We start from the raw sequence: 104,412 nt of genomic DNA, 5'->3' as shown, positions 1-104,412 counted from the left end.
TTCATTGACAACAATATCATCTTGTTTTGTATCTGTGGACGTAGTCTGCTGGAGTGGCTTACTCTGCTATAGAAATACTCAGGGCCAAAACCGATGGTTTAGTTTCAATCTAAGAATCTAAGATATTGAAGGAGTATTTCTCAAGTCTGCAAATGGCCCAAAGCTGGGAATAGAGTCTTACGTTTTACAGAAGGAAGGAAAATTTCAAATGAGCGTGCATGGGCATAAATGTATAGGAAGGAAATCTGAATAGGAAAAGTGTAAGATATGCATATAGGATGCAAGAAACCCTGGCAAAGTATATATGAAAATGAACACAAGGTAAACAAGAGACAGCAATGTCATACAGATGGTAAAAAGGTAAACGTTATACATGGTTGTAATAAAAGGAGTATTGTGTCTAAATTATGGGAAATAACCGTTACATTCTTCTCTGCCCTGGACAAATCTGTGCCTATTTCCCAAATACATGGACTGTCACAGGGAATAGGAAATGAATTTATTCTCTACTGCTGGAGCAGAACCAATGAGTTAAAACTTACAAGGTATCAGGAGAAACTTCCTGATATATGAGCTGTCAGCCAGTGAATAGGCTGACACACAAAGTGATGAGAAATGCAGATGTGTGTGTTGGAATATCCACAGTTGTATGTTCCCTTTCAGATGTTAAAAAAAGAATTGTAGACTATCTGTTACTGCATTTAAATAGATTGAAAACTTTTCTTGAATACTTTGAAAGCAAAATGGAAAGAGGACAGAATTATTTTCAGCTTCCCTTTTCCACATCGCCTCAGCCGCAAACAAGGTACTTTGGATTCATCATGGAAATGATAGGTGGAAGAAGTGGAGAGTCCTGTCATTAATGAACCAGCTTACCTGGAGTTTTATTGCTTAGCATCTGCTCTCAGCCATGCTACGATGACTCAGCTTAAATGTCTGCTTTGCCTAAGTGATGCATATGCTCTGTGTGGTGAGGCAACGCCAGCTTTCCTTCAATTATGTCTTTATAATAATAAATCAGCAGCTACTGGGTGTAGGGGGAGGCGGTGGAAAGATTCATTCAACGTAACAAAAGCCTGTGCAAAGAATATCGTGCCACAAAAAAATATTAACAAGCGCAGGGAGATTTTATGCTCGCTGCTGGTCAAGCTCACTGTATACAAAGCAGCCTTTGTGTCTCTCTTTCTGTATGAAGTTCATCGAGTTAGAGGACAACCCTGCATTATAAATGTAAGCCTGTTCCAAACTTGCCCCACTACAGCTGTGCTGTGAGCTGTTACCCTTAACCGAAGTCTCAGATAACTGTAACATTGCTGAGACATAGGTCTGTGTTATGTATTAACAGTTGTGCCTTTAAATATTTGGGCGGGAAATCAGCACGTTGCTGATTGGACGAAGCCTCCAGCAGAACTGTATAAAAGGAGAGGTTTTTCCCCCAGCCTGTCGCTGGGTTCACCCTATATTAAAGAGCTGTTGTCACTACCCTGGTCTCCAGCCTCGTTACTCCCCGAACCTAACTTTGGCGACGAAGGTGGGATTTCGAGGCTAAGGAGAACCAGAACCGAGCTGAAGCACGCTAGTCCCGAACCCAGCAAACTCAGGGCAGAAACGCGGAAATGGCAAACACGCCACCCGCACCGTACAACCCGGGCAAGGAGAAATGGGAACATATATGACCCGTTTGAAAGCTTTCTAGAAGCCAACGAACTACAGGGGATCCCTGATAACATGCGGGCTTACTTCCTAAGCCATTGCGGGCCGGAGGTAATCGAGATTGCGGAAGCCCTGGCAGAGCCAACGCCGATACAATCGGTATCATGGCCGACTCTGCAGACTTTGCTGAAGAACCATTTCGCACCGGCGCCGTCCAAATCGTGCAGCGGTTTGAATTGGAGAGCGTAGACAGATGGGCGAGTCCGCCGGTGACTACATGGCCGCTTTAAGAAGGCGTCCAGGACTGCGGATACCGAGACTTAGGCGAAGTGCTACTCGAGCAACTCATCCGAGGTCAAGGACATCCGCCTACGGCGACGACTGCTAGCCAGGAGCAACCTAACACTAGCCACCGCTCTGGGCGAGGCCAGAGCACACGAAATGTCTACTAAAGCAGCAGAGACTCTGCAAAGCCTCTTCAATCCAAGGCGGCGCAAAGCCAGCGCCAGTACACCAGGAGGAGATTCAGTCCGAATCCGAAGGTGAGGGCGAGGATGAGAAGGGTCTGCGGACGAAGCGCGACACTGAGGACCGTGGCGTGCGGAAGCTGCGGAGGCAGCATCAGCGCCAACGCTGCAGGTTTAAAGACGCAACATGCCGGTGTGGGAAGAAAGGACACTTAGCTCAGGTTTGCAGGCGGCCCAACCTTCCCCGAAAATTCAAATCGGCCAATCAAAGCGGAACGGAAAGGCGGCCCGCGATTGGTTCAAACAAGAAAGGCGCGAAGTCTAACCAAGCGACTGTCATTATAGGCGGCGCCTCAGCCAAAGTGGAAAGAAGATTTTCACAAAGCCCAAGATCGAGGAGTACGGTGCAGGCTTGAAGTGGACACGGGATCAGCGATCACCATCATGTCCTGGGACACCCTGGCGAAGTCGCTGCCGTCCGTCGCGAAGCGCCATCTGCAAGCACAGCGGCTACGAGTGCACGACTACCAGGGAATCGCATCCCTGTTCGAGGGACCACCTCCGTCCGAGTCGAGTACGGCCCTCACAAAAAGACCCTGCCCATCACGATCGTCGAAGGAACTCTGCCCAGTCTGTTGGGACTAGACTGGTTTCGTGCCCTGGGCATGGGAGTGACTGGCATCTACAGAAGTGACTGCAATTTGAAAGACATTCTCTTTAACGAGTTCGAAGATGTCTTCAAGGACTGCCTGGGCAAGTACAAGGGGACCCCTATTTCCTTCAACTTAGACCCCCAGGTAGCTCCCATTAGGCTTAAGGCGAGGAGAGTCCCTTTTGCCCTAAAACCAAAAATTGATAAGGAGCTGGACAAGCTCATAAATCAGGGGGTTTTGGTGCCAGTCGATCACGCAAAGTGGGAGACGCCAATCGTCACCCCCATCAAATCGGACGGGTCAATTAGAATTTGCGCTGACTACAAGGCGACGCTTAACAAAGCCTTACAGAAAAGCGCGTACCCGGTTCCGTGGTGCAACATTTATTGCACTCTTGGGGCAAGGGCAAGTCTTTGCAAAGTTAGACTTGGCCCAAGCCTACCAACAACTGCCAGTAGACGCCCGCACAGCGAAGCCCAAACGATTGTGACGCACAGGGGGCATTCAAGTGCACCGATTGCAATTTGGGGTTAGTGTGGCACCAGGGCTGTTCCAAAACCTGATGGAACGACTACTGCAAGGGCTCCCAGGGGTAGTTCCCTACTTCGATGATGTCCTAATTTCAGGGGAAAACATGGAGGAATTGGGGGAGCGGTTAAGAAAGGTCTTGAGCATTTTCCGGACAGCGGATTAAAAGTCAAGACAAACAAATGCCAGATAGGGGTCGAATCGGTCGATTTCTTGGGCTACCGGATAGACAAGAAAGGAATTCACCCTACTGAGAGCAAGGTTAAGGCAATTAGGAAGGCTCCAGCGCCCAAAAACAAAGCAGAGCTGCAGGCATTCCTGGGATTGGTTAATTTCTACGCGGTCTTTTTAAAGAACAAAGCAACCGTTGCGGAACCGCTGCATAGGCTCTTAGGGAAAAATACTGTTTGGTCTTGGGGAAAGTCAGAAAATAGGGCTTTTGAAGCAGTCAAGAACCTGCTCTCAAGTGATAGCCTGCTCATCCAATATCACGACTCACTACCCCTAGTGCTGGTTTGCGCCCCTTATGGGGTGGGGCTGTACTCAGCCATAGACTTCAAACGGCACAGAAGCCCCTATAGCGTTCTACTCTAGAACGATGTCCTCCCCAGAGAGGAACTACAGCCAATTAGACAAAGAAGCATTAGCCATTGTATCAGGGTCAAAAATTCCATGAGTATGTCTTTGGGCGGAATTTTGAAATCGTGACTGACCACAGACCGTTACTGGGATTACTGGCTGGCGATCGCCAACGCCTGTGGCACTTTCGCCACGCTTGACCCGATGGACTATATTTTTAGCCGCTTACTCATACAAGCTGCAGCATCGACCGGGAAAGAAGTGGGGCATGCAGACGCATTGAGCCGATGCCCACTGCCAGGGCGACCGAAGACCCCACTCCGGGACACCCATCCTCCTTATTGACTCGTTGGACTCTGGCCCAGTCACATCAAAGGAAGTGGCTCGGGCATCATACCGGGACATTGTGTTAAGGACTGTACTCGGTTGGGTACAGAGAGGGTGGCCAGCTGCGCGGGTGACGGTTCAAAGAATTTGTTAAAAACGTGATGAGCTCTCGGCTCAAGGGGTGCCTGTTATGGGGTGATCGTGTAATAATTCCTGTTAAGTTAAGGGCAAGGTATTGGACCTCCTCCACGAGGGTCACCCAGGCATCGTAAGGATGAAGGGGTTAGCTAGAAGCTATGTATGGTGGCCACTCATGGACGCAGAGATTGCTGAGAGGGTAGGGAAATGCCAAGCTTGCCAAGAGTCCAGACCGCTACCCCCAACAGCCCCAGTCAGAGAATGGGAAAAGCCCCAAGGGCCTTGGTCAAGAATCCACATTGACTTTGCTGGCCCTTTTCACGGCCAAACGTTCCTAGTGGTGGTGGACGCATTTTCCAAATGGTTAGAGATCATACTTATGAAGTCCACCACAGCCGAAGCAGTAATCGCAACCCTGCGCCACCTATTCGCAACTCACGGGTTGCCGGACACTCTGGTGCCCGACAATGGCCCCCAATTCACGGCAGCCCAGTTTGAAGAGTACCTGGCAGAGGAAGGCATCCGACATGCCCTCTCTGCACCTTTCCACCCTGCGTCGAATGGCCTTGCAGAGCGTTCCGTCCGGAGCGCTAAGGAGGCATTGTCCAGGCTCAAGCCAGGTGACTGGCAAACAAAAATAGACTTTTTCCTAGCCGTCCAGCACAGAACCCCAAGCACAGCCACTGGGAAAAGCCCAGCCGAATTGCTAATGGGACGGAAACTCCGTGCCCACTTGACCGTTTGAACCCCATTACACACCCGAGGGTTACAAGGGGAACTAGAAAAACAAGGAAATGAGCATAGGCGACCGGGTGTGGGCCCGAAACTATGGGGACGGCCCTAGTTGGCTCGCAGGACAAGTAACAAAGTAACAGGGCCAAAATCGTATGTGGTAGAGCTACCAGACAACCGAATGTGGCGGCGCCACATAGATCAGTTAAGGAAACGAATAACTGACCAAACCAACCAACAGAGACAGGTAATGACCAATACCACTTTGAATCCACAGCTGACAATGACCGGGAGGCGCAAGACTTAGCTGAGGTCCCAGAGTTCCAGCGACGCCATCAGGTCCCGAGGGAAACAGCAAGGAAAATTCCAAAATTAATCCAAGGCCGGATGGCCAAGAAAAAGAGTCGGCCAATAATCCAGAGCCCGATGGCCCAGAGAAAGAGCTGGGAGGAGAAAACAGCCCCTCCGACCAGCTCAAAACACCACCCAGAACTGAACCGCGCAGGTCAGAAAGAACTAGGAGACGCCCAGGTTATTTGCGTGACTACGTCGAAAAATAACATGTAAATAAATATGTAAATAAGACCAAGTGTTTTCTGGGAGGGGAGGAGTGTTATGTATTAACAGTTGTGCCTTTAAATATTTGGGCGGGAAATCAGCACGTTGCTGATTGGACGAAGCCTCCAGCAGAACTGTATAAAAGGAGAGGTTTTTCCCCCAGCCTGTCGCTGGGTTCACCCTATATTAAAGAGCTGTTGTCACTACCCTGGTCTCCAGCCTCGTTACTCCCCGAACCTAACAGTCTGCCTCTCCTAATTTTGGGGGAGGATATGTTGAGGTTATAATCCACAGTATTTCTGACCAGGGATTCACCGAAGAGGTGGGTAGTTTCGACCTTTTTGATTCAGCAGCAAAAGAACCAGAAAGTTAACACTTGCTAGATGGCAAGGAAGGCCTGAGAAAAGATAATCAATGGCTATGATGTGTCTATACCTGGAAATATCAAAACACTGCAGTGTCTTTGGGACACTTTATAGAAGTGAAAGTTTGACTTTGAAGAAGCGGGATGAAAATAATATTGATGCTTTTGAATTTCAATGGGTAGAAGACTCTTAGGAGTGCTTTAGATCAGGAGTCTGCAACCTTGGCAACTTTAAGACTTGTGGACTTAACCTCCCAGCAAAGCTGGCTGAGGAACTCTGGAAGTTGAAGTCCACAAGTCTTAAAGTTGCCAGCGTTGCAGACCCCTGCTTTAGATAGCCAAGAAAGCAAACTAGTTGATCATAGAACAGATCAGTCCAAAATTATTACACAAGGGACAAATAACCATACACAATTATAATATTTGCCTATTATCTGGAACGTGGTTTCCCCCCAAATTTGAATAACTCCCATCCTACTGGCATTTTAAAGGGCTGTGAAGTCATGGTTCTTCGCTCAGGCCTTGGTGGGTGTGATTGAAGTATCCTTTTTTCCTTTCTCTCTTTCTCCATTTGGGTTTGTTATCTCTGCCACCTTTATTTTACGTGATTTTCTTTTTTTAAAAAAAATTTTCCCATCAATTTATAAAGTGCCCAGAGTTGCTGGGAGTTGGGCAGCATATAAATTCAGCTTAATAATAAAATAATGATTTTGGACACTTTATGTGAAGATTCAGATCTCTTGAGAAGTCCATATTGCTGAGAAAAGTGGAAGAAAGGAGAGGATGAGATGATTTGAGTGGGATGAACAGATAGATGCACCCTTGAAAAATCTGAAGAGACAGGTTAGAGATAGCTCATCCTGGAGAAAGTCTAGGAGTTGACATTGACTCAACCACAGATAATTCCACTAGATCCACAAAAAATGGGCAAACCTGACATAGATATGTAAATCCAGTAATACCAGCTAAGAACAATGAGACATTTAAAATCCTGAGTGGTTGCTTGAGCAAAAGAACCAAAACTTTCAGAGTGGGCAGTAATTATACTGATTGTATCCCCACCTGCATCCAATCATGGAATAACTGCCTATTTCTGTTTACTGATCATGTGACTACCCTTGGCCTTGACTGAGATAACAAAGTTGATGAAAACATGCCACTATATTGATGTAGTCTCACATGTAAGAAATAATACCCCAATGTCTATAAAGACCTGCAAAATAAAAACAAAAATACATGATTTGCTTATATTGAAAAGGCCTCCATTTATTCATATGGCTATTCTGGTCCTTTTGGAGGGTAATCAGTATTTTCTTGAAATGGAGGCAGTGTTGTTGTGACTTCACATAATTATGTCTAAAGTAGCACTCTGTAATTTAGTTGCCCTAAGCCGGAAGAATTCTGCTACAACCATCTTCTCACTTTGGCTGATTTTTATTGTGAATGTAAATGGTTTAAAAAATCATTTGCTTGTTTCCATGCATATTTTTTTTTATAATTCTGATGAGCATCTATGAAAATAATTGCCTTAGCCTGTACTGCAATTCAGCAGCCATTCCAAACTAGATGCCCTCGGAAAATGATGAGGGTTCCCATAACTTCCAGTCAGCATGCTAAATTTCAGAGAATAAAATTCAGAGCAAACTCATCTTATAAGACTGGAAAAGTAGTGTTTAATCATTTTTCTGTTATACTTTTCATGGTGGTAATAGTAGTAACTGAATGGGCCATTTGCTCTCAGGGAAACAGGAGAATAAATTGCCTACTCAAGGAACAAAAAGTGTCCATTGAATAATTGGCAGGTTCAAGAGAGATAAAATATTGGATATTAGGTATTTGAAGCCTTTAATTAGTCATTCTGACCCAGCACTTCAAAAGAGCTCCCTGATGAATTAAAGATTCTTCATTTTGTGTCAATCAATATAGAACAATAAGTACATTGTTATAGTTGTGCTCTTTTCGTAGATGGATTCCCTGTTGTAATGGGAGCCTTGTCTCATAATAAGATGCTTGGAATCATATACATAACCACTATGTATATACAGCATTTTAAACCAGAGAGGGCAAATTACCATGCTAATATGTTTATAAATGTTGATGGATGAGCACCTTAGAGTAAATCTTGACTTTACTTCTTCAGATTACAATGGGATGGGCAAAGATACAATAACTTTTTAATCAAAATTCTATCTGTATGTAGAAGTTGGTGAGATCTAACTTAGAACACTTTTTCCTGTAACTTAAATTTCTAGTGCAAGAATAACTTTCTACAATGGAGCTTGAAACCACAATCTTAAAAATTCAGGTTAGGAACATGCTTACCGTTTTAGCACAAAGGTAACACTTAAATGTAACCAAAACTCCAAGAAGCCCCAGCTACATGGCTAACATTGAAGAATGCTAAGCATGTTCAGTTATATATTCAGGCCTATGATTGGCCTAAAATGGTTCCCCACACCATTATTACCAAGAAGGATACATCCATCTACAGGCTCACTGTTTGGATAAATAGCACTTGTAGCACTTAACAGTGATTGCGGATATAGATGTTAAACTAATATTTGGAGCATGACTGCGAAAGTGAAGCTTTCTTGCACTCCATTATTTTTTTATTACATGATCAGAGAGTAGTAAACTGAATGGTTACATAACTCTGGGTGACTTCCTGGGCATATCCATATAGTTATATTAGGAACAATATAGTACACCCTTTTTTGAGCTCTCAGAGAAGAAAAATACAGATGCTATATTATGCATGGCCCTCATGTACGGCTTTTTACATGAAATCCGCCTACTTTTTTAAAAAATAGTTTTACACAGTTTATATGTACCTATTTCAGTTAACCTATAGACTATATATACCGTTCTGATAGGTTATAGATATCTCTTCCAAAAGGCACTGGACCATAGGGTCTGGATAGCTCCTAAATCTAATACATTGTGTATATATAGTAATCCAGGGGTGGGCTTCAAAAATTTTAACAAGGGGTTCTCTGCCCGGTGGCTGGGTGGACGTGGCCACGGCCGCGGGGGGGCGTTTTTGCCCTTCCCTGGCTCTGGAGGTTTTCCTTGAGCATCCGGGTAGGCGAAAAGGGCCACCCCAGGCTCCCCAGGCCCTTCCCAAACTTCCAGTAGGCCCGTTTTTCAACCTCCCTGAGCCACCGCGCGCACCCTGCACTTATCTGTATCCAAAACAGGCCTCATGGGGACTCCTGGGAGGGGCAGGGAGGGGTGGGGGGGCAGCCAGGAGTGGAATTTGTGGGTTCTCTGAACTGCACAGAATCTTAGCTAGAGGTTCTCCTGAACCCTTGTGAACCCCCAGAAGCCCACCCCTGTAGTCATCTACAATGGGAAGATTCAGACGTTAAATTTTCAGTAGAGGATTTTAATCCCATGGGATAACAACTGGCTACTGTCTGAGAAGTTCCTATAAAGATAAAATTGGTCATGTGATGATCAATGAAACTGAAAATAGCACATTGTAAAAATAAGAGAAATTTACCTTTGGTCATACGGATGGTGTGTGTGTGTGTGTGTGTGTGTGTGTGAATACCATACAAAATCGTATATATGGGGCAATTTATAAAAAAAGTAGCATAAAATATAATATTAATGACCTACTATATGATCTATATTTATTTGCTTTGAGAGCTTAAAGGACTGTGTATACAATTCTGGTACAAATTTCCATATCATGAAAATTTCTATCAGAATGGTACATATAGTCAGCTAAGCAATTCCATATCATTTGTTCAGACTTATCCTTATCATATCAGAAAGAGGATGGCACTACATTTTCATCATTAAAAGAAATGGCAGAAAGCAAATGGCAAACCTTTTTGCCCCCACATTCTATTTTTTTCAGTTGGTTTTCTAAAGTTTCTGACCTCCAACATGAGGGCTAGATGCAGGTGAAGAGTTTAGCAGTTCTCATACTTGTCTGCCTTTAAAAGTCAACCTCCTCTCCATTTTCTTTTATTTGCAACTTTTAAATTTATGAATGTGCTATTATTGCATCCAATATGCTCATTCTACAGTAATGACTGATTTCAATTCTTTTCTGTTCATCTATAACACCCAGAAACCAAGCAGAGAGGATCTAGCGGCAACAGAAGTGCGAGACAAGAGAAATAGGAGAGTAGAAATAGGAACCGTTGTGGAGAAACTGCAGAACTTGAGAAAGTTGATATCATGGGTGAAATGCTACTGGTTCCGCTGAACCGGTAGCGAGGGCAGCGGGTAGTTTGGAGAACCAGTAGCAATGTCAGTGCGAGGCTCTGCCCATCAGCCCGGTTGTCATTACTTTCCTGGTTTTAACCAGGAAGTAACCCTTTTTTACCCTCTGCGTTTGTGCAGAAGGATTTGCGCATGCGCAGAGGGTCCGCGTGCATGGTGTATGCACTTCCAAAATGGTAGGGAAGCATGCATAGGGTGTTGAGCAGTGGTGCTATTCATCTGGTTCTATCCGGTTCAGGCGAACTGGTAGCAGCAGCTGTGAGAGGCTCCGCCCACCAATGCAGACGTTATCATGTCCCATTTTTGATGCTCTGCGCATGCGCGGAGGTGGCATGTGTGCTCCCATTTGCGAACCGGTAGTGAAGATAAGTGAATACCACCCCTGGTGTTGAGCTTAGATAATAGAGACCCCAGTTCAGTTTTACCGTTCATTCCCAGATCTTCATGCTTTGGCCACTGGGAATGTACTGTGGATAGTGCCCTTCCCTCTCTGCTTATTTTCTCTTCTCCTGGGTAGTAAATTGCTTGGACATTCAAATCAGACCTGCTAGTGGTCATGAAGCATGAAGCAGATGGTGAGAATAGGCAAACTATGAGTTATGGGTGGAATTTGAAAAAACAATATGGAATACAAGTGATGAAGATGACACATTGATTACCAGGAGATCATTTGTGGAAGATATTGCTCAAGATATAAGGACACATTAGAGAATGGCATCATCAATTAAAAGACCATCCTCCAGAACAGCTGAGCTGAGCATGACACAGTCTGATAACTGAGAAGTAGCTTAAATGCCAGAAAGAGAGCAACTGGTTAACAAAGATATGACAAGGAGGAGGAGAAAAAGAAAATTATCAGCTATCCCAAAATGTGGAAAAGGCATATAGTTCAAGATATTTGTTGGGGCACCTGAGAAGTTTAAAGGTTGCTACAAATATGAGCATAGACACAAGAAAAAGAGTTCCTATTGGAAGACTACGCAGAAATTTATACACCATATTCTAGTCTCTCCTACTGTTAATACAACTGACTTAAACATTATTAATGCAATTGTATACAAGAAATGAAAATACATGCAAAATGAGTTTTACCTGACAAATGTATATATTCGTGCTTCTTTTTCTTTGATCCTCTTTATTTTTGGTTTATGTTTATGATTAGGCAATTAAAGTGAGGTAATAGCAGGTGAGGAGCTTTTAGGGCAAAAGTGAGACATTGAGCTCTGGAAAACAGTATACAAAAGACAACAGACTAAAATCTGAACTAGCTTGGCCATATGTGTGTTAACCTGGAGGCAAATCCTACTGTGTTAAAATGGGTTTGAACTGACTAATAATCATGCAAAGGGTTGTAGTCTTAACAGCAGGGCAGTCTGACCTGGATCTAGTAACTTGTGGGGAACAGGAAATATTTCAGGGTTCGGGAGGAGAGATACATAAAGTTGCTAGAAGATGAAATTCAGTTGAAAAAGGGGCTTGAAAACAGTATTGGACTAAGATTACAGAGATCTCTCTCAACTGTAGATCATATTGGATTATTATTATTTATTTATTATTATTATTATTATTTATTTGATTTTTATACCGCCCTTCTCCCGAAGGACTCAGGGCGGTATACAGGCAAGATAAAACCAACAATACAATATACAGGTTAGAATACCATTTAAAAAACTTATTTAAATTAGCCTGAAATTAAAATTACCGTAAACTAAAAACCCCGTTTAAAAAATTAATAAAATTTCACATTAAAAAATCCAATTTAAGCCAGCCCTGCGCGGATAAAGAGATGTGTCTTCAGTTCGCGACGGAATGTCCGAAGGTCAGGTATTTGACGTAAACCCGGGGGAAGCTCGTTCCAGAGTGTGGGAGCCCCCACAGAGAAGGCCCTTCCCCTGGGGGCCGCCAGCCGGCATTGTTTGGCGGACGGCACCCTGAGAAGTCCCTCTCTATGGGAGCATACGGGTCGGTGGGAGGCGTGTGGTAACAGCAGGCGGTCCCGTAAGTACCCAGGTCCTAAGCCATGGAGCGCTTTAAAGGTCATAACCAACACCTTAAAGTGCACTCGGAAGGCCACAGGCAGCCAGTGCAGTCTGCGCAGGAGCGGTGTTACATGGAGCTACGCGTAGCTCCCTCTATCACCCGCGCAGCTGCATTCTGGACTAACTGAAGCCTCCGAGTGCACTTCAAGGGGAGCCCCATGTAGAGAGCATTACAGTAATCCAAGCGAGAGGTAACGAGCGCATGAGTGACTGTGCATAAGGCATCCCGATCAAGGAAGGGGCGCAACTGCCGAACCAGGCGAACCTGGTGGAAGGCCCTCCTGGAGACGGCCGTCAAATGATCTTCAAACGACAGCCGATCATCCAGGAGGACACCTAAGTTGCGCACCCTATCCTTTGGGGCCAATAACTCGCCTCCGACAGCCAGCTGCGGCTGCAGCTGACTGAATCGGGATGCCGGCATCCACAGCCACTCTGTCTTGGAGGGATTAAGCTTGAGCCTGTTTCTCCCCATCCAGACCCGTACGGCTTCCAAACACCGGGATAGCACTTCAACAACTTCATTGGGGTGGCCCGGGGTGGAAAAGTACAGCTGGGTGTCATCAGCATACTGCTGGTATCTCACCCCGAAACCACTGATGATCTCACCCAACGGCTTCATGTAGATGTTGAACAGCAGGGGCGAGAGAATCGACCCCTGTGGGACCCCACAAGTGAGGCACCTCGCGGTCGACCTCTGCCCCCCTGTCAACACCGTCTGCGACCGGTCGGAGAGATAGGAGGAGAACCACCGATATACGGTGCCTCCCACTCCCACTCCCCCAACCGGCGCAGCAAGATACCATGATCCTGGAGCCTGGTTATTCTTTGTAGCTTTAGGATGTTTTCAATTTTGTTGCAAAGATAAATGCTGAGAATCATGATATGTGCTTCTTTGAGATAACTGAAGGAAAGGATTGAACGAAAGGTACATGTAAGTTTGGGAGAATGGATATGGTGAGAGATTCCTAAGAGGTCTGTAAGGGGCATGCATAAGAGCACCAGTGTGCCAACCATCCCCGTCCTAAGGTTTCCTCTACTTGTATCTATTTTATGTATTCAATCCATGCTTATAATTGTATAAATTACCTAATATGTTCTTGATAAATAAATAAAAATAAATAAAAATAAAATTACGCTAGTTTGGGAATGGATGCACAACTGCCACTAAGCAAATACACAATGCAACTACAGTTCTAGAGTGAAGCCAAGGGCTGGGGGAAAGTGTTACTGAAATGCCCTTAATGTGAAAGAGGCAAAAGAAGCCTGGCTTGTCATGCCATATGCTGCTTTACTTTCCGAACAGTTGCATATTAAGGACACAGGAAAATATACTGCTTTTTCCAAATGTCTGAAAACACTAATGGCCAACATGGTTTGTACTTGCTTGCTGCTAATTATGAAAAAGACAAGCGAAAGCATGGCAGGGTTGCTATTTTCAGGGCACAATGCAAAGATCACTGTGAATACCATGCACCCTTATGACTCCCTATGGCAACATCAACCTTCTATTGACAGAGCTATAGAATAGTTCAATGGCCCCAGAGAGAAACTCTTTCATTTTGCAATTTGAACAGTAAACAAGTACTAATACACACATTCCTCTCCTTGTTTGACTCTAGCTTGGGGCCTGTGTCACCTGAAGTTTAGCTCAGGAGGTCAACCACTGTCAACCACCTATAGGAGACACCCTTTATTTAATTGGTTTGGGACACAGAGGAATTTGCTAGAACAAGAGTATATTGTTCACCAACTAGTTAATTGAATTGCAAAGTCTTGTTCATGAAAAACCTTAAAACCTGCCCAGGGTCTGCCACCATTACAGGGAAGGCTGTACATGCTAGGATTAAAATGGAACACTTTATAGAACAACCATTACCTTCAGTATTTTGGAGAATACGGCACTGTTGCCTTTGTATCTCTTTGTGGTATATGTGTTGTATTATCAGCTGATACCTCTGCACCGATGAATCTGCTGTGTTGTAAGGGGGAAAAAAGGAAAGAGAGAAATTTGCTGAATAAGAGGAGTAAACAAAAGGAAGTCAAAGCTCCCCATTGTCCACTGGTGACAGCAGTAAAACCCTGATTAATAATTGAAATGCTTTTCCAGGAAAAGAGATACTGAAGCCCAAGTAAAGGCATGATCATAGCACTGATAGGATGGTGTTCCAGGAAAGCCTGGATCTTTATGCAGCTATTACTCTGTGCTGCAGGCCCATGTACTTAAGGTTGTGATTTGGATTCTGCTGACTCTTGGTATAAAGCAGGGGTCTCCAATCTTGGCAACTTTAAGACTTGTGGACTTCAACTCCCAGAGTTCGTCAGCCAGCGTTGCTGGCTGAGGGACTCTGGGAGTTGAAATCCACAAGTCTTAAAGTTGCCAAGGTTGGAGACCCCTGGTATAAAGCATTTTCCCCACCGATAGTTGAACTTAAAAGCCAACAGTGTGGAGATCCTGCATTGAACACTGGCAGAATCTTGCCCAGCCATGCAGCCAGTATGAAATTGATCTATGGAATTTTTTGTCATGGATCTGCATTTCATTTCTATAAAAATAGCTGCTCTTAGACCTACCTCCTCCTCACCACCACCACCCCGATTTAAAATGTGGTCTAATAAGGAAGGCCAGAAAACATTTAAAAAGGGGATGGCTTTTTTCATGATTGAAAAAGTTGGGAGCACCGTTGTTCAAGTCTTGTTAGGGATACCTGAAAATTGTAGTAAGATTCTGCACATGTGGGTCAATATATTTTTCAAACTGGACCCAAATCTTTTCTGGTCCTCAAAGTAATGTCTGAGCAATGATGTGCCTCTATCATGTTCCTTGGTGCCCACTAAGCTTTTCAACCTAATATTCGATTCTTTTAATTAAAACAACAACAACAAAACAATCTGATATGCTGCAAAGCATATCACTAACTTCAAGCATATCTGTATTTCCAGCAATATTTTTAGATCACATTTGGGACCCTGAAGAAAACCAAATAGTACATAGCAAACAACCCAGTGTTTTGTTTGTTTTCCAGTAACTGAGTATTTTGTGAGTGACCACACCTACCACAGCAACCATTTTGTGAGAATGCCCGTATATATTCTTAAAATTGTGCTTACTGTTTACAGATACCTCTGCTTAAGCCATTGTTCGTTTTACAAGTTATACTGAACTAGATAACAGAGTAATGAGAGTTAAGACCAAGACCGAGCAAATCACATGGCTTAGTTTGATATGTGTATCCAGCTATACTGTTTTTAACGTTGCTTAAATCCTTTCAGATTTTACGCTCACCTCTGAGAGAAAGATCTATGATTTTACACAAACATAAAATTCCTGGTCAGTAGTTTGTTTGTATCCTTTTGCCTTTCTTATGGTATTATTCAGCAAATTTTTGCCAGCTTGTAAATTGCAAGGATCATCAAAATCTAACCACACAGACTTATTTAATATTTAATTAGTCACCACAACATTTCACTACTGCAGAGGATGTCTGCTGATAGAATTTATTAAATGTGTTGGATTTGGGACAAACATTAGTTCTTAAATTAAATTCTTTCACATTATGATATTATTCCTCCAGATGATCAAGGCAGTTTTGGGTAAATGAAGCTCAAATCACCTATCTTGAGTGCTGGGGTGGGAATAAGGATCCTCCACATCTTTCTGAACTACAAACACCATATTCTGTGTCAGTATATACATTGGATGGGATTAGCATGAGTTGTAATTCTGAAAAAACTGAAGGTGCAAATGTTTCCAATCCTCCTGCTTACTTTGTGGTACCTTGCTCAATAGTAGTAACTGTGAGAGGGATCTTGGAGTCCTAGTGAACATCCATTTAGATATGAGCCAGCAGTGTGTAGCAGCTGCCAAAAAGCCAACACAATTCTGGGCTGCATAAACAGAGGGATAGAATCAAGATCACGTGAAGTGTTAATACCACTTTATAATGCCTTGGTAAGGCCACACTTGGAATATTGCATTCAGTTTTGGTTGCCACAATGTAAAAAGGATGTGGAGACTCTAGAAAGAGTGCAGAGAAGAGCAGCAAAGATGATTAGGGGACTGGAGGCTAAAACATATGAAGAACGGTTGCAGGAACTCAGTATGCCTAGTTTAATGAAAAGAAGGACTAGGGGAGACATGGTAGCAGTGTTCCAATATCTCAGGGGTTGCCACAAAGAAGAGGGAGTCAAAGCACCTGAGGGTAGAACAAGAAGCAATGGGTGGAAACTGATCAAGGAGAGAAGCAACTTAGAACTAAGGAGAAATTTCCTGACAGTTAGAACAATCAATAAGTGGAACAACTTGCCTGCAGAAGTTGTGAATGCTCCAACACTGGAAATTTTTAAGAAAATGTTGGATAGCCATTTGTCTGAAATGGTGTAGGGTTTCCTGCCTGGGCAGGGGGTTGGACTAGAAGACCTCCAAGGTCCCTTCCAACTCTGATATTATTATTATTATTATTATTATTATTATTATTATTATTATTATTATTATTATTATTATTATTATTATCATCATTATTATCATTATTATCATTATTATTATTACTTTTTAGTCTATCTCATTGAAATTGTCTTCTGAGTAGACACAGTGTTAACTTTATATCTGAAAGTGTTCTGGAATTAAATCTCAGTGCTGAACCAAGAACAGACTGGTAGCCCTTTTCCCTTTAGCTCTGAACTCTGTAAATGTATTACTTAGCAGAAATCTCATTGTGGGAGCTTTATTTATTTGTTTGTTTGTTTGGGACAATAAATAATACTGCAGCACATGCAGCAAATGGATTAAAATAATCCTACTGATAATTACCTGTAGACCAACAAAGGACATAAAATATCAGTTTGCACTGAAAACCTTACTTGATATGCACAAAAGGACAGCTTAATGAATGCAACAGAAAATGGCAAATTTAGAGGACTGTTAAAAGAGCCACTTCTGGCATTTAGGGAGGTGGTGTTGCAGATAATTGCATATGGTATTCATTACAGATGTGCATTACTGTTTGCATATGCTGGTAACTGGTAGGATATAAAACAGGGAGAAAGGCAAATTTGATAGGGTTTTTTGTTTTGCATGGTTGGGGACAAGGCTGGGTTGTGTGTGTACTGTAAATGCAAGCCTTTGAATAATGTTTTTTTTTTTAAAAATAAAACATTCTTTTTAAAAACCCTAACATGCTTGGTTTTATCTTTGTTTTACCAAAAAACAAAGGCAAACAAACTAGCCTCAAGAACTCAGCAAAAATAAGGTTAAATATGTAGTAAGAACCTGTCAAAAAAGAGTCACCATGATATATGAAAGTACTGATGCACTAGCATCTAGTTCATGCCATGTTATCAGAATTTATTTAATGTGCATTCACTGAAATACGGCAATTCATGACATTGTTTACCATTGAGAACTTTCATCTGAACATTTAATGTTAAGTTCCTTGCCCAGTTAAGAAATAAATTAGGACAAATTTCTAATCCTTAGTCTGGTTCTGCTCATATGTGTTGGACTCTCTTAAACAATTGAATGATTGCTATGCTATATTTTTAATAATGAAAGAAAAAAATCTTCCATGGGGATAGCATTTTAGTAGAACTGTGTCATATAAGATACAAATATATATAGTCCTTGACTTACAACAGTTCACTCAGTGACCATTCACAAGTTATATCACTGAAAAAAGTGAGTTATGACCATTTTTCACACTTATGACCATTGCAGCATCCCCATGGTCATATAATTTACATTTGCACGCATACTGGCTAAAACCTCTATTGTCCTTCCCAAACCATATCGTTTCCATGATTTTGAAGGCAACAGCAGCTGTATTTAAGTATTTATATTAAAAAATGACAAAAATGGGAAGTATTCCTATAGCTCCAACAATAAAAGCATACTTTTTGACACACTGCTAACTTCTATATAATTCCTCTCCTTTCTTCTATCCCCCCACCCCGCAGATTGACTTCTTAGGCCACAATGTTGAGTTATATGTGTTATATGGCAATCAGGAATAAGATCACAATCCATATAGTGTCTTCACAAACTGGGAAGCACACACAGAATCTATCTTCAGTCTGCTGCCTCTGGATGAGTTGAAAGCAGAATTTCCAAATTCTTTGGCCATAAAGACAGAATGGGAATTTACAGACAGTTTAGTGTCAAGATATTTGAAGTGTATGAGGCTTGGAAAGGATTACAACTTCAAAAGATAGGTGTGTGTATGCATGCGCTTGCATGCACACATACACATCTGCGCACTAAAATCTCACAGTTTGAGATGCTTTCCTATTTGCTATTCTTGTCATCCCCCACCCAGAACTAAACAGCAACCTGACAAATAACCGGTTCTATAATAGAGCAACCTAAACTCTGACCTTTAAGTCATCTAGAGGGGAAACACTGGAAGAAACTTTTTATATCTGATTTTATAACCTTCTCTGTTGACATCACAATGTTTGCCCAGCAACGTTCCTAGCATTTTTTCTTTATTGTGCTTCATAACAAACGGAGAGTACATAATATCTTCATAGTCATTTGAGCAAACGCAGAGCCTTATTGGGCCTGGCAACCTGACAAATGGTCAATTATAGCCCAACAAATGAAATCTGCTCCATCAGAGATTTTGAAGACACGCAGTTTGCAAAACATAAGCAAAGTCAGAACATTATGGCAAGTTGAAGAGCTAGACAATGTGTTCAAAGAAAAGTTAACACTTAGCTGTTTTATTTTCACATTGTAGATGGACTGTTCGTATCCATGGACACACACACATTTTCTTAATAATTGCACAGGCAAGTAAAGCTTAATTCTGATATAGCAGATAGGCAAACTGTATTGAGTCAAATGCTCAAAATATTTCTATTTATATGTGCTGAATTTTATACAGATGAGGTAGAAAATGTTTGTGTGCTGTTCTTTCGTGAGCTGAGTTGCAATACAAACTTTTTGGATGGATATGACACAGTGTTTATTTGGCCTTCTGATAAATGAAATGCAGCAAATGAACATCAGAGCAAGTTCTATATATGCCACATAGGCACATGCCACACATATTTTATTCCTTACAAGGCAAGAAGTGCATTATAATATTGTGCATGGTTGATTGGAAAGCTGGAACAAGAGATGTAGGAGGAGCATAATGGGAATTATAAAACAACTACACTTGACTTCAGTAATAAAACAGGATCTAAACTAGTTTCTAGCTTCTGGCAACAAAGCTGTGGTAACAAATAATGTTGCTTTTCAAGTACATCTGGTCTGGTGATTTCTTCCCACATTTGACCTGTGTACTACAGACGCTTTAAACAAAGTTATTTTGTATGGTTATTGAATGTTTGACAATAACATAATGATTTCCAAACACAGTATCCATTGAGTCTTTCAAACTCAGTACTTTTAAATTTGCTTAAGACCTTTGATACCTTACTTACTGAATTTGGACAGGATGATCAAGACATGGAAGCAGAATTTTATTTTAATATATCTCTATTTAAAGACACATTGTATCAAAATAATATATATTGTCATTCTGTCTCATACATGCACACACACAGAGGGAGGGAGGGAGAGACAGACAGGCAGACAGAGGGGGGGAGGGAGGGAGAGAAAGAGAGAGAAAGTGGGGGCCGGGGAGATGAGATAGAAAGCCAAAGTACTCTACTTTAGGAGAAAAGGTCACAAAATGTTTCAAGCTTAATCCCCAATATCTCTAGGTAGGATTGATTTTTTTAAACCTCCTATTTGAGAATTACAGAACTGCTGCCAATCACCACAAAAAAATTTGAACTAACAGATCAATGCACTGACCTCTAATTTTTAAATGAACAATATGAAAGAAAAATGAGATAAAAGAACAACAAATCATCAAGGTCTAAGGCTTTTAAATATACTTTGCAACTCACCATTAATGCAAGTGCAAGTACAATGTAGTGATAGTGAACAACTACATTTCAGCAAAATTTTAACTTCTGAGAAATCAGCCTTTCATTATGATTTTCATATTCTTTTTCATTGTTGTTCACCTTTCAAAGACCAGAAGCAAAAGGATTGAAATTAAACACATTTAGTACTTTAATAACTAAAAATTTTTTTTCTCCATGTGAGGTGTAAAATATTTTTGGGAAATGTCTGCAACTAATCGTAACTACAATGTATAAATATTATTATATAACTGTTGCAAACTTTCTCTAGCAAAAATATCTGCCTGGCCAATCTGATCCAGTTCCTTCAATAAAGCAATATCATCAATGGATTTTTAGAAGCGTGCCTTCTCTGTAGCAGTGCCGGCTCTCCAGAACAAGTCTCTTGAGATTCAGATAGCTCCCATCCTACCATTGTTTTGAAGGGTCCTGAAGACCTCTCTTTACCCAGGCTTTTTAGTGAGGGTGACTGAAGCTTTGATAACATGATGATGATGATGATGATGATGATGTTGATGATGATGATGATGATGGCATGACGTCATGGGTGTACTGGGTGTTTTTTATTCTAAACCAAACGATTAAAGTAGGGTCACACTGTCATATTTCAGTAACTCCAAACTATCTCCTAAGCTAATTCTATTCACAAGGTTCTAGTTCTGCAACAACAGGAGCTATGTACTAATGTTGATGCCAGAAGGCATGTCTGATTGCATACATTCAACAGTTTAAAATGGGATAGTCAATAATTCCTGTATTCTTTGCTGGCTGAAGTTTATGGGGGAAAAGGTCCAAAACATTTCAAGGACTGCAGAATTATCTACCACAACTTTTTTTAAAAAAACTGATTAGAAATAAATATTGGGAGACTGTGACTAAGGAAACCGCGTGATGACCCAGAAAGTTATGAGTGGAAACCAGGTACAACTCATCTGTACTTGCATATTATGATTTTTCTTTCCTTATCACAAAAACTCCTCTGGTCTTCCAGTTTTCTTTATCTTGTGTACTCACACCTGGCAATATATAAAAGAACTGAAATGACCAATAATCATTACATAAAGCCATGTTTTATGGCAACAGGACACAGCTTTGCTCTTGTGACAGACTGGATTTTTCCTTGGAAATAAAAAACATTATGTGCAATGGGACTTATTGTGTGTTTAAAACTGCAGTTACTTAAAGATGAAAATAATTGTCAGTTCTACTACACTTAGTGAGAATTAGGGTAGAGTAAACATACACAGGGGGAGGCTTTAGGAAAGCATAATTTTAATGGTACGTTGCAAACACAAACTGGACTTTAAGCATATATTTAAGTTTTAATGACTACTGAGAGTTACATAAATGTTTTAAACCTGGTTTCTTTCTCAATGGAGGCTTTGAAAATATTTCAGAGTGACAAATGAAGGCGTAGCCACTTCTATTAGATACAGACAAATCATCAGGTTTTCAGCCACTAGCTAGAATCAGAAGACAATCAAATACTATAAATATAGCCATATGAGTAGCCTTATATTTTTTCAGTGGGTTAGTGAATGAATGTCAATGTAACATTTTTTTAAAAAAGGTTCCTATTTCCTTATGTGCTGGATAACTATATTGACTTTACTTCATATATAACTATTAATATTCTACAAAGTAATTAAGATTTTTTTATTATGAGTGTATATTCTGGTTAATTCTCAGAGCATCTAGCATCTCAGAATGCCTCACAGTGACTAGAAAAGCACTTAAGCAAGCACCAAGAGCAAGGTATCTTGTAGCTATCCAAACTGAGGTTTTATAGGTTAGAAAACACCATTCAAGAATTAATTTTACTAGGAAAGCCCCTAGAATTCTGAATCTTCACCAGTGCTGGGGATGGCAATCTGAAAAAAAATGGCTTACACAACAAATTTTGCAATAGTTAATACAAAAATAGGAACGCCTTAGTTTAAATGTGTAGAAACTAGCATAGCAAGTCCGGATAAGGCTGTAAATCTGGCTGTTTATCTGCTCATTAAGGAAGACGCAATTACTGTATAGAAAAACATTGTCTGCCACCTAAAGAATCCCATGGATACTATTCCCTTCAGTTTAGTATAAAGATGTTTTATGAGATTCTGTTTGCCATATTACCATAATTTGAACCTTTGCACACTGCAATGAATTTCCTTTGCATATTATTAGACTATTAAATGATAGAGAACTTAAATACAATGTAGATATGCTTCTAAGTTCTAAAAATAGCAACTAAAGTTAAGCTTAAATAGTAAAAAAAAAAATGCTGGATAAGTGAGAATCCTGTGGCATTTCAACTTATTCCTCAGGATCATTTTGATGATTGTGTGTTCCATTGAAAAGTAAATAACCTATTATCAAAACAATATTTGTTTGCACTAAGCAAGAGTTAATGTTGGAAGCATAAAACTGAACTAACCCCTTTTAATTAAATAATCAACGTTTCATTCCTGAACTGGAAGTTATCAATATAGCACATGAAAGAAGAAATTATACTTTTCAATTTAGATAATATGCAAAAAAAAAAAAAAGCACACCATTTGTAATGACCTGCTTTCACTGAATATAACCAAGCTGCAAAGATCTATTATTGGCTGAAAATAGCAGCAGCAACAGCAGCGGCTTACTTTAATGAGATTGCTGGCTCTGGGCCCCAGCTGCTCCATGCAGGGCTGTCCCCTTACTCCATGACCTACCAATATGTGCTGTCATCAGTAATGAGATAAACCTGGTTTCTTAACATGGAAGAAAACTACCAGCCATGTGCTCTTTCTATTACTGTAGCAGATGCCTAAACTGTACAACTTTTTTCCCCTATTGTAATGAAAGGGGGGAAAATGGAGCATTAAATATGCAACAACTCTTTTCAGTCTAGGCTTTATTGTCTGAAGTAAGCCCTGTAATGTTGTGAATCCCAAAATTTAAATTTTGTTCTTGCAAAATGCACTCAAGAATGGTTGTTCACATTATATTATGCGCATATCATATGCAACAATAACAGTTGTATGTCTTTTTCCAAGGCACACCTGAAATATTTTAATGCCATTTGGCAGGACATGGCATTAAAAAGACTAACAAGTATACATTAAATTTGAATTCAGATACTGAGTCTTATTTCTGACAAGATTGTGCCGTATCCAGAACTAATATGCACAGTGAAGACTACATGGATCACACTTACTGGTAAAATGGGAAGCTTCCATAGAATTAACTAGCAGATTTTTTAAATAAGTATCTGCATGAATATTATCATCCTTAAAACATTGCCTATTTCTGATTCTCAATTATTTATGCATCTTTTTTTATATTACATGAGCTGTTAAACCTGGGGCAGTTTTGCAAAGTCAGGTCATTCTCAAGAAGCACTTTGTGTACAATGAATTTCTTCCATCCATTAAAGGACTTGCAAATAGAACTGCATGTGATACCATTCATTAATATTACATAATTACAGTACTACATCTGAAATACTTATTTAGGTACTGGCAGCTTTTTTTTAAAAAGGAGAAAAAGAAGAAGGGGAAGACGGCATGCTCCAAGGCAATGAATTTTATTAACAGCTTATTTAACAGGAGAGTGTGTAACTATATAATATCTTAATGCAATTTCAAAAAAATAGTAAAGACATTTTTATTAAATGACCTTAACACAAATAAATGTGTCTGTGAACAGTGTAAATGGTTTATAGAACAAATAATTGGCACTACAGTAACTGAACAGAGGAAGAAAATTCAGGAAAACAAATTGCGATTGCATTTTGATTCAGACAAGGTGTCTGTGTGTAAAGGAGCTGACATCATGTTTCTAGGATCTAATCTGCTATAACCTTTTACATACTTGCCTGGGTGTATACCCCATTAAGCAGTGGGATTTGTTCATGAATAAATGTGCATAGGATTGCTCTGTAAAACACCTCTAGTGCAGTATTTGAAGCAAAGACATTCTCTAAATTTGGTCTGTTCTGTATCAGCTTCTTCTTGGTTGCCTGGATATAACTGGCACAGAAACTGCTGAGAAGGACAGATAGTATATATTGAACATTTCTTCCTGTCAGTTTTGTTTTCTCCATTCTGTATGGAAATCCTTGCCCATATGTTGGAGATATCAGGAACGAGCATGGCTGGCCCTATGACCCTAGTTAATGCTGCATTGGATGACTTGTATCCCATAGCTGTCTCTCCCCCATTCTTGCCCATGTCATTAATTTTTAGGAACTCTTAAGTATGTGCTACAGAGCAAAAAAAGATTACGGAAGAAAGCTTGTGACACAGGGATATCTCAGTTTTAGGTATTTATTTGTTAAATTGTAACTCTAAATTTTTTCCACATCAGCTTTCTGCAACCTAGTCCTAATAATAGAAGTGTTAGATTTTAACTCCCAGCATTCTTAGCCAGCCTGTCCCATTGAAATGAACAGCACTCAAAAAGCAGCTGCCTCCCGATTAGTATTCAATCAGATCAAAACACAAAGCAAAATGTAACTATCCAAACCACTTTTTAAATAATAATTAAAAAACTAGATAAATCAGACAGGTAAAAAGAAACAAACAATGTTTACAAGACAGTATCTCAAACATAGTATTTCTTTCTCTTCCCTCCCACTCCATTATCAGCAATCATGGGTTGTTGTTCTTTTAAATGCTGCTGTATTGACTGACAAAGCTGAGGCTTCATGGTTTCCTGGGGCCAAATAATAATCTGACTGTTGTAAATCATTTTCCCACTATAATTTAACCCTATGTTTTAGAGTCATCCCACCACTGGTGCCAAAATAATAGTTATGAGGTTTCTATAACACTTCAACCCAGGCTGGATGATGCTGTGAACACATTATATGCCACTAGTTGTGACAGACACAAAGAAAGTCACCTTCTGGGAAAGTATCTTCATTCACCTTGGAAAATGGTCAGTGACTACAGGATAATGATAAATAACTTCATTCAAGTGGAGCTGTTGGAAAAGCTTAGGAAGCCAACATATATAGTCTGATATAAAATCTGTAGTCATGAAAACCTTTGAAAGGCTAGTGCTTTCCTACTTGAAAACCATCACGGATCCGCTGTTAGACCCCTTGCAATTTGCATACCGAGCAAACAGATCAACAGATGATGCTGTTAATATGGCTCTGCACTACATCCTACAGCATCTTGAGTCTCCAAAGACCTATGCAAGGGTCCTTTTTGTAGACTTTAGTTCAGCATTCAATACCATCATTCCAGACATTCTTCTAACTAAGCTAAACCAGCTACAGGTACTGGAACAGACTTGTAAGTGGATCACAAGCTTCCTAACAAACAGGAAGCAGCAGGTGAAGCTAAGCAAGATCACATCAAATACCTGTACAATTAGCACAGGGCCCCCCCAAGGCTGTGTGCTCTCCCACTTCTCTTCTCTCTGTATACCAATGACTGCATCTCCAATGATCCATCTGTTAAGCTACTGAAGTTCGCAGATGACATAACAGTGATTGGTCTCATTCAAGACAATGACGAATCCGCATATAGACGAGAGGTCGAACGACTAGCCTTGTGGTGCAACCAAAACAATCTGGAACTGAACACACTCAAAACCGCAGAAATGGTGGTAGACTTTAGGAGAAACCCTTCCATACTTCCACCTCTCACAATACTAGACAACACAGTATCAACAGTAGAAACCTTCAAATTTCTAGGTTCTATCATATCGCAAGATCTAAAATGGACAGCTAACATCAAAAACATCATTAAAAAAGGACAACAAAGAATGTTCTTTCTGCGCCAACTCAGTAAGCTCAAACTGCCCAAGGAGCTGCTGATTCAGTTCTACAGAGGAATTATTGAGTCTGTCATTTGCACCTCTATAACTGTCTGGTTCGGTTCTGTAACTCAACAAGAAAAACACAGACTTCAGAGGATAATTAGAACTGCAGAAAAAATAATTGCTATCAACCTGCCTTCCATTGAGGACCTGTATACTGCACGAATCAAGAAGAGGGCTGTGAAAATATTTACAGACTCCTCGCATCCTGGACATAAACTGTTTCAACTCCTACCCTCAAAACGACGCTATAGAGCACTGCACACCAGAACAACTAGACACAAGAACAGTTTTTTCCCGAAGGCCATCACTCTGCTAAACAAATAATTCCCTCAGCACCGTCAAACTATTTACTGAATCTGTACTACTATTAATCTTCTCATAGTTCCCATCACCAATCTCTTTCCATTTATGACTGTATGACTATAACTTGTTGCTGGCAATCCTTATGATTTATATTGATATATTGACCATCAATTGTGTTGTAAATGTTATACCTTGATGAACGTATCTTTTCTTTTATGTACACTGAGAGCATATGCACCAAGACAAATTCCTTGTGTGTCCAATCACACTTGGCCAATAAAAAAAATTCTATTCTATTCTATTCTATTCTATTCTATTCTATTCTATTCTATTCTATTCTATTCTATTCTATTCTATATATCCCAGATGGATTTTGGTAATTGTGCCAATTATTCTGATGGACACTTTGCACAATACCATGCTAGAATTCACTGAGTTGTCTTTACACACTCTTTGCACACAGAATTTTACTTACAGTAACTTCTTGATAGGATGATATGTGCTTTGCAGTGATACCCATTAATTTTCAATAATTCCTACATTAAACTTCAATGGAATATAACTACAAAACTTGTCTGATAGTGTTATACATTAAGAACTTTTAATGCTAAAAAAAGTGAATGAAGAGCCTTTCAAAACTGAGGAAGATCTACACAGGAACACATACAGAGATGAACTCAGAAGAAAGTTATGGGTAGATTTAAGGCTTATCACATCTAGGTTGTACTTTTTAGTTAAATAATCATGTAGTCATTTCTTTATATCACCAACTTATAAAGAAAAATGTATCTCAGAATTATTACCGAATAATAAAATGTGATGAATGTAGCATTTAAACAACTTTTACATTATAAATGACCCATTTCCCCTTAAATTAATCATGTGGATTTAGCTACCTGTCTTCTAATATTATGAGCAATGCCACAAAATCCAGCAACTTTAACATTAATACTGGAGTCTAAAAGGAGCAGAAAAGCATACTTTTTTCTTACATGCTGGAATTTTTTTTTAAAAAAATGTTTTATTAAAACCCTAAAATTAATCAAAGGTTTTGACATCCAAAAATGTCAAATATTTTGGAATTCAATACTTTTTGAAAATAGATTTATTTAAATATTAGCTAAATTGTTTAAAAGGTATATATTAATAATAACTGATAACTAATATATAGACCATATAAATGTTATACAATAAACTATTTAGCAAGAAAAATATCTATATTAATTAACTATATACTTAGAAAGAAAATCTAAACTAGCTAAAAAAATTCTAAGAAAATTAAGAGCAAATTATGAAAAAAAATGAGAAAAATGACTTCAACTGTTCCAGCAAGTATAACCAAGAGTCAGGATTTATTTTTTTATTTTATTTTTTTATCTACATTTATATCCCGCCCTTCTCCGAAGACTCAGGGCGGCTTACAATGAAAGGAGAAACATCTGCATGCCACCTATCCTTGTTTCCGACTTTGAAGATTCCAAGCCTAGGAACATGTTTTGAATTTAAAAGCTAAACAGAACTCACAGCCTTTTTAGTCCTGATTATACCAGGTTTTTTTTTTTTCATATTTGTAATATAAGTTGTAGCTGCTATTTGCTAACCAATCAATATGCTCACAGCTACAATACTGGTGATACTTCTGATTAGCCAGATCGCTTTCTTTTCATCTGTTTTACAGCTTGTTTTCTTATTCTTAAACAACAATACATACTTGAAACAGATTAATGATGCCTGAGATTCAGAATATGGCTTCTATTTTTTAAAATCAGAATCTCTCTCCCCACTTACCCCTCTTTTTTCCTTAAAAATCTACAAAAACAACATTATATAAAACTGGTCTGGCTAATCAAGTTGTCAAATGAATTATTTAACTTGAGAAGGAATGTTAGCAGATGTGTGATGCTGATGGAATTTGGTGAAATTTAGGTTCAAATGCAGCTAAACTTGTTGAATAGCTTTGGGCAGTTTATACTTTAGTGACACATCCTGTCTCATGAAGTAGTGTGTGCATATGTGTCTCTATGTGTCTTTTAACAAAACACTATACTAGGTTTCTTAGAGAAAGATAGAGTATGAATGAAACATATGTATAATGGAGCAAGCAAACAATTTTCTCATTCTTTGAGACTTTAACTTTCAGTAGTTGTAATATGAAGCCATAATTGAGAGACAGACAAACTTTTGGTGCAGAAGGACAGGGGAAGGCAGAGCCAAACTGTGGATCACAAAAAGCTAAAACTCTTAAAAGCAGAAGACTCCTGAACCAAATCACTATCCATAAATCACAACACCAGGTTCCCAATAGTGTTAAAAATTTATGAATCAAAAAATCTGTTTTGCATACAAGAACTGAATTCATGGTCCTTCTATACAAACATTCACCATGGTTTTCACAAGTTGTCTTCATATTTATATCACTGAAGATACTATTCAGATCGAGAATAAAATCAGGAAGAAATGCAAGGTGTTGAAATAATGAATGCCATTAATCTCCCAGAAAGTGGAGAAATGTGTGTTCAGGACACAAGGGAGATACCTCACATGATGATGTGCCAGGAAAGCTAGTTGACTATAGGAACAGTAGCTATTAGTCATTATGGGTATTTATCTCCAGGAATAGGGACCATAATTCCTTATTAGTTCTTTGGGGAATATGATGAAACTCTCATCAATTTTGCATTTATTTTAAATGGTTGCTTTAAAAATTGCTGTATTATAAACTTGTATTTGCTTTTATCACTGTGGACTTTGGCAAAAAAAAAAATCTAACTCTTCAACAAGCACACCCACATTTCTACAGATGTACCTAATGTTCCTAATATATTCCAGTTTAAATATATGGAGTTTTGCATAATGTTGTGCATGCCCATATATTCTAACTGTGAGCAGTTTTAAAAGCAATACTACAAGGTTTATTTTCCTTTGCAAAATACAGTTTGGATGATAAAATGGCACATTAATATTATTTACTTTATATATGTACAAACATAAATGTAAATAAAAGTCTATTCCTCCAACACAAGGAACATATTGTAGCCTTTGCATCAGGTTTCCAGAGAAAAGCTGTTATACCAGTCACCAAGCTTGTACTTCAATTTAGCTAATTCTGCCCCATCTACTTCTTCAATTTAGATACTTTAGATAACACCACAGTGTCCAGAAAAAAAGCAATTCCATATTATCATTGGCAAAACCTACATACAGGTTAGGAAGCCACAGTCCAGAAAGACCATAGTGTAACAGCCTGGCTCCAGGTTGGCATAGGAGTAAGACTAGGCTGTACACTCCCTCCTTATTTATTCAATTTATATGCTGAATATATATACTAAGAGAAGCTAGAAGAAGTTGAGCATGACTTTAAGACTGGAGGAACAACCAATACTTCTGTCATAATGATGAAACTGTTTTGATATCTGAAATTGCAAATAATCTGCAAGATCTGTTAAGAAAAGTCATAGAACGAAGTGAAAAAGATGGGATTAAGATTAAATATAAAGACTACTATAGACAATCAGCCACAGAACTGACAGTGAAGATATTGAAATGGTGGCTAGTGTTTATCTTTTAGGCTCAACGATGAACACCAAAGGAACCAGTAGTTAAGAAATATGCCAACTATATGCCGACTATATGCAGAATATGCAGACTAGCACTTGCTAGAGAAGCAATGAAGGCCTTAGAAAAAATTTACATGCTGGGATGTGCACACATCTACAAATATCAGAATTGAATAGACAGTGTTTTTTTCCCTTTGATACTTTATGGAAGCAAAAGATGGACTTGAAAAAGTAGGTTAGAAAAAATATCGACACTTTTAAACTTTGGTCCTGGAGAAGATTCCTGAGAATACTACAGATAACCATGAAAACAGACTAACTGACCATCACACAAATCAGTTCAGAGTTGTCACTGGTGCACAAATATTGAGGTTCAAATTATCATATTTTGGACACATTATATGAAGATTTGGCTCTCTGGAATGGTGTCTAATGCTGGGGAAAATGGAAGGAAAGAGAAGACAATAACCATCAGCAAGGTGGATAGACTCAAATCACAATGTTGGAAGGTTGGGGACAGATAATCCTGGACAGAAAGTCAGCATTGACATGATGGCACATAATCAATGAAACAATCATCCAACACTGATAGAAATCAAAATTCTCTCGCCCCTTCTGTTCAACATCTATATGAAGCCGCTGGGTGAGATCATCAGTGGCTTCGGTGTGAGGTACCAGCTGTACGCTGATGACACCCAGCTGTACTTTTCCACACCGGGCCACCCCAATGAAGCTATCGAAGTGCTGTCCCGGTGTTTGGAAGCCGTACGGGTCTGGATGGGGAGAAACAGGCTCAAGCTCAATATCTCCAAGACAGAGTGGCTGTGGATGCCGGCATCCCGGTACAGTCAGCTGAGTCCACGGCTGACTGTTGGGGGCGAGTCATTGGCCCCGATGGAGAGGGTGCGCAACCTGGGCGTCCTCCTGGATGCACGGCTGTCTTTTGAAGATCATTTGGCGGCCGTCTCCAGGAGAGCTTTCCACCAGGTTCGCCTGGTGCGCCAGTTGCGCCCCTTTCTAGACCGGGATGCCTTATGCACGGTCACTCATGCCCTCGTGACGTCTCGTCTGGATTACTGCAATGCTCTCTACATGGGGCTCCCCTTGAGGGGCATCCGGAGCTTCAGTTAGTCCAGAATGCGGCTGCGCGGGTGATAGAGGAAGCCCCTCGTGGCTCCCGCGTGATACCTATCCTGCGCATACTGCACTGGCTACCTGTGGCCTTCCGGGTGCGCTTCAAGGTTTTGGTGACAATCTTCAAAGCGCTCCATGGCATAGGGCCGGGCTATTTACGGGACCGCCTACTGCTACCGAATACCTCTCACCGACCCGTGCGCTCTCACAGAGAGGGACTCCTCAGGGTGCTGTCAGCTAGGCAGTGCCGTCTGGCGACACCCAGGGGAAGGGCCTTCTCTGTGGGGGCTCCCACTCTCTGGAACGAACTCCCTCCAGGACTTCGTCAACTTCCGGACCTCCGAACCTTCCGTCGCGAGCTTAAAACACTCTTATTTATCTGCGCGGGACTGGATTAGATTTTAAATTTATGGTTTTAAATGGGTTTTATTATTTATATGGTTTTAACAATTCGGCTATGGAATAAGTTTTTTACTTGTTATTTTAGTTTGTATTTATATGTATTTTTAAGTGCCTGTGAACCGCCCTGAGTCCCTAGGGAGATAGGGCGGTATATAAATGTGAACAATAAATAAATAATAAAATAATGACTGTTTATTTTTCTTAAAATACATATCTCTAATGGGGAATTCATCACCCTGAATTCAATAAATGGATATAGAAATATTCTGATATGATTGGCAGAGAAAGACATCTGAAAACTGCTAGGAATAAATCGTAATAGTAAAGAGTTTGGTTTACCTTAAAGACTGACAAATGTATTACTGCTTTGCTTTCCTAGAACCCAGTCCTCTGATCAGATATACTGGTATCTCATGCCACAAAACACTTGTTTTGATTTTGCTGTGAAAGACTAACATAATGGTCACTTTGAAAATAGTTGGCTTAATGAGGCCAGAATACATGAAGATTGGAAATTCTAACCATAATCTCGTTTTCCAGCTGTTATATCTAGGATAATACTTAAAAAACAGTCCTAAATATGATTTGCTTAGAAGGTTTTTGGAGTGAGCATACTGTACTTACTATACAAGTTAAGGCCTCCAAATAAATGAAAAAGTAGTAAGTTATGCATAAATTATAACAGGAAGAAAAAGGGGTAACTTTTTTTAGGCTCATCAGGGTAAGATTGCTTAGTGGAAGGTGGATTTCAAATGTATAAAAGAAACGGTCACTGTGAACTTTTCATATATCTTTCATGTACTATTATGTGAAGTACAGGGGGTTACTTAGGCAAGACAACTACAGATAACTATACTTGATGGCAATTATAGCCCACATAATTATATATTTTCTTGGAAGTAAATAACAGTAACTCCCAAGTAAGCATGCACTGGATTGTAAGGCAAAACTGTGTCTTGGAAAAAAAGTAAGTTTGTTGCCCCAGTCTTACTGAATTAGAGGACTGTTCAATTTTTTTATTATGTCTTTTTAAAAACTCTACATAACAAATTGTTTAAAACTTAGTTATCTACTACAACAGGCTAAAGCAGGGGTGTCCAAACTTGGTCCCTTTAAGACTTTTGGACTTCAACTCCCAGAGTTCCTCAGCCAGCTTTGCTGGCTGAGGGACTCTGGGAGTTGAAGTCCAAAAGTCTTAAAGGGACCAAGTTTGGACACCCCTGGGCTAAAGGATTGTTTCTGGCTAATTTTTGTGCGTTGCTCTGACTACTTTATGTATAAAGCTACTATTTTAATGCATCAGAATATATTACCATTTTCTTAATACCTCACTATTGGTTTTTTTTAAAAAGTGCCAATGCCATAAACTGCTGAGGCTGAGCAAATGTTTATTTTGTTTATCAGTACAGCTTTGTCTTCCAGTATAGCCTTAAGGTTAATTATGACATTTGGTGTCAGGACAATGCTGAATTTGAATTTTCAAAAAAGGAGGACTTTTTCAGAACTGTCTTTAAACCAAATGTTCAGTATGATCTTTTATACACATGTGGTATTTAAATCTTCACAATTCACTGAAAACATATGGCAGAGCTGAGGGAACCTCCTTCCTGTGTAGGCTTGATGTAGGATATAGAATAGAATAGAATAGAATTTTATTGGCCAAGTGTGATTGGACACACAAGGAATTTGTCTTGGTGCATATGCTCTCAGTGTACATAAAAGAAAAGATACGTTCATCAAGGTACAACATTTACAACACAATTGATGATAATATATCAATATAAATCATAAGGATTGCCAGCAACAAGTTATAGTCATACAGTCATAAGTGGAAAGAGATTGGTGATGGGAACTATGAAACGATTAATAGTAGTGCAGATTCAGTAAATAGTCTGACAGTGTTGAGGGAATTATTTGTTTAGCAGAGTGATGGCCTTCGGGAAAAAACTGTTCTTGTGTCTAGTTGTTCTGGTGTGCAGTGCTCTATAGCGTCGTTTTGAGGGTAGGAGTTGAAACAGTTTATGTCCAGGATGCGAGGATCTGCAAATATTTCCCCGGCCCTCTTCTTGATGCGTGCAGTATGCAGGTCCTCAATGGAAGGCAAGTTGGTAGCAATTATATTTTCTGCAGTTCTAATTATCCTCTGAAGTCTGTGTTTTTCTTGTTGGGTTGCAGAACCGAACCAGACAGTTATAGAGGTGCAAATGACAGACTCAATAATTCCTCTGTAGAATTGGATCAGCAGCTCCTTGGGCAGTTTGAGCTTACTGAGTTGGCGCAGAAAGAACATTCTTTGTTGTCCTTTTTAATGATGTTTTGATGTTAGCTGTCCATTTGAGATCTTGCGATATGATAGAACCCAGAAATTTGAAGGTTTCTACTGTTGATACTGTGTTGTCAAGTATTGTGAGAGGTGGAAGTATGGAAGGGATATTCCTAAAATCTACCACCATTTCTACGGTTTTGAGTGTGTTCAGTTCCAGATTGTTTTGGTTGCACCACAAGGCTAGTCGTTCGACCTCTCGTCTATATGCGGATTCGTCATTGTCTCGAATGAGACCAATCACTGTTGTATCATCTGCGAACTTCAGTAGCTTAACAGATGGATCATTGGAGATGCAGTCATTGGTATACAGAGAGAAGAGAAGTGGGGAGAGCACACAGCCTTGGGGGGCCCCTGTGCTAATTGTACAGGTATTTGATGTGATCTTGCTTAGCTTCACCTGCTGCTTCCTGTTTGTTAGGAAGCTTGTGATCCACTTACAAGTCTGTTCCGGTACCTGTAGCTGGTTTAGCTTAGTTAGAAGAATGTCTGGAATGATGGTATTGAATGCTGAACTAAAGTCTACAAAGAGGACCCTTGCATAGGTCTTTGGAGACTCAAGATGTTGTAGGATGTAGTGCAGAGCCATATTAACAGCATCATCTGTTGATCTATTTTTTTTTTTTTTTTTTTTTTTTTTACATTTATACCCCGCCCTTCTCCGAAGACTCAGGGCGGCTTACAATGTATAGGGCAATAGTCTCATTCTATTTGTATATATTTACAAAGTCAACTTATTGCCCCCCCAACAATCTGGGTCCTCATTTTACCTACCTTATAAAGGATGGAAGGCTGAGTCAACCTTGGGCCGGGCTCGAACCTGCAGTAATTGCAGGCTTTGTGTTCTTAATAACAGGCCTTACCAGGCAGAGCTAAACCGGCCCTTTGCCGGCCAATTTGCTCGGTATGCAAATTGCAAGGGGTCTAAAAGCGGATTCGTGATGGTTTTCAGGTAGGAAAGCACTAGCCTTTCAAAGGTTTTCATGACTACAGATGTTAGAGCAACTGGTCTGTAGTCATTCAGTTCCTTGATGGTGGGCTTCTTTGGCACTGGGATGATGGTAGAGCGTTTGAAGCAAGAAGGAACATAGCACATCTCTAGTGATTTATTGAAAATATGGGTGAAGATGGGGGCCAATTGGTCAGCACAGACTTTTAAGCAAGAAGGAGTTATCTTGTCTGGGCCTGGCGCTTTTCCTGGCTTTTGTCTGTGAAATAGGTCCTGCACTTCCTTTTCTGTGATCACTAGGGGTTGTGAACCCAATGAAATGGGGTCAGTTGTAGGAGGCTTGGCTGTTGTTGGTGTGTCTGAGATGGGGGTTGTGGAGATAGGTGGCTGTAGTTTCCTTTCAAACCTGCAGTAAAACTCATTCAGGTCATCTGCCAGTTGTTGATTACCTTCAGCCTGGGAAGGAGGTTTGCCATAGCCGGTGATATTTTTAAGGTTCTTGATTTAACTTCTTGTGGCCTAGCTAAAAGGCCTCTCTTCAAACTCCAGTATCTCAAAGTCAGACTGATCTGCAAAAGGAGAAGGGGATACTTCTGAGATTTTCATGGATAGGAAAGTTCACAGTGATTTGATTTTGAGGAGCAGCATTTGGAAAATGACTTTTGGGTGGAGTCTAAGTCAATAACATCATTCAACTCTGGGAGTAATCCAGGAGTCTAATAAAAGCTCCCCACCCTAAAGTATGTAACTTTTTTTCATTTGGTCCTATGCAAGGTCTTTCCCCCTTTCACTGAACCACAACACAAAGATGCCCTGGCAATCTTTTTTCCCCCCAGCATAAGATGACCATTTTCTCATCCCCAACCACAAGGGAGATAGGATTAAGCCATTTACTCTCGGCTATACTAATTTTTTTTCTACTGGCCAAGATTGGGAAAATGGCACTTCAACTGAACTATGTGGAAAAGGCTAAAGAATGTGTCCTTTGATGTTGAATCCCAAATAACTGTGTAGGAAGCTGCCTCATATAGTTCTTGCTTGCGCTGCCTCAAAGGCTATTTTGAGTAAAAGACCATACAGAAACTCTTTCCCGTTATTTCTTATTCATCAATATAATAGAGATTACAGTTAAGATCTTCTCCATACAGAGCGTGCATTATCATATGTGCGACATGTATGTATGTATGTGTACACACATGTGCCTAGAAGAAAATAATCTGCCAGGTATTTTTCTAAGTGAGAATTTTTTTGTATAATCACAATACAAAATTGTGTGGGTGATCCTGTCATAGGTTTTTTTTTTTTTAATTTACATTTATATCCCGCCCTTCTCCGAAGACTCAGGGCAGCTTACAGTGTATAATACAATAGTCTTCTTCTATTTGTAATCTTCCTATGTTTTCCCATAAAATCCACAAAAGGGTGGTAAGAAAAAGATGAAAAAAACTGTATGGTTTCTTGATTAGAAGCACTAAGGTATTTATCTGAAAGCTCTTCTGATCCCAAAAGCTTTCTTATTTTTGTTCATATCAAATATTTCATATCAAATAAGGCAATTTGCTTGTTGATAGTTAAATTCCTACAAACAAAGAAACGTCTAATTGTGTCTTGGGATATAGTCATCTGTGCAGCTAAATGTATCAGTATATCTTGGATATTTATATACAGTTTGTCTTTAAAAAAAAAAGGCCTAATACTTCCTGTACAAACAGGAGCAAACAAGAGCTGCCAGACCACAATTATATGTAATGATAATAAAGTCAGGAACTTCTGTAACCTGATAACTAAACATGCTGCAAAACCTGTGCTGAAATATAAGTGATGAACATCTGCAGATGTAATATCGAAGCCATATATTCAGCAACACTACATTACAAAAGCCAAATTAATGACTTCACAGATGTAGTTGTTAATTTTGAATGTATGATGACTGCAGGTATTAATAACAAGAGAAAATGGCTTGAAAAGAGGAGAGTAATACTTATAGAATTGTTATATTAGCCGTGTTGATTCTTCATTTTGGCATCTTAACAGACACATTTTGGTGAGGAAATAAATATATGTGATGTCACACAAACAGGCTAGTCCATAGTATGGAAATGCCATGGTTGCCAGCCCTATCCTGGTGTGACAAACCCAGTGCCTTCAAAATGGACAAAGCAATATCCTTTTTGTTTTGTTTTGTTTAAGGTTGGTTCAATAAACGAAAGACTTTCCTCCCTACCAGGAAGCCTTCCCAACCTGCTGGGACTTCAGTTCCCATTTCATTGAGAAGCGATGGGTATCAAGGTATCTGGAGAACATCAGATTGGGGAAATTTGAGGAAAGTGAACCAACTCGAAATAATGGGTGTATGACTTCTCAGAAAGACTTTAAGAAAGTAAGAAGCCACTGCTGTGTATACAGTCGCCAAGAGTCGGACAAGACTGAATGGTTAAAACAACAAGCTGTGACTATTACGTTCCTAAGGGGAGCTGTGACTCTCTTTAGGGGGTCTCCAAAATCACAAAGAAAAATGTTATATTCCAGTTAACCCAAAGGTGCTTTTTCAAGAGGCAACTGGACTTTCTGAAAAGTCCAGTTGTCTCTTGAAAAAGCACCTTTGGGAAAACTGTGACCTGGATGACTGAGAATCTCCATAGTCATATTCCAGTTAAACATTTTTTGTCAAGGATTCATCTAAGTCGTTGTCTGAGATCTATGATTGGGATTTAAAACGCCTGCCAGTTTTATCAAGAACAATTTCAAGCCAGATCACAAAATTTTATATATCCAGAGGTTCTTAGGATGCTTAAAATAAACTGACCCCATCAAATAAACTGCCTTTCAGAAACCATTAGCCAATGAAAAGCTCACGCCTGCCATACTCAAAAATGGTTGCTTAAATTAGACCAAACTATACATTTTAACAGACTCTGTAGCTTCATTACCTAACCCAACATGGCCGCTCAACTTGTCTTGAGGGAAAGAAAACTGCCCGAAGCAAGAATGGCGGACGCAGCGCCGCCCCATTTGCCCTTATGTAAAAGGGAGGCCGACTCTCGCAGTCCCTCTTCTGGCTAGAAAAGGGCGTCCTAGCGACTGAAGGGAGAAGAGGCGTGGCTCATGCAGAGAAGGTGGGGGGAAGAGAGGAGGGGCGGAGCTTCTCTGTACCGGAAGTGTCGCGCTGCCTCTCTCCAGCTGGTTGTCATTTCGATCGGAGGCTCGGTCCTGTGGAGACGGCGGCGGTGGCTGAGGCGGCCGGGCCGGGCTGACGCACCGGCGTATTTGACAGAAATAGCCCAGCGTCTCCGCGATTTAATAGGAGCCTCCCTCCACCCTCCCGATCGACGATTGTTTTACATGAGGGGCAAAGAACGACGCCGGGAGGAGCCGAGGCGGAGAAGCAGTCGCAGCCCCCGAGGATCGGCAGTGGGAGGAAAGGCAGGACCCCTGGGAACCGCTATCGCCGCCACCAACGCTTCCCTCTTTTCCTCACCCTTCTCCTCCTCCTCCTCCTCCTCCTCCTCCTCCTTCTCCTCCACCTCCACCTCCACCATAAGAGCCAGCCTTGATTCGGCCCTTCCCTGCGCTTTCGCCACTAAGTGATCCTCGTGACCCTCCTCCCTTGAGAAACCGGCTCCCATGGGGGAGAGAGGAGTCCGGCTTCCCGCCAGCGTCGTCCCCTCCCCGGCGGAGACTGCTCCCCTCCAGAGGTAAAGTCCTCCCCTCTCTGCGCGGGTAGTGAATGGTGAAATCCCCATTTTGGTGCCAGCTCCTACCTCTGAGAGAGAGCGAGCGAGCGAGCGAGAGAGAGCGCAAGGGCGGTATCAGACCTGTATTTCCTTCCTTCCCCCTCGAAGAAATCTCATCAGAAGGAAGCCTTCCCCTCCCTTGCCTTAGATATTCTCGGTACAGTATATGGATTTGAGCCCAAGCCCCTTCTCTCGTTTTTTTTTTTTGCCCAATAAATTATTCTGCTGATGGCTTTTTTTTTATTTTAAAAAATGTCTTAACATGCTGTCCGGGTATTTTTCCTCCATCCCCCCTCCAGACACTTGACTGCTGATTTTCTGAGGTGAAAATTTTCCTCTGCAGGCAGCCAGGATTCATCTGAAGGACACGTAAATATCGGATCATAATAGAAGGCGAGCTTCAAAAAGCAGGAACCCACCCAGCCAGCCAGCCAGCCAGCCAGCAGCAGCAGCAGCAAGAATCCACCCTTCGCCTGCTCAACTCAGTCTGTACACATACACCCAGCACTCACTGAATGCCAATATTTAGAGATCAGAAAAAGGAACAAATCCTCACACCCTCCCTCTCGAGATAGAAAGGCCTTGTCAGAAGGGCATCCGCATAAGTCATATTATTCATAGTCCTACAGGCAAAGGCAGTAGCAGCACAGGTTGTGGGGGAGGGAAGTTTCTCTTCTAGAATTTGCTTCCCTAAAGAGATCCTGAGCTAAAATCTTTACATTTTCCACAGCAAAGACTGTTAGAGTAGAACACAGATATATATTAGATTATATAGAATTTATTAAATGATTCCAGATTTAAATATATTTTTGGAGCTGTGAAGGAGTGAGGAGTACCAGATGTCATGGTATCTTTTTTTCATTAATGTGTACGTGAGCAGGTTGAGGCAGTTGGTAAGACGAGAAAGTTAATATATATTATATCTATATATATCTATATATATCTTTTTTTAAAAAAAATTCCCTGGAACTTTCTTTCATCCCCACTTCATTCTTGTGTATTTCCTTTTTAAAAAAGGAAAGCTCTTATTTTGTTAACCAAAGATTTACTTTCCATTCCTTCTGGCTATTAGAGGGAAGTGAACACAAATTGACCCATGTCAATATTTTAAGTGATCTCACTTACAAGAATCCAGGAAAAATATCCAAATCAGATATCTCAAGTGGGTAGGAAGAAAGTTTGTCATAAAAAGATATTTTCTATTCTGTTGCTTTAGTAGAAGAAAACCATTTAAAGATTTTTTTTTCTCTTTCCAGGAGGAATTCAGATTCTAAAATAAAATAAATGGGGGATTACGGGTTTGGCGTGTTAGTGCAGAACAACACCGGGAATAAGTCAGCTTTTCCAGTCAGATTTCATCCACATCTGCAGCCTCCACATCACCATCAAAATGCAGCCCCCAATCCTGCTGCTTTTATAAATAACACAGCTGCCAATGGCAGTAGTGCTGGGTCAGCTTGGCTCTTTCCTGCTCCAGCTGCCCATAATATTCAGGATGAGATTCTGGGGTCAGAAAAATCGAAAAGTCAACAACAGGAAAAACAAGACTCCCTAGAAAAACAGCAGCTTTCCCCTAGTCAAAGTCAGGAAGCAGGCATGCTGCCTGATTCTGAGAAAGCTAAATCTGAAGAAAGCCAGGGGGATAATTCTTCTGAAAATGGCAATGGGAAGGAAAAAATAAGAATAGAATCGCCAGTGTTAACAGGATTTGATTATCAAGAGGCTACAGGGCTAGGTACTTCAAGCCAGCCCCTGACATCTACTGCATCTTCTCTGACTGGTTTCAGTAACTGGTCAGCAGCAGCTATAGCTCCTTCGTCTTCAACAATAATAAATGAAGATGCGAGTTTCTTCCACCAGGGAGGGGTGCCTCCTGCTTCAGCAAATAATGGTGCTCTGCTGTTTCAGAATTTTCCACATCATGTCAGTCCTGGTTTTGGGGGTAGTTTTTCCCCTCAGATTGGACCCCTCTCTCAGCACCACCCTCATCACCCCCATTTTCAACATCATCACAATCAGCATCAACAACAGAGGAGGTCTCCTGCAAGCCCTCATCCACCTCCATTTACACATAGAAATGCTGCTTTTAATCAACTGCCTCATCTTGCTAATAATCTTAACAAACCACCCTCTCCATGGAGCAGCTACCAAAGCCCATCACCTACACCATCTTCCTCATGGAGTCCTGGTGGTGGATGTGGTGGGTGGGGTGGGTCCCAAGGGCGAGATCACCGCAGGGGACTGAATGGAGGAATAACACCCCTGAATTCCATCTCACCCCTGAAGAAGAATTTTCCAAATAATCATATCCAGTTGCAGAAGTATGCACGACCCAGTTCCGTTTTTGCTCCAAAATCTTGGATGGAAGACAGTTTGAACAGAGCTGACAATATCTTTCCCTTTCAGGTGAGATCATTTTATTAATATTAGACAGAATGCTGCATAAAGAGATCTAGGAAAGACTGCGTGAATTGTAATGTTTTATCTTTTTTTTGCATTGCTTCAAATATTAAAAATTCACAATTATAAAATTGATTTTAAAAATGCACCTAAATGTGTAGTTCATCCTGTGACATTTCATGCATGGTTGTTCATGTCTGAATCATGGATGCTTTGTATAGTGTTTGTCAGAAATACCTAAAACAAAATAGGAAATCTATTATCTAGTTAGCTTGCTGTCAAATCAGTATTATCTGATCAATAAAACAACTACAAGAGCAATAATTGGAGTCATCCTTACAACTGAATAAAATCCTAAAGCACAAGAATGTTGAAATTGGACTCCTTTTTAAATATAATAGAATTCTGTGCAATTAATTATTATCGGTTCCTAAAACTAGAAAATACATCTGCAGCTTTGTACAACAAACATAATTTTCATTTTAATTTAATTTGGAATATGTGGGTTTTTAAATGCAGCTCAAATAACAATCTTAAAATGTTGAGCTGGTCTATGCTAGGAAGGGCAATATATTTTAGTAGTAGATTATAAGTCATTACTAAAAATAGATGTGGACTATTTCAGACAGCTTTTTCTATTGGAGGGTAGCCATTTGCTATAAGGAAATAGGCTGAGAATTTCAGTAGTACCTATTTCTCCACTTATAAACAATTACCACTAGAAATCGCCATTTAAACAATGCAGTGAAAACCTTGACAATATATTGCATTTCATTATTAGCTGTGGTTAAGTTTGAATATTCTGTAATATTTTACTGAGATAGCAAAACGTTAAAAAATATTGATGAAAAAATAAAATTGTAAAATATTTGTTATTTCTTAACGTGATATATAATCAGACATGTGCTGTGACCTAGTTTTGTCGTAATTGGAAAACTGGTAGATAGACAAAAGCCATACTTCTGTTAAATATAGAAAACTATTTTATAATTGGGTTAGATTACCCAGAGGACACGTCTTGTATTTTCTTTTTAGTTCATGCACCTGAAATAGAAATCATGATATAATAAATCAGGAAGCAATATGAGGATTCATAATACTATGAATCAGCTGGAGTACTGGGGTAATGGTCGAGCCTTACTGCAGCAAGATTTGGTTCATTGTTTTAGTAGTTCATTTTGCAAATTGTGATTATATAAACTACATTATGGTAGGATAAAGCATTGTCTTTCTCTTCATAAATTAAGGCCTCGGACCTAGGCATGATGCAAGTGAAATGTTTTGTCTTGGAATACTGGAATATTATTACGTGGTTTTTATCCTTTGGATTATTATTCCAATATATATCTGTGGCAATATATTGTGATCAGTTTTTTTCCCTGAAAAACAAATATCAGGACCAAAACCTGCCTCTTTAGCAAAGGGAACATATTTTAATGAAGTACATTTTAATTGGAAATGCCTGTGCTCAGTGCTGAGAAGGCAAGTGCAGGACTTCAAAGAACAGCTGAGTATTGCAGATCTAGAAAATTCTCCAGTAATCTTTGGCATTTACTTTTTGCAGCATGAAGCAGCTAGTGCTTTTTTTTTCTTCCTCCTTTTTCACATGAAATGGTTCTCTTTTCCCCCCCAAATGATTGTGCAAGATAACTATTTCAAATGAAATTGCGTGCAAAAATATGTTTACAAAGCTTTACATGGATTAAGCTCTTGGAATACCTACAATTCAATTCTGTCTCTGATACATTTAATTACAAGACCTGCTTTCAGCTATGTTTAGTATTACTGCTATGTGGTATCTTGCTAGAAGTACCAAATATAATATCATTAATTTGGACCAACATTATTGTTCCAGACAGACACAAATAGCTTCCATATATATTGCCTTTTCTTCAGTAAATGAAAATTCAGTAAATTCTGCAATGTTTATGCAAATGTAATAATCACAGACGCCCCTAGTAGAGGAGCTGGCCTTATCTTGGTGCCACGGGAAATACAGACATGAATATCCTTTAGAGATTAACTCTGATGCAAAAAGGCCTTTGCTGACCTGGCTTTCTTTTTAAAGAGCATCGCCTGGTTTTCATGCAAATACTTAGTATGTTGTACAATGCACGAACTGGGATGATTGTTTTAAAAAAGCATTGTCATTTGATGCTAAGATGCATCTTTACTAAAATTCAGACCAGTAGCTTGTAAGTGCCTAGGCCTGATTTAATCGAAGGTGAAATAAAAAATTATATTCATCCCGCGCCTTAGTTTGTTATGATGATATAGAAGACCAGACAATTGAAAATGGATATTGGTGTGAGGCTAAAACCCAGTTGTGCCTTTAATAGTGGTTGTTGCCCTTGTTTTTCTCAGTTGGGATGTTGTTGCTGTGCTGCATGAGGGATCTTTTACTGGGTTGTTAGGAAGAAAATAGATAGGGCTGTATATTTATTGTATTTATTTGCACTCTTGGCTCCTTGAAGTTTTAAAATCAGCAAAATATTTTCCGCTAACAAAGATGTTCAATGATATCCATAGATTTAATGCTACATTAATAATGAGGGAAGCGATGGTAGCTGCAGCAGCGCTAGTCAGTAGCAGTTGCCCCCTAGTGCACAGATAAAGGGTAAACAGCAATTACACAATGCTTGTTGGTTTTTCTTGCTTGTTTGCCAAAGTGGCAGCTCTTTAAAGACAGGTATGGCAATTTGAATTGTCCAATTTTCTTGACAGGAAATAGAATACAGTATAACGTGAGCTTTGTTTGCGTCCCTATGTCACCTTTTCCCTTTAATACTTCAGCATGAGAAAACTAACTGCATGCAGAGCGAGTAAAAACTGCAGTGCAGCTCCCAACCAGGAACACAACCACAGAAGTATGGAATTGTGCACGTGGTTCATATTCTCTTCGATTTAAAGAGCCAGTCCTCTTTTAAGATGCAAGCGTATGCATGTACTATGTCTAATGTGACAGGTTCAAACATTTTGATCTGGGAGTGCCAGAGGAAAGGTTGCTTATTGTTGAAACATCAATGTTTTGTTTCTGTTCTTTTTGTATTTTAGAATACAACCTGCTTAAAATTCTCAAAGTATAATACAGTACATGGTATTGATGCATTAATGCTTTTTTGCAAAGTGCTCTGAACATTTGAAAGTAGCGATTAAATCTGAGCTGAGGGGAAGGAGATACAAATAAGAATACAATTTACTTAAAATATTTTCTTTGCAGGGAAAAAAATCTTTGCTATCTTTACCTTTCCTTTTAAACAGGGACACCAACTTCTGCTGAGAATGCAGTGAAGAAGAAACCCACATATTTTTCACAATGAAAATGTATACTTCATCATGATGGTGCAATTTGGAAGCAAATATATCAGTATTACTGTAAAACCTATACTGGTCTTGTTTTAAAAAGAACATTCATAGATTTATTTTTCACTGCACTCGTAACAGAATGTAGAGGCCTATCGCTAGCAGTTAGATTTCAAATAGGTTTTTACGTATGCAAACATGTCTTTCTTGCTAGTGTGCTTCCTTATAGAACAGGGATACTGTTCTGCACTAAAAACAGTTAAGGTTGAAACAGGAAAACATATCCTTGCTGCTAGGCAGAAGTCCAGTTTCTAAAATAAATAGCTGTATGCTTATTTCACTTGCCCTGAAGGAATTTATTAAGTTGAAACATGCAACTGCTGCATGCTGAGTATTCTCCCACATTTAGCTGTTAAATGTTTCCAGCAAAAAAAAAAACACACACAAAAAAATCACCTAATGCTTTTTTTAAAAAATCTATAGCTTCATTGAAACAAACAAGGTTTTGTGAACCTAACTTGCTTCTTGATAGCAAGCAAGATGTTAATTAGGTTAGTGGTATATTCTTGGCTCCAATAAACTGCTTGAAAAAATTGTAATGATTCTGATACACCAAGTAATTATATTTTAATTGGATGCTACATTTATCTTTTGCTAAATCTGTTTTTATTTGTCCTAAATATGTATTCAGAGAAAGGCAAAATGGAGTTACTACTTCGTATGCAAAATTATGAGTCTGGTAGAGAAACTAGAAAAATAATTTATAAGAAATGGTTGATTGCTATGAAAGCAAGCATGCTAAGAACAGCAGATTGTTCTATTTTCTTTAAATGTTCATCTACATTAGCTATATGATAATAATAATGCGATGTTCTGGATTAAAAGTAGTGAGACTGTTTTTAAATGTTTATCTGATCTTCGGCCTGCCTTTGACGGTATTTGTTTTACTTATTGCTCAAGAAGGTTGAAATTGGATTCGGTGTTTTAAAGAAAGCATGTCTGTACATCTGACAGATGTTGCTAAAGTTGAATCATGATTGTATGAACCTGTAGCTCCAGCCCGGCATTTTGTATTGTTAGGTTCACAGTGGCTGTTCTTCATATAAGGCAATACATGCTTGTCCCATTTTTCTCCACCCCTTTTTTTTTTACATAACCACAATCTGGAATGTACATCAGAACCTTTTATTTATAGTCATATTGTTCTGGGAATTGCATAAGAAAGAAAGAAATATGGACTAGGGTGATCATAAATGTGTGACTGAGAAAGCATCTGAGGCATTTTTGATGCAATCCAAACAAGCATTTTTAGGCTGTCTTTTCCCACTGTAGCATTTCACATGGGGAAATGTGAAATTGACATCCTGTAGACTTAGAACCGCTTTCAGTATGTTTTCATTTTCCCCCTTATAAAGGTAAAAAAATGAAAATGCATATAAAGATACACCATTTCTTTTAACCACGGTGTTCAGTTTACTGTTTGGTCTCCAATTACATATGTTTGTGCAAGTTCTAATGCTAGGGTTGCCCTCCTAAAAAAAGAAACTGTAGTCGTATATCAGTCTTCTCCGTTGACCAGTTGAGGTAGAACAAAAGCAAATGGTTAAACCTAAAAGACTGAGAGCCACTTGGTGGTAATTGAAGGTTCTCTCAAATCAACCAAGTCCAGGTGTTTTTATGGATTTGTCCATTTTGTTTTCTTGGCAATAAAACAAAAGAAATTTGCCAAATATTTCCTCTGGAATTTTTTTTTGTCTAGCTTTTACCCTTAGTATTCCTCCCAAGTACTAACCAGGCCAAACCTTGTTTAGTTTTAAACCCAGCCAAGATTAGCTAAGTGCTGTTACTTCTGATATTGCTGAAGATTAAGACATTTAGATAGAAATTTAGTGTTTACATTACAGTATTGAAGGCAAAAAGGTGTTTTGGGGGATATATGGAGGTAATCATTTAGCATCTGTCAACAGCTCCTTAAAACAGCTGCATTTTTTCCCAGGATTATGTGACTACCCTCCTAGGTACATTATTCCCTTTGAATCTGAAGCATGTTTAGCCTACTGATTATGTTATGTTTTAATCCAGAGGTCTTCAAACTTGGTAGCTTTAAGACTTGTGGACTTCAGCTCCCAGAATTCTCCAGCCAGCTTAGCTGTGTTCTAATCAAATACAATAGTTGAAAAAGGGAATGGATTAATATCTTATTTTTCCAAGAATACGTAATACATATTTTTCCACCTGTATTTGGAGATACTAGCAATTTCCCCCAATTTGTTGCCTTCAGGAATGTTAGCTGGTTAGGAATTATGAAAGTTGAAATCTAGAAGGACTGGGAATGGGGAGTGGAGGAAGGGGTGGCGTGTCTGGATCTATCTATGTTCTATAATCAAATGCAGGTTTGGATCTGGTTAGTATTTGAATGGGAGATCACTAAAAACTCCTAGGGTTACAGGTTGGATTGGGAAATTAAAAAAAAGAAATCCTAGAAGAAGTTGGTGATCAACCATGAAAACTACATGCATCTGCCCATGGATTCATCAGCAGTTGCGCTTGACTCAAAGTGGACTTTATACTGAATATCATGTGATAGAGTGAATAATATATGGTGGGTGGATATATGCCTGATGAATAAAGAGAGGCCCGGATAAATCGTATCATCACTAGTTATGTTACTGAGTCCTTCATCTTCAAAGATTTCTCACTTTAAAAGCACCTATTTAAAAACCCAGGCCTTTGTTACAAAAAAATTTGGCACACCCAGACATGTTTTTTTTTAAATTTTATAACATTTGTTGTTGTGTTCCAGATGAGATTGCCTCACCTTGGCAAACTTTGGAACTTTCATCAGTTACTGTTCAGATGATAGCAACACAAACTGACTCATATCTTGATAGTTTAAACTGTATGCAGGCTTTACTTAGGTAGGAACTAGGTATAAAACCACAAAGATGGGACCTCATTGTGGTATTATGGTGCAAGAGGTTACATTAATGTTGATGTCCTAATTTTGTGTTCTTGTTCCTCTTGCATCGTATTGAAGTTTTTCAAACTGCAAAATCCGATACTAATATTCTTGATTAACAGCAGAAGATGGGACTAATGCATGAATTGCAGGACTCCATACTATCTGCCTTATGTACCAATATCTTTGCTATTCTTTTAAAAGTTTACAGGACATGATTGGGAGGTAATCAAAGAGTTCCCCTCCTGCCTCCCATCTTCCTCCTCCATATCTTGAACTTGGGGGAAGGATATTATTAAATAAAGAGATTTGGCTACTTCTGAAAAAAGAATTCAGTGTTTCGGTCAGTATTTACATTGGCTTTCAAAAACATATATTGCTATGTTCATTTGTAATAAGTTCAAAAGGATTGTAGTAAATGCAGTGTATGCCGAGATTATTTTTCTCGGAGGGATTGTAGACATAATTGGAACTATGATTTCAAACTGATGGCTTCCCATTTTGAATGTCACAATGAAGGTAAAATCTTTATTTAAATTGATACATTATGGTTAAAGCAAGAATGTAAAACAAATTGCAGCCAGATTATTTCCTCTCCATATGTCTGAATTATTTTAAAATAATTTTAAGCAAAAAAGCCAACAATTTTTTAACAGAGTAAATTATGGTAATAAAGAATATTAATTGAAGTTTTTTGCTTTATATAAAGCAAATGTTTATTAGTATCATTTGGCTCCCTTTTTACCAAGTCTTCCCACACAATTATAAGGTTTAATTAAAGTCTTATATGCTTTTTGTTCTCTGATCAAATGAAGAAAATAGTATAGAAAATAGTATAAGATCCTGATATCTCTTTAAGAAATAAGCTGTTATCGTATTTTATTTGCTAACACTCTTCTATCTTCAAGGGAATAAAGAACTAAATTAGTACTGTAACCTTGATTTGTCAGTCTGTTATTAGCACAATTTTTTTGGTGTTCTTTGTAGAGTTCACAGTTCAGGATCTTGTGTACAAGTTCTTTAAAAAAAACCTTTAACTTCAAAACTGTGTTATACCATGCTGTGGTAAATCTGAAGTACTTAGTTGTGGAGCTGGTCCCAGTTCTTATATAAGCATAGTCATCAAACTGGATTGATTTACTCATGTAGGTAATATGTGGCCATGGAAGTGTCTGTTCAGCTTGTTGTGCCTCATGGGAGTTCGGGAGGGGTGGTGGTGAGTTAGTTGGCAAAAGATATAATTTACTGCATGTCAAAAGGGATTTGTACATACGTATTTTTAGAGAAAGCCCGCTGCTACAAATTTAACAGAGAAGCTCATGAACAAATATGCAAACATTCTTCACACAGTGACAGGCAGTGAAGTTGTTTTCCTCTTTTGGGATAGCCACCTCAGACAACTAGCATCTTGTAATGTAGCAGATTAAAACAGCTTCTTTCAGCTTTTGGAGAAGTTAAAGCTTTGTGTGAGACCATCCTGTGCTTTCCGATAAAAAGATGTGAGAGCCAAACCATATATTCTGAAATAATGTAAGATAGCCCTTTTGTACCATATCATGCCAGAATGAACTTAACATTTGCAACTAAATCATGTTAGGTTAAATCTCCGAGCCATCAAGGCAGTTTCGTGTCTCTTCCAAGATCTCTTCCAGAGCTACATAATATTTTTTGAAATTTAGACATGAACTAAAATGAACAGAATTAGGAGTCCTCTAAGTGAAATAATGTTCTTGGTCTTCTCTTATTGGAAGAAAAAACAATTTCCCTTTTTAAATGTTAACACAGGGAATAAAAGTAGAAAAAATAAAATTTTATACCAATTTTTACTGCATGCTGTAATGTACTAAGCTATTCGAGGATACCCACGTTATCTAAAAAAGTAAACCTACTTTTGTTTAGACATTGATCTAATTCCTTTATTCTTTATCTGCATTTCCAGTGTGTACCAATGGTATTTAGTTGGTCATTTTTATAGCTAAATGTATTTTGCTTAGATGACAAGGCAATAAAATTAGAAGGACTGACCTCCTAAATTTGATTCTTATATTTCAGGAGTATTTTCCTATTTGTTCATTTGTTTCTATCACTGTCTTTTCTGTGATACTTGATGCATGATACTGTGTATGGAATTCTTGAGTGGCAGTTGAGTTAGGATCATTGGTACATCTTTATTACCTGAACATCTAAATTTACAGTGTGATGAACTGCTACAGCTAGTCTTCAACTTACAACAGTTCATTTAGTGACCATTCAAAGTTACAACTTCACTGATAAAAGTGACTTATGACCATTTTTCATTTACAACTGTTGTAGCATCCCCATAGCCACATGATTGACAACTGACTCACATTTATGACAGTTGCAGTGTCCAGGAGTCATGTGATTGCCTTTTGTGACCTTCTGACAAGCAAAGTCAATGGGGAAACAACCATTTTATTAGCAACTGCAGTGATTCACTTAACAAATGTGGCAAGAAAAGTCGTAAAATGGGGCAAAACTGACTTTTCTCACATAAGAACATAAATTTCAGGCTAAATTTTGGTTGTAAATTGAGGATTACCTGTATATGGATTTATGCTTGTAAGCTTTTAGAAAATAAGGGTAGTGGATCCCTTATTATCTATACCTTACTATATTTTTTCTTTGAAGCAAGATATTTTATTTCACAATTATGGCTATTTAGTATAATGAAATTTTCCAAGTTTTAATTTCAGGATATTGGGTAAATGTGAAAAAAATCTGCCAAAAATATTCAGTTTATAGAAAAGATATAGAAATTATTGCAGAATTGTGTCACTAGTTGGGATTATTTCAGTTTTCCTGTATTAACAACAGAAAATAGACTCTATGTTTCCTTCAGTGAAGATGGTAGAATAAAAGCTTTTGACATACAGAGTTCAAAAGATAAGGAATGGGAATATATCCATCAATGTGTACTGTTTTTAAATAAAAAATGGAGTAAGGGTGAAAATTAGTAAAAATTATTTATGGGCTCAACTACTTGTCAATCTGGTAGTGTGAACTAATGCAACTCTACCTTCTCAGCTCCTAAGAATGCCAGTTAAGGGAGTCTCTGTTTAAAATTACTGGTACCTATATTTTTTTTCACAATTATTGGTTGTTCTTAGTGCCTAAGAAAATGTATATTTTAAGAATATGTTTAAAAAAAAGGTCTTGTGTGGTACCTGTTTTTTTTATGTCTTTAGATGTGTTGAATTACTGTGGAGTCATTCTTGGTACATTTATTAATGGCTTTCACAGACATTGTTACAAGATATATCGAGGTGAAAAATCTGATACTGCACTGACTTGATGCCAGCCACTCAGTCATTATGCTGACTGAATGACTAACTCAAAAACATTTCAAGCTTTTCCCTAATGTTCTGCTACATCCAAAATTAAACTGATTTTTTAAAACGTATATGTGGGATTTTTATTATGTTTTTCTACAAAAGGACAAAGCAGAAAGTGCTGTAAGACTGAAGAGAATTGGCATCCTTGCACTGCTGCATGGAGTTCTGATGTCATATTAGTTAAAATGAGTTCTTCATCCAGTGCATGATATCTTAGCAGGAATAAGCTGAATTCTTAATAAAAATAACTACACATTAAAAAACACGTTACATTAGGTTACCACATTGTATTTCTAACACAACAATTGTTTAATTTTTGGAGGAGGGTTTCAACCTTGACATAACACTTTTAAACTGGAGCATACTCATCACAATTCAGCCCTATCAATTTTGCTAAGAGAAATAAATGAACTGTTCCTGACTTATTTTCCAGTTATGGATTTCATTTTCAATACTGGGATTTCATCCCTATATGAAATTAACTTATTAATATACTCTCTTTAGAGTATTATTAACATATTAATAAAGTTCAATGATAGAAAAGCTTTGCTTCAAATTTTGCTTTATATTTTACTTTTTGTTTTCGCTCTCATTGTAGATGTTAAGTATACATAGTTTTTCAAATAACCGAGATACTGAAATAAGGATAATTATTTAGTAAATATAGAAAATTCATTTCAACATTTCAGTTTTCAAAGAACATACAGAATTGTTGTATATTTAAATTTTACCTGCCACTCATCATTCTTTTGGAAATGAGAATGGAAGATGAGCTGGCTTTGAACTTGAAATACAAAGTGGTATCTGCAACTTAATTTTGATGTCTTAGGTTTAGAAGAGTTACCAGACTGAGCTAGATGAGTAAAACAAAAATCACATTTTGTTCATGTCCATGTTGGTACCGTTTCATAGAACTATAATATGCATAGATGTTACGTGATTTGAACTCTTCAAAAGAAGTTCTATAATTCTGAAGCTGACACAGTATTCAAATGTGACACAGCAAAGTTGATTTTGATTTTTGAAAGTCTATAGATTGATGCTTTAGAGATGCTCTAAGCCAGGGCTGTAAAACTCACGTTGTCATGACAGTGTCATGTGACATATCGGGACTTTTTCCCCCTTCGTTAAACTGGGTGTGGGTGTGGCCAGCACGTGATGCATCCAGCCTGTGGGCTAGGAGTTTGACAGCCCTGCTTTGAACAATGTATACTTTTTTAGGGACTTTTTATTCCTTCCATTTAATTATGTCCAATTCTTGGAAACTACTTGGACAAGTCACGGCAGTTTACTTGGTAAGATTTTTCAGAAATGGTTTGCCATTACCTCCTTCCTAAGGCGGAGAGAAAGTGACTGGTCCACGATCACCCAGCTGGCCTTGGGCCTAAGACAGTATTAGAACTCATGGCTTCCTAATTTCTAGCCTGATGTCTTAATCACTACTTTGAGCTAGTTTTTATTAGTAGTGCTATGCATTAATAAATATAGCGAAACAAGTAAAGCTAGAAATCAAAAAGTGGGTCAATGCAAGAGCTTAATATTAATTAAGAACATAATATTAATTAATCCATTTATGTTCCATTTTTTCCTTCAGAAGTTTTCTTCCTACTCTCAAGTGGGAAATAAATTATAATTAGATATTTGACTGGATCAAAACTATCCATTGAACTTTATGGTTCTTCATTAATTTGAGCTTTACACAGTTGTAGACTTGACTGAAAAGTGTAAGTTTATGTTAAAATAGGACTTTGGATATTATAAGAGAATTATTGGATATATATGTTCCAGATTTACAGAGAATATATGATGGTGATAAGTAAGGTGATAAGATAACATTTAGGTGAAATGTTTATGTAAATTATAATATAATTCTAATTAACCTAAATACAGAGTTAATCTTGTTACCTGAAATACCAGGCAATTTGGAATACCAATATTTCTAAGAAATAGCATTCTTGTAATTATTATTGATAGTTACCGTTTATAGGACATTGTATAGTATGTTACGTAATTATAAAGTATGTAGTAAATGTTCTGTAGTGCTATTTTACGGGATTAGTATTTATTTTAGAAATAATACATTTTTGGAACTTGATATTAAAGGATAATTTTTACTTACTATCCACAAATTATTTGTTGTAGTATTTAAAAATGTTTCTTATCTTTTAATGATTTTTATCTTGACATATTTTATTATTCTATTGATGTTTATTAGGATTTGGGAATGAATTTTATTTACATAGTCCTATATTAATAATTGTATAAACAATAATTCCTTATAAAATTTTCACTTAAGTTTGAAGTCCATGGCTTTTAGTTATATTGTAGAGAATCAAACTGATTACATTTCATATACAGCACTTTCAATCTGCATTTCCAGTTGTATTTGCATTACAGCAGTATAATGAAATATAGAGCAGAAAATCCTCAGAATAGCTATTTATTAATTCTATATGTTGACAACAGAACCATCCTTACTGAAACATAAGAATTATACCTTCTAATATAAATTGTCACTTGGCATCTAAAACTGTATGATTCAGCCAAGGAAGTGTTGCTAGAAAGAATAATAGAAAACAATTGTAATGTGCTTTTGTATCTACGGTATTTCTCAGTGGAATGGGATCCTTTTGAGGGTAAGGGTAATAATAAGGGTAAGCGAGGTTCATGTCAACAGAAGTAATGTTTAATATTCCAATATAGGGTCACTTTTTATTTCACAAATAAATTTGATTTTATTGCTGGCAGATTAAATTGTAGGTTGATGAGTTTCTTATAATATATGAATAATAATTACTTGAAACATGTAAGCTATTATGTTTTGAAATTATATTTTATTTTGTTGAAATTGTTTATGGTACTTTGAATAATTTTTGACATGGGGATGGGTCAGAGTTCTGAAGGATTGTTTAGGTATATGTACAGTTTTAGCAATTTTAGCAAATATGTGGCATTTTTAGACATTTACTAAGCCATCAATAATTTTCTAGTTAATTTCTGCTTCATGTTCTTATATTTAGAAGTGATTAGTACATTGAAAAAAATAATTGAAAATGCTCTTTTGCTTAGCTTAGCTCCCGCTCTAAACTGTTCTTTGTGTTTATTTGCAGGATCGTACAAGAACTTTTGACATGCATTCACTGGAGAATTCATTAATCGACATAATGAGAGCTGAAAGTGATTCTCTGAAAGGTAACCTTGGATTACTATTTTTGGGGATTAAATAATTAGAGTAATATAGTTGTGCACGGTAGAAAGTTCTTCAATTTATACTACAGTTAAAGCATTTACCACCCATGTGTCCTTCACCAATTCTCTCAGGCTTTCATCATAAGCAATTAAATCAAAGCTACCATTGAAATAATTCCTTTTTCATGTATGTGCATGAATAGATTTAGGCTTAAAGCATTTGTTTCAGACCCTTTTCTAACCATATACTTATCATACAGTCACTATGCTTATTCTCTGTTGGGTCCCCAAATGGCCCAGTCACTTTTCCTGTATTCTCTCATCTCATTCTCACCTATCTGTTCATGCTCTCTAAAGGATTATGAGAGGTTCTGAATGTTGGTCAGGTCATTAATTGGTATTAATATTGGAAAAAAAATGAAAGAAGTAAAAGAAATGAAGATTAAAACTGGCATGAGTGCAGGGTGAGAAACCATGAGTTCTGCATGCAAAAGGTTTAGAAGACAGATTAATCTCTCAAATGAATAAACAGGAAGTAGACATAAGAAAAGGGAATATAGAAGCTACTATTAAATTTCAGTGCAATAAAAGTGCATGGAACTATACTAAGGGAAAGTATGAAGAAGCATGCTTGCTGAAATGATAAAGTGAAAAAGTCTAAAACAGAGCCATGAATGTGCTTAAAATAAGGGAGATACAGCATTGTACAGAGATTATAGAGCTATCTCAAAAAGTAGGATTGAATTGAATACTATAAATGTTAGTGCCCCCAAAATAGGCAAATATATTTCCTAATATAAATATTAGGATAATTATTAAAGCAGCAGGTAATATTCAAATGTGAATGTGGTTTACTTACTGAATAGCTTAAAAGTTTCATCTGTATGAAATGTTTGAGAGAATACAGTTATTGTTCCCATCTATAAAAGAATAGGTAACAAAAGAGAATTTAAAAACAAAAACTTTACAGGGGATTACTTTGTTAAGAGTACCTAAAAAGTTGCTTGGTAGAACTTTGATTGGAAGGATACAAGAGGTGACTAACAAACCACAATTTGAGAAGTATTACATCTTATGCTGGTTGGAATTATACAAACCAGATATTTGCTTTTCAGCAGTTATTTAGAAAGGCATGATGGTGAGAAAAACATACATTTTTGTATAGAGAAAGCAAGTATGGTGAATATGTTTGAATAATGGGATATCTTATGAGAATGTAGGATTGAAAGTTGAACACTGATAAGAATGGTATATAGTGTAAGGAAAATGCATATGAATAAATTGGATACTTAATAAATGGTACAATATTAAGGATGTCAAATAAGGATGTGTGATATCCCCTTGATTGTTTAATTTATGAATAAATGTGTAAAAATACTGACAGTGTTAAAGGAATGTTAGTTGGGGACCTAACTTTGTGGGTAGTCTTGTGCTGTTATGCTGCCTAAGAAACCAAATAAATTGCAACAAATAATAAATAATAGGTATATCATATGAGGCTGGAAGGAGTATGCATCTGGAAATTAAGGTATCAAAAGACAAAAGGAGTTATATTTGAGAGGGAAAATAGAATTATATCAAATTTTATCTAAGTGGCCAAAGATTAGAGCATGTAGATGAATTTGTATAACTTGGTAGAATAGTTTGCAAAGATGGGAAAATGATTGGAGAAATGTTAAGACATTAAAAGGCTAGTAGAAGGATGGTAAATAATATGAGGGTTATTTTTTGGCGAGGAATAAACATTTGTCAAAAGAAGTAAAGAAAATGAACATTGGGTATTTCAGGAGAAATTTAAAAGAAAGTTGAGTGCAGAGGAACTGCAAAAAGAATGTAAAAGTAAGTTAAATGCAGTGGAAATGCAGTACTTTAGCAGTATATATGGTAAACCCAAAGTGACAGGGCCAGGGATGAATTTATGATGAATGATTGAGGATTAAATTCTGAAGGAAATTGCCAGAACAAAAGTAGTCTGTTGAGGTGGTTTGATTAAAATGACTAAGGATCAAGTTGCAAGAGATAGCTAAAGAATGGTTGAATAGTTGACAGAGAGAGAAGACTGAGAAAGCCATGTTTTGATGCAGTTAGAACAGTGGTAGTCAACCTGGTCCCTACTGCCCATTAGTGGGTGTTCCAGCTTTCATGGTGGGCAGTAGGGGTTTTCTCTGATACTGAAGCACTTTCCTTTTTTTAAATTTAATTGACTTTTTAAAAAATTTTCATAGCATTATTTAAAAACATTTTTATTAGGTTTTCATAAAATTCCCCGTGACAATTTAAATTTCTGAAAATATACTGTTTGTATCGCCCGTGCATAAGTTTAGTTCATGTTACATAAGTGAAGCTAAATGGCGCTATAGTGCAACCGCAAACAAAAGAGCCTCGTCCCAGAATAGCTCGCGCATTTCCCCCACACCACCCAGCTATAACAGACAAGCAGAGCTGGTAGCCGGTGGCCTCCCCCTAACCCTATCCACGATGCATGAGAGGCAGGCACAGACGACGATACACGGTGCATTACTGTGGAACCTGTGGGTGGTTAAATTTTTTTACTACTAACAGAGATACCTCGAAGGTTTTCTAGTCCAATCCCTCTGCTCAAGACAGGAGTCCTTATATTATCCCAGACAAATAGTTGTCCAATCTTTTCTTGAACTCTGTCTGTCTTGAAAAAAGACAGGAGGGATTGTTTAAAAGAAGGGGGAATTATATACAGTTGATATGTAGGAGTTAAATGATCCCAAGTTACATGATATGTGATCAACATGTGGGAGTTGATATGATCCTAAGAAAGGAGAGGCAGGAACTTTGAAGAGCATAAAGCAATGTTTGAAGAGGTGTGGGAGCAAGGATGTTTTGCAAGAACAGAAAGATATGGAGTCATTATATGCAGTGAATGATGTTTCTGTTAACCAGATTTAGCTATGTTTTCTCTTTCTTATGTCATATATTTTAAGTTCTTTTCTGCACTTCGCATAATACTGCTAATCTCAAAGGGACTAATGGGATAAGGGTATGTAATTTTAAAACAATTGCTTCTTCCTTTTATTTGATAGTTTGTCCTTACTGCAATTTTTTTTACCTCAAGAGGAAGCTAAGCATTTGTTTATCCCTAATGCCTTCCTTGAAATAAATGCAATTATGAAATTTGGGATTTCCAATGAAGAGATTTAAAACTGAAGTTGATATGGAAAATTCTATCAGTTGGCATATTTTTCTCCAATAATAATTACACAGTATTGGGCAATTGCTCTCATTTGGTACAGAATTATTATGAGAAAGCAAGAAAATGTGTTTGATTATATGGGGAGTAATTAAGGATTGGCAGGTGAACTATGAAAAAAGAGAGTTAGTCACAGTCTAAAATTAAGCAGGAAGGCTTGGATGAATGTTTTGGCTGATGTAAAATTACTGTATACTATGACTCCTCTCTATTCTGGGATTCATTTGAAGTACAACATGATGCAGAATCTGTCACTAAATGGAATAGGAATACATAAAACCCACACGATCCTTTCTTTAAATAATTTGTTTTCCATGCCTGCTGGCATTTTGAGAAGTGTACTTCCCATGTACTATAATATATGGCTGTACTAAGATCCCCCTATGAAATTTTACATCTCTGGTTATGTTAAGAGCTCCTATCCTTCCAGGCAGCACCCAAATCTCTGAGTGGCCTGAGATTTGAATAACTAATATTATGCTATTATAAGGATATCTGAGAAAATAACTAGAAATCCCTCACATCCTGGACATTAACTATTTCAACTCCTCCTCTTGGGACGCCGCAATAGGGCATTGCATGCCAAAACTATTAGACACAAGGATAGTTTTTTCCCCCCGTGCCATCACTCTGTTGAATTAGGTAATCCTCACAGTACTATCTTATCTCTATGTATATTCACCCATGTTGTATGCCTTTAATATTATTACTATCCTTCTCATCTGCTCCACTACTCTGACTTATTAGTATCATTATTATGATTATTATTACTCTGTTGCTTTGCATGTACACTCTCCTCTCCTCTCCTCTCCTCTCCTCTCCTCTCCCCTCCCCTCCCCTCCCCTCCCTTCCCTTCCCTTCCCTTCCCTTCCCTTCCCTTCCCTTCCCTTCCCTTCCCTTCCCTGCCCATCCTTCTCACTGAGGTGTATCTAAGTGAAAAATATGTCTAAAAATTTATAGATTCAGGAAGAAAAGAGGCTACTTAAATAACTCCATATTTCTGTTTTGACAATGGCTTGAAATAAAAACCGAACTCTGAGTTGTTAATGTAAAGTTCCTTCAGAACAGAATGGTATGAAAGTCACTTGCTTAGTATGGAGTCAATGCTTAACAGTAATCTTAACTTACATGTTTCTGGGTTTTATGTGTCCGATGCTGCATTTGTTTAGTTTATCAGGGCTTTTGTTCTAGTTAGTAGATTATTTTTGAGGAGTGCTAGTGCAGATTTATGATCTTCCTTAAAAGTATATGTTTTCTGTTTTCACAGTTGTTGTTGTTAATGGAATTAACTTTTTAAAGTTACTCTTGACTCTAAAGAGTCCTAAATGCTTCACTGAGTGGCAGGTTGGTACTACTTACTTCTGGAGGTGAAAAGTAATGACTGGTATTATCACCAAGCCAATATAATGTTTTAAGATATGAAATCAAGTACTCAAGTAAAACAGATAGTAAGAGAATCTGGCAAGACCTTATTAGTTGGTCTTTTCTTTCCACAGGGAAAAAAAAACCTGTTCCAGGATTGGTTGGCCTTCTTTCCATGACCTTTGATACTCGTTCCTGTATTCCTATTTCTAGAATGAATTGAAATCCCTTTGTCTTGTCTAAAAGCTGGTTCAATTCTGCATACATCTAATTTACTAAGTAGTGTCTTGTAACTAGGAAACTTCTATTGCTTGAACATAGACATTTGCGGTTTAATTTCAGCTGGGTATTATCTGATGCTGAATCCAACATCTTTAGGAAAATTATTTTATTTGCCCTTGTAATATTTAATTGAAAACTGTATTTTCTGTACTATCTTTCAGGAGAATGGTATTTCTGAGGCTATACATTATCTACTGAGGATCTACAGCTTGTATGTGGAATAAAAGGGAATAAATTCCAGGCCAATATTGGGGGGAGGGGCTTGGTAGATGGAATCTTAGGGTGTGCAGGCATAGCTGTTAAGCCATCTCTTCTTGTAGGAATTGACACACACACACACACACACACACACACATTAAAGGACACTAGAATAACATCTAACATAAAACATCCATTGATACGTCAACAGTGAAGGGTTTGTCTATCACTTGATTGAAAATTCATGTTATATTTAATGTTAACAGTAAAATGAATCAGTACTTTAACTGTTCAGAAGAAAAGTATTACAATTCTAGGTCCAATGCTGTATAAACAGGGACAAAGTAGGGTTATGGGGAAGCATTTGAAAACAGACTCCCAAAGCATCGTAGAGCAAGTAAAGATTCCATCCTTGAAGTAATCTAGCACTTGTGTCCCCTGGAAGGTATAGACAACTGCTGTGAAGTCTCTTCCTGGTGATCTTTATGTATGTGGTTTATGTGTAATCCTTTAGGAAGAGTGCTTCATTCGTACTAAGAGACTTTTGCAAATCACTTCTTTTGAATGCTTTCCACAGTCCTAAATGAGAGTCATATGCTGATCCACAGTGACAAAGATAGAAAATGTAAGGTGCGATAGCTAATTTGCTGTCAAGAACTGTAGAGGGCATAGCACAAGTCATGTAATTCCTCCAACTTGATTTACTGAGCACAATAACGCAGAAGAAGAAAAAAGAACAATACACGTTTTAATTATGTCCATTTTATCTTTATCTCAAAAAAGGTCTCTTGAAAGCCCTCCTGGAATGTATCATATTTACCGTATTTTTCGGAGCATAAGACGGACGTCCCCCCCAAAAGTGGATGGAAATGCCTTTGTGTCTTATACAGCGAATGTTGCTGAAGCCCTGCCCAGCCGCCACCCCCCACCCTTTGGCCATTTTTGGCCTTTGTGTGTTGTGTTTTCAGCTTCCACACATTGCATTTTTGGCCACTGCATGCTCCATTTTAGACCCATTCCAGGCTGCGGGGATTGCCACAGCACATCATCTCTGATCGCCGCCTCTATGTGTTGTGTTTTTGGCCTCCGCACTCCCGTTTTTGGCCTCTGCATGTCACGTTTTTGGCCTCCGCCCTCGCCGTTTTTGGCTTCTGCATGTCACGTTTTTGGCCAGTTCAAGGCAGTGGGGATCAGCGGCGGTGGCAGTGGCAATCCCTGCCACCTGGAATGGGCCAAAAATGTGATATGCAGAGGCCAAAAATGGCACACGCGGAGGCCAAAAATGCAATGTGCAGAGGCGGTTATCAGCGGCAATGTACTGTGGTGATTCCGGCAGCCTGGAACGGGTCTAAAATGGAGTGTGGGGAGGCTGAAAATGCAATGCGGGGAGGTCAAAAACACGGAGGCAGCGATGGGCTGCGGCGATCCCCACAGCCTGGAACAGCTGATTGGTGGTATTCTGGGAGGCAGATCCAACCACTAATCAGTTGCTCGTGCTGAATCAGGGTGTGATAATGTGCTGAAGTTGACCAAGCTGTTTGCTGTTTGCTGCAAGGATGCTAGCCAGATGAATACCGAAGGATGCTGGTAGGCAGAGGCAGAATTTTTTTTCTTGTTTTCCTCCCCCCAAAACTAATGTGCATCTTATACTCCGAAGTGTCTTATACTCCAAAAAGTAGGTTAGATGTGATACCTTTGCCATTCATGGTCTGTATTCTGTTGATTCAGGGAGAAAGATCTTTCATTTACATTAATCCGACTGATTACTTGGTGAACTTTGAATATGGAGGAGTCTAAACTCATTTGTACTGAATGTAGGTTTTTTTTTTTTTACTTTTCCTACTTAACTGCAGGTACTGCTCTCATCATCCTTAAGTTGCAAAAAAGAATTGTTCACAGGTATAATTAATTTGGCAAACCAGTTTTAATTACAACAAAATGAGAGTTTAATCCATATATTTACACTGATATAAAACTAAAGTAGAGATTCTATCTAGTGATAGCAGTGGTACAAGAAAAAGAAAGATGGGGAGAACTATGGCTAGTTGAGGCTGGAATTTTAGGAAGGTATCAATGGAAAGAGAAAGGAATACAAAATACTTTATTATTTTTTTCACAAACTGGCTATACTAACTAATGGTAAGCAAAGTAAAAAAAAAATCCACAGTAATAATAAAGCAACTATATTTAAATATTATAACCTCATTCAGATAGTATGCTCATGTATTGGCTTCACACAAGCAGCAATGCGCATATATTCCTGAATGGGCAGAAATCCTGAAAAGGAAGAGATCCTGAGATCAAGGAAGAGGGTTCAGATGAAACTGAAAATATGAGCTTTTACCTACTGCTTTCTAGAATGAAAATGAAGGCAAGCCAAGCTGTTGTTACTATGGACGAAAAGAAGCAAAGAAGGCTGGGAGATGGTTTATTGCTGATCTTTTACATTCTAGTACTGAGAAAAGGGGACTTCCCTAAACCATATTTATATGGGATGGGGAAGGTAACTAATAGAGGTTGTTTTCATTAGTCAGAAGGGATCTAGCTTGTAGATCTAATTGGCTATGCTTTTGGGGTCAAGTGTTTCAAGTAAGAGCTGGAGAAAATCAGCATTTTTCTTCCCATAAACAAGGAATCTCAGTTAATAGCTCAAATACTGTAGAAGTAATTGCTGTAAAGGCTCTTAACCATACAGGCATGTTAGGTATTTAGTTTGAAATGTTTATTACAGTTAACTATGCTTTTTCTATTTGGCCATTGCAAACGTTGAGAAGTTCTTACAATTTATAGATACATGGTTTTGAAAAAAATATCCCAAATAGTAGCCTAGTATTTATTAATGAATTAATTAGATTTTGGCAAACGGAAATATGCATACTGTTTTTCCCCATATTATAATGTATTTATGGTTATGCCCTCTTTAAAGTAATACCAGTGAATTAAATGAGAGTTTTATTGTTTGTGAATTTTAAAAAGATCATAATCTAAACTTCAGAAACATTCTAAAACTCATAAGATAGAATTAGCATAGCAAAAATGGATACCAGAGTTAGCATCTGTGAGCACCTTGTTGTATTATATTCACAATATTGTTCATGTTTGACGTGTTGGCCATCAAAAATCGTACAATAAATATTGATGGATTATGATGACAAGAGGGAAGCATGACCATCTTAATTTATTTTAGCTTTCTTATAATAGTCATTGTCTTTTAGGATATAAAGAGGGTGGAACAGCATTAAGAGCTAAACAACAACTAAATAAATAGGCATAAACAATGGATGAATGGAATTGATGTCCAGAGCGCTCCCACCTCTCCACTCGTCCCTTCATTCTGCCTCATTTCAAGGAGGCAGAGAGACATGGATTGTGATTCCTTTTCTCGCACAAAGACAGATAAAAGTTAAAAAAAAAAAAGTTAAAAGCATGCTTAAATTAAGGTTGGCTCCTGATGACTTCATGAGTACAACTGTGCAGCTTTCTTGGCAACAATGCATCCTTTTTTTTTCCCTTTTGAGATATCTTTAGCGCTGATACTCCTGATAGTCTTCCATCTGAGCCTTTCTAATCCTTCTTAGCACATGAAACTATCCAGGCAGATTGATATATGCTTATCTATGCCTGAAGAAATAGAACCTATCTTTGTGTATTCAGCGAAGCCTAAAATGATTTATGTCAGCTATTGAATCTTTGGAACATGATGAAGACCGTGAGAGGGAACCTGGTCTCTGACATTTTGTTCACAGAAAAGTTGTTTCATGAGGCAATCTGGCCTCTAGAGGAATTTCAGAAATACATTCAACGCTTAAGCAAGAATATATTATTATATTAATATTAAGCAATTAGCTTAAGACTGAAACCATTATCATATAACTAATACTTTTATGTGAATTGCAGTGTTTTTCTTTCATATTACAGTGCAGTTGAATCCCACCACTGGCATGTTGGTAATTTCAGTCATAATATATAAACATTACTGCCTTGAAATCTATATTAAAATTCAGATAGTTCTTGACTTATGACCACAATTGAGCCCAAAATTTCCATTGCTAAGTGAGACATTTGTTCAATGAGTTTTATCTCATTTTACGACCTTTCTTGCCACAGTTGTTAAATGAAACCTTGCAATTGTTAAGTTAGTAATAACAATAGCATTTAGACTTATGTACAGATTCACGGTGCTTTACAGCCCTCTCTAAGCGGTTTACAGAGTCAGCATATTGCCCCCAACAATCTGGGTCCTCATTTTACCGACCTCAGAAGGATGGAAGGTTGAGTCAACCTGAGCCACTCAGAATCGAACTCCTGGAGTGAGCAGTGAATTAGCCCTGCAGTGCTGTATTCTAACCACTGAGTCACCATGGCTCCTTTAATCCAGTTGTTAAGTGAATCTTGCTTATTAGAAGTCTGTAAAAGAGATTACATGACCCCAGAACACTGCAACCGGCTTAAATATGAGCCTGTTGCCAAGCATACAAATTTTGATCATGTGACCATAGGGATGCTGCAACAGTTATAATTGTGAAAAATAGTAATAAATCACATTTTTCAGTGCTGTTGTAATTTCGAACGGTCACTAAACAAATGGTTGTAAATTGAGAACTATCTCTAATACCATGTAACAAGAAGTATAACATTACAATACAAGTGAAAAAAGAAATAAAATCAGCACATGGCTTGTTCTAATATGATTATTAACAGTTCCACTTGTTTGAAAGAAACATTGATGGTATTACTATCAGTTTTCTCCTGTGGCCATATTTGGTTCCCAAAATTAAGGAAACCATATTTTCTCTCTCTCTCTCTCTTCAATGGCAAATGGCAAATAATCTTTACTGTTTCAGTGTTTATTAGATTCCTGCAGACTGGAAGTGAATGATGGTGATGGTAGTGGTAGTGATATAATAATGACCTAGAAAATGCCTCTAAAATATCTGCTACTTTCTGTTGACTTTATTGATGAATTTTGTGATCAGGAGGGTTGCTACCTGTCAGCTGTGTATGAAGAATTGATGGGAACAGATGAGCATATTCTAATTCTCACCCTAAGGACTATATGATTTATGGAGTAGTGTTGAATTTTTGCATATTGTTCTAGCCCTGGCTTTAAAGATAGTAAATTTTGGGAATTGTTTCAAACCTTCCTAGTCTGTAATCATGGCAACCCTCCTAGTCTGTAATCATGGTAACAGAATGGTAATAACCCAGACTTGAAGGATGGAAAAAATAAAATTGAGGGCTTGACAGGAAATACAGGGTCCTGTTCTGATCTCATTTTTAATCAGAAGTGTTAGACCGGCACTATGAGTTCTTATGGTTGATTTTCTTATACTGTATTTTAACAAGTCTGCATGTTCTACTTTTTCTCTTTGAGCTAGTTTTTCAAATATATAAATATATCCAGTGGATTACCGTATATACTCGAATATAAGCCGATCCGAGTATAAGCCGAGGTCCCCAATTTTACCCCAAAAACTGGGGTAAACTGGGGACTCGAGTATAAGCCGAGGGTGGGAAATGAGGCACCTACGGTTGGAAACCCTCCTCCCTCAGCTGAGAAGGCTGGCGGCTCCCCGCCCGCCCTCTCACTGCACCGGCAGGGCTTCCCAGCCGTCCGGTAAAATGTGAAAAAGAAAAAAAACTCGAGTATAAGCCGTATATACTCGAGTATAAGCCGAGGGGCTTAAAAAAAAACAAAACTCGAGTATAAGCCGTATAGACCCGAGTATAAGCCGAGGGGACGTTTTTCAGCACAAAAAACGTGCTGAAAAACTCGGCTTATACTCGAGTATATACGGTAATCAAAGGTTGGAGAAAATAGGAAAAAAATACTCATATGGAATGACTAAGGATGCAGCTGAAACTCTTGGGAATAAATGCTCCCATAAGTAAATAAAAAATCATTAGTGAAGTATGCAGAAGAAAGATCTCAACCTAGGCTGTATTTTATGGTAGCTTTAAAAAAATAACAAGGGTTTCAGTTTAACACTCATATGATATAAGACCTAGTATTTTTAGTATCATAAACTCAGAATGCCAGAAACCTGTTGATCTTGCTAGGCAAATTTCATTTCAGGATAATCTGTATAGATTGTATGAATAAGCTTAAATATTCTGAGTATTATAAATGAGCCAGTTTCTTGGGGGTTTTTCCCTTTTATATTATATAGTCTGCTTCATTATAGTGCTGTTTTCAAATAGTTGTCCACAAACCCTTGCCAATTGTTATAATTTTATTTTTGTTTATCATCTTTTTGATTACTGTCTCATGTTTGTCTTTAGCAGCTGTCATTTTCAGTACTGGTATTTATATCTACAAGAGTGCAGAATCTTCCTCTAGAAACTTGATTGCATTTCCTTTATGAGATATTTGACTTTCAGAGATTGAACCTGACAGGAAGAGATCTGCTTTATCTCCTCCAAATTCAGCTTATTTGACATGACAATTTGAACATTATCAACCCTGGCTTTCTTGTTTCTGTGGACAAAGTTCTTTGTATAACGGCTTTGAAATTAGTTGCATGAATGGAACGTAAGGAAAAAACGTGAATTAATTTGAGAAAGATATGATAGAGTAAAACATTTAAGAAGAAATATCAAGGGAAACCTAAGATAATAGGAAAATTAGAACCTTAATTTCTACCAATAATTTATCTTGCCTATACCATTCTAAGTTTCCCTTGATGGCTATTTATATTCCTCCAGAAAACCTTCAGATAAGATAATATACATGTTATGTTTCCTCTTTCTGACTGATGTTAGGTGCTACACAGCCTTGGAACATGACTCCCCCCACAAAATCATTCTTGCTAACAAATACAATAAGATTCTATATTGCGTTTATTTAAAGTTACCTAAGCTAATAGTCAGACCCATATCATGTGGTAGTGAATTGATATTTCCACTGATTTGCACAATCCAACTCAAGTATCCTTTACTGTAGCTATACATTTGGGTTAAAGCTTTCAGCTTTAGAAATCTTTGATATTGACAAGCAGGGGGTAATAATATATGGGAATGACCCTGGGAGACAGGAGGAAGACCACAGCCTAGGCATCAGTGCCGAGCCATCGGTCGGATAAGAGGTAGTTCAGTTCTCAGTTGGGGGGAAAGCATGAGAAGCATTTCATAAGGGACCCACCCTCGTTTTTGAGAAGTTAAAAAGAGATCAAGAGAGAAATGCTTACAGTCTTGCAAGATTCTGTTAATGTAACCTTACAGTAAAGGTAACACTGATGTGTGGGGTTGGGCTTCTTTTCTGGACCACCTTGAAGGGCTAAACACAACCAAAATTAAAGTTACAACGTAAATTGTCTCTAAAATGACAAAATATCCAGATTAATGCTGTCAAATAACAGCATACTAACATTTCCTTTTAGATTAAATGAAAAGTATACTTGGTGGTTGCTTTGTCTTTTTTGTGGAGGAAAACATTTATAGGGTCGCAAAGATAATTATTTTAAAGGTGGATGATTAGACAACTGGTGTAGGTTTGGTAAAATTATTATCCATGCCATATCACATATTTAATGTATTAAGGTAAATAATGTATATATGAGAACCAGTTTGGTATAGCAGAGAGAAAATCAGAAGACAGTGAGTTCCAGGCCTGCCTTATGGATGAAAGCTAGCTTAGTGATTTTAGGCCAGTCACTCCCTCAGTTTCTTTTACCTTACAGGTGGGAAGAAAATACTGTAGTAGGAGAAAGGAGCACTATAGGTATATTTGCTGCCTTTTGATGGTACATTAAATGACATGGAATCTCCCTTGAAGCATCTGGCAACATATTGAGATGCCAGTGCTTGGTTTTCTCAGAAGTTCTCTTTGCTATATGGAGAAGATCTGCTTTGATGGTGGCAGGATAATGAAGTTTGTGAGAATTTCCGGATATCTTGGGCTTACCAACTTTTGTGTTTGAAACTGTAAAATGCTGACTAGAAGGTTAGCTGGATGATATCAAATGCTATGTATAGCAAGCTGTAGCACCTTATGCCACTTTACCTATTTATTTATTTATTTATTTATTTATTTACCTATTGCCGTAGAGTCTTTTTTATTTGTACTTTATTAAATTTCTAAAAAATGAAATATTAGAAAAGAAAAATAGGAAAGAAAAATAGTGAAGGGCAAAGGGGAAAATGAGGGAAATAAAATAAAAAAGAGTGATGCCTGGCTTTCTTTCAACAGTTACAAATATTAAATTCATTGACCTTTTGATTAGAAGCCTAATAGTATTATGTGATTTCTATATTGGAGACAGTATAATTTGTCAAAACTGTTTAATTAGAATATTGATGATAGATATCCAATTGTTTGAAATAAAAAAAAATACCTTGAATATCTGCACTGCCCTTGAATTTACTATTTTAAAGATATTTTGCACCTTAGAAAATGAGATACATCAAGAACATTGAGCAATAAATTGAGTGTTTGAAATAGCTTGAAGTCCAATTCTGGCTCAAGTAAAAGTGATAATTACCAGTTTTGAACATTTCTAAAACTTGAAGATCTCAGTTGCAGTTGTTCTTATGTCAAAATCTGTGTTTTAGAAATGTTACCCCATTCTGAATTAACCTGTAGAAGAGCATTGTAGTGGTGAACAAAAAAAGAGAAAGACATGCTCTAAATAAGTTGTGAAATGTAAATATGGATAGCATAGGGTCTTAAAACTAGGTTGGCAAAGGGATCTTGGATGATTATATATTTTCAAGAGCTTTATAGACTAAAGAAATAGCCTGATAGGAAAATGGATATCTTAATTTTATTTGTTAGAAATTGAGATGTACTTTTTTCTCAAACTCAATTTTAGTTCATTATTATAACAGCATAACAAATAGATTAGACTAAACTAGAATATTTTTATTGTCCAAGTTTATTGAACACACAAGAAATTTGTAGTTCCAAATTTTTGCACTTGTGCAATTATGCACAAATTTGTACATTGTGCAGAATTGAGCAAATGAAACCATCTTGGTTGATTTTTGGAATCTTAAAGCATTAATACTTTAATACTGTAAAATTAAAATATAAACTGTATTGAACATGGAGTTGTAATTTGTTTTCAAACAACTAAGCATATCTTGGGCTTTGTCATTGAAGAAAATATAATAAAGCTAAAGTTTATAGAAGAAGACTAATATAGAAGACTATATAGAAGACTAATGCAGTCTGTTATTAACACAGCTGCCTGCAATTACTGCAGGTTCTAGTCCCACCAGGCCCAAGGTTGGCTCAGCCTTCCATCCTTTATAAGGTAGGTAAAATGAGGACCCAGATTGTTGTGGGCAATAAGTTGACTTTGTATATAAATATACAAATAGGATGAAGACTATTGCTAACATAATGTAAGCCGCCCTGAATCTTCGGAGAAGGGCGGGATATAAATGCGAATAAAAAAGAAAGAAAGAAAGAAAACTGCCATTATAGTAGACAAAAAGTGATATTCATGATTTTGATTTAGCAACAAGACCTGAATTTTAAAAAAAGCATTAGTTTTGCACAACAAAGAAGCTTTTCAGTTGTTTGTTTTAGAGACAAATTTTTCATCTGATGTTGATATGTTCTGAACCAGTAATAAAAGTAATACAATATGGCCAATGATGGGCTGCTGCCGGTTTGGACTGGTTCGGGCGAACTAGTAGTTGTAACCTGTCCCATTCAGACCGCTGCTATGCCGTTCTATTCAGCTGCCTTTTTTAAGCTGTGCACATGCATGCAAGCGCACATGCAAAGTGCATGTGCAGAATGCTGCGTGCATGTGCGAAAGGCACGCACTCACATTTTCGGTGCTGGGCGAACCGGTTGTTAATTCATGTGCTGCCCACCTTGGAATATGGCACTACATAATGCCAATTTTTTAAAAAAAGGTTGAATGATTTAATATTTTTTGTATTAAAGTCCAGGGAAATAAAATTGTAGAGTTGGAAGTTGCCAATTAGGACAATGAATCCAACTCCTGGAACAGATAGCTAAAATTATTTTTGCTGCCACTTACTGGTTTTCTGGACTTTTGCACTTTAGATGTGGTAAATTTCTGCAGTGGTAATGATTTATAATTAAGCAATTATTACATTTATTATTCTCCCTTTCCAGATATACACTATATGAGGACAAATTACTGCTGTTTAATACTGAAGTAGGGTATTAAACATGTACTAATTTGTTTAGCTCATGTGAAAGGAACTTAATCCTCAAAGTAGTGATCATTCTAGTGCAACTTTTGGAAGAGCAGGTTTCACCTGAAAAACCAGCCAAAATGTGCAGCTAAATGAGTTCAGATAAGTAGCAGATTATTTGAATGCAGTAAAATTCCTCTCTAGAAATTTTCCATATAAATTGTCCATTATATCTCTGCTGTTAATGAATTATAGTAAAGCTCTGCAAGATGGTTTTGAGAATATATTTTATGGGATTAGTATTTTTGCTAAAATTGTTAAAACCTGTTTTCAGGAAACACTGTTTTGAAAATATTGGACATAATTGCTAATATGCAAGTATAGCTGCTAAGATAAGCAACTTTTTCCTGAAATGTCTGAAATCTTTTTACTGTACCTCCTGTAAGCAGTTGAAAAGGTAATCATTCATTCAACCATCCGCTAGAGGGGCTTTTTCCCCCCTTAGGTGTGGTGGGATGTAATCTGGTTTAATTATAAAAATACTAATATTCACTTTTGTTTATGTAAAATGAGCAGGTGACTCTTTTCTGTTGTAGCTTTTAACTTGTCAAGTATTCTTGGAAATGCCAGTTCTCCTTGTTAGGATGGATCAGTTTTTCCAGTTAATGTGAATGTGGATGTGTTTAGTCATAGATCTGTTCCATTCCATTTTTTAAAATGGTAATTTCTCATTTTACTTTTAAATTGTACCTAGTGATTTTGCAGGGAAATGCTTCCTGAAAACAGTGATATCTGAAGGATATCCATGTTCTATATTGGTCGGGAGGTTTGAATTAGACCTATTTAGGCATCCCGTATCAATAGTATATTTGGATAACTTATTTCTGTTTATGCTTACCATGATGACAACAAATCCAATTGTTGGCCATTCTGAAATATATGTCTACCTTGTTTCTATTTATATCCTCTGAATGTCTTATCTTCAAGAATTGTAGTAAAGCTGAACAATCAATTTAGGAAAGCAACAAAGGTCCTTTTGCTTGACATTAGTCTAAATGGGCTGAGGAACTCTTTCACAAGAAATAGTTTTTCAATAGTTATTTTTGATAATTTGAATGCCTTTGTTTTCTTATCTGTAATCTGAGTTTTCTTTAAATGAATGTATGAATTGGAAGACAGTTTGGGAGAAAGTTCATTGTTTTTTTTGTTTTTTTTTAAATTTACATTTATATCTCGCCCTTCTCCGAAGACTCAGGGCGGCTTACAGTGTGTAAGGCAATAGTCTCATTCTATTTGTATATTTACAAAGTCAACATTGCCCCCCCAACAATCTGGGTCCTCATTTTACCTAATTTATAAAGGATGGAAGGCTGAGTCAACCTTGGGCCTGGTGGGATTCGAGCCTGCAGTAATTGCAGGCTGCTGTGTTTTAATAACAGGCTATCTTACAGCCTGAGCCACCACGGCCCTTTTTTAATTAAACCGATAAGCAATTGACAAATGTGCTATATTTTTTAATAATATTCTTTGATATTTGGATGTTCAGAATTGGAAAACCAAAACTGGAATGTTAATGCAATCTCAGCTATTCCTTCTAAGCTGAATGTCAGATTTAGAAATGCTGGGTTTATTGGCATTCCAAAGTTATAAATACCCTAAATCCCTGATTAAAAAAATGTTTAATTTGTTTTGAAAAAGGAAAGAAGTAAACTAAAACATATTTAAAAGGCATTCATTTATGAAATCATAGTATAAACTGATTATTGTTAGAAATATATATTGAACATTTCATCTAAATTTGGATTTGCAGACAGTGTTATTCAGGCATGCATTAGTATCTATATATACGATCTTTAGTTACTATATTTAGTTAATATATATATAGTTGTATGTATGTATACACACATACACACTATTTCACAAGAGATCCATATGAATTTTTGTATTTATGTATCATTACGTACAAATATATTCCTAAAAGTAAGAAAGCCAATATGGTCTATTATTAAGGCATCAAGCTAGAAACTAGGAGATTGTGAGATCTAGTTCCATTTTAGGTATGAAAACTTGCCTTGATGATGATCAGTGTCTCTCAGCCCATGACATCAGACTCAGCCAACAAGCTCATAAGTCAATTTCTGTTACAATCAATTGATCAACACTTAATTAATAAAGGGGGGGAGGAAAGGAAAATGCTAGGAAGAAAATAAAATCCTAACCATTAGAGACGGAGTTGGATTCAGTGATTAAAATATCAAATCTTCTAAAAGAATTTTTGAAATTTCCATTTTCATAAAAAATTATTTAAAAAAATATTTAAAAAGTTAAAATAACAAATATAGTTACCACACTCACTACAGGTAACTAGTAATATTGAGAGCTCTTGGTTGGTTCAACATTTTGCTATATGCTAAATTTTTGGTGAAGGCAGTCTGTATTAGTAGTCATTTGAGTTCAGTGGAATGATAATTCCACAGATTAGGTATCAAACAGGATCTAATTCAATATTAAATAAGATTCCCTAAATTCCAGCACAAATCCAAGTCAAAATTAATTTTTAAGCATCGTTTAGAATTATCACTTTCTCACCATGAATGAAACCATTAACATTTTCTAACATTTGATCAAGATAGCATTGAATAGTAGTGATCAAAAGTTACTTTGGAATGTGGGGATAAAAGGTAAAACTTTACTAGTGTATTATCAGATTTTGATACTCTTAAATCCAAGGACTGATTTAATAGTATAGCAGATCTCTAAAACTCAGTGTTATTATCTTGGCATTGTAATTCCAAGGACTATCTGTTTCACATTTAAATTCTACAGGAATGTAGAATTCCAATCCATGGTCAACTATTTAAGTCAGTGTATTAGCTGATGGGATCACTGTGTATGGATTATTATCTAAACTCTTCACCCAATTAACAGTTTACTGTATATCAGTAGATAAATTAATTTGTCCCACCTCCCCAACTCTTGGCTGATATCGGTGGGTATAATTGCTCTCTCTAAAAGTCCTATCTGTGGAACTCCGCCCTGTTCTTAGCATTGCCACTGGGGGAGAAAGTATTATCCATCATATCCAGTATAAACAGAAAGGAATTATGCTTTTCCATGCACAGAAAGAAAGGAACAATTTCTTCCTTCATCATTCTTCCTGCACAAGGAAAAGGACGGGGTATCATTAGTCTTTTGAGGAGGGGCTTCTGTCTAGGCCTCGTTAAGTCAAATATGGAAGTCTGCAGTCCAAACCTTTCTTAGATATATTCAAATGATCATAAGAAATATGTTGATGCTGATATTTCTGTATCTCTAATTGTGATATATTTTCATCTTATTTCTTAATTCCTTATTCCATACTGTATAAACAGTAGTAGTTAATTACTATTCATTTCTCTCAGATAACTCCAGAGTAATAACAGGATAATTGTTTAATAATTAGAATGACATAATTGTCTATAAGGGAAGTAAAAATGGGCCAGACAGCAGACATGGTGTTTCACTGCAAGCTGCATCCCTTTTGTGCTTGTGATAATGTTGTGTGCGCATACAAAAGTGTTGAGACTTGTACTGTGGTGCCATGTCTGCGATCCTGACTGTTTTGACATACATACTGTAAGTAAGCACCAATGATTAATTATAATTTGGGTCTATGATGTCTTATCAATAAAGAAGTTTGAGGAAAAGTTCTACTTGAAATAAAAATAAATGTAGCAATATCTTTCATTTAAAAATATCCCTGATATTGCACAGTGACCGTTTCTCTTGTGCCAGAATGCCTTCTGGGCTTGCTTCACATATGCCAACATACTGGTAGGAGTGAAAAATGTAAATTATTATTATGTATATGAAATTAATTGTTAAATTTGCTCATATATTTAACTAGTGTTAGTTTTAAAATTTACTGATTGTCCTCATCTCTGTATTTTCCTTAGCAACCTAAATGTAGGACCAAATTATTTTAAATGAAGAAAATTACAGTAATAAGTAAAAGTAGTACTCAGTTAAATTCATAACATTCAGTAAGAATATATAAAAGCTGAATTGCAGAATCTGATTGCCTGAGAACCGTATTCAAACCCATGTATTGATCAAAGAAACTGAGGTTTTTAGACATCTGTTCATGATGTTGATATGCATGCAACAATCTAATGAGATGAGGATTAAAAATGCACAATTATAGCAACATGTAATATAAGCAGTAAATTTGACTCCAATATGTGCTGTGTGTTCTAGAATAAGACTCCTTAAGAAAGAAAGAGAGAATGAGAGAAATAATAAGTTTGATCAGGCCAAAAGAAGGGGGGGGGATTAACTTTGAATATGGCTGTGAAATGTAGAAATATAGTTATTAATCTTGCAAATATTTCCTTTTTAAAAATATGGTTAGTTCTTATGATTATGTTAAATATCATTGATAATTTCAGAAGAGATTAGACAGAAAATATATTAGCCATTTTTAAAAGGGATTTTTGTAAAAACATAATCGGTTTGGTGTAATGGTTAAGGTACCAGGCTAGAAAACGGGTGACTGTGAATTTTAGGCCTGCCTTATGCATGAGGCTAACTGGATAACCTTGTACCAGTCATTCTCTCTCAGCCTTAGGAAGCAGGCAGCAACACAGCAGGTCTTCCCCCCACCCACCCAAAAAAGCATAGGAAAAGTTCTTGCAGATCTTCAGACCAAGAACTTTTTCATTATTTCAGATTTCTTTCTAAAAAACTTCCACCCATTAGTTTTTATTTTACTCTTGGATGCTGAGATGCTATGGAGAATAAATCTACATCTTTTTCCTGTGACAGCTCTTCACATATTGGAAGACTGCTATTACAGTGTGTCTCTCATTAGGTTTCTTTTCTTTAGGATATGTATAGCCAACTCTTTTAACCTTTTTGTATAGGAGTTAGTCTCCAAGAGCCTCATTGTCGTTATTGTTGTTGTTTGCCTTCTTTCTGGTTCATCTGCATCTTTTTTGTACTATGGTTGGAGTTTGAGAATTGGACATAATATTCTAGGTGTGATCTGTCCAGTGCAGCATGGAATGGGTGCTGTCATTTCTTGTGGTCTCCATACTGTTCATCTACTGTTCAAGATTGCTTTGGCTCTTTTGGAAGGTGCACATATTACTGGTTCTTGCTTAATTGTCTACCAGTGTACCAGCCCCTTTCTCACAATATTACTGCTGAGCCAGTTGCTCTCTATTTTATATATGTGTGTCAAAGGCCTTGCTGAACTCTTAAGGATGCTACGTCTGCAATATTCCTTTGTTCCACTGGTCTAATCACTTTGACCCTCTCTTCTCCCAAAAAATAATTTCTGGCATCATCTATTTTTAACAAACTGATGTTGGCTTCTAGTAATTGTATTATTTTGTTATTTGTTCCTTGATGACCTAGGATTTTCCCAAATATTTTCTAGGATTTTCCCAAATATTCCCATTAAGCTGATTTTTCTATGTTTCCCATGTGAACTTTTATTCCTTTTAAAAAGATTGGAGCAAGGTTAGGTATTCTGGCACTTCTCCCTGCCCATTTTAGAAGTCCTCAAAGAGAGAAGTCAGTGGTTTTGATATCCCATCTATCAATTCCTTTGGCCACCTTGCATGCAAAGTTCAGAAAAATGCAAATGTAACTCTGCTCATGCAACTTGGTTTTGCCACACTGGCATCTTCATGCTGCAATATCTTCTGCTTCAACCAGGCTGGGATGGAGCATGGGGGTATCTATAGTGGAAAAGGGATACAACACAGTTTGGAAGAGTTTTGCTTGTATTTACATATCATAGCTTTGATTCCATGTCATTGCATTTTTAGAGTATAATCATATGCATGCTTATCTAGAAAAGTGATGAATATTCTTTTTAAGTAGACATGTATATGAATTTTCTGTGATTGTATTTTTAAAGAGCAGTGGATGAAAATACGTATTATAGGACACCATTTGCAACCTTTTTTAAATTTTGCAATTTATAATTAGTGTTCCAACTTAAAAAAAAGGCCAAATGTCTTTCCTAGAGCTATCTCTAGAGAATTGAGAAAAAACAGAAATAAATTTTAGGATACTTTTTTAAAAATGTTCAGAATTGTAATATTCTGTAATATTTGCAAAATCAGCATAGAACTCTTGGTTCCTCTAATTAAATGAAGAGGTATATTATTTACGAAATGAGTCACATGCTAGAGAAAATCTATTTATTTTACTCCTGAAACTTGCCAGCTGTGTTATAAAGGATAATTTTGCACAGATGGAGCAAATGGATATATATATCCATTTGATATATTGAGTGGGAATTAAAATCTATTTCCATAATTGGCTTACAACATATAGCTTTTAATTTGTGATATTTCCTGGAGATCTAAAAGATAAAACAAATGATTTGATAAGAAATAAAAATAATATAAAGGTTAATGATAAGCTGGGTAGACTTTTTTTTTAAACCATAGCTCTTAAATGCAAACACAATTAAAAAGTACACAATTCTTTTAGGGAGCATTTCACACTGTTCTTCCAAAAGTATGAAAATTGTTTGTCTGATCGCATCCATGGCTCAATAAAGCCAAAGTGATAAAGAAACCAGTTGAAAATCGGTATGGGGAATGAGAAAAGATTGCAAAATGGAGATGGTGGGAAAAATAAAAGGCAGGTACGAGATTTATGTCACATAGTAAATCAGTTCACAGAGTACATGGCCCATTGAAATGAAGTAGTAGAAGTTTGTCTATTGGAAAGTACTGGGAAGGAATAGATCTTCTCACTATCATGGATTGGGGCAGCTGTAGTACGACATTCTTCTTGGACTGTTGCAGCACTGACAGGGCCTTTCCAGGTCTTTGATTCATTTGCCTATCCTCCCCTCCCTGTGTTGACAGAGCCTGGTTGAAGATTGGATTGCAAAAGTGATAGGATATTACTGTGATATTACTGGGAAGCAAACCAACTTTACGGAAGAAACAGTTTTACTAAAAAGAGTGACACTGAATCATAATAACAAGCTGCACCAATGAGGGGGCTGAAAACCCCCTGTTCCCCATCTGAGCTATGACATTCCCCGCAAGTGAAAGAAAACAACTCTCTGACAGTCCTGTTAAAAGTTCTGCAAGTGATCTTGTGGCCTCCACCTCACAAGTCTTTCCTAAAGATTATTGGTTGCTGTAATATGACAGCTAATTAAGGACTTGTGCAAGTCAACTAATAAAAGCAGCAAAATACATAAAATTAAGGTGCCCAATTAATTTAATCACTTTTTATTACCTTTCTCTTTAGGTTTATCTGATAAAGAAAATTTCTTGCTTGCCGTAGTCAAAATATTACTGACTACCGTAATTGGCAGCTGGTTTTGTTGCAGACTAAGCAGCTTCCAAAGAAAAGTTTAAATCTGAGAAACCTTTATTAATTCGAACATTACTAATAGTAATATCAAAATGGTGCCCTGAAAAAGCTGTGATACTAATAAGGAGGTTGCATTTGTGCGAAACTTTTCAAGAATTGGTGTGTTTAGTAAAATGCATCAACTATGTTATGTTAGAAGCCTCCCTATTGATTTGCATTCCTTGCGGCTCCATGTGCTTAATGAGGGCCTTATCAATATCTGCTCACAAGTTCCCTTTTCATGTATAGAAAGACAGAACATGATTAAGAGAGAAACAATTTATACGAAACAAATCCTTTTGGCAACTTCTTTTTTACACTGAAAAAAGAATTCCTTATTTATAATTATTGTATGTATGTAATTTTCTTCTTGTATTCTATTTCTGGTAATAAAAACAACTGGATTGGAGTGTGTGTGTGTGTGTGTGTGTATAAGATATGGATTTTATAGCTGTTATTTAAAGTTGGAGCAAATACTTCATTGTTTGGGGCCTCAGTGTGGTGTCAAAGTACTTGCAAGATTTTCTATCCCACCCAAATTTTTACATTTTAAAAAACATTCTTTGATTTTCAAAAAAACAAACAAAAACAAAAACAAAAACAAAACCATGCTTCAAAGCAAAAATATCAGCCTCCAGACTCATAGTTAATTTTCAAGAATACTTTTGAGCTGCAGATAAGAGCTCCATCTATTTACCTATATTGGAAAATAAAAATAATGGAGGGTAGCAGTTTAGGGCTAGTTTAGACAATGGAAGAAAAGTATAAGGAGAGTCGATAGTAGTGCAGGTGAAAGTGGCAGAACATTCAGGTCAATGCTGGCATTATAACTGACAATCTTCTCTGTGGTAGCCATTTTGCAAAGCTATCGAAAGCAGTCATTCTGCAAGAGCATTCACAACATGTTTTCAAATTTACAAATGTGTGCTCTAGCCGAGGCAAAATTGGAATCCTTCCTATTTCTTAAGACAGTGCTTTGTTTCTCTTACAATTAACAGATTGATGAGAAAAGAATAATGGTGCTAACAACATGTAACTCATTGCTGGAGTTAATATTCATTAACTTTAATAACAGATATTTTGCAAATAGACTACAAAAATAATCCAGATACTTGTTTAGTTTACAGTAATCAGATTTTTTCCCCAGTATTTGCAGTAGATTCTAATAATAAGATGGTTATGTTGAATGGCCTGATAATAAGAACTTTCTTCAATAGATGGTTATTGAAAATGTCAGTTCAATATACCATGCTGTGAGAAAAAGACAAAATCAGCAAGAGGGAATAGAGAATGCCAGTTTTAAAACATACGGGGATTTTCAGTAGCTTTGAGAACTAATTAAAAGTGCTGGCGTTAATAATTAAAAACCCAAACTGTCAGGATCTGGGATATTTTTACAGCTTCCTCCTTCAATACTGAAGAAGAAGATGCTCCAACCTGCCTTCCATTGAAGACCTGTATACTGCACGAATCAAGAAGAGAGCTGTGAAAATATTTACAGATCCCTCACATCCTGGACATAAACCGTTTCAACTTCTACCCTCAAAACGACGCTATAGAGCACTGCACACCAGAACAACTAGACACAAGAACAGTTTCTTCCCGAAGGCCATCACTCTGCTAAACAAATAATTCCCTCAACAATATCAAACTATTTACTAAATCTACACTACTATTAATCTTCTCATCGTTTTCATCACCAATCTCTTTCCACTTATGACTGTATGACTGTAACTTTTTGTTGCTATCACTAAGGGTTAAATTGCAACCTATGACCATCATTTGCGTTGTAAATGTTGTACCTTTGATGAAGTTATTTTTTTTCTTTCTTTTTCTTTTTCTTTTATGTACACTGTTATGTGCACCAAAACAAATTCCTTGTGTGTCCAGTCACACTTGGCCAATAAATTCTATTCTATTCTATTCTATTCTATTCTATTCTATTCTATTCTAAGATCTTTCCATAAGATCCACTCCTGATCACAGAAGTGTTGAGAGTATATCTGGAAAAAGCAGGGTAAAAACGGCATTACACTCTTCCATCTGTTTGCTAGATTGTGCATGCCAGAGAAATACTTTTCTTTTTTCTTGTAGCCATTTTTGTGCCCTCTGTGTTTGATGGAAATTTTTTTAAACAGATACTTTAAGTTGTATTGTTGTTTACTACTCCTTAAAGCGTTAAACAGTTATTGTGCGCTACTGCCTATTGTGTTTTTGAATCACCTGGCAAAATATACGTTTTAGTAAAAAGATAATCTGATAAAATAGATGGGTATTAACCTCTGACTGAAGATAAGTCCTGGACTAAATCTAAGAGCCAAACTGGACAATAAATGCTTGCACTTAATGCTGCTGCAGCCCCTCCTTCTTTTCCCCCTCCTCTGGATCCTCCAGATTTTCCAGGTAATGAATAGTTTCTTGACTCTATGTGGAAGAAAAATCAGATACATTTATGCTTACATTATATTTTGTAAGCATATTAGTGCATTTAATACCACTTTTGGGTGAACAAACAGTGTACTCTTGCTTGCTGACTGATCTGTCTGGCTCCTCTTCCAATGGGCTTTGAACTTGGTTATGGCTTGTTAGAAGAGAAAGGGGTCAGAGTTACTGGTTTACACATAATACATTGCAGATCCCACACTTCTATTTTATTTTGTTTAGCAATCCTGTTAGCAGTAGAAGCAAATCAAACTTTAAATTAATATGATATCCAAATGTGTTCATTGTTCATTTGGCTATAAGAGTCAGGTTTATTTTAGCTTATCTATTGAATGTTGGTAAGAGTGACATAAAAATTGGAGGCATTTTGATTCATAATTCAAACTTTCAAGCACCACACTTTACAAACTTCAGTGTTAGAATACCTGTATCCAATGTAATTAATTGCCATTTATTTGGTGAGTGCACACTTGCTTAAAGGGTAGCCTTCATCATCTCCTCTTTGTGAATTTTTCTTACTCTTGGTTTGATGGCTTTCTGTTTAGATACAATTATCCAATTAACACGCGTTGCGACAGGTTTGCTTCCACAAGTTTCATTAGCAAGGAATTACAATCTTTAGATGTCCAAGGATTTTTGTTTTAGAACTAAGGTGTTTGCAAATAGTTTGATAATCTGAAAATTAACGATGTCATTAATATAAAATATAATAATATAATATAAAAAACCTGTAGAAAATCCAGAAGACATGTACATACAGTATAAAAAGAATATATATATACGTTTTCAGAGGTTTTCGCGGGTGTTTGTATGTAAGTCTTTGGTTATTTGGGTTTTCTCCTGCATAAAATTGGAAGTGTCTTGGCCACTATATATATTCGTAGGTTTTCATGGGTATAGGTATGTAGGTCTTGGCATATTCGGGTCTTTTCCCGTGTAAGGTTGAGAGTATCTTGGCGACGTTTCGATGAGGTCTCATCATCTTCAGGCTGGTGCTTTCGGCTTCGTGCTTTGTGTTTTCATGCATCTCTGCTATATGAGACTCTTTAGTTGGACATGCTAGGGTCTAAACCTGGAGACTTCATCATGCAAAATATGCAGCAGTGGGAATAGTGATCTGATTTCAATCTTTTTGGCAGAAGTTTGAGAAGTTTCTCTTTTTGGCAGAAAATATTTCATGATCCATTTCTGTCATTCACAGTTTATGAGTTGCTATCAAAAAAGATAACAGTGCGGTATTCCTGGGAAACAAGGTGGTGTGTTAAATATTTCAATTTACCCAAAGGTTTAACTAGGTGCAGTATTACATAATGTATTGAGAGGAAGGAGTCTCATTTGTTTGGTACAATGTTCTGTTCTATTCCAGAACTCTTCTGCTCCTCCATATAGATGTCTGTTGTAAAAACTCTATAGAAACCATTACAATTTCTCTTTTATTGACTGCCTCATGGCATTTTTTCATATATCTTTAATCATCAATTAAATTCTTCTGCATCTATTTTAATTGCTACTCAAACTGTAAGTCCTGCTAACTTTTCTTTCTACAATATATAATTGTTGATCCTAAATAGATAGGTAAATTACAAGACAAATTGGATATTATCATCATAATATGTCCTGTAAAAATTATATTAATCTTTAAACTTTATTTCAGCCAATATCTTAACTTACTTATGTATCATAGATAGTTCAGAGCCATTTGAATGGCCTCCCTGGTTAATTCTAAATTAGATTTCAAATTTATATCCAATCATTCTAACTTCTTGTGTGTGGGGGTGTGTGTGTGTGTGTGGGTGTGGGTGTGTGTGCGCGCATAAGACATTTTTATTTGGGAGTAATAACTACTTTGGTTTGCATTTATGGACGTGCTTATGTAGTATTTTGAACAATGGATTGGAAGAGTTAGTTGAAAAAATGGATTGTATAAAAACATTTTTCAGTGTTAAGATGGCATAACAGCATGTATACACATACATATCATATATATGCATGATTTTATGTCATAAAGTTTCTCCTGACATTCAGTTGGAGTTCATCGTTATGTCTTGCATTCTGGAGTCAATGGAGAACAGGAATTTGAAGAGTGATCTCATAACCTCCATCAGTAATTTTTTCCTCAATGCTAACCATTCCCAGTTCTTATAATTTCTCTACGTAGGACTTCATTTCTAGTCTTCTGATTATTATGCTTGTTACTTTTTTCTGAACATTTTAAAGTGAAATCCCCAGAATACATATATTGCTAGGATCATTTTTTGTTCCAGTATTATATTATATACCCAGATTCTAAAATTAGATTTTAGAATCTGGATATATCTACTTTTTGTTTGGTGAAAGTATTTTTAATGTAATCTGTATGGTGGCACTTTTCTTGATTAATTAAAAACTCAGAGAGGGAAATGCTTCAGAAAATAAGACAGGTATTCTGCTTCGTCAAAAATATTATGTGAACTTTCACGAACTTCCTCAGAATCAGAGTGTTTGAACCCACCAAATAACTGAAACTTAAATCTATACTTTAGTTGGAGAAGCTTGAAATTTATGGAATATTTCTAATAGGAATAGCATGTTCACCCTAATCCCAGACATGTTTTGAAACATTTCTTCTAACATCAAAAAAAAAAAGTGTGAATAATAAATCATATAGATGATAGAGATATGGTTGGTATAAATTTATCAGTAAATTAAAAAAAGTAGATGTGAATGATTAATATTTTGAAGTTGTACTTTGATTCAGGAAGTTTTGGAATCTGTAGTAGCAAAACTTCCTGCAACCCTCTCTCAGATTTTTGGGTGTGGTTACTGTCACAATGTTTTTATGGCACACAAGTGACAGAACAGTCTGGCATTTTAACAACACTGTTGTGGGCCTCAGTAGGAATTGCAGCTATGTTGACCAGCCTGTTAGTGCAGCAAGCAAGGAGAGCTGTATTGTACATTAAGTTTTGTTGCTCAGCTATAGACCACAGACATGATTTTATGGCTTTTTAGGTAGAGAACACTATGAAGACACTTGAGCTTCTCTAAACACACACAAGGTGGCCTATTGTAGCTATGTTTTTATTTTAAGAGTTACAGAACCATCCTAGGCCTTTCTGCATCTGTAAACAATGGAATGCTTGATGTGAAACAGAAATAATTGTCAAGACCCGTTGTCCAAAACGTCTGTACTGAGATTTAAACTTCTATCAGCTAAACAGTTAACGGTTTTCCTTAGTTCCACTTCTCTGAACAACCTGTTAATTTTCTTTCATTGGGTTTTGACTTTTTCTGAAGGGTATTCTAGTTTATCTAAAGACTTTAAGAGATGAAAGAAAGAGAACTGACACCAAGTTTAGTAATGCGAGGGACAATAAATATGATTGAGCTGGGCATGTTAAAAAGAAAGTCAGCAGATGTTTGGGAAGAATGATTTTTTTTCTCCTCCTCTTCCTCCTCCTCCTCCTCTCAGAGTTAATGCAAGCGATTCTTAAATAGCGGATTGGTATTATAATTTTTACAGTTCGATACTCTATTAAGGACATTATGATGCATAGACTATCTTGGTCCTTGAGAATTCTGGAAATTACTTTAAAAAAACCTCTGAGGATTTCATACATTGAAGAGAACTCATTGTTGCTTTTAGCATGATATATCGATTGATGCTTGGATGGATATAACCAGATTGGTTTTTTCTTTTCTTTTCTGATCGATATCATTAGGATGTGGCTATTAGTGAGCATTGCAAGCTAGAATAGGGATGAGAAACATAAGATTTAAGGATGTACATTGCCCTTCATTCTTTTGACCTCACCCTCCCCAGGCATTTCAGACTTTAGTTATCAAAAATCACCCGGGTTGTTTCCTGCCATGCTGTGAAACTCAAGAGCAGTGGGAGCATTAAAAGTAAGCTTAACATAGTTAGCAGTTAAAACCTGAACACTTTCCACAAGCCCCTTTCCCACATTTTAGCTCCATTTGGCTTTGGCCACATGCATAATTAAAATTTCTGTGACTACTTTGTATCATGGCCCCAGCTACTTTCTCCCAAATGTTCAATGCAGTTTCTAAATTAAAACAAAAAACAAAAAACTTTCCCACCTCTGACCTCAAGCATTGATACTATTTTTACACAGGCAAAGCTAAAGAACAATCAAGTACTGTAGAAGGAGTCCCAGTGTTGTCCATAGAAAGCAATCCATTGTAATGTTTGTTTTCTAGTCTACAGAGCATTTCAGTTATTTACCCCAATGGCTAACATTCTTTAAAACCAGCTTGCTAAAGGGTGGGATAAATATGTTAATGTTTCACAGACATTAACATTCCTAACTCTGGATTCATGGTAATTACATGGTCACTTGCTTCCCTTGTAAATCTTAATTGAAGATATTGGCTCACTGAAAACAAAATATGATTGTTAAGGACTTGATAGACTGATCAAAATCCAAGGTTGCAGCCTCTTAGAAATACCAGATATGCTGATCAAGTTGCAATCCACTGGATGCTCTAGTAAGCACAAAGCAGCTAAAGGTAGCATTTTTAAAATTAGATCTCTTTGTTAGCTGTTCTGATGTGTTTGAGATTAAAAACAATATTTTATGTGGTCTGCACTGCACTAATGCTTGAGAACCACTGAGGTTATATGGAGGTGAAATAGCATATCTTTTTTCTCTATCTCTATTTAATTTTTATTTAACAATGTTTGAAAGGCTGTTTTTCTTCTCATTTGACATGCAGCAAGGACATATGGGAGAAGGCGAGGTAACAACATTCCTCTTTAATTTTCTGATGTTTAAAATGTCTTATGGCATCACTAATGCACCAGTTGTTTCTGAAAGATCAGAAGTTTTTAAAAGGGCTGGGTGGATGGGGCAGGGGTAGGCTTCTTCAATGTGCATGCTGTGGTAACTTTACTTACTGAAAGTAGCATATCCCAGAATATTTATTGATGGTCAAGGCAGAATTAACATAATAGATTAAATACAGAGTGAGCGGGTAGCAAACGGTATTTTTAGCAAGAACTTCCAAAATTAAAATTCACGTAAATGATCGCTTCAGCTGGGTGCTGGTAGGAGAAGAGAGTTTCTTACTTATGGAAGCACCTAAATGACTTGAATTTCCAGGTCTCTCCCCCAGGCAACATTAATTGTCATCATAATTTATTGTGACTGTTAGCACTGGCATTCTTCCAAACATTTTTAATACTTAGGTAATGATTTGCATGTCCCTCAAGATGTTGAGCACTCTGATAGAGGTTGTTTCACACTGCCTTTCTCTTATCTCACTTCTGTGATCAAGCTGAAATTCTCTGCGTTTGAGCAATGTCTTTGTCTTTGAGGGTTCTTCAATAGCACAAAACTGGCTTGCAGGCACTAGCAGGACCACAATATGCAGTTTGGGGAGATTTTATATCACTTGTGAAAAGGAAGCCTGGCAATTAAGTCACATAGGTGCTTTTTAAAAAACCTGTGGGATGAGAACCATGGTGCTACAACCGCATCTTTGAACCGTGCATGCTGATCTAACGAGATCGTAGACAGATGCCACTTCGTTAGCTTCCTCGGTGCTGCCTGGACTGAAGTGTTGATGTGTAAATCACTGTAAGAAATCTCTCCCCCAAAAAGGGTCAGCGGTTGGAGAATTAATGCCAAAAAGAGGCTCTGCAGCACTATTGAATTCAAATTATTAATTTGAGAGGATTCAGTTTTTCAGAAGAATGCAGATCATGAAAATTGATTGGCACAGTGCTTTTTTTTTTCTAAATGGAGCTTGTTTGTTTGTTTTTTTCAGTTTTGGTAGGTTATGGCAAACTGGTAAACTGTTATGACTTCATTAGTGATCAAAATGTTGTCACCGTGTGCATGTCTATGGCTTCTATGCCTCAACCCTTTCCTGAAGCCAGTGTCAGAGCTACTTTATCAAAGACATTAAGAGATGGGGAGGGGAGATGGAGATTTTTACTTCTTTGCCCTTCAACTAAGGACAGTGGCTCCAGGATTGGTTCCCTGGAACTGCCACTTTCCCTGCACTGCACTTGTTCAATGTTCTTGGTGTGCATGCACACAGGCGTTTGGAAGATGGAAACGTCACAGTTCCATTTGGTTCATTTGGTTCTATTGACCAATGGTGTTTATTTAGCATTTTATAATACATATAAAAAGGAATGACTTCTATAGCTTTTATATTGCTATAATTGCAACAGACATGATGTACTGTATACTAAAAAACATGGCATCCTTCGGGGAGGTATAAAGATAAAGGGATGGATATTAATACATGTCTGTATTCATTTCACATAAATGTTAATCCTATATGAACTAAAAAACTAGAGAGAAACACAAGACCAGTTGTAATGGAATCACTTTTATTCTAAGGTATGTTGTGGGAACAATACTTAACACTAATACAGTAACTACAATAGTAAAAAATGAATAGCAAAAATAATGGTGTAATGTTCTAGATGAGGCACTAACTAGTCTAGTATAAACTGCCAAGAAAAAAAATCGTTAAGGTCTGGCTCTCCTGAGGTGATTTTGAGTGGTAGTAACACGTGATTCTAACTAGAACCATCTTTGTTAAGAACCGTCTTCAGTCTTCAAGCCCTATTTATAGTTTTGGCAGGTTATAAAATGAGAAGTTACTGCCTCACTTTTGAATTCTTAACCTTAAACCTTTTTTTTTATTGCCAGAGTTTCAGTGGTGAGCATGCTCTGGTAATTGTAAAAGCAAGCTTCAAGCAGAAAAAAAGCTCTTCTTCTGTTCCCTTTTTTTAAAAAAACCCATACACTATTCTGATCAGATTTAATAAGCTCCTGAAAAAGGACAGTTTTAATAGACTTGGGTAAATAATTTACCTACGGGTACTTGTGGACCAGGGACTATTAACTGACTTATAATAATGCTTTCTTTACCATTGAAACATATATTACATTTCTTTCCTACCTATTTTCTACAAAATAAATAAATAGTGACCAATATGAGGATATTGACCAAATTTCATGGCTAAGAGGGATGGAACTTGGTTCTCCTCAGCACTAATAACCCTTTAAATGTTCTTCTGCACTGATTGTCCAGTTTTATTAGACCTGCCATACTTATTCTTCCCGAGAATATAAGTATGGTGACACTATTAGTATGCCACCTCAGTGAGAATCTAGGTAAAATGATCGAAGAATCCCGTCTTTCTCCTCCATTTTCCTTTGGCTTTTTATTACTGTCTTTGTCAATAAAGATAAAGAGTTATGAGATCTAAATATAAGATAGATGCGGAATATTTTACTTGAACTGTATGGATGTGACTAAAATCTTGTACTTGCAATGTCCCAAGATCATTGGGCGTGATCAATAATTACTTGGTGTAGAATATTTCTGAAGCATATACTTGGAGAAAAAAATAATCTGTGTTTGGAATAGAACTAGTGACATTTGTCTATGACATGCTTGGCATAGTGCACCATTTATTTATTTTATTATTTATTTATTATTTATTTATTTTATTAGATTTATAAACCGCCCTTCTCCCGAAGGACTCAGGGCGGTGTACAGCCAAAGTAAAAAGAAACAATATGCAGTTAAAATACAATTAAAAAGCTTATTATACAGTGTGGCCGAAATTAAAATAATTAAGAATCTAAAAAACCCCAATTAAAACCAGAGAGAAATTTAGAATTTAAAACTACAATTTAAGAAAGCCCCGCACGAACAAACAGATATGTTTTCAGTTCGCGGCGAAAAGTCCGAAGGTCAGGTATTTGGCGTAAACCAGGGGGGAGTTCATTCCAAAGAGTGGGAGCCCCCACAGAGAAGGATCTTCCTCTGGGGGCCGCCAGCCGACATTGTCTGGCGGACGGCACCCTGAGAAGGCCCTCTCTGTGCGAGCGTACGGGTCGGTGGGAGGCATGAGGTAACAGAAGGCGGTCCCGTAAGTACCCAGGTCCCAAGCCATGGAGCGCTTTAAAGGTGGTTACCAGAACCTTGAAATGCACCCGAAAGGCAACAGGAAGCCAGTGCAGTCTGCGCAGGAGAGGTGTCACATGGGAGCTACGTGTGACTCCCTCTATCACCCGCGCAGCTGCATTCTGGACCAACTGAAGCCTCCGAGTGCATCTCAAGGGGAGCCCCATGTAGAGAGCATTGCAATAATCCAGGCGGGAGGTGACAAGAGCGTGAGTGACTGTGCATAGGGCATCCCGATCAAGGAAGGGGCGCAACTGGCGAACCAGGCGAACCTGGTGAAAGGCTCTCCTGGAGACGGCCGCCAAATGATCTTCAAACGACAGCCGTGCATCCAGGAGAACACCCAAGTTGCGCACTCCCTCCTTTGGAGCCAATAACTCGCCCCCATTTAATGATACCAAGATTCAGCTTTTCTGTACAATGTCATTCAGATAATATTGTGTATCTGTATAATTAATAATGGGTCCCTGTGACAGGAAAAAGAATAAGAAAATAGGCAGCTATTATTCAGCTGGTGTGTTTTGAGACATACTGTACATATATGTATATTATACAGACACATACACAGACACATTTTGTCTTTTCAACTATAGGTCAGTCCTCCCTGTTCCCAATGGAAGATGGGTTTCTGGATGATGGACGTGGGGATCAGAGTCTCCATAGTGGCTTAGGATCACCACACTGCTTCTCTCATCAGAATGGCGAGCGAGTTGAACGGTACTCTCGCAAGGTGTTTGTGGGTGGCCTGCCACCTGATATCGATGAAGGTATACTTGCATATTAGTATTGCCAAAAATACACACACATGACCAAGTGCAGCGCTATGGAAAAGAGGAGAATCATGCCAGATTGCAGCATTCTTATGAGCTCACTTCGGGCAGTTTTTCAGGCCACGTAAATTGTGTAAATCTGTGAGCTGCCAAATATCCAAGCTTTTAGGTTATGAATTGCAATGATAAGGAGGCGTGGGTTGCACAGTTTATGAGATATGTTTTATACATTTGCTTCATTTAGTTAGATATTATGACATCATAAAACTTTATGGAGGTCTTTTATTTTGAAGATGATTATAATAGGCACACATTTTAGTCAGTATCTGATTTAAAATACAGTGCAGTGCTTCATCTATTTAAGGGAACAATATATAATGCATTATTTCTTCGCTATCACCATATATTTCACCAGGGGGATGAATTACTGCTGAAAAAAATCCCATTTAAGCATAAGGAACATGCTGGGCATATGAACATTAACTGTAACTGATGGCAATATTTGCCTTGATTTAAAAGTCTACTAGACAAAGTAGTAGAATCTCCTTATTTTATTTTAATTTTTTAGGCTAATTAGAATAACAGACTGCTACTTTTATCAAAAGAAAAAAAGAAATGTAAAGAAATACTTTAGGGATTTCTAGCTCTATTTTTTTAATCCTGTAATTTTGGATAATAACTGTATAAATTTAAGCTGTATACATAAAAAAATATCTATGACATTTCCTTTTCCCCCAAGATAAATATTTCTGTTACTTTCATCATGATAAAAACATCAGATTATGAAGAAATAAACTCTGACACAAGTCTCAATGTCTTGGGAAGAATTTAAATAAAATAGAAAATGTACATGGGGAGGGCAGATCAAATAATTTTCCAGGGTCTGTGTTGTGTATAAATAGAATTTCAGCCTGTTCCAGAAATAGCTTTAGATCTCCAGCTTATTTTAAAATTAAACTGAGTGAAACAATTTCATGGTGCATTTTAAAAAGAATTGTGCATGTGGGTAATATTAACCAGTGTGCAGATCACCTGAGCTGAATTTAGAAATTGAAGAAAGGCTTTGAAGCATTTGCTTTCTGCTAAGGAGATCTGCACTCTCGTCTCTGCAGCAGTTACATAACGGCTTTCTGCAAGTGCTGCTGAAGATAGTCTGAGGTCAAGCTCAGATGATGTGCATAGATACAGCTTAAGCCTATGATGTAAGCAGTAGGCGTGGCTAGGCTTTGCTACATTCTTTTCCCTTTCTCCCCACCTTTTGCAGGTCCGTGCTGAGCAACTTGCTCTTGATGCAAGCTCTGCATGTTAGCTGTGGGAGAATGCCTGGAGCTAGGCAGTAAAATCTTTTCAAATTCAGTCATTTAATTATTACTTTAAGTATGCTGCTGCAAAATCTTTATTTGTAATCTTAAAACCACATCTTTGATATTTAAACTGTGCTTTTTTATTAAATATATACGGTATTTTTTTCCTTTTGAAAATACCTGCTGTCTCTGCGTATTTGGGTTGCCTAGTATTACCCGAGTATTATCCTCAAATTGCTTAAATTGGTTTATTTGGGACCCTTCCCCCTGAAAAAAAAACCTGAAGATTTTTCTCTCTCTCTTTCTTTGGTTCACCAACTTGCAGATGAGATCACAGCCAGCTTTCGTCGTTTTGGCCCATTGATTGTAGATTGGCCTCATAAAGCTGAAAGCAAATCGTATTTTCCTCCTAAAGGTAACTTTTGTTACTTCATGTATCCTGCCCTTCTCTAAAATTATTCAGAACAAGTAACGGTTTCTATAAAAGCTATGTTAGTTAAAAGATGGTATTATCCCTCCTCATGAAAAGATCTTCTTAGTGCTAGGACATTTTCTTAATAGGAACAGCCAGTGGGCTCATTATTGGATCTGTTCAAATAGGGGCTGGATAGCCATCTGCCATAGAGGCTTTAATTCTGGATTCTTGCGTGGAGCACAGAATTGGATATGATAGTATGAACCTTGCAATTCTATGATTCATGGAGTGAATTTTATCATTTGAGATTTTAACATGGATGTCTCTTCAACCCATTTTCTATTACATACCACAATCACAAAAGTATATTTCGATACTACTGCGAAACATAAAGTAATATGAAGTGTTCATTAGTCCACTTTTTCTTATTTCAAGTGCTTTGTCATTGCTGTTTTTTACTTCTGATCTTCCAGTTGGCACTTTTTGTCTATTTTTTACTTTTTTTTTACTTTGAACTTTTTAATCTACTGTTCGACATACTTCCCTTTCTGTTTTTCCCCCTGTAATTTCTTTATTTTCTTTAATCCCCCTTCTATTTCTTCTCTGTAGAGTAAAGCAGTACATTCAGATTAAATTTCATTCTAAGGAAGAAACTGATGAAGTTTTGTTGTTGTTTTTTAATCTCTTTAATAATAGCATTTTAGTTAGATTATGGCTACTCCTGCTATTTTGAAAATGACCTCCCCTTTTCTAAGTATGACTCCCTGATTTTCTTTTTCTTCCCTCATGGTTATCACATCTAAGTACACACAAAATAGAAAATTTCAATACATCATATATAGTACATAGTGAACAAACCATGTTTCTTTCTTCTGTGTCTAGGATATGCCTTTTTGTTGTTCCAAGATGAAAGCTCTGTACAGGCTTTGATTGATGCATGTATTGAAGAGGACGGAAAACTCTACCTGTGTGTTTCCAGCCCCACGATTAAAGATAAACCAGTATGTGACTTTGATATAAATGAAGTTTACAAAATTATATGTAAAAGTATTATTCATATACTAGAGAAGCATGTATGTCCATGGTTTTTCAGTCAGGAGGAACAGGATTTGTTTTTCCTTTCTCCTTGAACTATTGAGTCTCAGGCACTGCACAACTAATGGCTAATTTAGCTTATCAAACTGCAAGTTCAGGGTCATAATTCCTCCGTGCACTATACTTTACTGTTGGGTCTCAATGCCCTCTCTCTCAAAGTGGATTATTTTTGAAGTTCTTCCATACACATTTGGTCCTTACTTCTGTGTACAAGCCAAAATCCGGACAAATAAAAGGGAGAAGCATAAAGGGAAGAATTTTGGGAATTCTTTTTGGGAAGGAGTGCTAATTCTATCTATAGAAGTTAATTAGTTGGGAGGAAGAATTGATTTTGTCTGTAGTAGCATCATGATAAACTAAAGATATAGATTCTATTATAGTTGCTGTGGAGGCATTGCAGAACACTTAAATGGTTATTTTGATGGTCAAGCAGGTGTTGGGCATCTTCAGCCTGCAGACTAAATACTAGGGCTCTGCAGCTCTCTGAATCTGAAGGAAAAATGATGCAATAGAAACATGACCAGGACTTGTGAACAGCCCCTTAAAGCAATTTCTCTTCTCAGCAATTCCTTTCAGTACCTTCATGGTTATTTAATAAGGCTCTGGGATTCATTCAAAGGGAAGCTTTGTGAAGCAACTGAAGTCCCCTCTGAATGTCTTGATTGTAATGTTGAGGTGCTATCTCCTCTTGGAAGCTGGCAAAGCCTCTTTGAGGATTTCCTATCATTTGACCAAGCATGTGCATGCACAGATGACACTTCCGTTAATAGGTTAGTTGAAGCAAATGGATAAATAACAGCAGAGGAATGTGGAATCACTCTGTTCTCTATATTACTGGGATGTGACTGTATTGCTGTGAGTTCTAGGCTTCACTTAGGCATGAAAACCAGCTGGGTGACTTCACAGGATTGATTTTGCAGGGAAAATAGGAGGCAGGAGTACTGTATTAGATACGCTCATTGCTTTGATTTGATATACATGCTCAGACACAAAATAATAATGTGTTACTGCTATGAAAAAAATCCATTCTGACTCTTAGTTAGAACTGTATATAAAGTCTTGTTTTTTACGTGCAGGTTCAGATCCGACCTTGGAATCTTAGTGACAGTGATTTTGTGATGGATGGCTCACAACCTCTGGATCCACGGAAAACCATTTTTGTAGGCGGAGTTCCACGACCCTTACGAGCAGGTATGGAAAAATGGCTTGTTGACTTTGTCCAAGTGACCTTGCTGTTGGGAATTTCTGATATGGAAATATGCTTATTAACTTTTGCTGACATTCTCATTATTTTCAGATAGAAGAACAGAAATTTAGATAGAAGAGTAGAAACTCCATTGCCCAGAGCCTAGAAAAAAAGGGGATTTATATGCATATTTGTTGTTACTATATTTTAGTGGAGCTTGCAATGATAATGGATCGGCTGTATGGAGGAGTTTGCTATGCTGGAATTGATACTGACCCTGAACTGAAGTACCCAAAAGGAGCTGGGCGTGTTGCATTTTCCAATCAACAGAGTTATATAGCTGCTATCAGTGCCCGCTTTGTTCAGCTGCAACATGGAGAGATAGATAAACGGGTAAGTACTAGAGCATATTCTATTTATTACACAGCATTCTTTTGTTGGCTTATGTCCATATAAGTGCCAGTTCATGACAGGATCAACAAAAACAACTGTTTAAATACAATGCTGCCCCCCGTCATCCAAAATATCAAAGAATTGATTTTTTTTACTGCCTTTTGACTCCAAAACCAGTTGTTCCCTTTAGAGCCATTTCCAGCGGCACAGAAAATAAGCCTGTGCTTTTAGAGTTATCCTTTTACATCTGCATGACTTGCTTACTATTAGCCTTTCTTTCACCCTGCCTGACTGCTTTGTAGTAGAATGGGCAGCTGCTTTATCAAAGCTAAAGGCATGCAGCTCCAGTATGTTTCTACTGGATTTCTAAGTTTCCTTACACACATTCTATTTTAATTCAGTATAATCTGTACAGCAACAATAGTCAATTACTTAAACATCCATCTCTGTTAATGTTGAGCACATTTTCACAGCCCAAGTCAGTAGCACTAAGAATAAACTAAGGAACCCTGCCTTAATGAAGGGTCTTGGGATCCAGAGAGGTGGCATGCGTCGAAGAAGAACCTTTGGGGGTTTTTAAATAGGTTTTTAAAGAAGGGTTTTTTAAGGGGTGGGAGGGAGGAGACAGGTGGGGGGAGAAACCCGTCGGGGAGGGGTCCAGCCCCTGCGTTCGCTCGCGGCACCACTTTATCTGGTCCGAAGGCAGGGGGGGAAGGGTATGTTCCAGTTTCAGAGGATCGTTCCATCTGTACGGTAAGTGGGAGAGGCAGATATGGCAGAAGCAAGGGACCGTATCATTTTCTGGGAGCACGTGCTTGCTATATTAAAGCGATCACGTGGTCCGGCCCCTTAGTCTTTACCCGTTCCCCAGACGGCCAAAATTCTCAGAGCTTGGGCCTTCGGTTGATGTTGTGCAATGCTCGGTCCATGGTTAATAAAGCCCCCCTGATTTGTGACCTTATTCAGGGGGAGTCCGCGGACCTCATGGGCATTACGGAAACCTGGTTGGGCACGGAAGGGGGTGTTCCCCTTGTCGAGTTGTGCCCTCCGGGTTTCTGAGCATTTCATCAACCGAGAGCCCAAGGTAGGGGTGATGGGGTGGCGGTTGTTATTAGGGAAGGTCTAGAACCGAGGGAGTCCACTGTACCTCAGATAGCCGGTTGTGAATCCCTCTTTGTGAGGTGGGGTCATAGGAATCAGATGGGCTTGTTGAGCACGTACCTGGCTCCTTGCTGCGTGACTACAGTCCTGCCCGAATTGTTGGAGGTGCTTGCCGGAGTGGCGGTTGAGACCCCCAGACTTATGGTCATGGGGGATTTCAATCTGCCATCGACCGGCTTGTCATCGACGGCAGTCCGGGAGTTCCAGGCTTCCATGATGGCCTTGGACCTGATTCAAGTAATTGATGGCCCCACGCACATGGGGGGAGGCACACTGGACTTGATTTATATCTCTAGTCAGTGGCTAAATGATCTGGAATTAAGAGATTTAGTAACAGAACCTGTGTCATGGTCAGATCATTTTCTCCTTCATCTGGACTTTTGGACCGCCACCTACCACCGCAGGGAGATGGAACCAATGCGTTGGTTCCTTCCCAGGCGCCTGATGGACCCTGAGCGGTTCCTGATGGAGCTTAGGCCGTTGCCTGAGGACCTGGCCCACGGCATGGCTGAAGAACTAGTCGTGGCCTGGGAGCAGGCTGCGGCTGGGGCTTTGGACCGTGTTGCACCTTTGCGGCCTCTGATCCGGCATAGGTCTCAACCGGCCCCTTGGTTCACCGAGGGGCTGAGGGAGATGAAACGCCAGCGAAGACGCCTAGAGAGTGCCTGGAGGTCCAGCCGTTCCGAAGCTGACCGGACACTAGTTAGGTCTTATTCTAAGACCTACCTAGTGGCAATGAGGGAGGCGAGGCGTTCTTACGTTTCCACCCTCATTGCGTCGGCAGATAACCACCCGGCCGCCCTGTTTCGGGTGACCCGCTCCCTCCTTCATCAGGAGGTGCGGGATGACCCCTTACAGGGACGTGCCAAGGAGTTTAGTGGTTATCTATACGATAAAATCGTTCAGCTCCGGGATGGTTTGGACCAAAATTGGAATGATCCAGGTGAGAAGGCGGAGATGCGTCTTGTCGAGATTGTTTGGGATGAGTTTGACCTTGTGGCTCTCGAGGACGTGGACAGGTTGTTGGGGAGGCTGCACGCCTCCACATGTTTATTGGACCCGTGTCCTTCCTGGTTGGTGCTGGCCACACAGGAGGTGACACGAGGCTGGCTCCGGGGGATCATTAATGCTTCTTTGCAGGAAGGGGTCTTTCCTGCCGCCTTGAAAGAGGTGATGGTGAGACCCCTCCTCAAGAAGCCTTCCCTGGACCCAGCTATTTTGGGAAATTATCGTCCAGTCTCCAACCTTCACTTTGTTGCGAAGGTTGTAGAGAGTGTGGTGGCACGGCAGCTTCCCCGATACCTGGATGAAGCTGTCTATCTAGACACGTTCCAGTCCGGCTTCCGACCCGGATATAGTACGGAGACAGCTTTGGTCGTGTTGGTGGATGATCTCTGGAGGGCCAGAGACAGGGGTTGTTCCTCTGCCCTGGTCCTATTAGATCTCTCAGCGGCTTTTGATACCATCGACCATGGTATCCTGCTGCACCGGTTGGAGGGGTTGGGAGTGGGAGGCACCGTTTATCAGTGGTTCTCCTCCTATCTCTCTGACCGGTCGCAGACGGTGTTGACGGGGGGCAGAGATCGGCCGCGAGGCGCCTCACTTGTGGGGTGCTGCAGGGGTCAATTCTCTCGCCTCTCCTGTTCAACATCTATATGAAGCCGCTGGGCGAGATCATCAGTGGCTTTGGGGTGAGATACCAACTGTACGCTGATGATACGCAGCTGTACTTTTCCACCCCAGGCCACCCCAATGAAGCTGTTGAAGTGCTGTCCCGGTGCTTGGAAGCCGTATGGGTCTGGATGGGGAGAAACAGGCTCAAGCTCAATCCCTCCAAGACGGAGTGGCTGTGGATACCGGCACCCCGGTACAGTCAGCTGCAGTTGCAGCTGACTGTTGGGGACGAGTCATTGGCCCCAGTGGAAAGGGTGCGCAACTTGGGTGTTCTCCTGGATGGACGACTGTCGTTTGAAGATCATTTGACGGCCGTCTCCAGGAGAGCTTTTCACCAGGTTCGCCTGGTGCGCCAGTTGCGCCCCTTCCTCGACCGGGATGCCTTATGCACGGTCACTCATGCTCTTGTTACCTCTCGCTTGGATTATTGCAATGCTCTCTACATGGGGCTCTCCTTGAAGTGCACTCGGAGGCTTCAGTTAGTCCAGAATGCAGCTGCACGGGTTATAGAGAGAGCCACACGTGGCGCCCGTGTAACACCACTCCTGCGCAGACTGCACTGGCTCCCTGTGGCCTTTTGGGTGCACTTTAAGGTGCTGGTCACTACCTTTAAAACGCTCCATGGCTTAGGGCCTGGGTACTTACGGGACCGCCTGCTTTTACCACATGCCTCCCACCGAACCGTACGCTCACACAGAGAGGGACTCCTTAGGGTGCCGTCCGCCAAGCAATGTCAGCTGGCGGCGCCCAGGGGAAGACCCTTCTCTGTGGGGGCTCCTACTCTCTGGAACGAACTTCCCCCTGGCTTGCGCCAATTGCCTGACCTTCGGACCTTTCACCGCGAGCTGAAGACGTATTTATTTACTCGCGTGGGGTTGGCTTAAATTTTAAATTCTAAATTTTAATTTTTTGGATGTATTTTAATGGGTTTTAAATTTTTAATATGTTTTAAATTTTTGCCCAATTTTATAATAAGTTTCTTAACTGTTTATTTTAAATTGTATTTGTTACTGTTTTTATTTCTGGCTGTACACCGCCCTGAGTCCTTCGGGAGAAGGGCGGTATAAAAATTTAATAAATAATAATAATAATAAATAATAATATCTTTGCAACAGAAGTTCACTTCTCCTTTTACCACGTTGACATATACGCTGGAAAGATACATGTGTTGTTTTGACACTGTAAGACATCATTCCCCAACCTTGTGCCCTTCAAATGTGCTGAGATTTTTTAACTCCCAGAATTCCAAGCTAAAAGCTGTCTGGGAGTTACAGTCAGGTTAAGGAAAGCTGGTGTAAGAAGTTATGAATCATTTCAATTTTTGCCACAGTGTTTTTCTCTTTTCAGTCAACATGGCAACTAAATTGTTCTAACCCAGTAATTTAAAATGATGCCATTCTTAGATAGAAAAGAATAAATAAAACGAATATTGATTTGTGTGGCTTGTCCTCCCGTTCTGGAAGGCACGTAATGTTCTGCTTCTCGATATGTAATATATTACTGATGCTAACAGAATCTAAACATCTGAGCAAGAAATTAAAACATTTCTGCCATAGCTTTTAGTAAGGTGAATTGATTCATACTGGTAAGTAAATCTTGCTATTGTTAAAGCTGTGGCAACTTTGTTTGACACATATAAATGTAGAAAAATTATAAAGAGCAGCTCTCCTGTTCCTGCATTTTAGATTTTAATATAATATGATCAAGGACTTCCTTAAATGTATCTTCTTGAAATTCAGAATTTTTCTGTGGACATCCATACTTTAACAGTTACAGATATTTTACATGTATAGACATGTATACATACATACATACATACAGCTGTTAAATCACATTTATAGCCAAAGCATTTATTCACATGGTGTGTAAATGGGGTCAGGGTTAATTAATTGGTTTATTTATGCATTGGCAGTTAAATTTTAACAATTTGATACAGAATAACTTTTGAAATTTATTTTAAATAGCAAATGAATTTGGTTCAATTCTCCTACCTTCTAATGGTAGAAATGGTAGGAATAAGTTGCACTTTCCAATTTTTCTGATTTGAGGTCATTCAAATGAGAATTCTGGAAAATGAATCCCCATATCTGCTCGTTGCCAAAGTTACAAAACAATACTAAGGTTCTTATATAACTATTCAGTTTTTATCTTTAAAAAAGATTCAAGGGGATCCATTTGTAGGTCCTCCAAATTGTGAAGTCGTTTATATAGAAAATTCCTAAATTACTTTTAAATCAAAGAAAGGGGTAATTTAATTTCACCAAAACATTCTAAATCTCTAATTCTCAGGGAATATCTCATTGTATTTGAGTGATTCAACATGATCAGAATTGAAATAATGTCAATTTAGTACAATTACTAATTTAATCAATCAATTCCCCTAGTGCAGTGTTTAAATAACAGGCATGATCAGAGTAAAACTCAACAAATTTGAGAAAGATCTTTAGCTGTTTCATCAGATAAGCACCTGCCTCAATAGAAAGTATAGATTGTGAAACCCAAAGTTAATTTGACAGACATCTTAAATAATAGGGAAGTGTCTTCTGTAGGTAGATATGATGCCATCTTGTACAGGATGTGATAATGGCCACAAGCTGGGATGATTTTAAAAGAAGGTTAGGCAAAATTGTAAAGAGGGTAGCTCTATGAAATATAACTCACCAAAAGAAATGTAATTACCTGAGGGGTTTTTTCTTGCGTTCTCTACACGAACTCAGAACATGAGATATATTCTAGACCCCAATTTTATTCTTTTCACGTTTGCATAATAATGGCTGGTATATGATTGTCCAGTGAGTTGGACCCAGCTGAAGGGTGAAGTCAGCCTGTTAGGATCTTAGTGCAGTATTTAATACCTCTTTTGATGGAGACCATACAACAGAAGAAAGCTACTGCTTTTCTGTTTTGCTTGTTCAGCTAATCCTAGGGGGGAAAAAACCAGAGCTAGTTCCATGTCCAGTCTGATCCAGCAAAGCTCTTTTCACTGTGCATGAGAGTGTTCACTGAGATATTTGTAGTATCTATAATTGGCTAGTAGAAATATATGAAGAGAAAAAACACACACACCTCAACTACACTTTTGTCTAACGAGGCCAAACTTAAGAAATGTGTACATTTTCTCTCCTTCTTTCATCACAGGTGGAAGTTAAGCCATATGTCTTGGATGATCAGCTGTGTGATGAATGTCAGGGGGCCCGTTGTGGTGGAAAGTTTGCTCCATTTTTCTGTGCTAATGTGACCTGTCTGCAGTATTACTGTGAATATTGCTGGGCTGCTATCCATTCACGCGCTGGCAGGGAATTCCACAAGCCCCTGGTGAAAGAGGGAGGAGATCGCCCAAGACATATTTCATTCCGCTGGAACTAAGTGATTACTGCAGTGTGTTCATATGCAGGCCCTCAAAATAAGTGCACTCTTCTGTTCTCCTGATTCCTTTGCCCTCCCTCCCTATTCCCTCTTACTCAAGATAGCATGTCCTGCTGTTGTAGTCTGTAACTTAAAAATAGTGTAACAAAAGAATGGCCTATAATCCTATAGGTATTTTGTAGAATCTTGTCATTAAACTTTGTGGGGAACTCCTTTTCCTATGGATAACACAGTGCATGGAAGCCAGGTTCTCTTATCTTCCTGGTTCCCCAGAGGACACTGCTTTCCTGCTATCTTTTCTTGAAGGAAGAAAGAACAATATTAAGAGAAATGAAACAATAGAGTATTTTGTTTTTTAATTAAATTATTGCTAATAACAAAATCAATAGACTACTTTTATTAAAGTAACCATGAGATAGGAACACTATGAATCTTATCTGACACTTTGTCCAACCAACCCGCCCTTTCCTTCTCCTTGCCCCCTTCCCTAGCCAAGCCTCTGGGAAGCCTGTTTTCTTGCCACCGATGATTTTATAGCAATGGAAACAGTTAGCTGTTAAATTAGTGACAGAAAAGAGCATGTTTAAAGCAACAAAAATGCATGAGCAAGGTTTAAAGCAGCATTAAGTTTCTTTTTTTGTTTGATGTAAGGGTTCTGAAGCTAAATCTTTAGCACAGTATTGTGTCTCACCGTGCCTCCAACTTCCCACCACATTCAAATTTTTACTAATTGAGTAGGCAGAGCTTAGATCTGTGTTCTTCATCCAAGCAATCACATTTTTAAAGTTCCCGAATGTAAATCCTGGGTCAGTTTATAACTGGGGGGTGGGTGGGGAGTGCACTTATTCTTTATTATTGTGGTTGTTGTTGTTGTTTTGAAAGAAATTTCATTATCAGAATACAGCCCTACAAATCCTACCAAAGCTAAAGTAATGACAACTAGTGAACTGGCATGTCCTCTCCTGAAGAACAAATGTATAGATTTTATTTTTGATGGCTATATAGAACTCTATATCCTAATTTACTAATGTAAATCAGAGGCCAGCCTTTGCTCTCCATTTTGACATGAAATACAAGAACCTAAAGATATACCTCAAGAGTACATTTTAATTCCCCCCCCCATTCCCACCCGCCCCCATTCTATTAATCCACCCTTCCAGTACATATCAAATTTTGTCTACTTCTTGGGCTTACTCTGGGATGTGAAACCAGTTCTAACCTCCTAACAAAGCTGTAACCTAGCGATTTATAAGAGGGCAAAGTAAAGTTTGTTTCCAGGGATGTTTTGCACTGTTGGCTGAATGAATAGGCATGCATGTCTGCAAAGGATATGTTTGTCTTTCAACAGAGAGCAAGTGAGTAAAAGGAATCCTGACCAAAAAAAATTGTTTGGGACTTAGCACAGAACATAAACCATCGCAGGACTCCAACTTGCTGAGTAATGCATGAAGTGTTATAAACATGTAGGTGGGGAACACAGCATATGGTAAAGCTAAGGCACAGGGTGGTGTTGATTAGATTGAAATACACTTGATGCTCTGTAAATCTTGAGAAAATCGATAGGAGGGAATGTATCCATCTCTTAACCACAGTAACGGGGTTGTAGCAGTGTGTAGAAAAAGCCAGTTGGAATCTGAAACTGGCATGATACCACCATAGACTCTTAAACCAAAGACTTGCTTAAGCACAGCTACAGAGAAAAAGCATCCCTTTTGTAAGCTCTCTTCCTCCCCATCCCTTTCCTCCATTGCCAGTTACCTATCAGAGGCAGTTTGGTTTTCAGTACATGATACATACCCTTGTTATTTTCCAAAGGTCAAAATGGAGACATTTGCTGTCTACTTGTCAAGTAGAGAAAGGGAACTCCTTTTAATGAATCCCTGCAAATATTGACAACAGGAAATGCAAATGGAGAGTGCTCTTTTGTAGACTGTCAGGGACCTTTTTCTCTGAAGTACATAATTATAGTTGGAATATTCCTTTTAATTTTTTTAAAAAATGCTTGTAGGTGGCTTGGGGTGTCTTATTGTGCCGATCCTATCCAGTGAACAGGTGAGATGGGTTACCATTACAAGAAATAACACTGTTTGAGAAGTAGCTTTGAATAATAATTTTTTCCCTTTGTACATGACCTGCTGAATTTCGGTACAGTGTTTTTGTAGCTAACTTATTTTGTCATGCACATAATGTATATTTGTTATGCACTACTTTTGTATATCTTGTTTTTCCAACAGTGAGCATTTTTAGGCACACTTTTCACTGACGGGATATCTCTTTATGCAATACCTCAATTTTTCATATTGCAAAGAGTAGCTTTTTGTACTTTTATTACTGAGAGATCTTCATATACTTCATTTTTTAATATAAATAATTTTAATAAATTTTATTTTCTTATATTCTGCTTTTTATACATTTCAGTGCTCTGCATACATTTTGAATTATGGATGTTGTGCACTGGCAATGCTATTTTAGAATTTGCAGAGAAAAGAAAGCATGTTGCTTAAACATCTTTAGCCCAGCACCAGGTATTTGGTGTACATATAATTTAAGAAATACTTATATGTAAAGTTGAGACTTAAAAAAAAAAGAAATTTTTAAAAAGCATGAAAGTGACAAATGAGAGTTTGTCTTTAGACTCTTGAAATTTAATGCATAAACATAGAGTAGAAGTTTAACAGTAACATCCCAAATTGTCTACTGCTTCTTAATAGATTTTTAAAAATAATACACAAATGCAGATGTTTTTTGGTGAATGTTTAGCCATTTTTAATCTTAACAAATTGATGTTAGGTGTTTGCAGAGATGTGTCTGCGCTTTTAAATCATATTTAAGGAAATAAACTCAAGCCTGCCCAATGGTGGGCATGTAATGTTAGTATGCATGACTAATATTAAAAAAAAATGTTATTCTACTAATATTCACTTGTGGTGATTGTGTGAAAAGCGTGTTTACAGATTATTTGGTTACACTTCAATTTACAGGGCATAAATGATTATCTCTATTACTCTGTACTCAAAATAGTGCTAATATAATATGTCCTTCAGATTACATGGAAAGTGGAGTTGCCATGTCACTCCAAGCATAACTAACATGTAATTAGTTTTAAAATCCTAGGGTATCACTTTATTTTAAAGGGGTGTAAACAAGCATGTCATTTTCTTTCAGAAGCATGGCACTGGCCATGTATTTACAATGTAATTACAGAGTAATTACATGGTTATTTTTGCAATGTAAAATAAAGTGTTTCTGATTTATTTTATATGTAAAAGAACCCCACTGCCCCGTGCTTTTTTGGTATATAGTATCTACTTCTCCATACACAGACCTCTGCAGAACGCAAATCTAAAACTTGCAGTGAATGACTTTAGTGTTTTATAAGGATGCTGTTGGAAAGACTTGATAATTCACCCCTTTTTGTTTCTTGAAGAGTTAAAGCCTTCTGTTTTAAAAGGTGATTTAAAACTTGAATGTGATGAATTGTGGCAAGTTAACTTCAAGTTATGTGCAATACTTATTTCAGACTTCTGGAAGATCTTTGCAGTGTAATTCTTTGTTTTTAATTGCAGACATTTAAAAATGTCATTTTCTACTGTTCTAGTAAATCCTCTTTCTTGCTGGTGTTTCTAAAGAAAAGAATCAGAAATCAATCTTTCTACTAATGTAAATTTGAGATTATTTTTTAAAAAAAGGAATAAAAGAGGTTTTGGTCATTTGCTTTATTTTATTATCTTATTTTAAAGCTACTGTGATTGATAGCATTGTAAGAATTGGGACAATATTGTATTCAACTGTTTTATTTTTTATATTTTTAAAATTTAAAGTATAATTAGTTTTTATAATTTTCATCAGATTCTTTTGTTATATTTTTTGGAAGTGAAACTTTTAGCAAGTGGGTGTCTAGTTTTTACTAATCCCTAATATGTTTTTCCCCAATGTAATGCTCATATTATCAGAAGGAAAAGTTATTTAAGTATGTCAGTTACTTGTACTACTTGGCTGAATTTCCATATAGTTTTTACTGTGTATGGGGAGGTTGTAGTATTTATTATAGCATTTTAAATAAGGGTAATTCATTTTTTATTAAAGTCATTTTCACAATTTAAGTTCATATTTTTGTATGTTCTACTCTAAGTTATAACACAAGTTTCTTTTTTTAAGAGAGTTCATTTGTTGAAGTGCTAGTGGAAAATTAATGTTATTAAATAGTTTGCAAATGACTATTTATAGCAGTATGCATATAATTTTTAAATATTTGTAATGTGAGATGTTGAATGAATAAAACTTTTAACTCAACAGTTGCTTGGTCTGTTATTTTGAACTCTTCAGGGCCAAGATATAACTGGTGCCTCTCTGGATGGAATAATCTACCCTCATTAGGTACTCCATTTATGCCCTGCATAGTTTCTAGGTTGTACAAACCAAAACTGTTACTGGGGAGGGGGGCGTTTTTTAAGGCTCATTAGTTTAAAATGGATGCTAAAAGCTTGCAAAGGTTAAAGAGACCATTAAAAAGTGAAAATACCCTAGAGGATTTTTCCCACCTGCAGAGAAAAATGTGCCTATTTTACTTCTCCCCACCACCACACCTTCTCTGGTGATATGACATCATTGTCCATGATCCCAGGTTCATAACTTATAAATGATTGGTAGGTTGGAGTAGAAATAATTAAAGTACGTAAGCATTGCAGTCTCAGATTTTAATCCCTGCTCATCCCTTAAGTGCAATACTTGATTATAATCATTGCTCAGTATGATTCACATTTTTAATACTGCTGTTACTGATAAAACCTGTACAACAGTATATTAAGTTATGGAAATTACTTCATATCTGTGAGCTGGTAGTTAAACTGGTGGACTGGGAGCAGGTGGAATATATTCTGGTTTACCTCAGCTATAGCAGATGCATTAACACTTTCACCTACCACACAGGACTGTTGGCATAGGGAAAAATAGGAAGATAGCATACTAGGTATGTCACCTTAGCTTCTGATTAGCACTAAGTAATAACTATTTTTATAAGAGTTTCTATAGCTTGCCCAATTCCTAAACTCTGGCTGGGTTACAAGAGGGGGCTTCTAGTCAGAGGATTTTGAAGATGATCAACTGACTGGTCCAGGGGGAAGCTCATGAAAGGGAGTTGTCTCTGAACTGAAGCTTTTTCAATTTATTAGCAAGGGAGCTGTGCTCCCTTAATTTATAGGACATTCCTGGGTTAGGGAAAGCCCTAGAATCATCCACAAGATCCTCTATACAGTAGCAGTCTGCAGGACGACTCGGGGAGCTGAGCTTCAGAGCAGCCCATGAGCCATCCAGCTGGGGTTGGGTGGGCGGCTGTAATCACTTCATTGTTGAAAAAGCAGTTGTTTTAGTACTTCTGTGAAGCTGCTATTCAACATCACTGCTATGCTGCCATGGTCATGTGATCCCCATTTATAACATTATTTATTAAATTTATATGCTCCCCGTCTCATTTCTTGGGGTGACTAGTCTAGGCGTTCTCCCCACAGTCATTCGGGAAGCTTTCAGGAGAAAGCCGATGCAGATCACTTGATGATGGTGGGATCACAATAGAAGATTTGGACTCACAACTTCCTTCCTGGGAAGCCTTGCAAGGAAGGTTGCCAGTTCCTTGGGTAAGTCTCCAGTCACCACAGAAACACACTAAGTCCTTCTGCGCTTGCAAATATCTGAAAGTAATCCAACAATTCACAGGGTGGCCTAGTTATAAAATAATAGAAATAAATCTACATTATTAAAATTATACTACTAATAAATCAATCCTCTCCTAAAATGGATGCCAATAAAACTTAGCTAGGTTTGAAGGATCACTGTATTAGAGCTACCTTTAAGGATCCTGTAAAAATCAGGAGGGAAAGAGTTTTATGGACTTTTGGGGTGGGTGTGTTTGTATTTAAACTAGAATACTGACATACAAAAGATCGTAGTTTTGGTTATAAAAAAATAGTATGGGAAGGATGAATAATGAAACCAAGCCTGAAAGATGTTTGGTTTGGTCAATGTGTTAAAATGTTATAACTTCTATAGGTGTTTACATATTAAACTCCAGTTTTTCAGTGTCATGTGTTCATTTCATTGTTGTATTCCGTAATATCATTTGCCTCTGGCTCTTTGACTGGTTTGTAACCTGCATGGAATAGACATCCATTTATACTAAGCCCTAGCAACTTCACTCATGTTGGAACCCGTGTAACATCAGTCCAAGGGTTGATATCACAGGCCCAACAATAGGAGAAAGTCCTAAAGTAGACATCAGTGCACTGAGGATAAGCCTTCAGCTGTCTGCTCACATGTCAACTGAAGTGGGGTGGGGAGGAGAGCCAAATGCTATTTATATTTTGTAAATGTGGTACTCAGATATACATTGATGTCTCTGGCTGGAATCTCGTGACTTTGGCATGAATATTCAGCAAGCTCAGCATCCTAGCATTTATTTTTAAACATACAGCCCTGAGTATGTCGACTGGGTCAACGACAAGGAGCCAAGTGTTCAATCACCTGCTTCCAC

At 37.9% G+C, this 104,412-nt stretch overlaps 1 protein-coding gene and 1 pseudogene across 3 annotated transcripts; both read left to right on the top strand.

Moving 5' to 3' along the window:
- The first annotated feature begins 4,389 nt into the window (after window positions 1-4,389).
- LOC131189891 (uncharacterized protein K02A2.6-like) lies at window positions 4,390-5,018 on the top strand (annotated as a pseudogene).
- Window positions 5,019-37,857: 32,839 nt separating this feature from the next.
- On the top strand, window positions 37,858-102,179 carry CPEB4 (cytoplasmic polyadenylation element binding protein 4). Of its 3 annotated transcripts, none has more exons than XM_058166000.1 (9): window positions 37,860-38,353; window positions 38,736-40,798; window positions 53,518-53,599; window positions 87,116-87,289; window positions 88,922-89,011; window positions 89,894-90,012; window positions 91,183-91,297; window positions 91,504-91,685; window positions 97,659-102,179. In XM_058166000.1, exons 2-9 carry the CDS (start codon window positions 39,677-39,679, stop codon window positions 97,884-97,886), a joined length of 2,112 nt encoding a protein of 703 aa, XP_058021983.1. In that variant the 5' UTR covers window positions 37,860-38,353; window positions 38,736-39,676; the 3' UTR covers window positions 97,887-102,179. The 3 variants fall into 3 exon arrangements, with proteins under 3 accessions (XP_058021985.1, XP_058021983.1, XP_058021984.1); XM_058166001.1 differs by having other exon boundaries at window positions 38,692-40,798; XM_058166002.1 differs by lacking the exon at window positions 97,659-102,179 and having other exon boundaries at window positions 37,858-38,353; window positions 91,404-91,542.
- Window positions 102,180-104,412: the final 2,233 nt, after the last annotated feature.

This window comes from Ahaetulla prasina, chromosome 2, assembly GCF_028640845.1.
Source record: "Ahaetulla prasina isolate Xishuangbanna chromosome 2, ASM2864084v1, whole genome shotgun sequence".
NCBI classification, from domain to species: domain Eukaryota; kingdom Metazoa; phylum Chordata; class Lepidosauria; order Squamata; family Colubridae; genus Ahaetulla; species Ahaetulla prasina.
This window is presented reverse-complemented; position numbering and strand designations above follow the sequence as displayed.

Excerpts from the sequence above, each read along its gene's own strand:
- CPEB4 (XM_058166000.1), top strand. The coding sequence starts at position 39,677 with ATGGGGGATTACGGGTTTGGCGTGTTAGTGCAGAACAACACCGGGAAT. Across the intron at positions 89,012-89,893 it reads ATCGTATTTTCCTCCTAAAG|GATATGCCTTTTTGTTGTTC; the intron begins GTAACTTTTGTT and ends TTCTGTGTCTAG. Across the intron at positions 91,298-91,503 it reads TCCACGACCCTTACGAGCAG|TGGAGCTTGCAATGATAATG; the intron begins GTATGGAAAAAT and ends ACTATATTTTAG.